Genomic DNA, 144,179 nt, shown 5'->3' with positions numbered 1-144,179 from the left:
TGAGAAGATTGGAGTAACTTAATTTTTTGCCCAAAAATGAAAAAAAACAAAAGGGGTAACACTGTCGTTTTTTTTTTCGGGTCGAAATTTTGAATTTTGATATCTTAGCTCTGGAAGGGTCTAGAGCCTCCATTTTTGCACTCAGATCAAAGTCTCACAGCCCTCTATCATAATGCAGAGTATTGAGAAGATTGGAGAAACTTAATTTTTTGCCCAAAAATGAAAAAAAACAAAAGGGGTAACACTGTTGTTTTTTTTTCAGGTCGAAATTTTGAATTTTGATATCTCAGCTCTGGAAGGGTCTAGAGCCTCCATTTTTGCACTCAGGTCAAAGTCTCACAGCCCTCTATCATAATCCAGAGTTTTGAGAAGATTGGAGAAACTTAATTTTTCGCCCAAAAATGAAAAAAAACAAAAGGGGTAACACTGTCGTTTTTTTTTCGGGTCGAAATTTTGAATTTTGATATCTCAGCTCTGGAAGGGTCTAGAGCCTCCATTTTTGCACTCAGATCAAAGTCTCACAGCCCTCTATCATAATCCAGAGTTTTGAGAAGATTGGAGGAACTCAATTTTTCGCCCGAAAATGAAAAAAAAACAAAAGGGGTAACACTGTCGTTTTTTTTTTCGGGTCAAAATTTTGAATTTTGATATCTCAGCTCTGGGAGGGTCTAGAGCCTCCATTTTTGCACTCAGGTCAAAGTCTCACAGCCCTCTATCATAATCCAGAGTTTTGAGAAGATTGGAGAAACTTAATTTTTCGCCCAAAAATGAAAAAAAACAAAAGGGGTAACACTGTCGTTTTTTTTTCGGGTCGAAATTTTGAATTTTGATATCTCAGCTCTGGAAGGGTCTAGAGCCTCCATTTTTGCACTCAGGTCAAAGTCTCACAGCCCTCTATCATAATCCAGAGTTTTGAGAAGATTGGAGAAACTTAATTTTTCGCCCAAAAATGAAAAAACAAAACAAAAGGGGTAACACTGTCGGTTTTTTTTCGGGTCGAAATTTTGAATTTTGATATCTCAGCTCTGGAAGGGTCTAGAGCCTCCATTTTTGCACTCAGGTCAAAGTCTCACAGCCCTCTATCATAATCCAGAGTTTTGAGAAGATTGGAGAAACTTAATTTTTTGCCCAAAAATGAAAAAAAACAAAAGGGGTAACACTGTCGTTTTTTTTTCAGGTCGAAATTTTGAATTTTGATATCTCAGCTCTGGAAGGGTCTAGAGCCTCCATTTTTGCACTCAGATCAAAGTCTCACAGCCCTCTATCATAATCCAGAGTTTTGAGAAGATTGGAGAAACTTAATTTTTCGCCCAAAAATGAAAAAAAACAAAAGGGGTAACACTGTCGTTTTTTTTTCGGGTCAAAATTTTGAATTTTGATATCTCAGCTCTGGAAGGGTCTAGAGCCTCCATTTTTGCACTCAGGTCAAAGTCTCACAGCCCTCTATCATAATCCAGAGTTTTGAGAAGATTGGAGAAACTTAATTTTTCGCCCAAAAATGAAAAAAAACAAAAGGGGTAACACTGTCGTTTTTTTTTTCGGGTCGAAATTTTGAATTTTGATATCTCAGCTCTGGAAGGGTCTAGAGCCTCCATTTTTGCACTCAGGTCAAAGTCTCACAGCCCTCTATCATAATCCAGAGTTTTGAGAAGATTGGAGAAACTTAATTTTTCGCCCAAAAATGAAAAAAAACAAAAGGGGTAACACTGTCGTTTTTTTTTCGGGTCGAAATTTTGAATTTTGATATCTCAGCTCTGGAAGGGTCTAGAGCCTCCATTTTTGCACTCAGATCAAAGTCTCACAGCCCTCTATCATAATCCAGAGTTTTGAGAAGATTGGAGAAACTTAATTTTTCGCCCGAAAATGAAAAAAAACAAAAGGGGTAACACTGTCGTTTTTTTTTTCGGGTCAAAATTTTGAATTTTGATATCTCAGCTCTGGAAGGGTCTAGAGCCTCCATTTTTGCACTCAGGTCAAAGTCTCACAGCCCTCTATCATAATCCAGAGTTTTGAGAAGATTGGAGGAACTCAATTTTTCGCCCGAAAATGAAAAAAAACAAAAGGGGTAACACTGTCGTTTTTTTTTTCGGGTCGAAATTTTGAATTTTGATATCTCAGCTCTGGAAGGGTCTAGAGCCTCCATTTTTGCACTCAGGTCAAAGTCTCACAGCCCTCTGTCATAATCCAGAGTTTTGAGAAGATTGGAGAAACTTAATTTTTTGCCCAAAAATGAAAAAAAAACAAAAGGGGTAACACTGTCGTTTTTTTTTTTCGGGTCGAAATTTTGAATTTTGATATCTCAGCTCTGGAAGGGTCTAGAGCCTCCATTTTTGCACTCAGGTCAAAGTCTCACAGCCCTCTATCATAATCCAGAGTTTTGAGAAGATTGGAGAAACTTAATTTTTCGCCCAAAAATGAAAAAAAACAAAAGGGGTAACACTGTCGTTTTTTTTTCGGGTCTAAATTTTGAATTTTGATATCTCAGCTCTGGAAGGGTCTAGAGCCTCCATTTTTGCACTCAGGTCAAAGTCTCACAGCCCTCTATCATAATCCAGAGTTTTGAGAAGATTGGAGAAACTTAATTTTTCGCCCAAAAATGAAAAAAAACAAAAGGGGTAACACTGTCGTTTTTTTTTCGGGTCGAAATTTTGAATTTTGATATCTCAGCTCTGGAAGGGTCTAGAGCCTCCATTTTTGCACTCAGATCAAAGTCTCACAGCCCTCTATCATAATCCAGAGTTTTGAGAAGATTGGAGGAACTCAATTTTTCGCCCGAAAATGAAAAAAAACAAAAGGGGTAACACTGTCGTTTTTTTTTCGGGTCAAAATTTTGAATTTTGATATCTCAGCTCTGGAAGGGTCTAGAGCCTCCATTTTTGCACTCAGGTCAAAGTCTCACAGCCCTCTATCATAATCCAGAGTTTTGAGAAGATTGGAGAAACTTAATTTTTCGCCCAAAAATGAAAAAAAACAAAAGGGGTAACACTGTCGTTTTTTTTTCGGGTCGAAATTTTGAATTTTGATATCTCAGCTCTGGAAGGGTCTAGAGCCTCCATTTTTGCACTCAGGTCAAAGTCTCACAGCCCTCTATCATAATCCAGAGTATTGAGAAGATTGGAGTAACTTAATTTTTTGCCCAAAAATGAAAAAAAACAAAAGGGGTAACACTGTCGTTTTTTTTTTCGGGTCGAAATTTTGAATTTTGATATCTTAGCTCTGGAAGGGTCTAGAGCCTCCATTTTTGCACTCAGATCAAAGTCTCACAGCCCTCTATCATAATGCAGAGTATTGAGAAGATTGGAGAAACTTAATTTTTTGCCCAAAAATGAAAAAAAACAAAAGGGGTAACACTGTTGTTTTTTTTTCAGGTCGAAATTTTGAATTTTGATATCTCAGCTCTGGAAGGGTCTAGAGCCTCCATTTTTGCACTCAGGTCAAAGTCTCACAGCCCTCTATCATAATCCAGAGTTTTGAGAAGATTGGAGAAACTTAATTTTTCGCCCAAAAATGAAAAAAAACAAAAGGGGTAACACTGTCGTTTTTTTTTCGGGTCGAAATTTTGAATTTTGATATCTCAGCTCTGGAAGGGTCTAGAGCCTCCATTTTTGCACTCAGATCAAAGTCTCACAGCCCTCTATCATAATCCAGAGTTTTGAGAAGATTGGAGGAACTCAATTTTTCGCCCGAAAATGAAAAAAAAACAAAAGGGGTAACACTGTCGTTTTTTTTTTCGGGTCAAAATTTTGAATTTTGATATCTCAGCTCTGGGAGGGTCTAGAGCCTCCATTTTTGCACTCAGGTCAAAGTCTCACAGCCCTCTATCATAATCCAGAGTTTTGAGAAGATTGGAGAAACTTAATTTTTCGCCCAAAAATGAAAAAAAACAAAAGGGGTAACACTGTCGTTTTTTTTTCGGGTCGAAATTTTGAATTTTGATATCTCAGCTCTGGAAGGGTCTAGAGCCTCCATTTTTGCACTCAGGTCAAAGTCTCACAGCCCTCTATCATAATCCAGAGTTTTGAGAAGATTGGAGAAACTTAATTTTTCGCCCAAAAATGAAAAAACAAAACAAAAGGGGTAACACTGTCGGTTTTTTTTCGGGTCGAAATTTTGAATTTTGATATCTCAGCTCTGGAAGGGTCTAGAGCCTCCATTTTTGCACTCAGGTCAAAGTCTCACAGCCCTCTATCATAATCCAGAGTTTTGAGAAGATTGGAGAAACTTAATTTTTTGCCCAAAAATGAAAAAAAACAAAAGGGGTAACACTGTCGTTTTTTTTTCAGGTCGAAATTTTGAATTTTGATATCTCAGCTCTGGAAGGGTCTAGAGCCTCCATTTTTGCACTCAGATCAAAGTCTCACAGCCCTCTATCATAATCCAGAGTTTTGAGAAGATTGGAGAAACTTAATTTTTCGCCCAAAAATGAAAAAAAACAAAAGGGGTAACACTGTCGTTTTTTTTTCGGGTCAAAATTTTGAATTTTGATATCTCAGCTCTGGAAGGGTCTAGAGCCTCCATTTTTGCACTCAGGTCAAAGTCTCACAGCCCTCTATCATAATCCAGAGTTTTGAGAAGATTGGAGAAACTTAATTTTTCGCCCAAAAATGAAAAAAAAACAAAAGGGGTAACACTGTCGTTTTTTTTTTCGGGTCGAAATTTTGAATTTTGATATCTCAGCTCTGGAAGGGTCTAGAGCCTCCATTTTTGCACTCAGGTCAAAGTCTCACAGCCCTCTATCATAATCCAGAGTTTTGAGAAGATTGGAGAAACTTAATTTTTCGCCCAAAAATGAAAAAAAACAAAAGGGGTAACACTGTCGTTTTTTTTTCGGGTCGAAATTTTGAATTTTGATATCTCAGCTCTGGAAGGGTCTAGAGCCTCCATTTTTGCACTCAGATCAAAGTCTCACAGCCCTCTATCATAATCCAGAGTTTTGAGAAGATTGGAGAAACTTAATTTTTCGCCCAAAAATGAAAAAAAACAAAAGGGGTAACACTGTCGTTTTTTTTTCGGGTCAAAATTTTGAATTTTGATATCTCAGCTCTGGAAGGGTCTAGAGCCTCCATTTTTGCACTCAGGTCAAAGTCTCACAGCCCTCTATCATAATCCAGAGTTTTGAGAAGATTGGAGAAACTTAATTTTTCGCCCAAAAATGAAAAAAAAACAAAAGGGGTAACACTGTCGTTTTTTTTTCGGGTCGAAATTTTGAATTTTGATATCTCAGCTCTGGAAGGGTCTAGAGCCTCCATTTTTGCACTCAGATCAAAGTCTCACAGCCCTCTATCATAATGCAGAGTTTTGAGAAGATTGGAGAAACTTAATTTTTTGCCCAAAAATGAAAAAAAACAAAAGGGGTAACACTGTTGTTTTTTTTTCGGGTCGAAATTTTGAATTTTGATATCTCAGCTCTGGAAGGGTCTAGAGCCTCCATTTTTGCACTCAGGTCAAAGTCTCACAGCCCTCTATCATAATCCAGAGTTTTGAGAAGATTGGAGAAACTTAATTTTTCGCCCAAAAATGAAAAAAAACAAAAGGGGTAACACTGTCGTTTTTTTTTCGGGTCAAAATTTTGAATTTTGATATCTCAGCTCTGGAAGGGTCTAGAGCCTCCATTTTTGCACTCAGGTCAAAGTCTCACAGCCCTCTATCATAATCCAGAGTTTTGAGAAGATTGGAGAAACTTAATTTTTCGCCCAAAAATGAAAAAAAAACAAAAGGGGTAACACTGTCGTTTTTTTTTTCGGGTCGAAATTTTGAATTTTGATATCTCAGCTCTGGAAGGGTCTAGAGCCTCCATTTTTGCACTCAGGTCAAAGTCTCACAGCCCTCTATCATAATCCAGAGTTTTGAGAAGATTGGAGAAACTTAATTTTTCGCCCAAAAATGAAAAAAAACAAAAGGGGTAACACTGTCGTTTTTTTTTCGGGTCGAAATTTTGAATTTTGATATCTCAGCTCTGGAAGGGTCTAGAGCCTCCATTTTTGCACTCAGGTCAAAGTCTCACAGCCCTCTATCATAATCCAGAGTATTGAGAAGATTGGAGTAACTTAATTTTTCGCCCGAAAATGAAAAAAAACAAAAGGGGTAACACTGTCGTTTTTTTTTTCGGGTCAAAATTTTGAATTTTGATATCTTAGCTCTGGAAGGGTCTAGAGCCTCCATTTTTGCACTCAGATCAAAGTCTCACAGCCCTCTATCATAATGCAGAGTATTGAGAAGATTGGAGAAACTTAATTTTTTGCCCAAAAATGAAAAAAAACAAAAGGGGTAACACTGTTGTTTTTTTTTCAGGTCGAAATTTTGAATTTTGATATCTCAGCTCTGGAAGGGTCTAGAGCCTCCATTTTTGCACTCAGGTCAAAGTCTCACAGCCCTCTATCATAATCCAGAGTTTTGAGAAGATTGGAGAAACTTAATTTTTCGCCCAAAAATGAAAAAAAACAAAAGGGGTAACACTGTCGTTTTTTTTTCGGGTCGAAATTTTGAATTTTGATATCTCAGCTCTGGAAGGGTCTAGAGCCTCCATTTTTGCACTCAGATCAAAGTCTCACAGCCCTCTATCATAATCCAGAGTTTTGAGAAGATTGGAGGAACTCAATTTTTCGCCCGAAAATGAAAAAAAAACAAAAGGGGTAACACTGTCGTTTTTTTTTTCGGGTCAAAATTTTGAATTTTGATATCTCAGCTCTGGGAGGGTCTAGAGCCTCCATTTTTGCACTCAGGTCAAAGTCTCACAGCCCTCTATCATAATCCAGAGTTTTGAGAAGATTGGAGAAACTTAATTTTTCGCCCAAAAATGAAAAAAAACAAAAGGGGTAACACTGTCGTTTTTTTTTCGGGTCGAAATTTTGAATTTTGATATCTCAGCTCTGGAAGGGTCTAGAGCCTCCATTTTTGCACTCAGGTCAAAGTCTCACAGCCCTCTATCATAATCCAGAGTTTTGAGAAGATTGGAGAAACTTAATTTTTCGCCCAAAAATGAAAAAACAAAACAAAAGGGGTAACACTGTCGGTTTTTTTTCGGGTCGAAATTTTGAATTTTGATATCTCAGCTCTGGAAGGGTCTAGAGCCTCCATTTTTGCACTCAGGTCAAAGTCTCACAGCCCTCTATCATAATCCAGAGTTTTGAGAAGATTGGAGAAACTTAATTTTTTGCCCAAAAATGAAAAAAAACAAAAGGGGTAACACTGTCGTTTTTTTTTCAGGTCGAAATTTTGAATTTTGATATCTCAGCTCTGGAAGGGTCTAGAGCCTCCATTTTTGCACTCAGATCAAAGTCTCACAGCCCTCTATCATAATCCAGAGTTTTGAGAAGATTGGAGAAACTTAATTTTTCGCCCAAAAATGAAAAAAAACAAAAGGGGTAACACTGTCGTTTTTTTTTCGGGTCAAAATTTTGAATTTTGATATCTCAGCTCTGGAAGGGTCTAGAGCCTCCATTTTTGCACTCAGGTCAAAGTCTCACAGCCCTCTATCATAATCCAGAGTTTTGAGAAGATTGGAGAAACTTAATTTTTCGCCCAAAAATGAAAAAAAAACAAAAGGGGTAACACTGTCGTTTTTTTTTTCGGGTCGAAATTTTGAATTTTGATATCTCAGCTCTGGAAGGGTCTAGAGCCTCCATTTTTGCACTCAGGTCAAAGTCTCACAGCCCTCTATCATAATCCAGAGTTTTGAGAAGATTGGAGAAACTTAATTTTTCGCCCAAAAATGAAAAAAAACAAAAGGGGTAACACTGTCGTTTTTTTTTCGGGTCGAAATTTTGAATTTTGATATCTCAGCTCTGGAAGGGTCTAGAGCCTCCATTTTTGCACTCAGATCAAAGTCTCACAGCCCTCTATCATAATCCAGAGTTTTGAGAAGATTGGAGAAACTTAATTTTTCGCCCAAAAATGAAAAAAAACAAAAGGGGTAACACTGTCGTTTTTTTTTCGGGTCAAAATTTTGAATTTTGATATCTCAGCTCTGGAAGGGTCTAGAGCCTCCATTTTTGCACTCAGGTCAAAGTCTCACAGCCCTCTATCATAATCCAGAGTTTTGAGAAGATTGGAGAAACTTAATTTTTCGCCCAAAAATGAAAAAAAAACAAAAGGGGTAACACTGTCGTTTTTTTTTCGGGTCGAAATTTTGAATTTTGATATCTCAGCTCTGGAAGGGTCTAGAGCCTCCATTTTTGCACTCAGATCAAAGTCTCACAGCCCTCTATCATAATGCAGAGTTTTGAGAAGATTGGAGAAACTTAATTTTTTGCCCAAAAATGAAAAAAAACAAAAGGGGTAACACTGTTGTTTTTTTTTCGGGTCGAAATTTTGAATTTTGATATCTCAGCTCTGGAAGGGTCTAGAGCCTCCATTTTTGCACTCAGGTCAAAGTCTCACAGCCCTCTATCATAATCCAGAGTTTTGAGAAGATTGGAGAAACTTAATTTTTCGCCCAAAAATGAAAAAAAACAAAAGGGGTAACACTGTCGTTTTTTTTTCGGGTCAAAATTTTGAATTTTGATATCTCAGCTCTGGAAGGGTCTAGAGCCTCCATTTTTGCACTCAGGTCAAAGTCTCACAGCCCTCTATCATAATCCAGAGTTTTGAGAAGATTGGAGAAACTTAATTTTTCGCCCAAAAATGAAAAAAAACAAAAGGGGTAACACTGTCGTTTTTTTTTTCGGGTCGAAATTTTGAATTTTGATATCTCAGCTCTGGAAGGGTCTAGAGCCTCCATTTTTGCACTCAGGTCAAAGTCTCACAGCCCTCTATCATAATCCAGAGTTTTGAGAAGATTGGAGAAACTTAATTTTTCGCCCAAAAATGAAAAAAAACAAAAGGGGTAACACTGTCGTTTTTTTTTCGGGTCGAAATTTTGAATTTTGATATCTCAGCTCTGGAAGGGTCTAGAGCCTCCATTTTTGCACTCAGATCAAAGTCTCACAGCCCTCTATCATAATCCAGAGTTTTTAGAAGATTGGAGAAACTTAATTTTTCGCCCGAAAATGAAAAAAAACAAAAGGGGTAACACTGTCGTTTTTTTTTTCGGGTCAAAATTTTGAATTTTGATATCTCAGCTCTGGAAGGGTCTAGAGCCTCCATTTTTGCACTCAGGTCAAAGTCTCACAGCCCTCTATCATAATCCAGAGTTTTGAGAAGATTGGAGGAACTCAATTTTTCGCCCGAAAATGAAAAAAAACAAAAGGGGTAACACTGTCGTTTTTTTTTTCGGGTCGAAATTTTGAATTTTGATATCTCAGCTCTGGAAGGGTCTAGAGCCTCCATTTTTGCACTCAGGTCAAAGTCTCACAGCCCTCTATCATAATGCAGAGTTTTGAGAAGATTGGAGGAACTTAATTTTTTGCCCAAAAATGAAAAAAAACAAAAGGGGTAACACTGTCGTTTTTTTTTTTCGGGTCGAAATTTTGAATTTTGACATCTCAGCTCTGGAAGGGTCTAGAGCCTCCATTTTTGCACTCAGGTCAAAGTCTCACAGCCCTCTGTCATAATCCAGAGTTTTGAGAAGATTGGAGAAACTTAATTTTTTGCCCAAAAATGAAAAAAAAACAAAAGGGGTAACACTGTCGTTTTTTTTTTTCGGGTCGAAATTTTGAATTTTGATATCTCAGCTCTGGAAGGGTCTAGAGCCTCCATTTTTGCACTCAGGTCAAAGTCTCACAGCCCTCTATCATAATCCAGAGTTTTGAGAAGATTGGAGAAACTTAATTTTTCGCCCAAAAATGAAAAAAAACAAAAGGGGTAACACTGTCGTTTTTTTTTCGGGTCGAAATTTTGAATTTTGATATCTCAGCTCTGGAAGGGTCTAGAGCCTCCATTTTTGCACTCAGGTCAAAGTCTCACAGCCCTCTATCATAATCCAGAGTTTTGAGAAGATTGGAGAAACTTAATTTTTCGCCCAAAAATGAAAAAAAACAAAAGGGGTAACACTGTCGTTTTTTTTTCGGGTCGAAATTTTGAATTTTGATATCTCAGCTCTGGAAGGGTCTAGAGCCTCCATTTTTGCACTCAGATCAAAGTCTCACAGCCCTCTATCATAATCCAGAGTTTTGAGAAGATTGGAGGAACTCAATTTTTCGCCCGAAAATGAAAAAAAACAAAAGGGGTAACACTGTCGTTTTTTTTTCGGGTCAAAATTTTGAATTTTGATATCTCAGCTCTGGAAGGGTCTAGAGCCTCCATTTTTGCACTCAGGTCAAAGTCTCACAGCCCTCTATCATAATCCAGAGTTTTGAGAAGATTGGAGAAACTTAATTTTTCGCCCAAAAATGAAAAAAAACAAAAGGGGTAACACTGTCGTTTTTTTTTCGGGTCGAAATTTTGAATTTTGATATCTCAGCTCTGGAAGGGTCTAGAGCCTCCATTTTTGCACTCAGGTCAAAGTCTCACAGCCCTCTATCATAATCCAGAGTATTGAGAAGATTGGAGTAACTTAATTTTTTGCCCAAAAATGAAAAAAAACAAAAGGGGTAACACTGTCGTTTTTTTTTTCGGGTCGAAATTTTGAATTTTGATATCTTAGCTCTGGAAGGGTCTAGAGCCTCCATTTTTGCACTCAGATCAAAGTCTCACAGCCCTCTATCATAATGCAGAGTATTGAGAAGATTGGAGAAACTTAATTTTTTGCCCAAAAATGAAAAAAAACAAAAGGGGTAACACTGTTGTTTTTTTTTCAGGTCGAAATTTTGAATTTTGATATCTCAGCTCTGGAAGGGTCTAGAGCCTCCATTTTTGCACTCAGGTCAAAGTCTCACAGCCCTCTATCATAATCCAGAGTTTTGAGAAGATTGGAGAAACTTAATTTTTCGCCCAAAAATGAAAAAAAACAAAAGGGGTAACACTGTCGTTTTTTTTTCGGGTCGAAATTTTGAATTTTGATATCTCAGCTCTGGAAGGGTCTAGAGCCTCCATTTTTGCACTCAGGTCAAAGTCTCACAGCCCTCTATCATAATCCAGAGTTTTGAGAAGATTGGAGAAACTTAATTTTTCGCCCAAAAATGAAAAAAAACAAAAGGGGTAACACTGTCGTTTTTTTTTCGGGTCGAAATTTTGAATTTTGATATCTCAGCTCTGGAAGGGTCTAGAGCCTCCATTTTTGCACTCAGGTCAAAGTCTCACAGCCCTCTATCATAATCCAGAGTTTTGAGAAGATTGGAGGAACTCAATTTTTCGCCCGGAAATGAAAAAAAACAAAAGGGGTAACACTGTCGTTTTTTTTTCGGGTCAAAATTTTGAATTTTGATATCTCAGCTCTGGAAGGGTCTAGAGCCTCCATTTTTGCACTCAGGTCAAAGTCTCACAGCCCTCTATCATAATGCAGAGTTTTGAGAAGATTGGAGAAACTTAATTTTTCGCCCAAAAATGAAAAAAAACAAAAGGGGTAACACTGTCGTTTTTTTTTCAGGTCGAAATTTTTAATTTTGATATCTCAGCTCTGGAAGGGTCTAGAGCCTCCATTTTTGCACTCAGGTCAAAGTCTCACAGCCCTCTATCATAATGCAGAGTTTTGAGAAGATTGGAGAAACTTAATTTTTCGCCCAAAAATGAAAAAAAACAAAAGGGGTAACACTGTCGTTTTTTTTTCGGGTCGAAATTTTGAATTTTGATACCTCAGCTCTGGAAGGGTCTAGAGCCTCCATTTTTGCACTCAGATGAAAGTCTCACAGCCCTCTATCATAATGCTGAGTTTTGAGAAGATTGGAGGAACTTAATTTTTTGCCCAAAAATGAAAAAAAACAAAAGGGGTAACACTGTCGTTTTTTTTTCAGGTCGAAATTTTGAATTTTGATATCTCAGCTCTGGAAGGGTCTAGAGCCTCCATTTTTGCACTCAGATCAAAGTCTCACAGCCCTCTATCATAATCCAGAGTTTTGAGAAGATTGGAGGAACTCAATTTTTCGCCCGAAAATGAAAAAAAACAAAAGGGGTAACACTGTCGTTTTTTTTTCGGGTCGAAATTTTGAATTTTGATATCTCAGCTCTGGAAGGGTCTAGAGCCTCCATTTTTGCACTCAGATCAAAGTCTCACAGCCCTCTATCATAATCCAGAGTTTTGAGAAGATTGGAGGAACTCAATTTTTCGCCCAAAAATGAAAAAAAACAAAAGGGGTAACACTGTCGTTTTTTTTTTCGGGTCGAAATTTTGAATTTTGATATCTCAGCTCTGGAAGGGTCTAGAGCCTCCATTTTTGCACTCAGGTCAAAGTCTCACAGCCCTCTATCATAATCCAGAGTTTTGAGAAGATTGGAGAAACTTAATTTTTCGCCCAAAAATGAAAAAAAAACAAAAGGGGTAACACTGTCGTTTTTTTTTCGGGTCGAAATTTTGAATTTTGATATCTCAGCTCTGGAAGGGTCTAGAGCCTCCATTTTTGCACTCAGGTCAAAGTCTCACAGCCCTCTATCATAATCCAGAGTATTGAGAAGATTGGAGTAACTTAATTTTTTGCCCAAAAATGAAAAAAAACAAAAGGGGTAACACTGTCGTTTTTTTTTTTTCGGGTCGAAATTTTGAATTTTGATATCTTAGCTCTGGAAGGGTCTAGAGCCTCCATTTTTGCACTCAGATCAAAGTCTCACAGCCCTCTATCATAATGCAGAGTATTGAGAAGATTGGAGAAACTTAATTTTTTGCCCAAAAATGAAAAAAAACAAAAGGGGTAACACTGTTGTTTTTTTTTCAGGTCGAAATTTTGAATTTTGATATCTCAGCTCTGGAAGGGTCTAGAGCCTCCATTTTTGCACTCAGGTCAAAGTCTCACAGCCCTCTATCATAATCCAGAGTTTTGAGAAGATTGGAGAAACTTAATTTTTCGCCCAAAAATGAAAAAAAACAAAAGGGGTAACACTGTCGTTTTTTTTTCGGGTCGAAATTTTGAATTTTGATATCTCAGCTCTGGAAGGGTCTAGAGCCTCCATTTTTGCACTCAGGTCAAAGTCTCACAGCCCTCTATCATAATCCAGAGTTTTGAGAAGATTGGAGAAACTTAATTTTTCGCCCAAAAATGAAAAAAAACAAAAGGGGTAACACTGTCGTTTTTTTTTCGGGTCGAAATTTTGAATTTTGATATCTCAGCTCTGGAAGGGTCTAGAGCCTCCATTTTTGCACTCAGGTCAAAGTCTCACAGCCCTCTATCATAATGCTGAGTTTTGAGAAGATTGGAGGAACTCAATTTTTCGCCCGGAAATGAAAAAAAACAAAAGGGGTAACACTGTCGTTTTTTTTTCGGGTCAAAATTTTGAATTTTGATATCTCAGCTCTGGAAGGGTCTAGAGCCTCCATTTTTGCACTCAGGTCAAAGTCTCACAGCCCTCTATCATAATGCAGAGTTTTGAGAAGATTGGAGAAACTTAATTTTTCGCCCAAAAATGAAAAAAAACAAAAGGGGTAACACTGTCGTTTTTTTTTTCAGGTCGAAATTTTTAATTTTGATATCTCAGCTCTGGAAGGGTCTAGAGCCTCCATTTTTGCACTCAGGTCAAAGTCTCACAGCCCTCTATCATAATGCAGAGTTTTGAGAAGATTGGAGAAACTTAATTTTTCGCCCAAAAATGAAAAAAAACAAAAGGGGTAACACTGTCGTTTTTTTTTCGGGTCGAAATTTTGAATTTTGATACCTCAGCTCTGGAAGGGTCTAGAGCCTCCATTTTTGCACTCAGATCAAAGTCTCACAGCCCTCTATCATAATGCTGAGTTTTGAGAAGATTGGAGGAACTTAATTTTTTGCCCAAAAATGAAAAAAAACAAAAGGGGTAACACTGTCGTTTTTTTTTCAGGTCGAAATTTTGAATTTTGATATCTCAGCTCTGGAAGGGTCTAGAGCCTCCATTTTTGCACTCAGATCAAAGTCTCACAGCCCTCTATCATAATCCAGAGTTTTGAGAAGATTGGAGGAACTCAATTTTTCGCCCGAAAATGAAAAAAAACAAAAGGGGTAACACTGTCGTTTTTTTTTCAGGTCGAAATTTTGAATTTTGATATCTCAGCTCTGGAAGGGTCTAGAGCCTCCATTTTTGCACTCAGATCAAAGTCTCACAGCCCTCTATCATAATCCAGAGTTTTGAGAAGATTGGAGGAACTCAATTTTTCGCCCGAAAATGAAAAAAAACAAAAGGGGTAACACTGTCGTTTTTTTTTTCGGGTCAAAATTTTGAATTTTGATATCTCAGCTCTGGAAGGGTCTAGAGCCTCCATTTTTGCACTCAGGTCAAAGTCTCACAGCCCTCTATCATAATCCAGAGTTTTGAGAAGATTGGAGAAACTTAATTTTTCGCCCAAAAATGAAAAAAAACAAAAGGGGTAACACTGTCGTTTTTTTTCGGGTCGAAATTTTGAATTTTGATATCTCAGCTCTGGAAGGGTCTAGAGCCTCCATTTTTGCACTCAGGTCAAAGTCTCACAGCCCTCTGTCATAATCCAGAGTTTTGAGAAGATTGGAGAAACTTAATTTTTTGCCCAAAAATGAAAAAAAACAAAAGGGGTAACACTGTCGTTTTTTTTTCAGGTCGAAATTTTGAATTTTGATATCTCAGCTCTGGAAGGGTCTAGAGCCTCCATTTTTGCACTCAGATCAAAGTCTCACAGCCCTCTATCATAATCCAGAGTTTTGAGAAGATTGGAGGAACTAAATTTTTCGCCCGAAAATGAAAAAAAACAAAAGGGGTAACACTGTCGTTTTTTTTTCGGGTCAAAATTTTGAATTTTGATATCTCAGCTCTGGAAGGGTCTAGAGCCTCCATTTTTGCACTCAGGTCAAAGTCTCACAGCCCTCTATCATAATCCAGAGTTTTGAGAAGATTGGAGAAACTTAATTTTTCGCCCAAAAATGAAAAAAAACAAAAGGGGTAACACTGTCGTTTTTTTTTCGGGTCGAAATTTTGAATTTTGATATCTCAGCTCTGGAAGGGTCTAGAGCCTCCATTTTTGCACTCAGATCAAAGTCTCACAGCCCTCTATCATAATCCAGAGTTTTGAGAAGATTGGAGGAACTCAATTTTTCGCCCGAAAATGAAAAAAAACAAAAGGGGTAACACTGTCGTTTTTTTTTTCGGGTCAAAATTTTGAATTTTGATATCTCAGCTCTGGAAGGGTCTAGAGCCTCCATTTTTGCACTCAGGTCAAAGTCTCACAGCCCTCTATCATAATCCAGAGTTTTGAGAAGATTGGAGAAACTTAATTTTTCGCCCAAAAATGAAAAAAAACAAAAGGGGTAACACTGTCGTTTTTTTTTTCGGGTCGAAATTTTGAATTTTGATATCTCAGCTCTGGAAGGGTCTAGAGCCTCCATTTTTGCACTCAGGTCAAAGTCTCACAGCCCTCTATCATAATCCAGAGTTTTGAGAAGATTGGAGAAACTTAATTTTTCGCCCAAAAATGAAAAAAAACAAAAGGGGTAACACTGTCGTTTTTTTTTCGGGTCGAAATTTTGAATTTTGATATCTCAGCTCTGGAAGGGTCTAGAGCCTCCATTTTTGCACTCAGGTCAAAGTCTCACAGCCCTCTGTCATAATCCAGAGTTTTGAGAAGATTGGAGAAACTTAATTTTTTGCCCAAAAATGAAAAAAAACAAAAGGGGTAACACTGTCATTTTTTTTTCAGGTCGAAATTTTGAATTTTGATATCTCAGCTCTGGAAGGGTCTAGAGCCTCCATTTTTGCACTCAAGTCAAAGTCTCACAGCCCTCTATCATAATGCAGAGTTTTGAGAAGATTGGAGAAACTTAATTTTTCGCCCAAAAATGAAAAAAAACAAAAGGGGTAACACTGTCGTTTTTTTTTTCGGGTCGAAAATTTGAATTTTGATATCTCAGCTCTGGAAGGGTCTAGAGCCTCCATTTTTGCACTCAGGTCAAAGTCTCACAGCCCTCTATCATAATCCAGAGTATTGAGAAGATTGGAGTAACTTAATTTTTTGCCCAAAAATGAAAAAAAACAAAAGGGGTAACACTGTCGTTTTTTTTTTTCGGGTCGAAATTTTGAATTTTGATATCTTAGCTCTGGAAGGGTCTAGAGCCTCCATTTTTGCACTCAGATCAAAGTCTCACAGCCCTCTATCATAATGCAGAGTATTGAGAAGATTGGAGAAACTTAATTTTTTGCCCAAAAATGAAAAAAAACAAAAGGGGTAACACTGTTGTTTTTTTTTTCAGGTCGAAATTTTGAATTTTGATATCTCAGCTCTGGAAGGGTCTAGAGCCTCCATTTTTGCACTCAGGTCAAAGTCTCACAGCCCTCTATCATAATCCAGAGTTTTGAGAAGATTGGAGAAACTTAATTTTTCGCCCAAAAATGAAAAAAAAAACAAAAGGGGTAACACTGTCGTTTTTTTTTCGGGTCGAAATTTTGAATTTTGATATCTCAGCTCTGGAAGGGTCTAGAGCCTCCATTTTTGCACTCAGGTCAAAGTCTCACAGCCCTCTATCATAATCCAGAGTTTTGAGAAGATTGGAGAAACTTAATTTTTCGCCCAAAAATGAAAAAAAAACAAAAGGGGTAACACTGTCGTTTTTTTTTCGGGTCGAAATTTTGAATTTTGATATCTCAGCTCTGGAAGGGTCTAGAGCCTCCATTTTTGCACTCAGGTCAAAGTCTCACAGCCCTCTATCATAATGCAGAGTTTTGAGAAGATTGGAGAAACGTAATTTTTCGCCCAAAAATGAAAAAAAACAAAAGGGGTAACACTGTCGTTTTTTTTTCAGGTCGAAATTTTTAATTTTGATATCTCAGCTCTGGAAGGGTCTAGAGCCTCCATTTTTGCACTCAGGTCAAAGTCTCACAGCCCTCTATCATAATGCAGAGTTTTGAGAAGATTGGAGAAACTTAATTTTTTGCCCAAAAATGAAAAAAAACAAAAGGGGTAACACTGTCGTTTTTTTTTTCGGGTCGAAATTTTGAATTTTGATACCTCAGCTCTGGAAGGGTCTAGAGCCTCCATTTTTGCACTCAGATCAAAGTCTCACAGCCCTCTATCATAATGCTGAGTTTTGAGAAGATTGGAGAAACTTAATTTTTTGCCCAAAAATGAAAAAAAACAAAAGGGGTAACACTGTCGTTTTTTTTTTCAGGTCGAAATTTTGAATTTTGATATCTCAGCTCTGGAAGGGTCTAGAGCCTCCATTTTTGCACTCAGATCAAAGTCTCACAGCCCTCTATCATAATGCAGAGTTTTGAGAAGATTGGAGGAACTTAATTTTTCGCCCAAAAATGAAAAAAAACAAAAGGGGTAACACTGTCGTTTTTTTTTTCGGGTCGAAATTTTGAATTTTGATATCTCAGCTCTGGAAGGGTCTAGAGCCTCCATTTTTGCACTCAGATCAAAGTCTCACAGCCCTCTATCATAATCCAGAGTTTTGAGAAGATTGGAGAAACTTAATTTTTCGCCCGAAAATGAAAAAAAACAAAAGGGGTAACACTGTCGTTTTTTTTTCGGGTCAAAATTTTGAATTTTGATATCTCAGCTCTGGAAGGGTCTAGAGCCTCCATTTTTGCACTCAGGTCAAAGTCTCACAGCCCTCTATCATAATCCAGAGTTTTGAGAAGATTGGAGGAACTCAATTTTTCGCCCGAAAATGAAAAAAAAACAAAAGGGGTAACACTGTCGTTTTTTTTTCAGGTCGAAATTTTGAATTTTGATATCTCAGCTCTGGAAGGGTCTAGAGCCTCCATTTTTGCACTCAGGTCAAAGTCTCACAGCCCTCTATCATAATGCAGAGTTTTGAGAAGATTGGAGAAACTTAATTTTTCGCCCAAAAATGAAAAAAAACAAAAGGGGTAACACTGTCGTTTTTTTTTTCGGGTCGAAATTTTGAATTTTGATACCTCAGCTCTGGAAGGGTCTAGAGCCTCCATTTTTGCACTCAGATCAAAGTCTCACAGCCCTCTATCATAATGCTGAGTTTTGAGAAGATTGGAGAAACTTAATTTTTTGCCCAAAAATGAAAAAAAACAAAAGGGGTAACACTGTCGTTTTTTTTTCGGGTCGAAATTTTGAATTTTGATATCTCACCTCTGGAAGGGTCTAGAGCCTCCATTTTTGCACTCAGATCAAAGTCTCACAGCCCTCTATCATAATGCTGAGTTTTGAGAAGATTGGAGGAACTCAATTTTTCGCCCGAAAATGAAAAAAAACAAAAGGGGTAACACTGTCGTTTTTTTTTCGGGTCAAATTTTTGAATTTTGATATCTCAGCTCTGGAAGGGTCTAGAGCCTCCATTTTTGCACTCAGGTCAAAGTCTCACAGCCCTCTATCATAATCCAGAGTTTTGAGAAGATTGGAGGAACTCAATTTTTCGCCCGAAAATGAAAAAAACAAAAGGGGTAACACTGTCGGGTTTTTTTTCGGGTCGAAATTTTGAATTTTGATATCTCAGCTCTGGAAGGGTCTAGAGCCTCCATTTTTGCACTCAGATCAAAGTCTCACAGCCCTCTATCATAATGCAGAGTATTGAGAAGATTGGAGAAACTTAATTTTTTGCCCAAAAATGAAAAAAAACAAAAGGGGTAACACTGTTGTTTTTTTTTCAGGTCGAAATTTTGAATTTTGATATCTCAGCTCTGGAAGGGTCTAGAGCCTCCATTTTTGCACTCAGGTCAAAGTCTCACAGCCCTCTATCATAATCCAGAGTTTTGAGAAGATTGGAGAAACTTAATTTTTCGCCCAAAAATGAAAAAAAAAACAAAAGGGGTAACACTGTCGTTTTTTTTTCGGGTCGAAATTTTGAATTTTGATATCTCAGCTCTGGAAGGGTCTAGAGCCTCCATTTTTGCACTCAGGTCAAAGTCTCACAGCCCTCTATCATAATCCAGAGTTTTGAGAAGATTGGAGAAACTTAATTTTTCGCCCAAAAATGAAAAAAAAACAAAAGGGGTAACACTGTCGTTTTTTTTTCGGGTCGAAATTTTGAATTTTGATATCTCAGCTCTGGAAGGGTCTAGAGCCTCCATTTTTGCACTCAGGTCAAAGTCTCACAGCCCTCTATCATAATCCAGAGTTTTGAGAAGATTGGAGGAACTCAATTTTTCGCCCGGAAATGAAAAAAAACAAAAGGGGTAACACTGTCGTTTTTTTTTCGGGTCAAAATTTTGAATTTTGATATCTCAGCTCTGGAAGGGTCTAGAGCCTCCATTTTTGCACTCAGGTCAAAGTCTCACAGCCCTCTATCATAATGCAGAGTTTTGAGAAGATTGGAGAAACGTAATTTTTCGCCCAAAAATGAAAAAAAACAAAAGGGGTAACACTGTCGTTTTTTTTTCAGGTCGAAATTTTTAATTTTGATATCTCAGCTCTGGAAGGGTCTAGAGCCTCCATTTTTGCACTCAGGTCAAAGTCTCACAGCCCTCTATCATAATGCAGAGTTTTGAGAAGATTGGAGAAACTTAATTTTTCGCCCAAAAATGAAAAAAAACAAAAGGGGTAACACTGTCGTTTTTTTTTTCGGGTCGAAATTTTGAATTTTGATACCTCAGCTCTGGAAGGGTCTAGAGCCTCCATTTTTGCACTCAGATCAAAGTCTCACAGCCCTCTATCATAATGCTGAGTTTTGAGAAGATTGGAGGAACTTAATTTTTTGCCCAAAAATGAAAAAAAACAAAAGGGGTAACACTGTCGTTTTTTTTTTCAGGTCGAAATTTTGAATTTTGATATCTCAGCTCTGGAAGGGTCTAGAGCCTCCATTTTTGCACTCAGATCAAAGTCTCACAGCCCTCTATCATAATGCTGAGTTTTGAGAAGATTGGAGGAACTCAATTTTTCGCCCGAAAATGAAAAAAAACAAAAGGGGTAACACTGTCGTTTTTTTTTCGGGTCAAATTTTTGAATTTTGATATCTCAGCTCTGGAAGGGTCTAGAGCCTCCATTTTTGCACTCAGGTCAAAGTCTCACAGCCCTCTATCATAATCCAGAGTTTTGAGAAGATTGGAGGAACTCAATTTTTCGCCCGAAAATGAAAAAAACAAAAGGGGTAACACTGTCGGTTTTTTTTTCGGGTCGAAATTTTGAATTTTGATATCTCAGCTCTGGAAGGGTCTAGAGCCTCCATTTTTGCACTCAGATCAAAGTCTCACAGCCCTCTATCATAATGCAGAGTATTGAGAAGATTGGAGAAACTTAATTTTTTGCCCAAAAATGAAAAAAAACAAAAGGGGTAACACTGTTGTTTTTTTTTCAGGTCGAAATTTTGAATTTTGATATCTCAGCTCTGGAAGGGTCTAGAGCCTCCATTTTTGCACTCAGGTCAAAGTCTCACAGCCCTCTATCATAATCCAGAGTTTTGAGAAGATTGGAGAAACTTAATTTTTCGCCCAAAAATGAAAAAAAAAACAAAAGGGGTAACACTGTCGTTTTTTTTTCGGGTCGAAATTTTGAATTTTGATATCTCAGCTCTGGAAGGGTCTAGAGCCTCCATTTTTGCACTCAGGTCAAAGTCTCACAGCCCTCTATCATAATCCAGAGTTTTGAGAAGATTGGAGAAACTTAATTTTTCGCCCAAAAATGAAAAAAAAACAAAAGGGGTAACACTGTCGTTTTTTTTTCGGGTCGAAATTTTGAATTTTGATATCTCAGCTCTGGAAGGGTCTAGAGCCTCCATTTTTGCACTCAGGTCAAAGTCTCACAGCCCTCTATCATAATCCAGAGTTTTGAGAAGATTGGAGGAACTCAATTTTTCGCCCGGAAATGAAAAAAAACAAAAGGGGTAACACTGTCGTTTTTTTTTCGGGTCAAAATTTTGAATTTTGATATCTCAGCTCTGGAAGGGTCTAGAGCCTCCATTTTTGCACTCAGGTCAAAGTCTCACAGCCCTCTATCATAATGCAGAGTTTTGAGAAGATTGGAGAAACGTAATTTTTCGCCCAAAAATGAAAAAAAACAAAAGGGGTAACACTGTCGTTTTTTTTTCAGGTCGAAATTTTTAATTTTGATATCTCAGCTCTGGAAGGGTCTAGAGCCTCCATTTTTGCACTCAGGTCAAAGTCTCACAGCCCTCTATCATAATGCAGAGTTTTGAGAAGATTTGAGAAACTTAATTTTTCGCCCAAAAATGAAAAAAAACAAAAGGGGTAACACTGTCGTTTTTTTTTTCGGGTCGAAATTTTGAATTTTGATACCTCAGCTCTGGAAGGGTCTAGAGCCTCCATTTTTGCACTCAGATCAAAGTCTCACAGCCCTCTATCATAATGCTGAGTTTTGAGAAGATTGGAGGAACTTAATTTTTTGCCCAAAAATGAAAAAAAACAAAAGGGGTAACACTGTCGTTTTTTTTTTCAGGTCGAAATTTTGAATTTTGATATCTCAGCTCTGGAAGGGTCTAGAGCCTCCATTTTTGCACTCAGATCAAAGTCTCACAGCCCTCTATCATAATCCAGAGTTTTGAGAAGATTGGAGGAACTCAATTTTTCGCCCGAAAATGAAAAAAAACAAAAGGGGTAACACTGTCGTTTTTTTTCGGGTCAAAATTTAGAATTTTGATATCTCAGCTCTGGAAGGGTCTAGAGCCTCCATTTTTGCACTCAGGTCAAAGTCTCACAGCCCTCTATCATAATCCAGAGTTTTGAGAAGATTGGAGAAACTTAATTTTTCGCCCAAAAATGAAAAAAAACAAAAGGGGTAACACTGTCGTTTTTTTTTCGGGTCGAAATTTTGAATTTTGATATCTCAGCTCTGGAAGGGTCTAGAGCCTCCATTTTTGCACTCAGATCAAAGTCTCACAGCCCTCTATCATAATCCAGAGTTTTGAGAAGATTGGAGGAACTCAATTTTTCGCCCGAAAATGAAAAAAAACAAAAGGGGTAACACTGTCGTTTTTTTTTCGGGTCAAAATTTTGAATTTTGATATCTCAGCTCTGGAAGGGTCTAGAGCCTCCATTTTTGCACTCAGATCAAAGTCTCACAGCCCTCTATCATAATCCAGAGTTTTGAGAAGATTGGAGGAACTCAATTTTTCGCCCGAAAATGAAAAAAAACAAAAGGGGTAACACTGTCGTTTTTTTTTCGGGTCAAAATTTTGAATTTTGATATCTCAGCTCTGGAAGGGTCTAGAGCCTCCATTTTTGCACTCAGGTCAAAGTCTCACAGCCCTCTGTCATAATCCAGAGTTTTGAGAAGATTGGAGAAACTTAATTTTTTGCCCAAAAATGAAAAAAAACAAAAGGGGTAACACTGTCGTTTTTTTTTCAGGTCGAAATTTTTAATTTTGATATCTCAGCTCTGGAAGGGTCTAGAGCCTCCATTTTTGCACTCAGGTCAAAGTCTCACAGCCCTCTATCATAATGCAGAGTTTTGAGAAGATTGGAGAAACTTAATTTTTCGCCCAAAAATGAAAAAAAACAAAAGGGGTAACACTGTCGTTTTTTTTTTCGGGTCGAAATTTTGAATTTTGATATCTCAGCTCTGGAAGGGTCTAGAGCCTCCATTTTTGCACTCAGGTCAAAGTCTCACAGCCCTCTATCATAATCCAGAGTATTGAGAAGATTGGAGAAACTTAATTTTTCGCCCAAAAATGAAAAAAAACAAAAGGGGTAACACTGTCGTTTTTTTTTCGGGTCGAAATTTTGAATTTTGATATCTTAGCTCTGGAAGGGTCTAGAGCCTCCATTTTTGCACTCAGGTCAAAGTCTCACAGCCCTCTATCATAATCCAGAGTTTTGAGAAGATTGGAGAAACTTAATTTTTCGCCCAAAAATGAAAAAAAACAAAAGGGGTAACACTGTCGTTTTTTTTTCGGGTCGAAATTTTGAATTTTGATATCTCAGCTCTGGAAGGGTCTAGAGCCTCCATTTTTGCACTCAGGTCAAAGTCTCACAGCCCTCTATCATAATCCAGAGTTTTGAGAAGATTGGAGGAACTCAATTTTTCGCCCGGAAATGAAAAAAAACAAAAGGGGTAACACTGTCGTTTTTTTTTCGGGTCAAAATTTTGAATTTTGATATCTCAGCTCTGGAAGGGTCTAGAGCCTCCATTTTTGCACTCAGGTCAAAGTCTCACAGCCCTCTATCATAATGCAGAGTTTTGAGAAGATTGGAGAAACTTAAATATTCGCCCAAAAATGAAAAAAAACAAAAGGGGTAACACTGTCGTTTTTTTTTTCAGGTCGAAATTTTGAATTTTGATATCTCAGCTCTGGAAGGGTCTAGAGCCTCCATTTTTGCACTCAGATCAAAGTCTCACAGCCCTCTATCATAATGCTGAGTTTTGAGAAGATTGGAGAAACTTAATTTTTTGCCCAAAAATGAAAAAAAACAAAAGGGGTAACACTGTCGTTTTTTTTTCGGGTCGAAATTTTGAATTTTGATATCTCACCTCTGGAAGGGTCTAGAGCCTCCATTTTTGCACTCAGATCAAAGTCTCACAGCCCTCTATCATAATGCTGAGTTTTGAGAAGATTGGAGGAACTCAATTTTTCGCCCGAAAATGAAAAAAAACAAAAGGGGTAACACTGTCGTTTTTTTTTCGGGTCAAATTTTTGAATTTTGATATCTCAGCTCTGGAAGGGTCTAGAGCCTCCATTTTTGCACTCAGGTCAAAGTCTCACAGCCCTCTATCATAATCCAGAGTTTTGAGAAGATTGGAGGAACTCAATTTTTCGCCCGAAAATGAAAAAAACAAAAGGGGTAACACTGTCGGGTTTTTTTTCGGGTCGAAATTTTGAATTTTGATATCTCAGCTCTGGAAGGGTCTAGAGCCTCCATTTTTGCACTCAGATCAAAGTCTCACAGCCCTCTATCATAATGCAGAGTATTGAGAAGATTGGAGAAACTTAATTTTTTGCCCAAAAATGAAAAAAAACAAAAGGGGTAACACTGTTGTTTTTTTTTCAGGTCGAAATTTTGAATTTTGATATCTCAGCTCTGGAAGGGTCTAGAGCCTCCATTTTTGCACTCAGGTCAAAGTCTCACAGCCCTCTATCATAATGCAGAGTTTTGAGAAGATTGGAGAAACTTAATTTTTCGCCCAAAAATGAAAAAAAAAACAAAAGGGGTAACACTGTCGTTTTTTTTTCGGGTCGAAATTTTGAATTTTGATATCTCAGCTCTGGAAGGGTCTAGAGCCTCCATTTTTGCACTCAGGTCAAAGTCTCACAGCCCTCTATCATAATCCAGAGTTTTGAGAAGATTGGAGAAACTTAATTTTTCGCCCAAAAATGAAAAAAAAACAAAAGGGGTAACACTGTCGTTTTTTTTTCGGGTCGAAATTTTGAATTTTGATATCTCAGCTCTGGAAGGGTCTAGAGCCTCCATTTTTGCACTCAGGTCAAAGTCTCACAGCCCTCTATCATAATCCAGAGTTTTGAGAAGATTGGAGGAACTCAATTTTTCGCCCGGAAATGAAAAAAAACAAAAGGGGTAACACTGTCGTTTTTTTTTCGGGTCAAAATTTTGAATTTTGATATCTCAGCTCTGGAAGGGTCTAGAGCCTCCATTTTTGCACTCAGGTCAAAGTCTCACAGCCCTCTATCATAATGCAGAGTTTTGAGAAGATTGGAGAAACGTAATTTTTCGCCCAAAAATGAAAAAAAACAAAAGGGGTAACACTGTCGTTTTTTTTTCAGGTCGAAATTTTTAATTTTGATATCTCAGCTCTGGAAGGGTCTAGAGCCTCCATTTTTGCACTCAGGTCAAAGTCTCACAGCCCTCTATCATAATGCAGAGTTTTGAGAAGATTGGAGAAACTTAATTTTTCGCCCAAAAATGAAAAAAAAACAAAAGGGGTAACACTGTCGTTTTTTTTTTCGGGTCGAAATTTTGAATTTTGATACCTCAGCTCTGGAAGGGTCTAGAGCCTCCATTTTTGCACTCAGATCAAAGTCTCACAGCCCTCTATCATAATGCTGAGTTTTGAGAAGATTGGAGGAACTTAATTTTTTGCCCAAAAATGAAAAAAAACAAAAGGGGTAACACTGTCGTTTTTTTTTTCAGGTCGAAATTTTGAATTTTGATATCTCAGCTCTGGAAGGGTCTAGAGCCTCCATTTTTGCACTCAGATCAAAGTCTCACAGCCCTCTATCATAATGCTGAGTTTTGAGAAGATTGGAGGAACTCAATTTTTCGCCCGAAAATGAAAAAAAACAAAAGGGGTAACACTGTCGTTTTTTTTTCGGGTCAAATTTTTGAATTTTGATATCTCAGCTCTGGAAGGGTCTAGAGCCTCCATTTTTGCACTCAGGTCAAAGTCTCACAGCCCTCTATCATAATCCAGAGTTTTGAGAAGATTGGAGGAACTCAATTTTTCGCCCGAAAATGAAAAAAACAAAAGGGGTAACACTGTCGGTTTTTTTTTCGGGTCGAAATTTTGAATTTTGATATCTCAGCTCTGGAAGGGTCTAGAGCCTCCATTTTTGCACTCAGATCAAAGTCTCACAGCCCTCTATCATAATGCAGAGTATTGAGAAGATTGGAGAAACTTAATTTTTTGCCCAAAAATGAAAAAAAACAAAAGGGGTAACACTGTTGTTTTTTTTTCAGGTCGAAATTTTGAATTTTGATATCTCAGCTCTGGAAGGGTCTAGAGCCTCCATTTTTGCACTCAGGTCAAAGTCTCACAGCCCTCTATCATAATCCAGAGTTTTGAGAAGATTGGAGAAACTTAATTTTTCGCCCAAAAATGAAAAAAAAAACAAAAGGGGTAACACTGTCGTTTTTTTTTCGGGTCGAAATTTTGAATTTTGATATCTCAGCTCTGGAAGGGTCTAGAGCCTCCATTTTTGCACTCAGGTCAAAGTCTCACAGCCCTCTATCATAATCCAGAGTTTTGAGAAGATTGGAGAAACTTAATTTTTCGCCCAAAAATGAAAAAAAAACAAAAGGGGTAACACTGTCGTTTTTTTTTCGGGTCGAAATTTTGAATTTTGATATCTCAGCTCTGGAAGGGTCTAGAGCCTCCATTTTTGCACTCAGGTCAAAGTCTCACAGCCCTCTATCATAATCCAGAGTTTTGAGAAGATTGGAGGAACTCAATTTTTCGCCCGGAAATGAAAAAAAACAAAAGGGGTAACACTGTCGTTTTTTTTTCGGGTCAAAATTTTGAATTTTGATATCTCAGCTCTGGAAGGGTCTAGAGCCTCCATTTTTGCACTCAGGTCAAAGTCTCACAGCCCTCTATCATAATGCAGAGTTTTGAGAAGATTGGAGAAACGTAATTTTTCGCCCAAAAATGAAAAAAAACAAAAGGGGTAACACTGTCGTTTTTTTTTCAGGTCGAAATTTTTAATTTTGATATCTCAGCTCTGGAAGGGTCTAGAGCCTCCATTTTTGCACTCAGGTCAAAGTCTCACAGCCCTCTATCATAATGCAGAGTTTTGAGAAGATTGGAGAAACTTAATTTTTCGCCCAAAAATGAAAAAAAACAAAAGGGGTAACACTGTCGTTTTTTTTTTCGGGTCGAAATTTTGAATTTTGATACCTCAGCTCTGGAAGGGTCTAGAGCCTCCATTTTTGCACTCAGATCAAAGTCTCACAGCCCTCTATCATAATGCTGAGTTTTGAGAAGATTGGAGGAACTTAATTTTTTGCCCAAAAATGAAAAAAAACAAAAGGGGTAACACTGTCGTTTTTTTTTTCAGGTCGAAATTTTGAATTTTGATATCTCAGCTCTGGAAGGGTCTAGAGCCTCCATTTTTGCACTCAGATCAAAGTCTCACAGCCCTCTATCATAATCCAGAGTTTTGAGAAGATTGGAGGAACTCAATTTTTCGCCCGAAAATGAAAAAAAACAAAAGGGGTAACACTGTCGTTTTTTTTCGGGTCAAAATTTAGAATTTTGATATCTCAGCTCTGGAAGGGTCTAGAGCCTCCATTTTTGCACTCAGGTCAAAGTCTCACAGCCCTCTATCATAATCCAGAGTTTTGAGAAGATTGGAGAAACTTAATTTTTCGCCCAAAAATGAAAAAAAACAAAAGGGGTAACACTGTCGTTTTTTTTTCGGGTCGAAATTTTGAATTTTGATATCTCAGCTCTGGAAGGGTCTAGAGCCTCCATTTTTGCACTCAGATCAAAGTCTCACAGCCCTCTATCATAATCCAGAGTTTTGAGAAGATTGGAGGAACTCAATTTTTCGCCCGAAAATGAAAAAAAACAAAAGGGGTAACACTGTCGTTTTTTTTTCGGGTCAAAATTTTGAATTTTGATATCTCAGCTCTGGAAGGGTCTAGAGCCTCCATTTTTGCACTCAGATCAAAGTCTCACAGCCCTCTATCATAATCCAGAGTTTTGAGAAGATTGGAGGAACTCAATTTTTCGCCCGAAAATGAAAAAAAACAAAAGGGGTAACACTGTCGTTTTTTTTTCGGGTCAAAATTTTGAATTTTGATATCTCAGCTCTGGAAGGGTCTAGAGCCTCCATTTTTGCACTCAGGTCAAAGTCTCACAGCCCTCTGTCATAATCCAGAGTTTTGAGAAGATTGGAGAAACTTAATTTTTTGCCCAAAAATGAAAAAAAACAAAAGGGGTAACACTGTCGTTTTTTTTTCAGGTCGAAATTTTGAATTTTGATATCTCAGCTCTGGAAGGGTCTAGAGCCTCCATTTTTGCACTCAGGTCAAAGTCTCACAGCCCTCTATCATAATGCAGAGTTTTGAGAAGATTGGAGAAACTTAATTTTTCGCCCAAAAATGAAAAAAAACAAAAGGGGTAACACTGTCGTTTTTTTTTTCGGGTCGAAATTTTGAATTTTGATATCTCAGCTCTGGAAGGGTCTAGAGCCTCCATTTTTGCACTCAGGTCAAAGTCTCACAGCCCTCTATCATAATCCAGAGTATTGAGAAGATTGGAGAAACTTAATTTTTCGCCCAAAAATGAAAAAAAACAAAAGGGGTAACACTGTCGTTTTTTTTTCGGGTCGAAATTTTGAATTTTGATATCTTAGCTCTGGAAGGGTCTAGAGCCTCCATTTTTGCACTCAGGTCAAAGTCTCACAGCCCTCTATCATAATCCAGAGTTTTGAGAAGATTGGAGAAACTTAATTTTTCGCCCAAAAATGAAAAAAAACAAAAGGGGTAACACTGTCGTTTTTTTTTCGGGTCGAAATTTTGAATTTTGATATCTCAGCTCTGGAAGGGTCTAGAGCCTCCATTTTTGCACTCAGGTCAAAGTCTCACAGCCCTCTATCATAATCCAGAGTTTTGAGAAGATTGGAGGAACTCAATTTTTCGCCCGGAAATGAAAAAAAACAAAAGGGGTAACACTGTCGTTTTTTTTTCGGGTCAAAATTTTGAATTTTGATATCTCAGCTCTGGAAGGGTCTAGAGCCTCCATTTTTGCACTCAGGTCAAAGTCTCACAGTCCTCTATCATAATGCAGAGTTTTGAGAAGATTGGAGAAACTTAAATATTCGCCCAAAAATGAAAAAAAACAAAAGGGGTAACACTGTCGTTTTTTTTTTCAGGTCGAAATTTTGAATTTTGATATCTCAGCTCTGGAAGGGTCTAGAGCCTCCATTTTTGCACTCAGGTCAAAGTCTCACAGCCCTCTATCATAATGCAGAGTTTTGAGAAGATTGGAGAAACTTAATTTTTCGCCCAAAAATGAAAAAAAACAAAAGGGGTAACACTGTCGTTTTTTTTTTTCGGGTCGAAATTTTGAATTTTGATATCTCAGCTCTGGAAGGGTCTAGAGCCTCCATTTTTGCACTCAGGTCAAAGTCTCACAGCCCTCTATCATAATCCAGAGTTTTGAGAAGATTGGAGGAACTCAATTTTTCGCCCGAAAATGAAAAAAAACAAAAGGGGTAACACTGTCGTTTTTTTTTCGGGTCGAAATTTTGAATTTTGATATCTCAGCTCTGGAAGGGTCTAGAGCCTCCATTTTTGCACTCAGATCAAAGTCTCACAGCCCTCTATCATAATCCAGAGTTTTGAGAAGATTGGAGGAACTTAATTTTTTGCCCAAAAATGAAAAAAAACAAAAGGGGTAACACTGTCGTTTTTTTTTTCGGGTCGAAATTTTGAATTTTGATATCTCAGCTCTGGAAGGGTCTAGAGCCTCCATTTTTGCACTCAGGTCAAAGTCTCACAGCCCTCTATCATAATCCAGAGTTTTGAGAAGATTGGAGAAACTTAATTTTTCGCCCAAAAATGAAAAAAAACAAAAGGGGTAACACTGTCGTTTTTTTTTCGGGTCGAAATTTTGAATTTTGATATCTCAGCTCTGGAAGGGTCTAGAGCCTCCATTTTTGCACTCAGGTCAAAGTCTCACAGCCCTCTGTCATAATCCAGAGTTTTGAGAAGATTGGAGAAACTTAATTTTTTGCCCAAAAATGAAAAAAAACAAAAGGGGTAACACTGTCGTTTTTTTTTCAGGTCGAAATTTTGAATTTTGATATCTCAGCTCTGGAAGGGTCTAGAGCCTCCATTTTTGCACTCAGGTCAAAGTCTCACAGCCCTCTATCATAATGCAGAGTTTTGAGAAGATTGGAGAAACTTAATTTTTCGCCCAAAAATGAAAAAAAACAAAAGGGGTAACACTGTCGTTTTTTTTTTCGGGTCGAAATTTTGAATTTTGATATCTCAGCTCTGGAAGGGTCTAGAGCCTCCATTTTTGCACTCAGGTCAAAGTCTCACAGCCCTCTATCATAATCCAGAGTATTGAGAAGATTGGAGAAACTTAATTTTTCGCCCAAAAATGAAAAAAAACAAAAGGGGTAACACTGTCGTTTTTTTTTCGGGTCGAAATTTTGAATTTTGATATCTTAGCTCTGGAAGGGTCTAGAGCCTCCATTTTTGCACTCAGGTCAAAGTCTCACAGCCCTCTATCATAATCCAGAGTTTTGAGAAGATTGGAGAAACTTAATTTTTCGCCCAAAAATGAAAAAAAACAAAAGGGGTAACACTGTCGTTTTTTTTTCGGGTCGAAATTTTGAATTTTGATATCTCAGCTCTGGAAGGGTCTAGAGCCTCCATTTTTGCACTCAGGTCAAAGTCTCACAGCCCTCTATCATAATCCAGAGTTTTGAGAAGATTGGAGGAACTCAATTTTTCGCCCGGAAATGAAAAAAAACAAAAGGGGTAACACTGTCGTTTTTTTTTCGGGTCAAAATTTTGAATTTTGATATCTCAGCTCTGGAAGGGTCTAGAGCCTCCATTTTTGCACTCAGGTCAAAGTCTCACAGCCCTCTATCATAATGCAGAGTTTTGAGAAGATTGGAGAAACTTAAATATTCGCCCAAAAATGAAAAAAAACAAAAGGGGTAACACTGTCGTTTTTTTTTCAGGTCGAAATTTTGAATTTTGATATCTCAGCTCTGGAAGGGTCTAGAGCCTCCATTTTTGCACTCAGGTCAAAGTCTCACAGCCCTCTATCATAATGCAGAGTTTTGAGAAGATTGGAGAAACTTAATTTTTCGCCCAAAAATGAAAAAAAACAAAAGGGGTAACACTGTCGTTTTTTTTTTTCGGGTCGAAATTTTGAATTTTGATATCTCAGCTCTGGAAGGGTCTAGAGCCTCCATTTTTGCACTCAGGTCAAAGTCTCACAGCCCTCTATCATAATCCAGAGTTTTGAGAAGATTGGAGGAACTCAATTTTTCGCCCGAAAATGAAAAAAAACAAAAGGGGTAACACTGTCGTTTTTTTTTCGGGTCGAAATTTTGAATTTTGATATCTCAGCTCTGGAAGGGTCTAGAGCCTCCATTTTTGCACTCAGATCAAAGTCTCACAGCCCTCTATCATAATCCAGAGTTTTGAGAAGATTGGAGGAACTTAATTTTTTGCCCAAAAATGAAAAAAAAACAAAAGGGGTAACACTGTCGTTTTTTTTTTCGGGTCGAAATTTTGAATTTTGATATCTCAGCTCTGGAAGGGTCTAGAGCCTCCATTTTTGCACTCAGGTCAAAGTCTCACAGCCCTCTATCATAATCCAGAGTTTTGAGAAGATTGGAGAAACTTAATTTTTCGCCCAAAAATGAAAAAAAACAAAAGGGGTAACACTGTCGTTTTTTTTTCGGGTCGAAATTTTGAATTTTGATATCTCAGCTCTGGAAGGGTCTAGAGCCTCCATTTTTGCACTCAGATCAAAGTCTCACAGCCCTCTATCATAATCCAGAGTTTTGAGAAGATTGGAGAAACTTAATTTTTCGCCCGAAAATGAAAAAAAACAAAAGGGGTAACACTGTCGTTTTTTTTTCGGGTCGAAATTTTGAATTTTGATATCTCAGCTCTGGAAGGGTCTAGAGCCTCCATTTTTGCACTCAGGTCAAAGTCTCACAGCCCTCTATCATAATCCAGAGTTTTGAGAAGATTGGAGGAACTCAATTTTTCGCCCGAAAATGAAAAAAAACAAAAGGGGTAACACTGTCGTTTTTTTTTTCGGGTCGAAATTTTGAATTTTGATATCTCAGCTCTGGAAGGGTCTAGAGCCTCCATTTTTGCACTCAGGTCAAAGTCTCACAGCCCTCTATCATAATGCAGAGTTTTGAGAAGATTGGAGGAACTTAATTTTTTGCCCAAAAATGAAAAAAAACAAAAGGGGTAACACTGTCGTTTTTTTTTTTCGGGTCGAAATTTTGAATTTTGACATCTCAGCTCTGGAAGGGTCTAGAGCCTCCATTTTTGCACTCAGGTCAAAGTCTCACAGCCCTCTGTCATAATCCAGAGTTTTGAGAAGATTGGAGAAACTTAATTTTTTGCCCAAAAATGAAAAAAAAACAAAAGGGGTAACACTGTCGTTTTTTTTTTTCGGGTCGAAATTTTGAATTTTGATATCTCAGCTCTGGAAGGGTCTAGAGCCTCCATTTTTGCACTCAGGTCAAAGTCTCACAGCCCTCTATCATAATCCAGAGTTTTGAGAAGATTGGAGAAACTTAATTTTTCGCCCAAAAATGAAAAAAAACAAAAGGGGTAACACTGTCGTTTTTTTTTCGGGTCGAAATTTTGAATTTTGATATCTCAGCTCTGGAAGGGTCTAGAGCCTCCATTTTTGCACTCAGGTCAAAGTCTCACAGCCCTCTATCATAATCCAGAGTTTTGAGAAGATTGGAGAAACTTAATTTTTCGCCCAAAAATGAAAAAAAACAAAAGGGGTAACACTGTCGTTTTTTTTTCGGGTCGAAATTTTGAATTTTGATATCTCAGCTCTGGAAGGGTCTAGAGCCTCCATTTTTGCACTCAGATCAAAGTCTCACAGCCCTCTATCATAATCCAGAGTTTTGAGAAGATTGGAGGAACTCAATTTTTCGCCCGAAAATGAAAAAAAACAAAAGGGGTAACACTGTCGTTTTTTTTTCGGGTCAAAATTTTGAATTTTGATATCTCAGCTCTGGAAGGGTCTAGAGCCTCCATTTTTGCACTCAGGTCAAAGTCTCACAGCCCTCTATCATAATCCAGAGTTTTGAGAAGATTGGAGAAACTTAATTTTTCGCCCAAAAATGAAAAAAAACAAAAGGGGTAACACTGTCGTTTTTTTTTCGGGTCGAAATTTTGAATTTTGATATCTCAGCTCTGGAAGGGTCTAGAGCCTCCATTTTTGCACTCAGATCAAAGTCTCACAGCCCTCTATCATAATCCAGAGTTTTGAGAAGATTGGAGGAACTCAATTTTTCGCCCGAAAATGAAAAAAAACAAAAGGGGTAACACTGTCGTTTTTTTTCGGGTCAAAATTTAGAATTTTGATATCTCAGCTCTGGAAGGGTCTAGAGCCTCCATTTTTGCACTCAGGTCAAAGTCTCACAGCCCTCTATCATAATCCAGAGTTTTGAGAAGATTGGAGAAACTTAATTTTTCGCCCAAAAATGAAAAAAAACAAAAGGGGTAACACTGTCGTTTTTTTTTCGGGTCGAAATTTTGAATTTTGATATCTCAGCTCTGGAAGGGTCTAGAGCCTCCATTTTTGCACTCAGATCAAAGTCTCACAGCCCTCTATCATAATCCAGAGTTTTGAGAAGATTGGAGGAACTCAATTTTTCGCCCGAAAATGAAAAAAAACAAAAGGGGTAACACTGTCGTTTTTTTTTCGGGTCAAAATTTTGAATTTTGATATCTCAGCTCTGGAAGGGTCTAGAGCCTCCATTTTTGCACTCAGATCAAAGTCTCACAGCCCTCTATCATAATCCAGAGTTTTGAGAAGATTGGAGGAACTCAATTTTTCGCCCGAAAATGAAAAAAAACAAAAGGGGTAACACTGTCGTTTTTTTTTCGGGTCAAAATTTTGAATTTTGATATCTCAGCTCTGGAAGGGTCTAGAGCCTCCATTTTTGCACTCAGGTCAAAGTCTCACAGCCCTCTGTCATAATCCAGAGTTTTGAGAAGATTGGAGAAACTTAATTTTTTGCCCAAAAATGAAAAAAAACAAAAGGGGTAACACTGTCGTTTTTTTTTCAGGTCGAAATTTTTAATTTTGATATCTCAGCTCTGGAAGGGTCTAGAGCCTCCATTTTTGCACTCAGGTCAAAGTCTCACAGCCCTCTATCATAATGCAGAGTTTTGAGAAGATTGGAGAAACTTAATTTTTCGCCCAAAAATGAAAAAAAACAAAAGGGGTAACACTGTCGTTTTTTTTTTCGGGTCGAAATTTTGAATTTTGATATCTCAGCTCTGGAAGGGTCTAGAGCCTCCATTTTTGCACTCAGGTCAAAGTCTCACAGCCCTCTATCATAATCCAGAGTATTGAGAAGATTGGAGAAACTTAATTTTTCGCCCAAAAATGAAAAAAAACAAAAGGGGTAACACTGTCGTTTTTTTTTCGGGTCGAAATTTTGAATTTTGATATCTTAGCTCTGGAAGGGTCTAGAGCCTCCATTTTTGCACTCAGGTCAAAGTCTCACAGCCCTCTATCATAATCCAGAGTTTTGAGAAGATTGGAGAAACTTAATTTTTCGCCCAAAAATGAAAAAAAACAAAAGGGGTAACACTGTCGTTTTTTTTTCGGGTCGAAATTTTGAATTTTGATATCTCAGCTCTGGAAGGGTCTAGAGCCTCCATTTTTGCACTCAGGTCAAAGTCTCACAGCCCTCTATCATAATCCAGAGTTTTGAGAAGATTGGAGGAACTCAATTTTTCGCCCGGAAATGAAAAAAAACAAAAGGGGTAACACTGTCGTTTTTTTTTCGGGTCAAAATTTTGAATTTTGATATCTCAGCTCTGGAAGGGTCTAGAGCCTCCATTTTTGCACTCAGGTCAAAGTCTCACAGCCCTCTATCATAATGCAGAGTTTTGAGAAGATTGGAGAAACTTAAATATTCGCCCAAAAATGAAAAAAAACAAAAGGGGTAACACTGTCGTTTTTTTTTTCAGGTCGAAATTTTGAATTTTGATATCTCAGCTCTGGAAGGGTCTAGAGCCTCCATTTTTGCACTCAGATCAAAGTCTCACAGCCCTCTATCATAATGCTGAGTTTTGAGAAGATTGGAGAAACTTAATTTTTTGCCCAAAAATGAAAAAAAACAAAAGGGGTAACACTGTCGTTTTTTTTTCGGGTCGAAATTTTGAATTTTGATATCTCACCTCTGGAAGGGTCTAGAGCCTCCATTTTTGCACTCAGATCAAAGTCTCACAGCCCTCTATCATAATGCTGAGTTTTGAGAAGATTGGAGGAACTCAATTTTTCGCCCGAAAATGAAAAAAAACAAAAGGGGTAACACTGTCGTTTTTTTTTCGGGTCAAATTTTTGAATTTTGATATCTCAGCTCTGGAAGGGTCTAGAGCCTCCATTTTTGCACTCAGGTCAAAGTCTCACAGCCCTCTATCATAATCCAGAGTTTTGAGAAGATTGGAGGAACTCAATTTTTCGCCCGAAAATGAAAAAAACAAAAGGGGTAACACTGTCGGGTTTTTTTTCGGGTCGAAATTTTGAATTTTGATATCTCAGCTCTGGAAGGGTCTAGAGCCTCCATTTTTGCACTCAGATCAAAGTCTCACAGCCCTCTATCATAATGCAGAGTATTGAGAAGATTGGAGAAACTTAATTTTTTGCCCAAAAATGAAAAAAAACAAAAGGGGTAACACTGTTGTTTTTTTTTCAGGTCGAAATTTTGAATTTTGATATCTCAGCTCTGGAAGGGTCTAGAGCCTCCATTTTTGCACTCAGGTCAAAGTCTCACAGCCCTCTATCATAATCCAGAGTTTTGAGAAGATTGGAGAAACTTAATTTTTCGCCCAAAAATGAAAAAAAAAACAAAAGGGGTAACACTGTCGTTTTTTTTTCGGGTCGAAATTTTGAATTTTGATATCTCAGCTCTGGAAGGGTCTAGAGCCTCCATTTTTGCACTCAGGTCAAAGTCTCACAGCCCTCTATCATAATCCAGAGTTTTGAGAAGATTGGAGAAACTTAATTTTTCGCCCAAAAATGAAAAAAAAACAAAAGGGGTAACACTGTCGTTTTTTTTTCGGGTCGAAATTTTGAATTTTGATATCTCAGCTCTGGAAGGGTCTAGAGCCTCCATTTTTGCACTCAGGTCAAAGTCTCACAGCCCTCTATCATAATCCAGAGTTTTGAGAAGATTGGAGGAACTCAATTTTTCGCCCGGAAATGAAAAAAAACAAAAGGGGTAACACTGTCGTTTTTTTTTCGGGTCAAAATTTTGAATTTTGATATCTCAGCTCTGGAAGGGTCTAGAGCCTCCATTTTTGCACTCAGGTCAAAGTCTCACAGCCCTCTATCATAATGCAGAGTTTTGAGAAGATTGGAGAAACGTAATTTTTCGCCCAAAAATGAAAAAAAACAAAAGGGGTAACACTGTCGTTTTTTTTTCAGGTCGAAATTTTTAATTTTGATATCTCAGCTCTGGAAGGGTCTAGAGCCTCCATTTTTGCACTCAGGTCAAAGTCTCACAGCCCTCTATCATAATGCAGAGTTTTGAGAAGATTGGAGAAACTTAATTTTTCGCCCAAAAATGAAAAAAAAACAAAAGGGGTAACACTGTCGTTTTTTTTTTCGGGTCGAAATTTTGAATTTTGATACCTCAGCTCTGGAAGGGTCTAGAGCCTCCATTTTTGCACTCAGATCAAAGTCTCACAGCCCTCTATCATAATGCTGAGTTTTGAGAAGATTGGAGGAACTTAATTTTTTGCCCAAAAATGAAAAAAAACAAAAGGGGTAACACTGTCGTTTTTTTTTTCAGGTCGAAATTTTGAATTTTGATATCTCAGCTCTGGAAGGGTCTAGAGCCTCCATTTTTGCACTCAGATCAAAGTCTCACAGCCCTCTATCATAATGCTGAGTTTTGAGAAGATTGGAGGAACTCAATTTTTCGCCCGAAAATGAAAAAAAACAAAAGGGGTAACACTGTCGTTTTTTTTTCGGGTCAAATTTTTGAATTTTGATATCTCAGCTCTGGAAGGGTCTAGAGCCTCCATTTTTGCACTCAGGTCAAAGTCTCACAGCCCTCTATCATAATCCAGAGTTTTGAGAAGATTGGAGGAACTCAATTTTTCGCCCGAAAATGAAAAAAACAAAAGGGGTAACACTGTCGGTTTTTTTTTCGGGTCGAAATTTTGAATTTTGATATCTCAGCTCTGGAAGGGTCTAGAGCCTCCATTTTTGCACTCAGATCAAAGTCTCACAGCCCTCTATCATAATGCAGAGTATTGAGAAGATTGGAGAAACTTAATTTTTTGCCCAAAAATGAAAAAAAACAAAAGGGGTAACACTGTTGTTTTTTTTTCAGGTCGAAATTTTGAATTTTGATATCTCAGCTCTGGAAGGGTCTAGAGCCTCCATTTTTGCACTCAGGTCAAAGTCTCACAGCCCTCTATCATAATCCAGAGTTTTGAGAAGATTGGAGAAACTTAATTTTTCGCCCAAAAATGAAAAAAAAAACAAAAGGGGTAACACTGTCGTTTTTTTTTCGGGTCGAAATTTTGAATTTTGATATCTCAGCTCTGGAAGGGTCTAGAGCCTCCATTTTTGCACTCAGGTCAAAGTCTCACAGCCCTCTATCATAATCCAGAGTTTTGAGAAGATTGGAGAAACTTAATTTTTCGCCCAAAAATGAAAAAAAAAACAAAAGGGGTAACACTGTCGTTTTTTTTTCGGGTCGAAATTTTGAATTTTGATATCTCAGCTCTGGAAGGGTCTAGAGCCTCCATTTTTGCACTCAGGTCAAAGTCTCACAGCCCTCTATCATAATCCAGAGTTTTGAGAAGATTGGAGGAACTCAATTTTTCGCCCGGAAATGAAAAAAAACAAAAGGGGTAACACTGTCGTTTTTTTTTCGGGTCAAAATTTTGAATTTTGATATCTCAGCTCTGGAAGGGTCTAGAGCCTCCATTTTTGCACTCAGGTCAAAGTCTCACAGCCCTCTATCATAATGCAGAGTTTTGAGAAGATTGGAGAAACGTAATTTTTCGCCCAAAAATGAAAAAAAACAAAAGGGGTAACACTGTCGTTTTTTTTTCAGGTCGAAATTTTTAATTTTGATATCTCAGCTCTGGAAGGGTCTAGAGCCTCCATTTTTGCACTCAGGTCAAAGTCTCACAGCCCTCTATCATAATGCAGAGTTTTGAGAAGATTGGAGAAACTTAATTTTTCGCCCAAAAATGAAAAAAAACAAAAGGGGTAACACTGTCGTTTTTTTTTTCGGGTCGAAATTTTGAATTTTGATACCTCAGCTCTGGAAGGGTCTAGAGCCTCCATTTTTGCACTCAGATCAAAGTCTCACAGCCCTCTATCATAATGCTGAGTTTTGAGAAGATTGGAGGAACTTAATTTTTTGCCCAAAAATGAAAAAAAACAAAAGGGGTAACACTGTCGTTTTTTTTTTCAGGTCGAAATTTTGAATTTTGATATCTCAGCTCTGGAAGGGTCTAGAGCCTCCATTTTTGCACTCAGATCAAAGTCTCACAGCCCTCTATCATAATCCAGAGTTTTGAGAAGATTGGAGGAACTCAATTTTTCGCCCGAAAATGAAAAAAAACAAAAGGGGTAACACTGTCGTTTTTTTTCGGGTCAAAATTTAGAATTTTGATATCTCAGCTCTGGAAGGGTCTAGAGCCTCCATTTTTGCACTCAGGTCAAAGTCTCACAGCCCTCTATCATAATCCAGAGTTTTGAGAAGATTGGAGAAACTTAATTTTTCGCCCAAAAATGAAAAAAAACAAAAGGGGTAACACTGTCGTTTTTTTTTCGGGTCGAAATTTTGAATTTTGATATCTCAGCTCTGGAAGGGTCTAGAGCCTCCATTTTTGCACTCAGATCAAAGTCTCACAGCCCTCTATCATAATCCAGAGTTTTGAGAAGATTGGAGGAACTCAATTTTTCGCCCGAAAATGAAAAAAAACAAAAGGGGTAACACTGTCGTTTTTTTTTCGGGTCAAAATTTTGAATTTTGATATCTCAGCTCTGGAAGGGTCTAGAGCCTCCATTTTTGCACTCAGATCAAAGTCTCACAGCCCTCTATCATAATCCAGAGTTTTGAGAAGATTGGAGGAACTCAATTTTTCGCCCGAAAATGAAAAAAAACAAAAGGGGTAACACTGTCGTTTTTTTTTCGGGTCAAAATTTTGAATTTTGATATCTCAGCTCTGGAAGGGTCTAGAGCCTCCATTTTTGCACTCAGGTCAAAGTCTCACAGCCCTCTGTCATAATCCAGAGTTTTGAGAAGATTGGAGAAACTTAATTTTTTGCCCAAAAATGAAAAAAAACAAAAGGGGTAACACTGTCGTTTTTTTTTCAGGTCGAAATTTTGAATTTTGATATCTCAGCTCTGGAAGGGTCTAGAGCCTCCATTTTTGCACTCAGGTCAAAGTCTCACAGCCCTCTATCATAATGCAGAGTTTTGAGAAGATTGGAGAAACTTAATTTTTCGCCCAAAAATGAAAAAAAACAAAAGGGGTAACACTGTCGTTTTTTTTTTCGGGTCGAAATTTTGAATTTTGATATCTCAGCTCTGGAAGGGTCTAGAGCCTCCATTTTTGCACTCAGGTCAAAGTCTCACAGCCCTCTATCATAATCCAGAGTATTGAGAAGATTGGAGAAACTTAATTTTTCGCCCAAAAATGAAAAAAAACAAAAGGGGTAACACTGTCGTTTTTTTTTCGGGTCGAAATTTTGAATTTTGATATCTTAGCTCTGGAAGGGTCTAGAGCCTCCATTTTTGCACTCAGGTCAAAGTCTCACAGCCCTCTATCATAATCCAGAGTTTTGAGAAGATTGGAGAAACTTAATTTTTCGCCCAAAAATGAAAAAAAACAAAAGGGGTAACACTGTCGTTTTTTTTTCGGGTCGAAATTTTGAATTTTGATATCTCAGCTCTGGAAGGGTCTAGAGCCTCCATTTTTGCACTCAGGTCAAAGTCTCACAGCCCTCTATCATAATCCAGAGTTTTGAGAAGATTGGAGGAACTCAATTTTTCGCCCGGAAATGAAAAAAAACAAAAGGGGTAACACTGTCGTTTTTTTTTCGGGTCAAAATTTTGAATTTTGATATCTCAGCTCTGGAAGGGTCTAGAGCCTCCATTTTTGCACTCAGGTCAAAGTCTCACAGCCCTCTATCATAATGCAGAGTTTTGAGAAGATTGGAGAAACTTAAATATTCGCCCAAAAATGAAAAAAAACAAAAGGGGTAACACTGTCGTTTTTTTTTTCAGGTCGAAATTTTGAATTTTGATATCTCAGCTCTGGAAGGGTCTAGAGCCTCCATTTTTGCACTCAGGTCAAAGTCTCACAGCCCTCTATCATAATGCAGAGTTTTGAGAAGATTGGAGAAACTTAATTTTTCGCCCAAAAATGAAAAAAAACAAAAGGGGTAACACTGTCGTTTTTTTTTTTCGGGTCGAAATTTTGAATTTTGATATCTCAGCTCTGGAAGGGTCTAGAGCCTCCATTTTTGCACTCAGGTCAAAGTCTCACAGCCCTCTATCATAATCCAGAGTTTTGAGAAGATTGGAGGAACTCAATTTTTCGCCCGAAAATGAAAAAAAACAAAAGGGGTAACACTGTCGTTTTTTTTTCGGGTCGAAATTTTGAATTTTGATATCTCAGCTCTGGAAGGGTCTAGAGCCTCCATTTTTGCACTCAGATCAAAGTCTCACAGCCCTCTATCATAATCCAGAGTTTTGAGAAGATTGGAGGAACTTAATTTTTTGCCCAAAAATGAAAAAAAACAAAAGGGGTAACACTGTCGTTTTTTTTTTCGGGTCGAAATTTTGAATTTTGATATCTCAGCTCTGGAAGGGTCTAGAGCCTCCATTTTTGCACTCAGGTCAAAGTCTCACAGCCCTCTATCATAATCCAGAGTTTTGAGAAGATTGGAGAAACTTAATTTTTCGCCCAAAAATGAAAAAAAACAAAAGGGGTAACACTGTCGTTTTTTTTTCGGGTCGAAATTTTGAATTTTGATATCTCAGCTCTGGAAGGGTCTAGAGCCTCCATTTTTGCACTCAGGTCAAAGTCTCACAGCCCTCTGTCATAATCCAGAGTTTTGAGAAGATTGGAGAAACTTAATTTTTTGCCCAAAAATGAAAAAAAACAAAAGGGGTAACACTGTCGTTTTTTTTTCAGGTCGAAATTTTGAATTTTGATATCTCAGCTCTGGAAGGGTCTAGAGCCTCCATTTTTGCACTCAGGTCAAAGTCTCACAGCCCTCTATCATAATGCAGAGTTTTGAGAAGATTGGAGAAACTTAATTTTTCGCCCAAAAATGAAAAAAAACAAAAGGGGTAACACTGTCGTTTTTTTTTTCGGGTCGAAATTTTGAATTTTGATATCTCAGCTCTGGAAGGGTCTAGAGCCTCCATTTTTGCACTCAGGTCAAAGTCTCACAGCCCTCTATCATAATCCAGAGTATTGAGAAGATTGGAGAAACTTAATTTTTCGCCCAAAAATGAAAAAAAACAAAAGGGGTAACACTGTCGTTTTTTTTTCGGGTCGAAATTTTGAATTTTGATATCTTAGCTCTGGAAGGGTCTAGAGCCTCCATTTTTGCACTCAGGTCAAAGTCTCACAGCCCTCTATCATAATCCAGAGTTTTGAGAAGATTGGAGAAACTTAATTTTTCGCCCAAAAATGAAAAAAAACAAAAGGGGTAACACTGTCGTTTTTTTTTCGGGTCGAAATTTTGAATTTTGATATCTCAGCTCTGGAAGGGTCTAGAGCCTCCATTTTTGCACTCAGGTCAAAGTCTCACAGCCCTCTATCATAATCCAGAGTTTTGAGAAGATTGGAGGAACTCAATTTTTCGCCCGGAAATGAAAAAAAACAAAAGGGGTAACACTGTCGTTTTTTTTTCGGGTCAAAATTTTGAATTTTGATATCTCAGCTCTGGAAGGGTCTAGAGCCTCCATTTTTGCACTCAGGTCAAAGTCTCACAGCCCTCTATCATAATGCAGAGTTTTGAGAAGATTGGAGAAACTTAAATATTCGCCCAAAAATGAAAAAAAACAAAAGGGGTAACACTGTCGTTTTTTTTTCAGGTCGAAATTTTGAATTTTGATATCTCAGCTCTGGAAGGGTCTAGAGCCTCCATTTTTGCACTCAGGTCAAAGTCTCACAGCCCTCTATCATAATGCAGAGTTTTGAGAAGATTGGAGAAACTTAATTTTTCGCCCAAAAATGAAAAAAAACAAAAGGGGTAACACTGTCGTTTTTTTTTTTCGGGTCGAAATTTTGAATTTTGATATCTCAGCTCTGGAAGGGTCTAGAGCCTCCATTTTTGCACTCAGGTCAAAGTCTCACAGCCCTCTATCATAATCCAGAGTTTTGAGAAGATTGGAGGAACTCAATTTTTCGCCCGAAAATGAAAAAAAACAAAAGGGGTAACACTGTCGTTTTTTTTTCGGGTCGAAATTTTGAATTTTGATATCTCAGCTCTGGAAGGGTCTAGAGCCTCCATTTTTGCACTCAGATCAAAGTCTCACAGCCCTCTATCATAATCCAGAGTTTTGAGAAGATTGGAGGAACTTAATTTTTTGCCCAAAAATGAAAAAAAAACAAAAGGGGTAACACTGTCGTTTTTTTTTTCGGGTCGAAATTTTGAATTTTGATATCTCAGCTCTGGAAGGGTCTAGAGCCTCCATTTTTGCACTCAGGTCAAAGTCTCACAGCCCTCTATCATAATCCAGAGTTTTGAGAAGATTGGAGAAACTTAATTTTTCGCCCAAAAATGAAAAAAAACAAAAGGGGTAACACTGTCGTTTTTTTTTCGGGTCGAAATTTTGAATTTTGATATCTCAGCTCTGGAAGGGTCTAGAGCCTCCATTTTTGCACTCAGATCAAAGTCTCACAGCCCTCTATCATAATCCAGAGTTTTGAGAAGATTGGAGAAACTTAATTTTTCGCCCGAAAATGAAAAAAAACAAAAGGGGTAACACTGTCGTTTTTTTTTCGGGTCGAAATTTTGAATTTTGATATCTCAGCTCTGGAAGGGTCTAGAGCCTCCATTTTTGCACTCAGGTCAAAGTCTCACAGCCCTCTATCATAATCCAGAGTTTTGAGAAGATTGGAGGAACTCAATTTTTCGCCCGAAAATGAAAAAAAACAAAAGGGGTAACACTGTCGTTTTTTTTTTCGGGTCGAAATTTTGAATTTTGATATCTCAGCTCTGGAAGGGTCTAGAGCCTCCATTTTTGCACTCAGGTCAAAGTCTCACAGCCCTCTATCATAATGCAGAGTTTTGAGAAGATTGGAGGAACTTAATTTTTTGCCCAAAAATGAAAAAAAACAAAAGGGGTAACACTGTCGTTTTTTTTTTTCGGGTCGAAATTTTGAATTTTGACATCTCAGCTCTGGAAGGGTCTAGAGCCTCCATTTTTGCACTCAGGTCAAAGTCTCACAGCCCTCTGTCATAATCCAGAGTTTTGAGAAGATTGGAGAAACTTAATTTTTTGCCCAAAAATGAAAAAAAAACAAAAGGGGTAACACTGTCGTTTTTTTTTTTCGGGTCGAAATTTTGAATTTTGATATCTCAGCTCTGGAAGGGTCTAGAGCCTCCATTTTTGCACTCAGGTCAAAGTCTCACAGCCCTCTATCATAATCCAGAGTTTTGAGAAGATTGGAGAAACTTAATTTTTCGCCCAAAAATGAAAAAAAACAAAAGGGGTAACACTGTCGTTTTTTTTTCGGGTCGAAATTTTGAATTTTGATATCTCAGCTCTGGAAGGGTCTAGAGCCTCCATTTTTGCACTCAGGTCAAAGTCTCACAGCCCTCTATCATAATCCAGAGTTTTGAGAAGATTGGAGAAACTTAATTTTTCGCCCAAAAATGAAAAAAAACAAAAGGGGTAACACTGTCGTTTTTTTTTCGGGTCGAAATTTTGAATTTTGATATCTCAGCTCTGGAAGGGTCTAGAGCCTCCATTTTTGCACTCAGATCAAAGTCTCACAGCCCTCTATCATAATCCAGAGTTTTGAGAAGATTGGAGGAACTCAATTTTTCGCCCGAAAATGAAAAAAAACAAAAGGGGTAACACTGTCGTTTTTTTTTCGGGTCAAAATTTTGAATTTTGATATCTCAGCTCTGGAAGGGTCTAGAGCCTCCATTTTTGCACTCAGGTCAAAGTCTCACAGCCCTCTATCATAATCCAGAGTTTTGAGAAGATTGGAGAAACTTAATTTTTCGCCCAAAAATGAAAAAAAACAAAAGGGGTAACACTGTCGTTTTTTTTTCGGGTCGAAATTTTGAATTTTGATATCTCAGCTCTGGAAGGGTCTAGAGCCTCCATTTTTGCACTCAGGTCAAAGTCTCACAGCCCTCTATCATAATCCAGAGTATTGAGAAGATTGGAGTAACTTAATTTTTTGCCCAAAAATGAAAAAAAACAAAAGGGGTAACACTGTCGTTTTTTTTTTCGGGTCGAAATTTTGAATTTTGATATCTTAGCTCTGGAAGGGTCTAGAGCCTCCATTTTTGCACTCAGATCAAAGTCTCACAGCCCTCTATCATAATGCAGAGTATTGAGAAGATTGGAGAAACTTAATTTTTTGCCCAAAAATGAAAAAAAAACAAAAGGGGTAACACTGTTGTTTTTTTTTCAGGTCGAAATTTTGAATTTTGATATCTCAGCTCTGGAAGGGTCTAGAGCCTCCATTTTTGCACTCAGGTCAAAGTCTCACAGCCCTCTATCATAATCCAGAGTTTTGAGAAGATTGGAGAAACTTAATTTTTCGCCCAAAAATGAAAAAAAAACAAAAGGGGTAACACTGTCGTTTTTTTTTCGGGTCGAAATTTTGAATTTTGATATCTCAGCTCTGGAAGGGTCTAGAGCCTCCATTTTTGCACTCAGGTCAAAGTCTCACAGCCCTCTATCATAATCCAGAGTTTTGAGAAGATTGGAGAAACTTAATTTTTCGCCCAAAAATGAAAAAAAACAAAAGGGGTAACACTGTCGTTTTTTTTTCGGGTCGAAATTTTGAATTTTGATATCTCAGCTCTGGAAGGGTCTAGAGCCTCCATTTTTGCACTCAGGTCAAAGTCTCACAGCCCTCTATCATAATCCAGAGTTTTGAGAAGATTGGAGGAACTCAATTTTTCGCCCGGAAATGAAAAAAAACAAAAGGGGTAACACTGTCGTTTTTTTTTCGGGTCAAAATTTTGAATTTTGATATCTCAGCTCTGGAAGGGTCTAGAGCCTCCATTTTTGCACTCAGGTCAAAGTCTCACAGCCCTCTATCATAATCCAGAGTTTTGAGAAGATTGGAGAAACTTAATTTTTCGCCCAAAAATGAAAAAAAACAAAAGGGGTAACACTGTCGTTTTTTTTTCGGGTCGAAATTTTGAATTTTGATATCTCAGCTCTGGAAGGGTCTAGAGCCTCCATTTTTGCACTCAGGTCAAAGTCTCACAGCCCTCTATCATAATCCAGAGTTTTGAGAAGATTGGAGGAACTCAATTTTTCGCCCGGAAATGAAAAAAAACAAAAGGGGTAACACTGTCGTTTTTTTTTCGGGTCAAAATTTTGAATTTTGATATCTCAGCTCTGGAAGGGTCTAGAGCCTCCATTTTTGCACTCAGGTCAAAGTCTCACAGCCCTCTATCATAATGCAGAGTTTTGAGAAGATTGGAGAAACTTAAATATTCGCCCAAAAATGAAAAAAAACAAAAGGGGTAACACTGTCGTTTTTTTTTTCAGGTCGAAATTTTGAATTTTGATATCTCAGCTCTGGAAGGGTCTAGAGCCTCCATTTTTGCACTCAGGTCAAAGTCTCACAGCCCTCTATCATAATGCAGAGTTTTGAGAAGATTGGAGAAACTTAATTTTTCGCCCAAAAATGAAAAAAAACAAAAGGGGTAACACTGTCGTTTTTTTTTTTCGGGTCGAAATTTTGAATTTTGATATCTCAGCTCTGGAAGGGTCTAGAGCCTCCATTTTTGCACTCAGGTCAAAGTCTCACAGCCCTCTATCATAATCCAGAGTTTTGAGAAGATTGGAGGAACTCAATTTTTCGCCCGAAAATGAAAAAAAACAAAAGGGGTAACACTGTCGTTTTTTTTTCGGGTCGAAATTTTGAATTTTGATATCTCAGCTCTGGAAGGGTCTAGAGCCTCCATTTTTGCACTCAGATCAAAGTCTCACAGCCCTCTATCATAATCCAGAGTTTTGAGAAGATTGGAGGAACTTAATTTTTTGCCCAAAAATGAAAAAAAACAAAAGGGGTAACACTGTCGTTTTTTTTTTCGGGTCGAAATTTTGAATTTTGATATCTCAGCTCTGGAAGGGTCTAGAGCCTCCATTTTTGCACTCAGGTCAAAGTCTCACAGCCCTCTATCATAATCCAGAGTTTTGAGAAGATTGGAGAAACTTAATTTTTCGCCCAAAAATGAAAAAAAACAAAAGGGGTAACACTGTCGTTTTTTTTTCGGGTCGAAATTTTGAATTTTGATATCTCAGCTCTGGAAGGGTCTAGAGCCTCCATTTTTGCACTCAGGTCAAAGTCTCACAGCCCTCTGTCATAATCCAGAGTTTTGAGAAGATTGGAGAAACTTAATTTTTTGCCCAAAAATGAAAAAAAACAAAAGGGGTAACACTGTCGTTTTTTTTTCAGGTCGAAATTTTGAATTTTGATATCTCAGCTCTGGAAGGGTCTAGAGCCTCCATTTTTGCACTCAGGTCAAAGTCTCACAGCCCTCTATCATAATGCAGAGTTTTGAGAAGATTGGAGAAACTTAATTTTTCGCCCAAAAATGAAAAAAAACAAAAGGGGTAACACTGTCGTTTTTTTTTTCGGGTCGAAATTTTGAATTTTGATATCTCAGCTCTGGAAGGGTCTAGAGCCTCCATTTTTGCACTCAGGTCAAAGTCTCACAGCCCTCTATCATAATCCAGAGTATTGAGAAGATTGGAGAAACTTAATTTTTCGCCCAAAAATGAAAAAAAACAAAAGGGGTAACACTGTCGTTTTTTTTTCGGGTCGAAATTTTGAATTTTGATATCTTAGCTCTGGAAGGGTCTAGAGCCTCCATTTTTGCACTCAGGTCAAAGTCTCACAGCCCTCTATCATAATCCAGAGTTTTGAGAAGATTGGAGAAACTTAATTTTTCGCCCAAAAATGAAAAAAAACAAAAGGGGTAACACTGTCGTTTTTTTTTCGGGTCGAAATTTTGAATTTTGATATCTCAGCTCTGGAAGGGTCTAGAGCCTCCATTTTTGCACTCAGGTCAAAGTCTCACAGCCCTCTATCATAATCCAGAGTTTTGAGAAGATTGGAGGAACTCAATTTTTCGCCCGGAAATGAAAAAAAACAAAAGGGGTAACACTGTCGTTTTTTTTTCGGGTCAAAATTTTGAATTTTGATATCTCAGCTCTGGAAGGGTCTAGAGCCTCCATTTTTGCACTCAGGTCAAAGTCTCACAGCCCTCTATCATAATGCAGAGTTTTGAGAAGATTGGAGAAACTTAAATATTCGCCCAAAAATGAAAAAAAACAAAAGGGGTAACACTGTCGTTTTTTTTTCAGGTCGAAATTTTGAATTTTGATATCTCAGCTCTGGAAGGGTCTAGAGCCTCCATTTTTGCACTCAGGTCAAAGTCTCACAGCCCTCTATCATAATGCAGAGTTTTGAGAAGATTGGAGAAACTTAATTTTTCGCCCAAAAATGAAAAAAAACAAAAGGGGTAACACTGTCGTTTTTTTTTTTCGGGTCGAAATTTTGAATTTTGATATCTCAGCTCTGGAAGGGTCTAGAGCCTCCATTTTTGCACTCAGGTCAAAGTCTCACAGCCCTCTATCATAATCCAGAGTTTTGAGAAGATTGGAGGAACTCAATTTTTCGCCCGAAAATGAAAAAAAACAAAAGGGGTAACACTGTCGTTTTTTTTTCGGGTCGAAATTTTGAATTTTGATATCTCAGCTCTGGAAGGGTCTAGAGCCTCCATTTTTGCACTCAGATCAAAGTCTCACAGCCCTCTATCATAATCCAGAGTTTTGAGAAGATTGGAGGAACTTAATTTTTTGCCCAAAAATGAAAAAAAAACAAAAGGGGTAACACTGTCGTTTTTTTTTTCGGGTCGAAATTTTGAATTTTGATATCTCAGCTCTGGAAGGGTCTAGAGCCTCCATTTTTGCACTCAGGTCAAAGTCTCACAGCCCTCTATCATAATCCAGAGTTTTGAGAAGATTGGAGAAACTTAATTTTTCGCCCAAAAATGAAAAAAAACAAAAGGGGTAACACTGTCGTTTTTTTTTCGGGTCGAAATTTTGAATTTTGATATCTCAGCTCTGGAAGGGTCTAGAGCCTCCATTTTTGCACTCAGATCAAAGTCTCACAGCCCTCTATCATAATCCAGAGTTTTGAGAAGATTGGAGAAACTTAATTTTTCGCCCGAAAATGAAAAAAAACAAAAGGGGTAACACTGTCGTTTTTTTTTCGGGTCGAAATTTTGAATTTTGATATCTCAGCTCTGGAAGGGTCTAGAGCCTCCATTTTTGCACTCAGGTCAAAGTCTCACAGCCCTCTATCATAATCCAGAGTTTTGAGAAGATTGGAGGAACTCAATTTTTCGCCCGAAAATGAAAAAAAACAAAAGGGGTAACACTGTCGTTTTTTTTTTCGGGTCGAAATTTTGAATTTTGATATCTCAGCTCTGGAAGGGTCTAGAGCCTCCATTTTTGCACTCAGGTCAAAGTCTCACAGCCCTCTATCATAATGCAGAGTTTTGAGAAGATTGGAGGAACTTAATTTTTTGCCCAAAAATGAAAAAAAACAAAAGGGGTAACACTGTCGTTTTTTTTTTCGGGTCGAAATTTTGAATTTTGACATCTCAGCTCTGGAAGGGTCTAGAGCCTCCATTTTTGCACTCAGGTCAAAGTCTCACAGCCCTCTGTCATAATCCAGAGTTTTGAGAAGATTGGAGAAACTTAATTTTTTGCCCAAAAATGAAAAAAAAACAAAAGGGGTAACACTGTCGTTTTTTTTTTTCGGGTCGAAATTTTGAATTTTGATATCTCAGCTCTGGAAGGGTCTAGAGCCTCCATTTTTGCACTCAGGTCAAAGTCTCACAGCCCTCTATCATAATCCAGAGTTTTGAGAAGATTGGAGAAACTTAATTTTTCGCCCAAAAATGAAAAAAAACAAAAGGGGTAACACTGTCGTTTTTTTTTCGGGTCGAAATTTTGAATTTTGATATCTCAGCTCTGGAAGGGTCTAGAGCCTCCATTTTTGCACTCAGGTCAAAGTCTCACAGCCCTCTATCATAATCCAGAGTTTTGAGAAGATTGGAGAAACTTAATTTTTCGCCCAAAAATGAAAAAAAACAAAAGGGGTAACACTGTCGTTTTTTTTTCGGGTCGAAATTTTGAATTTTGATATCTCAGCTCTGGAAGGGTCTAGAGCCTCCATTTTTGCACTCAGATCAAAGTCTCACAGCCCTCTATCATAATCCAGAGTTTTGAGAAGATTGGAGGAACTCAATTTTTCGCCCGAAAATGAAAAAAAACAAAAGGGGTAACACTGTCGTTTTTTTTTCGGGTCAAAATTTTGAATTTTGATATCTCAGCTCTGGAAGGGTCTAGAGCCTCCATTTTTGCACTCAGGTCAAAGTCTCACAGCCCTCTATCATAATCCAGAGTTTTGAGAAGATTGGAGAAACTTAATTTTTCGCCCAAAAATGAAAAAAAACAAAAGGGGTAACACTGTCGTTTTTTTTTCGGGTCGAAATTTTGAATTTTGATATCTCAGCTCTGGAAGGGTCTAGAGCCTCCATTTTTGCACTCAGGTCAAAGTCTCACAGCCCTCTATCATAATCCAGAGTATTGAGAAGATTGGAGTAACTTAATTTTTTGCCCAAAAATGAAAAAAAACAAAAGGGGTAACACTGTCGTTTTTTTTTTCGGGTCGAAATTTTGAATTTTGATATCTTAGCTCTGGAAGGGTCTAGAGCCTCCATTTTTGCACTCAGATCAAAGTCTCACAGCCCTCTATCATAATGCAGAGTATTGAGAAGATTGGAGAAACTTAATTTTTTGCCCAAAAATGAAAAAAAAACAAAAGGGGTAACACTGTTGTTTTTTTTTCAGGTCGAAATTTTGAATTTTGATATCTCAGCTCTGGAAGGGTCTAGAGCCTCCATTTTTGCACTCAGGTCAAAGTCTCACAGCCCTCTATCATAATCCAGAGTTTTGAGAAGATTGGAGAAACTTAATTTTTCGCCCAAAAATGAAAAAAAACAAAAGGGGTAACACTGTCGTTTTTTTTTCGGGTCGAAATTTTGAATTTTGATATCTCAGCTCTGGAAGGGTCTAGAGCCTCCATTTTTGCACTCAGGTCAAAGTCTCACAGCCCTCTATCATAATCCAGAGTTTTGAGAAGATTGGAGAAACTTAATTTTTCGCCCAAAAATGAAAAAAAACAAAAGGGGTAACACTGTCGTTTTTTTTTTCGGGTCGAAATTTTGAATTTTGATATCTCAGCTCTGGAAGGGTCTAGAGCCTCCATTTTTGCACTCAGGTCAAAGTCTCACAGCCCTCTATCATAATCCAGAGTTTTGAGAAGATTGGAGGAACTCAATTTTTCGCCCGGAAATGAAAAAAAACAAAAGGGGTAACACTGTCGTTTTTTTTTCGGGTCAAAATTTTGAATTTTGATATCTCAGCTCTGGAAGGGTCTAGAGCCTCCATTTTTGCACTCAGGTCAAAGTCTCACAGCCCTCTATCATAATGCAGAGTTTTGAGAAGATTGGAGAAACTTAATTTTTCGCCCAAAAATGAAAAAAAACAAAAGGGGTAACACTGTCGTTTTTTTTTTCAGGTCGAAATTTTTAATTTTGATATCTCAGCTCTGGAAGGGTCTAGAGCCTCCATTTTTGCACTCAGGTCAAAGTCTCACAGCCCTCTATCATAATGCAGAGTTTTGAGAAGATTGGAGAAACTTAATTTTTCGCCCAAAAATGAAAAAAAACAAAAGGGGTAACACTGTCGTTTTTTTTTCGGGTCGAAATTTTGAATTTTGATACCTCAGCTCTGGAAGGGTCTAGAGCCTCCATTTTTGCACTCAGATCAAAGTCTCACAGCCCTCTATCATAATGCTGAGTTTTGAGAAGATTGGAGGAACTTAATTTTTTGCCCAAAAATGAAAAAAAACAAAAGGGGTAACACTGTCGTTTTTTTTTCAGGTCGAAATTTTGAATTTTGATATCTCAGCTCTGGAAGGGTCTAGAGCCTCCATTTTTGCACTCAGATCAAAGTCTCACAGCCCTCTATCATAATCCAGAGTTTTGAGAAGATTGGAGGAACTCAATTTTTCGCCCGAAAATGAAAAAAAACAAAAGGGGTAACACTGTCGTTTTTTTTTCGGGTCGAAATTTTGAATTTTGATATCTCAGCTCTGGAAGGGTCTAGAGCCTCCATTTTTGCACTCAGATCAAAGTCTCACAGCCCTCTATCATAATCCAGAGTTTTGAGAAGATTGGAGGAACTCAATTTTTCGCCCAAAAATGAAAAAAAACAAAAGGGGTAACACTGTCGTTTTTTTTTTCGGGTCGAAATTTTGAATTTTGATATCTCAGCTCTGGAAGGGTCTAGAGCCTCCATTTTTGCACTCAGGTCAAAGTCTCACAGCCCTCTATCATAATCCAGAGTTTTGAGAAGATTGGAGAAACTTAATTTTTCGCCCAAAAATGAAAAAAAAACAAAAGGGGTAACACTGTCGTTTTTTTTTCGGGTCGAAATTTTGAATTTTGATATCTCAGCTCTGGAAGGGTCTAGAGCCTCCATTTTTGCACTCAGGTCAAAGTCTCACAGCCCTCTATCATAATCCAGAGTATTGAGAAGATTGGAGTAACTTAATTTTTTGCCCAAAAATGAAAAAAAACAAAAGGGGTAACACTGTCGTTTTTTTTTTTTCGGGTCGAAATTTTGAATTTTGATATCTTAGCTCTGGAAGGGTCTAGAGCCTCCATTTTTGCACTCAGATCAAAGTCTCACAGCCCTCTATCATAATGCAGAGTATTGAGAAGATTGGAGAAACTTAATTTTTTGCCCAAAAATGAAAAAAAACAAAAGGGGTAACACTGTTGTTTTTTTTTCAGGTCGAAATTTTGAATTTTGATATCTCAGCTCTGGAAGGGTCTAGAGCCTCCATTTTTGCACTCAGGTCAAAGTCTCACAGCCCTCTATCATAATCCAGAGTTTTGAGAAGATTGGAGAAACTTAATTTTTCGCCCAAAAATGAAAAAAAACAAAAGGGGTAACACTGTCGTTTTTTTTTCGGGTCGAAATTTTGAATTTTGATATCTCAGCTCTGGAAGGGTCTAGAGCCTCCATTTTTGCACTCAGGTCAAAGTCTCACAGCCCTCTATCATAATCCAGAGTTTTGAGAAGATTGGAGAAACTTAATTTTTCGCCCAAAAATGAAAAAAAACAAAAGGGGTAACACTGTCGTTTTTTTTTCGGGTCGAAATTTTGAATTTTGATATCTCAGCTCTGGAAGGGTCTAGAGCCTCCATTTTTGCACTCAGGTCAAAGTCTCACAGCCCTCTATCATAATCCAGAGTTTTGAGAAGATTGGAGGAACTCAATTTTTCGCCCGGAAATGAAAAAAAAACAAAAGGGGTAACACTGTCGTTTTTTTTTCGGGTCAAAATTTTGAATTTTGATATCTCAGCTCTGGAAGGGTCTAGAGCCTCCATTTTTGCACTCAGGTCAAAGTCTCACAGCCCTCTATCATAATCCAGAGTTTTGAGAAGATTGGAGAAACTTAATTTTTCGCCCAAAAATGAAAAAAAACAAAAGGGGTAACACTGTCGTTTTTTTTTTCGGGTCGAAATTTTGAATTTTGATATCTCAGCTCTGGAAGGGTCTAGAGCCTCCATTTTTGCACTCAGGTCAAAGTCTCACAGCCCTCTATCATAATCCAGAGTTTTGAGAAGATTGGAGAAACTTAATTTTTCGCCCAAAAATGAAAAAAAACAAAAGGGGTAACACTGTCGTTTTTTTTTCGGGTCGAAATTTTGAATTTTGATATCTCAGCTCTGGAAGGGTCTAGAGCCTCCATTTTTGCACTCAGGTCAAAGTCTCACAGCCCTCTGTCATAATCCAGAGTTTTGAGAAGATTGGAGAAACTTAATTTTTTGCCCAAAAATGAAAAAAAACAAAAGGGGTAACACTGTCATTTTTTTTTCAGGTCGAAATTTTGAATTTTGATATCTCAGCTCTGGAAGGGTCTAGAGCCTCCATTTTTGCACTCAAGTCAAAGTCTCACAGCCCTCTATCATAATGCAGAGTTTTGAGAAGATTGGAGAAACTTAATTTTTCGCCCAAAAATGAAAAAAAACAAAAGGGGTAACACTGTCGTTTTTTTTTTCGGGTCGAAAATTTGAATTTTGATATCTCAGCTCTGGAAGGGTCTAGAGCCTCCATTTTTGCACTCAGGTCAAAGTCTCACAGCCCTCTATCATAATCCAGAGTATTGAGAAGATTGGAGTAACTTAATTTTTTGCCCAAAAATGAAAAAAAACAAAAGGGGTAACACTGTCGTTTTTTTTTTTCGGGTCGAAATTTTGAATTTTGATATCTTAGCTCTGGAAGGGTCTAGAGCCTCCATTTTTGCACTCAGATCAAAGTCTCACAGCCCTCTATCATAATGCAGAGTATTGAGAAGATTGGAGAAACTTAATTTTTTGCCCAAAAATGAAAAAAAACAAAAGGGGTAACACTGTTGTTTTTTTTTCAGGTCGAAATTTTGAATTTTGATATCTCAGCTCTGGAAGGGTCTAGAGCCTCCATTTTTGCACTCAGGTCAAAGTCTCACAGCCCTCTATCATAATCCAGAGTTTTGAGAAGATTGGAGAAACTTAATTTTTCGCCCAAAAATGAAAAAAAAAACAAAAGGGGTAACACTGTCGTTTTTTTTTCGGGTCGAAATTTTGAATTTTGATATCTCAGCTCTGGAAGGGTCTAGAGCCTCCATTTTTGCACTCAGGTCAAAGTCTCACAGCCCTCTATCATAATCCAGAGTTTTGAGAAGATTGGAGAAACTTAATTTTTCGCCCAAAAATGAAAAAAAAACAAAAGGGGTAACACTGTCGTTTTTTTTTCGGGTCGAAATTTTGAATTTTGATATCTCAGCTCTGGAAGGGTCTAGAGCCTCCATTTTTGCACTCAGGTCAAAGTCTCACAGCCCTCTATCATAATGCAGAGTTTTGAGAAGATTGGAGAAACGTAATTTTTCGCCCAAAAATGAAAAAAAACAAAAGGGGTAACACTGTCGTTTTTTTTTCAGGTCGAAATTTTTAATTTTGATATCTCAGCTCTGGAAGGGTCTAGAGCCTCCATTTTTGCACTCAGGTCAAAGTCTCACAGCCCTCTATCATAATGCAGAGTTTTGAGAAGATTGGAGAAACTTAATTTTTTGCCCAAAAATGAAAAAAAACAAAAGGGGTAACACTGTCGTTTTTTTTTTCGGGTCGAAATTTTGAATTTTGATACCTCAGCTCTGGAAGGGTCTAGAGCCTCCATTTTTGCACTCAGATCAAAGTCTCACAGCCCTCTATCATAATGCTGAGTTTTGAGAAGATTGGAGAAACTTAATTTTTTGCCCAAAAATGAAAAAAAACAAAAGGGGTAACACTGTCGTTTTTTTTTTCAGGTCGAAATTTTGAATTTTGATATCTCAGCTCTGGAAGGGTCTAGAGCCTCCATTTTTGCACTCAGATCAAAGTCTCACAGCCCTCTATCATAATGCAGAGTTTTGAGAAGATTGGAGGAACTTAATTTTTCGCCCAAAAATGAAAAAAAACAAAAGGGGTAACACTGTCGTTTTTTTTTTCGGGTCGAAATTTTGAATTTTGATATCTCAGCTCTGGAAGGGTCTAGAGCCTCCATTTTTGCACTCAGATCAAAGTCTCACAGCCCTCTATCATAATGCTGAGTTTTGAGAAGATTGGAGAAACTTAATTTTTTGCCCAAAAATGAAAAAAAACAAAAGGGGTAACACTGTCGTTTTTTTTTCGGGTCGAAATTTTGAATTTTGATATCTCACCTCTGGAAGGGTCTAGAGCCTCCATTTTTGCACTCAGATCAAAGTCTCACAGCCCTCTATCATAATGCTGAGTTTTGAGAAGATTGGAGGAACTCAATTTTTCGCCCGAAAATGAAAAAAAACAAAAGGGGTAACACTGTCGTTTTTTTTTCGGGTCAAATTTTTGAATTTTGATATCTCAGCTCTGGAAGGGTCTAGAGCCTCCATTTTTGCACTCAGGTCAAAGTCTCACAGCCCTCTATCATAATCCAGAGTTTTGAGAAGATTGGAGGAACTCAATTTTTCGCCCGAAAATGAAAAAAACAAAAGGGGTAACACTGTCGGGTTTTTTTTCGGGTCGAAATTTTGAATTTTGATATCTCAGCTCTGGAAGGGTCTAGAGCCTCCATTTTTGCACTCAGATCAAAGTCTCACAGCCCTCTATCATAATGCAGAGTATTGAGAAGATTGGAGAAACTTAATTTTTTGCCCAAAAATGAAAAAAAACAAAAGGGGTAACACTGTTGTTTTTTTTTCAGGTCGAAATTTTGAATTTTGATATCTCAGCTCTGGAAGGGTCTAGAGCCTCCATTTTTGCACTCAGGTCAAAGTCTCACAGCCCTCTATCATAATCCAGAGTTTTGAGAAGATTGGAGAAACTTAATTTTTCGCCCAAAAATGAAAAAAAAAACAAAAGGGGTAACACTGTCGTTTTTTTTTCGGGTCGAAATTTTGAATTTTGATATCTCAGCTCTGGAAGGGTCTAGAGCCTCCATTTTTGCACTCAGGTCAAAGTCTCACAGCCCTCTATCATAATCCAGAGTTTTGAGAAGATTGGAGAAACTTAATTTTTCGCCCAAAAATGAAAAAAAAACAAAAGGGGTAACACTGTCGTTTTTTTTTCGGGTCGAAATTTTGAATTTTGATATCTCAGCTCTGGAAGGGTCTAGAGCCTCCATTTTTGCACTCAGGTCAAAGTCTCACAGCCCTCTATCATAATCCAGAGTTTTGAGAAGATTGGAGGAACTCAATTTTTCGCCCGGAAATGAAAAAAAACAAAAGGGGTAACACTGTCGTTTTTTTTTCGGGTCAAAATTTTGAATTTTGATATCTCAGCTCTGGAAGGGTCTAGAGCCTCCATTTTTGCACTCAGGTCAAAGTCTCACAGCCCTCTATCATAATGCAGAGTTTTGAGAAGATTGGAGAAACGTAATTTTTCGCCCAAAAATGAAAAAAAACAAAAGGGGTAACACTGTCGTTTTTTTTTCAGGTCGAAATTTTTAATTTTGATATCTCAGCTCTGGAAGGGTCTAGAGCCTCCATTTTTGCACTCAGGTCAAAGTCTCACAGCCCTCTATCATAATGCAGAGTTTTGAGAAGATTGGAGAAACTTAATTTTTCGCCCAAAAATGAAAAAAAACAAAAGGGGTAACACTGGCGTTTTTTTTTTCGGGTCGAAATTTTGAATTTTGATACCTCAGCTCTGGAAGGGTCTAGAGCCTCCATTTTTGCACTCAGATCAAAGTCTCACAGCCCTCTATCATAATGCTGAGTTTTGAGAAGATTGGAGGAACTTAATTTTTTGCCCAAAAATGAAAAAAAACAAAAGGGGTAACACTGTCGTTTTTTTTTTCAGGTCGAAATTTTGAATTTTGATATCTCAGCTCTGGAAGGGTCTAGAGCCTCCATTTTTGCACTCAGATCAAAGTCTCACAGCCCTCTATCATAATGCTGAGTTTTGAGAAGATTGGAGGAACTCAATTTTTCGCCCGAAAATGAAAAAAAACAAAAGGGGTAACACTGTCGTTTTTTTTTCGGGTCAAATTTTTGAATTTTGATATCTCAGCTCTGGAAGGGTCTAGAGCCTCCATTTTTGCACTCAGGTCAAAGTCTCACAGCCCTCTATCATAATCCAGAGTTTTGAGAAGATTGGAGGAACTCAATTTTTCGCCCGAAAATGAAAAAAACAAAAGGGGTAACACTGTCGGTTTTTTTTTCGGGTCGAAATTTTGAATTTTGATATCTCAGCTCTGGAAGGGTCTAGAGCCTCCATTTTTGCACTCAGATCAAAGTCTCACAGCCCTCTATCATAATGCAGAGTATTGAGAAGATTGGAGAAACTTAATTTTTTGCCCAAAAATGAAAAAAAACAAAAGGGGTAACACTGTTGTTTTTTTTTCAGGTCGAAATTTTGAATTTTGATATCTCAGCTCTGGAAGGGTCTAGAGCCTCCATTTTTGCACTCAGGTCAAAGTCTCACAGCCCTCTATCATAATCCAGAGTTTTGAGAAGATTGGAGAAACTTAATTTTTCGCCCAAAAATGAAAAAAAAAACAAAAGGGGTAACACTGTCGTTTTTTTTTCGGGTCGAAATTTTGAATTTTGATATCTCAGCTCTGGAAGGGTCTAGAGCCTCCATTTTTGCACTCAGGTCAAAGTCTCACAGCCCTCTATCATAATCCAGAGTTTTGAGAAGATTGGAGAAACTTAATTTTTCGCCCAAAAATGAAAAAAAAACAAAAGGGGTAACACTGTCGTTTTTTTTTCGGGTCGAAATTTTGAATTTTGATATCTCAGCTCTGGAAGGGTCTAGAGCCTCCATTTTTGCACTCAGGTCAAAGTCTCACAGCCCTCTATCATAATCCAGAGTTTTGAGAAGATTGGAGGAACTCAATTTTTCGCCCGGAAATGAAAAAAAACAAAAGGGGTAACACTGTCGTTTTTTTTTCGGGTCAAAATTTTGAATTTTGATATCTCAGCTCTGGAAGGGTCTAGAGCCTCCATTTTTGCACTCAGGTCAAAGTCTCACAGCCCTCTATCATAATGCAGAGTTTTGAGAAGATTGGAGAAACGTAATTTTTCGCCCAAAAATGAAAAAAAACAAAAGGGGTAACACTGTCGTTTTTTTTTCAGGTCGAAATTTTTAATTTTGATATCTCAGCTCTGGAAGGGTCTAGAGCCTCCATTTTTGCACTCAGGTCAAAGTCTCACAGCCCTCTATCATAATGCAGAGTTTTGAGAAGATTGGAGAAACTTAATTTTTCGCCCAAAAATGAAAAAAAACAAAAGGGGTAACACTGTCGTTTTTTTTTTCGGGTCGAAATTTTGAATTTTGATACCTCAGCTCTGGAAGGGTCTAGAGCCTCCATTTTTGCACTCAGATCAAAGTCTCACAGCCCTCTATCATAATGCTGAGTTTTGAGAAGATTGGAGGAACTTAATTTTTTGCCCAAAAATGAAAAAAAACAAAAGGGGTAACACTGTCGTTTTTTTTTTCAGGTCGAAATTTTGAATTTTGATATCTCAGCTCTGGAAGGGTCTAGAGCCTCCATTTTTGCACTCAGATCAAAGTCTCACAGCCCTCTATCATAATCCAGAGTTTTGAGAAGATTGGAGGAACTCAATTTTTCGCCCGAAAATGAAAAAAAACAAAAGGGGTAACACTGTCGTTTTTTTTCGGGTCAAAATTTAGAATTTTGATATCTCAGCTCTGGAAGGGTCTAGAGCCTCCATTTTTGCACTCAGGTCAAAGTCTCACAGCCCTCTATCATAATCCAGAGTTTTGAGAAGATTGGAGAAACTTAATTTTTCGCCCAAAAATGAAAAAAAACAAAAGGGGTAACACTGTCGTTTTTTTTTCGGGTCGAAATTTTGAATTTTGATATCTCAGCTCTGGAAGGGTCTAGAGCCTCCATTTTTGCACTCAGATCAAAGTCTCACAGCCCTCTATCATAATCCAGAGTTTTGAGAAGATTGGAGGAACTCAATTTTTCGCCCGAAAATGAAAAAAAACAAAAGGGGTAACACTGTCGTTTTTTTTTCGGGTCAAAATTTTGAATTTTGATATCTCAGCTCTGGAAGGGTCTAGAGCCTCCATTTTTGCACTCAGATCAAAGTCTCACAGCCCTCTATCATAATCCAGAGTTTTGAGAAGATTGGAGGAACTCAATTTTTCGCCCGAAAATGAAAAAAAACAAAAGGGGTAACACTGTCGTTTTTTTTTCGGGTCAAAATTTTGAATTTTGATATCTCAGCTCTGGAAGGGTCTAGAGCCTCCATTTTTGCACTCAGGTCAAAGTCTCACAGCCCTCTGTCATAATCCAGAGTTTTGAGAAGATTGGAGAAACTTAATTTTTTGCCCAAAAATGAAAAAAAACAAAAGGGGTAACACTGTCGTTTTTTTTTCAGGTCGAAATTTTGAATTTTGATATCTCAGCTCTGGAAGGGTCTAGAGCCTCCATTTTTGCACTCAGGTCAAAGTCTCACAGCCCTCTATCATAATGCAGAGTTTTGAGAAGATTGGAGAAACTTAATTTTTCACCCAAAAATGAAAAAAAACAAAAGGGGTAACACTGTCGTTTTTTTTTTCGGGTCGAAATTTTGAATTTTGATATCTCAGCTCTGGAAGGGTCTAGAGCCTCCATTTTTGCACTCAGGTCAAAGTCTCACAGCCCTCTATCATAATCCAGAGTATTGAGAAGATTGGAGAAACTTAATTTTTCGCCCAAAAATGAAAAAAAACAAAAGGGGTAACACTGTCGTTTTTTTTTCGGGTCGAAATTTTGAATTTTGATATCTTAGCTCTGGAAGGGTCTAGAGCCTCCATTTTTGCACTCAGGTCAAAGTCTCACAGCCCTCTATCATAATCCAGAGTTTTGAGAAGATTGGAGAAACTTAATTTTTCGCCCAAAAATGAAAAAAAACAAAAGGGGTAACACTGTCGTTTTTTTTTCGGGTCGAAATTTTGAATTTTGATATCTCAGCTCTGGAAGGGTCTAGAGCCTCCATTTTTGCACTCAGGTCAAAGTCTCACAGCCCTCTATCATAATCCAGAGTTTTGAGAAGATTGGAGGAACTCAATTTTTCGCCCGGAAATGAAAAAAAACAAAAGGGGTAACACTGTCGTTTTTTTTTCGGGTCAAAATTTTGAATTTTGATATCTCAGCTCTGGAAGGGTCTAGAGCCTCCATTTTTGCACTCAGGTCAAAGTCTCACAGCCCTCTATCATAATGCAGAGTTTTGAGAAGATTGGAGAAACTTAAATATTCGCCCAAAAATGAAAAAAAACAAAAGGGGTAACACTGTCGTTTTTTTTTTCAGGTCGAAATTTTGAATTTTGATATCTCAGCTCTGGAAGGGTCTAGAGCCTCCATTTTTGCACTCAGGTCAAAGTCTCACAGCCCTCTATCATAATGCAGAGTTTTGAGAAGATTGGAGAAACTTAATTTTTCGCCCAAAAATGAAAAAAAACAAAAGGGGTAACACTGTCGTTTTTTTTTTCGGGTCGAAATTTTGAATTTTGATATCTCAGCTCTGGAAGGGTCTAGAGCCTCCATTTTTGCACTCAGGTCAAAGTCTCACAGCCCTCTATCATAATCCAGAGTTTTGAGAAGATTGGAGGAACTCAATTTTTCGCCCGAAAATGAAAAAAAACAAAAGGGGTAACACTGTCGTTTTTTTTTCGGGTCGAAATTTTGAATTTTGATATCTCAGCTCTGGAAGGGTCTAGAGCCTCCATTTTTGCACTCAGGTCAAAGTCTCACAGCCCTCTATCATAATCCAGAGTTTTGAGAAGATTGGAGAAACTTAATTTTTCGCCCAAAAATGAAAAAAAAACAAAAGGGGTAACACTGTCGTTTTTTTTTCGGGTCGAAATTTTGAATTTTGATATCTCAGCTCTGGAAGGGTCTAGAGCCTCCATTTTTGCACTCAGGTCAAAGTCTCACAGCCCTCTGTCATAATCCAGAGTTTTGAGAAGATTGGAGAAACTTAATTTTTTGCCCAAAAATGAAAAAAAACAAAAGGGGTAACACTGTCGTTTTTTTTTCAGGTCGAAATTTTGAATTTTGATATCTCAGCTCTGGAAGGGTCTAGAGCCTCCATTTTTGCACTCAGATCAAAGTCTCACAGCCCTCTATCATAATCCAGAGTTTTGAGAAGATTGGAGGAACTCAATTTTTCGCCCGAAAATGAAAAAAAACAAAAGGGGTAACACTGTCGTTTTTTTTTTCGGGTCAAAATTTTGAATTTTGATATCTCAGCTCTGGAAGGGTCTAGAGCCTCCATTTTTGCACTCAGGTCAAAGTCTCACAGCCCTCTATCATAATCCAGAGTTTTGAGAAGATTGGAGAAACTTAATTTTTCACCCAAAAATGAAAAAAAAACAAAAGGGGTAACACTGTCGTTTTTTTTTCGGGTCGAAATTTTGAATTTTGATATCTCAGCTCTGGAAGGGTCTAGAGCCTCCATTTTTGCACTCAGGTCAAAGTCTCACAGCCCTCTATCATAATCCAGAGTTTTGAGAAGATTGGAGAAACTTAATTTTTCACCCAAAAATGAAAAAAAAACAAAAGGGGTAACACTGTCGTTTTTTTTTCGGGTCGAAATTTTGAATTTTGATATCTCAGCTCTGGAAGGGTTTAGAGCCTCCATTTTTGCACTCAGGTCAAAGTCTCACAGCCCTCTGTCATAATCCAGAGTTTTGAGAAGATTGGAGAAACTTAATTTTTTGCCCAAAATGAAAAAAAACAAAAGGGGTAACACTGTCGTTTTTTTTTTCAGGTCGAAATTTTGAATTTTGATATCTCAGCTCTGGAAGGGTCTAGAGCCTCCATTTTTGCACTCAGGTCAAAGTCTCACAGCCCTCTATCATAATGCAGAGTTTTGAGAAGATTGGAGAAACTTAATTTTTCGCCCAAAAATGAAAAAAAACAAAAGGGGTAACACTGTCGTTTTTTTTTTCGGGTCGAAATTTTGAATTTTGATATCTCAGCTCTGGAAGGGTCTAGAGCCTCCATTTTTGCACTCAGGTCAAAGTCTCACAGCCCTCTATCATAATGCAGAGTTTTGAGAAGATTGGAGAAACTTAATTTTTCGCCCAAAAATAAAAAAAAACAAAAGGGGTAACACTGTCGTTTTTTTTTCGGGTCGAAATTTTGAATTTTGATATCTCAGCTCTGGAAGGGTCTAGAGCCTCCATTTTTGCACTCAGGTCAAAGTCTCACAGCCCTCTATCATAATCCAGAGTTTTGAGAAGATTGGAGGAACTCAATTTTTCGCCCGGAAATGAAAAAAAACAAAAGGGGTAACACTGTCGTTTTTTTTTCGGGTCAAAATTTTGAATTTTGATATCTCAGCTCTGGAAGGGTCTAGAGCCTCCATTTTTGCACTCAGGTCAAAGTCTCACAGCCCTCTATCATAATGCAGAGTTTTGAGAAGATTGGAGAAACTTAATTTTTCGCCCAAAAATGAAAAAAAACAAAAGGGGTAACACTGTCGTTTTTTTTTCAGGTCGAAATTTTTAATTTTGATATCTCAGCTCTGGAAGGGTCTAGAGCCTCCATTTTTGCACTCAGGTCAAAGTCTCACAGCCCTCTATCATAATCCAGAGTTTTGAGAAGATTGGAGAAACTTAATTTTTCGCCCAAAAACGAAAAAAAAACAAAAGGGGTAACACTGTCGTTTTTTTTTTTCGGGTCGAAATTTTGAATTTTGATATCTCAGCTCTGGAAGGGTCTAGAGCCTCCATTTTTGCACTCAGGTCAAAGTCTCACAGCCCTCTATCATAATCCAGAGTTCTGAGAAGATTGGAGAAACTTAATTTTTTGCCCAAAAATGAAAAAAAACAAAAGGGGTAACACTGTCGTTTTTTTTTCGGGTCGAAATTTTTAATTTTGATATCTTAGCTCTGGAAGGGTCTAGAGCCTCCATTTTTGCACTCAGATCAAAGTCTCACAGCCCTCTATCATAATGCAGAGTATTGAGAAGATTGGAGAAACTTAATTTTTTGCCCAAAAATGAAAAAACAAAAACAAAAGGGGTAACACTGTTGTTTTTTTTTCAGGTCGAAATTTTGAATTTTGATATCTCAGCTCTGGAAGGGTCTAGAGCCTCCATTTTTGCACTCAGGTCAAAGTCTCACAGCCCTCTATCATAATCCGGACTTTTGAGAAGATTGGAGAAACTTAATTTTTCGCCCGAAAATGAAAAAAAACAAAAGGGGTAACACTGTCGTTTTTTTTTCGGGTCGAAATTTTGAATTTTGATATCTCAGCTCTGGAAGGGTCTAGAGCCTCCATTTTTGCACTCAGGTCAAAGTCTCACAGCCCTCTATCATAATCCAGAGTTTTGAGAAGATTGGAGAAACTTAATTTTTTGCCCAAAAATGAAAAAAAACAAAAGGGGTAACACTGTCGTTTTTTTTTCGGGTCGAAATTTTGAATTTTGATATCTCAGCTCTGGAAGGGTCTAGAGCCTCCATTTTTGCACTCAGGTCAAAGTCTCACAGCCCTCTATCATAATCCGGAGTTTTGAGAAGATTGGAGAAACTTAATTTTTCGCCCGAAAATGAAAAAAAAAACAAAAGGGGTAACACTGTCGTTTTTTTTTCGGTTCGAAATTTTGAATTTTGATATCTCAGCTCTGGAAGGGTCTAGAGCCTCCATTTTTGCACTCAGGTCAAAGTCTCACAGCCCTCTATCATAATCCAGAGTTTTGAGAAGATTGGAGAAACTTAATTTTTTGCCCAAAAATGAAAAAAAACAAAAGGGGTAACACTGTCGTTTTTTTTTCGGGTCGAAATTTTGAATTTTGATATCTCAGCTCTGGAAGGGTCTAGAGCCTCCATTTTTGCACTCAGGTCAAAGTCTCACAGCCCTCTATCATAATCCGGAGTTTTGAGAAGATTGGAGAAACTTAATTTTTCGCCCGAAAATGAAAAAAAAAACAAAAGGGGTAACACTGTCGTTTTTTTTTTCGGTTCGAAATTTTGAATTTTGATATCTCAGCTCTGGAAGGGTCTAGAGCCTCCATTTTTGCACTCAGGTCAAAGTCTCACAGCCCTCTATCATAATCCGGAGTTTTGAGAAGATTGGAGAAAATCTGTAAAACAAAAACCTCAAAATTATAGTTGAAATGGTATACTGCTGGAATTTTTTTGACCTTGAGAAAAAGCTTAAAGTATAGACCAACAAATTTTATTTTTATTAATTTATTTCATGTTGGTACATTTTTTGGAATTACACCTGTTTTGACCTGATGTCCATTGGAATGGACAAAAAAAAAATCACAATGAAATCAATTATATAATTTTTTTGTCATTTATAGAAACCTCATGAGCTGGGAAAATGTACTTTTATATTTTTCAGAAACTTGAAACATAATTCAGGTCTGAGGGGGTTAACTTTATACGTTTTTCCCCCACAATAACAGCCCAATCCTATAAAATGGACCTGTTCCACTCTTTATTAACACATACGCTCTCCCTCCACACATACACATACATCAAACTAATTAAGATTAATTATAGCACCAGAGAATCAGTATAAACAGATAGATTATACCATGCATAAATTAGACTATTTTACCTGCACCTGTAGCTCATTAGAATAATTTAATGCAAATTGGTATGAAAAAAACGAACACAGTCATTAACGGCTTGAATAAGCCAAACAAACAGGATACAGTCAAAAAAGCAACTATATCTGAATAAAGATATAGTTAATATCTTAATATAAAATAAACATGACAGTAATGCTGATAGCGAGTATTTCTTTTTCTTGTACTAAAAAAGCACCATGAATTTACATAAATTTGCATCAGTAATAAGCTCAGCGATTCAAAATACATCACCAAAACATCAACTCTTGAAGGCAGGGTAAACAAGGACAAACGCTTAACAAATGCAGGGGAAAAAGAAACAAACTTGATAAGAACAAGATTTCTTATGATTGTGTATATGATACTAATTACAAAGAGATTTATCATGAACATTGCATGTAGGTACAACAAGCCATGTGAGGTTTTGCTTTAAAATATAATTAATCAGTCAACAAATTCAATTAATTTTTACCACATCCATGATGATCCACCTTATTTCAGCCATTTTGCTGAACTCAACATGTGACCTCACACTAAAGCCCCGCCCCTCCAAAGAAAGGCAACCTGAACATGCTAAATGACTAACAGGCAGCGAGACTTTCGGATTGGCTGAAAAAGCACAGACCAATCGCCATGTTACAGAGACACCTATTTAGTGATATCTCTCAGGACAATCGAGGAACAATAAAAAATAAGATATTTAACATATCTTAAAGTATTTGCCGCCAAAAAACAAAACAAAAACTTTCCTTTACAAAACTAAGATAGAAAATGTAATCATCTTTCTGTATTTTTAATTTGAATCTATGGAAGCTTGTTTCCGACACTGAATAAAAAAAATGATTGCGACTTCTCTCACAATTGCGAGATGTGAAGTCAGAATTGTGAGAAATAAAGTCGCAATTGCGAGAAATAAAGTCGCAATTCTGAGAGATAGTCGCAATTTTGAGAAATGAAGTCACAATTCTTAGAAATAAAGTCACAATTGCGAGAAATAAAGTCGCAATTCTGAGAAATAAAGTCGCAATTCTGATAAATAAAGTCGTAATTGCGAGATATAAAGTCGCATTCTGATAAATAAAGTCGCAATTGTGAGGAAAAAAAAAACAATTATGACTATCTCACAATTCTGACTTTTTTCTCAAAATTGCGAGTTTACATCTCGCAATTCTGACTTTTACACATAATTGCGAGTTTACATCTCGAAATTCTGACATCTTTTCTCAGAATCGTGAGAGAAAAACTCGCAATTGAGTTATCAGGCCAATTCTAAGGCGAAAAAATACTTTTTCCCCCCTCAGAATAGTTTATATCTCACAATTCTGACTTCATAACACGCAATTGCGACTTTATAACAATCAATTCTGACTTTAAATCTCGCAATTCTGAATTTAGAACACGCAATTGCGACTTTATATCTCGCAATTCTGACTTTATATCTCACAATTGTGAGAAAACAAGTCAGAATTGTGAGATAAAAAGTCGAAATTACCTTTTTTATTTTTCATTAAGTGGCGGACACAAGTGTCCACATGAATCTGAATTTCTAAGGGTGGAAAAACTACAAAGAATAGATTAAAAACCAATTAAAGCATAATTTAAGTAATGAGAAAATGAAATTCCTTTCAAAAATATATCAATATTTTACCAAAACAAGCTATTTTATATTTATTGGATGTCAATTTCAGTCAAGCTAACTCACAATCTATAATTGTGAAAAAAAAAAAAAGATTTATTCTTGATCTGCTACAATGCTTATATGGCAACGTAATGCATATCTGTGTGTGGCTTCAACAGTTTTAACTGAACGCTTTAGTGGCACAAATGATGCTAGTGCACACTCACACTGGACCTTTAACTAGGACTTTGTGTTCCTGAACCATCATAATGACAAAGGCAATGTCGTTTGAACCGGAAAGTGCTATGCAAACCTATTACAAACGACATTATAAGCGGCATCAATGGTGTATTTCTGCAGCGACAGACATTTTTGCCAATCGTTTTAAACTGTGTTTAACTATTAAACATGCACTGAATTAAGCAGCTGCCTTTCAGTCATCCCAAACGCAAGTTTAATGATCCGAAATGAAAAGAAAAGGCAAGTTATTTACCTGATGCATGGCTACAAAGAGATGCATCTTACAAAAAAACAAAGAGCACAAATGCACTTGTCCTCCATCTCCAGGACCTCTAATGATCCCCAACGAGATTTCCTATTGATGAGTGCAAAAGCGTTCCTGTCTTTTCCCGGAGGAACGGAGAGCTTCATCAATAAACCTCAGACTTGAAAAGCACATCCTGAGCCAATATACCAATATCACTAACAATGCATCTACTCCATGACCTCAGTAAACGGCATGAGACTGTGTCGCTATGACATCACGGTCTGGTAAGTAAATGTCTTTTATATGAAGTCTTCACTTGAAGCAGATGACCCTGGGTTAGTTTTTAACCCTGGGTTAATGTGTTTCACACTATACTAGGTTAGCATTCAATCCTGAGATGTCATGTAGAGTGTCAAATCTTTACAAACTTGGTTAATAATATTATTAGCATATTATTGGGTTAAATTCATTTAGTGGACAAGCACAGTAAAATACTGTCTCTTCTTAACGTTTATCTGTTTTAGACACTGTACAATCACTGAAGTGTTAGCATTAACATTTAAGGCATTTACAAGATTTTAGAGCAAATGACTTTTCTAAGCGATTTGTGATTAATGGTAAAAATCCTTTTGATTCAGAAAGACTCGCTAATGAATAGATTCTGACCGATGTGTGAACCAGTTCAACTGATTCATTGAAAGAACGCAACTTCAAAATATCCAAGCGATTCAATGTTGTGGAGTTCACAATGACACATTTTTTTGTAATATCCACTATAGAAATGACTTACACATTTTCCATGATCACAATCACCTTTCATGGTTCATCTAGAGCTGGATTTCACAACCCACAGTTGGAAGCGCTAATGCTAAATGCTAACACTTTTTCATAACTATAGACCTTGTGCGCCAGAAAAACAAGCACGTAGCCGTCTTGCGTTTGAACTGTATACTGTTTTTGCGATAAGTGTATATTTTGTTACAGATGGCATCACTGTTGAAGAGGATGAAGTGGAATTACTTATTGTAGAGTTAACTAAATCTATTGTGAGCATTGTAATGTTTGAAGTGGATGTCATAAATGTCAATGACATTTTAAAATGTTCATTCACAATTCAGTGAGATCTTTCCTTCATGCTGTGGAAACACAAACCGGACGACAGAACACAACAAGCGCAGCGCTGAAAAGGGGCGGGGCTTCATAAGGTCTATAAACCCAGGGCTAAAAGTGGACTCAACTCAGGGTTAAAGAAGACATTAACCAAATTGAAAAGTCTATTACAAACACACATTTACACACACACACATATTTACACACCCTTCAGACGCTGGAGTTCTCCTGATGGTACAGAACATATTTGCGGCTCGTTGAATGTCCAAGTTCATAAATAGGTGTTAGCCCAGGACAGTGAGGGGTGTATTAAGTGCCCTTGACGTTTTTGGTGTGAGGTCTTGATGCCAGACTGGCGTAGTAGGCACACTGTGAGGGGTCGCACTGCCCTGTCGGTCCAGGAGGTCCGGGCTGACCGTGAGGACCAGGGTTACCGGGCTCTCCCTGAGCACCTGCGGCTCCAGGAAGACCATCTTTTCCATATCCTGGCATTCCTGCTGGACCTGGGGTGCAAATATGATCTCAGCCGTCGGTTATCATTACAACACGTTTACAAAGAAAGGTTCAAGTCACAATTCACCCCAAAATCAAAAGTTCAATGATATTTTATTTTAAAATTAAATGAAATAAAATGAAGATATATTTTAAGACCATTTTACACTTTTGCATTGACTCTTTTTTTAAGCACATTTCTAAGCACAAAATATAAGATCAAAATCGAAAAAAGCATAAAGAATATACATACTCTTATATCCATTCACTCATGGATGAGGGTGGATAAGTATTATTATTTTCTGAATTAAAGTTGAATACTGGAATTTTAATATGTATATCTTGTCCTAAATCAGGCTTCTTTTCCATATTTTTATCGTTGAATTTTTTGGTTGGATTTGGGAAATTTTCATGAGATTCATCTAAACAGAGTCAATGTAAATCAAAGCATTGATGACCAAAATATCTTACCCATCGGGCCAATTGGACCTTGCTCTCCTCTCTGTCCAACACCGTCTTCTCCCTTTTCACCTTTTGAGCCTCGTTCACCTAAAAAAACAACGTAGGTTGAAAAGATTAAACTTCAAACATCAATCGAGCAAAGTAACTATCTGAAGTTAGTTTGTGGTACCTTTAGGACCAGCTGGACCTCTGGGTCCATCTGCTCCATTTTGTCCAGGCATTCCAGGCTCTCCAGTTTGACCTTGCCTGCCAGGAGATCCATCTTTACCTGGGGGACCAGGCGGACCGGGACGGCCAGCCGTGCTCTTGATATGAGCGGGTTGCATTTGAGCCATGAGGTAAGCTAGTTTAGCTGTGCAAATCAATGGAAAGTTTAGAAAATATACAAAGAAATTGCCAAGTATCAAGTTAAATACATTTTCACCAAATGAATCTCACCATCCAATTGTTTGGACAGTTCCTCTTGAATGAGTCGTCGCATTTGTTCCAGTGATGGCGTCTCGCCCTTAAAAACACGTAATACATATCATGACACCATTTCGAAATCATAAGCATCACACATTTTCTTCTGAAAATACTATTTGTAGACTCACTCTGAGACCTGGGAGTCCCGGCTGTCCTGAAGAACCAGGGGGCCCAGCAGGACCCACTTCCCCAGGGGGTCCCGACATGCCCATCATCCCCGTGTGACCCTTCCTACCGGGAGGCCCAGGGTTACCCGGAATACCCGGATCTCCAACGGGTCCTTTGTCTCCTTTTATTCCATTATCACCCTGCAGAGACAAGCAACCAAGAAAGACAAGTGTTGAATTGATGATTTTGAACTGGTATATATATGGATGGATGGATGGATGGATGGATGAATGGATGGATGGATGATGGATGGGTTGGATGGATGGATGGGTGGGTGTATGGATGGTGGATGGGTGAATGGATGGATGGATGGGTTGATGGATGGATGGATGGGTGGATGGATGGGTGGGTGGGTGTATGGATGGATGGTGGATGGATGGGTGTATGGACGGATGGGTGGCTGGGTGTTTGGATGGATGGATGGATGGATGGGTGTATGGACGGATGGGTGGATGGATGGATGAATGGGTGTATGGACGGATGGGTGGGTGGGTGTTTGGATGGATGGGTGGGTGGGTGTTTGGATGGATGGATGGATGGATGGATGGGTGGGTGTATGGACGGGTGGGTGGGTGTTTGGATGGATTGGTGGTGGATGGGTGGGTGGGTGTAGGGACGGATGGGTGGGTGGGTGTTTGGATGGATGGATGTGTGGATGGATAGATGGATGGATGGATGCATACCTTTTCTCCCTTCTGTCCTCTGTCTCCTGGTTTTCCTAGCATGCCCTATGATAAAAACATGGTTAGTTAAAAAAATTAGGAAAAAGTGTTCATATAATATGAATGAAAAGTAAAGAACCATCACTCACTTGTTTTCCCTCTGGGCCAATTGGACCAGCCGGACCCTGAGGTGAAAACACAAGTGTTTGCTCATAGTCAGACAGGCTACAGCACTTCATATCCACTTAGGGTTGACTGCTGTTCATTTCTATATATTTACAAGGCTTGTTTTAACGGCATAAAAGCTTTACTTTTAGATATGCAAAAAATTGAATTCCCATCAGCCCAAACCAACATCACTCACCGATGGCCCTTTTGGACCTGGGAAACCGGGTAATCCTTGGATCCCTGCATCACCTTTGTGTCCTGGCTGACCCTGAAATACAGTAAAACAAAGTGATCGTTTACAATAAACATTGCTGATAATATAGTTCAATAAAGTTCAATGTGCTGCCCCATAGAAATTCTGAGCCATGCTTTAATAGAAACACCAGCGAGAGGCAATTTTCGGGTCCAAAAGTGGTTGTAAATCGAAATCCCAGTTCAATAAACAACATGGCCGCCCATATTGACATGCTATAAGAAACTTACAGGATTTCCCTGAGATCCGGGCTTGCCGGCTGGTCCTGGTTCTCCAGGTTGACCCTAAAAAGACGAAACACAGTGACCCAACAAAACAATCACACTGGTGCCGTTTTGTTTTGCAATTTAATTGGTTCATTAAAGGCATCCTTACGGTTTCTCCTCGTGGTCCTCTCATGCCCTCTAGCCCTGGTGGTCCGGTTTTACCCTGGGCAACACAAGTACACCTATTAAAAGACAACACCATCGTCTGCAGTGACCTCTGACATGGATTGCGCGTTTACTCACATCTTTCCCAGCTGGACCCTCACGTCCAGGAACACCCTGCTTCCCATCTTCACCCTAATGTAACCAATATGACAGGTTGGCATTTATAAACAGAACCCATGACAATTCTGGTTTATTTATGGAGCATATATTAGTGCTGAAGCTTTGAATATGAATGTATCTATGGGGATTCATTTCAATTGCCATTGACCGACCTTTGACCCTGGTGGCCCTGGTTCCCCTCTGTGACCTTTGAAACCCTGGAAAAGACACAAATATATGTGTATATTTTAGCCTATAGGTATAGGTAGCAGATAATAATGCCATGGTACATTTGTGTGAGGTGAAATAGTCCAGCTTCCCACAGAACTCCATCCCTAATACAGAATAAGAGAATCTTCATTAGGTTTTTAGTCATAACTCACAGGCATTCCTCTGAGTCCATCTCTACCTGGTGTTCCTGGCTCTCCCTGTTTACCCTACAAGCAGAAAAGAAAATAATCATAATATATATATTTTTATGTTTCTGGCTGTATATGCAGAACTAAGCTTGGCTAGGATGCTGGTATGCACACAGAACATCAGACTCATACCGGCTCTCCTGGTTCTCCTGGTCTGCCATCCTTTCCTTGTTTACCCATCATGCCCTTCAGGACAGAATATGTAGCACCGGAAACAAAAACAGCATCATGGAGTTATTAGATTCCCATTCAAAATAGCTTTTTTATTAATTTATTTTTAAAGAAATGAATACTTTTATTCAGCAAGGACACATTTAATTGATCAAAAATGACTGTAAAAACAAGTAAAAATACATTTTCTATTTTAATATGTTTGAAAATGTCAAAGTTATTTTAAACTGTAATAATAATATGACTGTTTTTTTTTTTGATCAAATAAATGCAGCCATAAGCTTAAGAGACTTCTTACCAAATCTTACCAACCAAAAACTTTTGGACTTTTTAAAAACGATGAAAGAGATGTAATCGCTCACCATTAGACCCGGCAGGCCTGGAGGTCCCTGAATTCCCTTCAGTCCTTCTTTACCCTGGTAAAACACATTCTCATGACTATCAATCATCCATAACATGGACAGATTCCAGTCTTGCAATCCATCCACAAAATCACAGAACAAAACATATTAGCCTTGCCTTTTCTCCAGCAGGTCCAGGTGGTCCAATAGGTCCAGGGTTTCCATCATTACCCTATACATACAGCAGAAACGTAAGTTGTTTTTTAGTGTAGCAACACAGTCTGGAAGTGTGTTTAAAATACTCACAGGTTGACCCATGGCTCCTGCAGCCCCTGGATAACCAGGAGGTCCTGAGTGACCCTGGGAAAACGCAAATAAATGAGAGAAAGATGTGGCATAAGGATAAATAATGGTATTTCAAATAGTCTGAATACAACAGTGATGAAAAATGGTAAGTTGACAGTACCTTTTCACCCTTATCTCCAGGTGTTCCTGGAGCACCTTTGTCACCTTTGACCCCCTGCAACACAACACAAATAAGTTATTTAAAACAAACACCAGTGATGCTATGCTGCCGGTTGACACAAGTATATTTCACCCATATAAGTGTAGGGAGACTTAAAGAATTTGCGAGTGTAATGTGTACAGTCAAACCAAAAATTATTCAGACACCAGATATCATTTTTCCTAGTGGGTGCAGGACACTATAGTTCAATTATGTAAGTGAGGATAGCAAAATAAAGTAAACTGTGACATTTTATACCCAAAAATTCTTCATATGGATAAAATGGTGGATGAGTGGATGGATGGATGGATAAAAGGGTGGATGAGCAGATGGGTGGATAAATTGATGGATAAAAGGGCGGATGGATGGATGGATGGATGGATAAAAGGGTGGATTGGATGGATGGATGGATGGATGGTGGATGGATAAAAGGGCAAATGGATGGATGGATGGATGGATAAAAGGGCAAATGGATGGATGGACAAAAGGGTGGATGAGGGATGCAACCTTTTTATAGCACAGAGTGAACAAAATTAAGCATTACTTGGTAATTGGTTGACCTAAATTGTTATTATCTAAGAGAAGGATGGCCAAAACCAGTGAAATATCAACTGATTTGAGTTCTTGATCTCTGTGCTCTTGTTAAATTGTATTAACATTTTACTAAACTATAGCGAATAAACTGTGATAATGTGAGAAATGTTGAAGGTGTCTGAATAAATGTTGGTTTGACTGTATATATATATATATATATATATATATATATATATATATATATATATATATATATATATATATATATATCGTCTACATTCTAACCTTGGTTCCATCAGCACCAGGAGGTCCAGCGGGTCCTGTTGGTCCAGGAGGACCCTGCAAAAGCCACCAGTTAAATCCCAATAAAGACTCATAAATTAATCTATTATTTGAGGTTTTAAATGGAGGTAAACTGATTAAACGTGTATATTTCATGTTCTGTTTCAGTTCCATTAAAACATCGATTTCTAAATCATGATTCCTCACCGCATATCCATCCTGTCCGTTTTTCCCAGGTGGTCCAGTATGACCTTTGTCACCAGGAGGTCCTGGAGTACCTGGTTGTCCAGCTGGTCCAGGGGGACAATCTGAACAAATGTCCTGGGAAAGAGAAAAACACACTTACAACCTTTACAAGAATGGAAATCCATAACAAGAACTAACACTAAACTCAAAATCCTGGGTTTTCAACACTATATCTGATCAATAAAGGTGGATGCCAAATTAAGCAACTACACGTATTACAGAGAGCTTTAATGGTGTAATGGAGCTTTAATTAATATAATAGTGCAGCCAAATTAACTAAAATTTACTTACTAAGCCTCTCTTATGTCCCAGTTTTAGAAATTATAGATGGTGTGACCCTACCCTGATCTATATTATGGTGTGCACTTTAAGATAAATGTCCTATAATATATCCTATCCGCCATGGATGGGTGGGTGGAAGGATGAGCAAATGGAAGGATAGGCAGATAGATGGATGGATAGGTGGATGGATAAAAGGGCAAAGGGATGGATGGATGGATAAAAGGGTGGATGAGTGGATGGATGGATGGATGGATAAACGGATGGATAGATGAAAGGGTGGATGAGTGGATTGATGGATAAAAGGGCGGATGAGCAGATCGATGGATGGATGGATAAAAGGCTGGATGGATGGATGGATGGATGTATGAAAGGGTGGATACACGCATGGATGGATGGATAAAAGGGTGGATGAGTGGATGGATGAGTGGCTGGATGGATGGATAAAAGGTTGGATGAGTGGATGGATGGATGGATAAACAGATGGATGGATGAAAGGGTGGATGAGCAGATCGATGGATGGATAGATAAAAGGGTGGATGGATGGATGGATGGATGAAAGGGTGGATACGCGGATGGATGGATAAAAGGGTGGATGAGTGGATGGAAGAGCGGATGGATGGATATATCGATGGATAAAAAGATGGATGAGTGGATAGATGGGTGTATGTATAAAAGGGTGGATGAGTGGATGGATGGATGGTTAAAAGGGTGGATGAGTGGATGGGTGGATGGATAAAAGGGTGGATGGATAAAAGGTTGGATGAGCAGATGGATGGATGGATAAAAGAGTGGATGAGCAAATGGATGGATAGAAAGATGAACGGGAGAATGGTGGATTTTAGGATGGATGGATAAAATAGTGGATAAGTGGATGGATGGATGGATAAAAGGTTGGATGAGCGGATGGATGGATGGATAAAAGGGTGGATGAGTGGCTGGATGAGCGGATGGATGGATGGATAAAAAGCTGGATGAGCGAATGGATGGATAAAAAGGTGGATGAGTGGATGGATAAAAGGTTGGATGAGCGGATGGATGGATGGATAAAAGGGTGGATGAGTGGATGGATGAGCAGATGGATGGATAGAAGGATGAATGGGAGAATGGTGGATTTTAGAATGGATGGATGGATGGATGACTGTTACCTTCAGATCAGAAAGGTCTGCAGCTTTTCCCTGTAAAAGAGGTTGGGAAAACAAAACTGAATAAAACAGTTGTTTAACTGCATATATGATCCATCAGCAGCAGAGGAATATTCAATGTCTGCTGATTTGATGATTCCATATTTAAATGATGAACAGGTATCACTCACTGGTTCTCCAGCTGAGCCCTTCTCTCCAGGTCTTCCTGGTAAACCCTGCAGGTACACACACACACACATACACACATGACTCCTGCTGATGATCCTCACCACAGGTAAACACAAACCGTGTTAATCACAAACTGACACTGAATCCCCAAGAAGACTGAATGAGATCCACAGCAGGCCCTGGTTTAATTCTGCATCACGATTCAGGATTGAAAAGTAAAGCACTTCACTGTCATTGTACAGCTATAATATGATTAATGGAAGCTAAAGATGCTCCATCGGAGATGATGAATGAATGTTCTGCGTGGATTTCAAAAAATGAAACCAGCTTGCTAAGCAGTTGAGTGGTAACTCTAAATTTAAGCAATATTAATAGTAGAACCACTAACGTGAGTAGATATTTACTTTTTTGGAAAAGCAGAAACTGTTCTCTAAAATGTGAACATGAAATCTCACAGAATTATAAATACAACCTGCTACTAACTAGCATTAGCATATCACAGGCCCAAATTACAGAGCGTCTTCAGTTGTGTGCTGCGCGGTTATAAGAACTCATTTAAAAGTATTGATGCAAAACAAAACATGGTGTATCCATGGCCATATGAATCATCTGATCCCAGGGATTACAGTTTACAATATAGCCTTTAGCTAATGATGCTACAATAACAGAATTGTCCCTGTACAAGTAAATCAAAGTGAATCTTACATTATGTCCAGCGGGTCCCTGTGGTCCGCTCACTCCTGGAGGTCCTCTCAAACCCTGAATATCAAACATGACACGTCACTTAAGGCTGTTCTGTCAGCATCTGTCTCATTTGAAAGTGATATAAATATGAAGAGATTGTTTACCGCGGCTCCTGTCGGCCCTGGAGGTCCGGGAGGCCCCTAAGAAAGACAGAATATATGACCATAAATACATTTGTCTCTGTTTGTCTTCAGTAAGCTGGGTCAGAAATACAGTAGATGGAAAAGTCACATAAGCTTTCACATAATAAAAGCATGTTTTGTGTACTGTGTGCACGATACAGTATGTGCGCTTGTATATACAAATGTGTTCACTCAAACTACAGCAAACTTATGTGAAAATGAATGCATTTTGATTGGATATTGCAACGGAAGAATGAGCAGATGACATGACTGTGTGTGTTTCTGTACCTGAGGTCCAGTGGTTCCCTCTCCGGCTGGTCCTCTGTTTCCTGGCATTCCTGGCATGCCCTGTGGGCCGGGCAAGCCCTAAAACGCAAAATAAAAAGTGAATTATTTGCTGGATAATTATAATTCCACTTCCAATATAAACACTATAACTCTGTGCATTGCTGCACACTCTCAAAAAAAAGGTACAAAAGCTGTCACTGGGGCTGTACCTTTTCAAAAGGTAAACTTTTTCCATTTTAGGTGCTAATATGTACATTTTAGGTGTTATTATGTGCATTCAGGTGCTAATGTGTACATTTAGGTGCTAATATGTACATTTTGGGTGCTATTATGTATATTTTAGGTGGTATTATGTACATTTAGGTGCTAATTTGTACATTTTAGGGGCTATTATGGTGCTTATATGTACATTTTAGGTGCTATTATGTACATTTAGGTGCTAATATGCACCCTTTAGGTACAAAAGTGTACAGCCGCAGTGACAGCTTTGGGACCTTTTTTTCTGAGAGTGTAGATATTGTTCTTTTGTGTTTATAATATTGACTCTAATCTTTATTGTAATACATATATTTAGTATGGTAATCTCTCTCTCTCTCTCTCTCTCTCTCTCTCTCTCATTTTTCCGTCACAAAAAATATTGTAAAATAATAGTAGTTTAAAATAAGTGTTTTCTATTTGAATATATTTGAATTGTAATTTATTCCTGTAATCAAAGCTGAATTTTCAGCATCATTACTCCAGTCTTCAGACACACATGATCCTTCAGAAATCATTATAATATGAGGATTTGCTGCTCAAAAGAACATTTATTATCATTATCGATGTTGAAAACAGTTGAGCTGCCTAATAATTTTTGTGGAAATATTTTCCAGAATTCTTTAATAAATGGAATTTTCTTTAAAATAGGAATCTTTTGTAATACTATAAGTGTATCTACTGTAACTTTTGATCAATTTAATGCATTCTTTCTGGTTAAAAACTTTAAAGAAATAATAATATCTCACTGAACCTAAACATTTAAACGAGAGTGTATGTAAAGTCGAGCACTGACTGATAAGTCAGTAGCAAAAGGTACAGTAGCAAAATGAATATCTGGTACTTTTTCCTCAGGAAAACGTCTTTGCTATCATTATCTGGTTGTCTGAAATTTCATTAAAAACCATCATATAAATGAAATGCCAATGAAAAGTGATTCAGCTTTTGCCTCTGGGGAACACACACCTGCTCATGATATTAAAAATGCCCAAAAATATATTTCATGATAATGGAAGACAAAATTAAGTCTGTTTTTCTTCTAACAAGTAAAAACACCCACATAGAAGTCTCATTACCTTCAGTCCGGGAGGTCCAGCTGGACCCGGAGGTCCTGTATCACCCTGTAATTACACAAAGCAGAGTAATACTGTGCTTCTAGCATCTCTCTATTTCTAGATATTTTATTAGTCCTCTCACAAAATCATATTTAGTTTATTTTTAAGGGGTTATTTTATTATTGTTTTTTTTTAAGATATACAGAATGAAATTTAAGTCATGATTCACTAAAAATTGTGATGCCATTTTGTTTGGTGTATATAATACAGCATACACATCACTCCATTTGATTATTTTATATACACACACACACACAAGCATGTGTCTCTGTTGGATAGACTGAGTGCGTGTGTGTATAGCTGGAAAAATAAGGCAGCTGTAACTATAAAACAACCCCGGTTCCCCTGTAACACCTGCAGCCAGTCTCATTGACTCATTAGTTTAATGTGTGGTACTTTTATTCTCCACGTTTCAGTACTTTTAACCACAATCAGCAAATATAAATGGAAAAAGTTAGGGTAAACAACTTTAAGATTCTCCAGAGCACAAGATGTAAACAGCTTATTAGATGCAATTTTACACGCTCATGTCGGGAAACCTTAAAACAAGAACGAAACGAAATGCAAGCTCTTTTCTTCTAAAGCTAATTGGCCAGTAGTATTGAGACCATTTGCAATTTTAAAGCAGTAGCTCACTTTTCAAAAAACTTTTGCTGATAATTTACTCACCCCCATGTCATCCAAGATGTCCATGTCATTCTTTCTTCAGTCGAAATTAAATTAAGGTTTTTGATGAAAATATTCCAGGATTTTTTTCCATATAATGGACTTCAATGGGAACCAAACGGTTCAAGGTCCAAATGAGAGTTTCAGTGCAGCTTCAAAGGGCTTTAACCGACACCAGACGATGAATAAGGGTCTTATCTAGCGAAACGATCGGTCATTTCAAAAATAAATAAAAAAGTTTAAGTTTTATAAGCACAAATGCTCACCTTGCTCTGTTCTGTGATGCAGAAAACATTGTGATTTTCCTGTTCGAACTCGTTCATCTAAATTAACTAATATTTTTTGAGTCATTTCATTCATTCAACGAATAAAATGCAAGAAATGAGAAAAGATTCGTCTGGTGTCATTTAAAGCCTTTTGAAGCTGCATGGACATCTTGGATGACATGGGGGTGAGTGAACTATGAACAAAAGTTTTTTTTTTAAAGGATTTTTGCTGATAATTTACTCACCCCCATGTCATCCAAGATGTCCATGTCTTTCTTTCTTCAGTCAAAAAGAAATTAAGGTTTTTAATGAAAACGTTCCAGGATTTTTCTCCATATAATGGACTTCAATGGGAACCAAACGGTTCAAGTTCCAAAAGAAACTTTCAGTACAAACTGCAAACTTGTTTAAAGGGCTTTAAACGATTTCAGACGATGATTAAGGGTCTTATCAAGTGAAACGATCGCTCATTTTTTAAGAAAATAACAAAGTTTAAGTTTTATAAGCTCAAACGCTCGCCTTGCTCTGTTCTGTCACGCACTCCTGTTCGAACTCGTTCAACAAAATGAACAAATCTTTTTCCGAATCAATTCGTTCGTTTATTTCACCGTATGAACCAAATGACTCGGAAAAAGATTTGTTCATTTTGATGAACGAGTTCGAACAGGAGTGCGTGACAGAACAGAGCAAGGCGAGCGTTTGAGCTTATAAAACTTAAACTTTGTTATTTATTTATAAAACGATCGATCGTTTCGCTTGATAAGACCCTTATTCATCATCTGGAATCGTTTAAAGCCTATTTGAACAAGTTTGCAGTTTGTACTTAAAGTTTCTTTTGGAACTTGAACCATCTGGTTCCCATTGAAGTCCATTATATGGATAAAAATCCTGGAATGTTTTCATCAAAAACCTTAATTTCTTTTCAACTGAAGAAAGAAAGACATGGACATCTTGGATGACATGGGGGTGAGTAAATTATCAGCAAAAGTTTTTTCAAAAGTGAACTACTCCTTTAAAGTCAAATCAGTATCAAATGTATAATCCATGGTATCAAGCTTATGAATCACAAAATGAATGCATTACCTTTGTTCCCTCTTTGCCTTTTCCTGGCAAACCGATTTCTCCCCTTAAACCAGGCTCACCGGTTGGACCAGGGGGTCCAGAAGGACCATCTTTACCTGCATCTCCCTGGTGGCATATAAATAGCCATAAATACAAACAAAAAACCCAACATGTCCTAAGAAAAATTTAAAATGTAAATTATGTTTCAAGAAAATAAATAACTATTGAATAACTATTAAATAATCCATTGATGAGCCAAAACATTATGGCCACCCGTTTAGAATGATGTCGGTGTGCTGCCAAAACAGCGTCGACCCACCCACGGGAATTTGGAGGCCAGGGCAACACCTTGAATCATGTTCCTCAATCTATTTCTGAACAATGTGTGTTCAACAGTGTGGCCAGGTTTATTATCCTGCTGAAAGAGGCCAACTCCACCAGGGAACGTGTTAAAACTATAATTTAAAACTATAATTTTAATTAGTTGTTTAATTCCTTTACCTTCTCTCCTCTCTGTCCAGCGATACCAGGTGGACCGATGCTGCCTGGAATACCCTAAAAAAAACACACAGACAAGTTGTTTACACTCGCAAAAGTTAAATTTTAAAACATTTGAGATCACTACCAGAAAAATTACAACCTGCTTATATGACACCATATGCATGTACACATTTGACACAAATTGTACGTTTCCTAAAATAGATCTTGTATTTCGGATGTCAAAAAAGCCAAGAATTTATTTGAGAACGTACCACGTTGCCTGGCAGCCCTCTGAGCCCCTGAGGGCCCGTCAATCCAGGCGGACCCTGAAGAAAGTGAAGAGTTTGACAGTGAAAAGTTACAAGAAACAAACAATACATTCATGTGTGAGAAGAAGACAAACTCACTGGGTCTCCATGTCTCCCTGCCTCTCCTTTATCACCAGTGTCACCCTTAGGGCCCTGTTCAAACAGGAGAAAGACATCAAGACTCCATTTCTTGAAAAATCACTGACATTTTCACAGGAATGACTGGAGAATGTAGATAGTCTGATGTGAATGAAAGCAGCTCAGATGTTTTATGAAGGAGCGTTTCTGGTTTACCGCAGGTCCGGAGTGTCCTCTGAATCCCTGCTCTCCAGGAAGTCCTCTTTGACCCTGGGAATATTAGAGATTGTGAAGGTTATCAGATTCATTTCAGTCACAAGTCTTAATGTATACCATAATATCCTTAAAGTGTGTAACAGAATATCAGTAACCAGACAGTTTCTGGTCTCATTGATTTCCACAGTAGGAAAAAAAATATAATATGGAAGTCAATGAGACCAGAAACTGTCTGGTTACTGATATTCTTCTAAATATCTGAAAATCGTCTGAATGCATTCGAAAACGGTAAAACCCAACTGTTTAACTCTGGGGGAGTGGTAAAATGAGCCTATTTCCATAAAAAGTGGAGTATCCCTTTAAAGTTTCGATCCAATTTGTTTTGTAATCACTGTTCCCCCGACTGAGCCTGGTTTCTCCCAAGGTTTTTTCCTCTATTCAATCACCTGATGGAGTTTTGGTTCCTTGCCACTGTTGCCTTGGCTTTTGGCTTGCTTAGTTGGGACATTTAATATTCAACAATATTATTGACCTGTGTTGTATTATTTTCATGTTATCACTGTGAAGTTTGATACAATCTGTATTGTAAAAAGCGCTATATAAATAAAGGTGACTTGACTTGAATGTTTAAATATACTTTTTAGTTTATTTAGGCATGGTGACTTTGAAATCTCATAAAGTTTATGCTACACTCCAGAAATGAAACCTGGCTCTCTTTTAAGATGACGTCAGGGCAGAAATGATTGCATTTGGCCTGACTAGTGAGAACTGCAGTAATTCAACAGAGATTTCTCATTTCAAACTAATACATTCAGGAGAGAGCATACATCATCATAACAAGCTTGTCTATGTTTCTGTAAATGATGCACTGCTTCGTGTCTGGACTATTTTATTAGATGAGTGCATCTTTGTGCAGTTTTATATATATATATATATATATATATATATATATATATACATACATACACACACACACACACACACACACATATATATATATATATATATAAATAATTATAAAGCATTAACTGACATTAGTAGTGTTGGAGTGACCACAAATATGAATTATCCCACACTAATCTTCCTAGATGATTTGGTTATGTGACCTAATTATATTCGTCAGTCAAACTTTCACTTTGATATTTAGAAACTGATGTCCTGTAAAGATGTGCTTGAGTTGGTCTGCCTTATTAGACTTTATTTGCTTATTTTCTTTATTTGATATTCTAATATTACTAAGTCAAGAGATTGACTATGCAGAAAAGCTAATCTTGGAGATGTCAAAATTGAAATGTCAACAATTTAACAAAATAAATATGCTAAAGTAAATGTCAATAGCACTGATCTGTGAATAGATGCCCAGGATCTGCTTTATTAAAAAAGGCACCTTCACCTGTTTTGAGATATTATCAGGTGCTAAAACTATAGCAAATGGTGTCCAATAGCAGAATGCTGGTTTTAACGTGAGCTCACAGAGGTACATGATATCAGCTGATGGGATGCAACGCCCCTGACCTTCATGTTTATTAATATTCCTTTATGCAACGTTGAATCCTTTAATATCTATTGTCAAAAAATGTGTGAAACGCTTCAGGTGGCTGTTCTCAGAAATGAAAAGCACATATTTAGCTGTTGCCTTTCAAGTAAATTTGCCTCATGGTTCCTCAAACTGACAGCAGACTTTATTATGTCTGCACTTATCACAGTAAAGTGATTCTGTAAATGAACATTTTCAGACGCACAAGAGAACAGTACAACCAAACCTGACTCTCTACTGCCCTCTTGAGATGATTCCTGCAACATGGAAAAGATAGAGTAGTTCATTACATTTAAAATTATTGTTGGAAAGCTCACCATCTCGCCTGGTTTTCCTTGATCTCCTTTCTCTCCCTTCTCTCCTGGCTTGCCCTAAAGATCAGGAAATTTCAAATGTGAATGTAAAACAGGCAAAATATATAATTTATTATATGATACGGTGGCCTCAGAGAGTATTTCAACTTAAAAATGAGTGCATCAAAATATTGTTCAGGGTAAAGACAGACAGCACAAATACACTTAAATAAGTTTATTAATAGATATACTCACAATATCTATTAACAACCTATTCTCAATATCTATTACTCAAAATAAGCTCAAAATCAAAACCGATAACTTACCGGTTCGCCAGGTTCAGGAATCACGTTGGCCACCTACAGAAAATAAAAACACATCACAAATATGAATTAAGAGCCTCATTCATCAGCTGAATCAATACATGATTAAACACTAAAAACTATATCATCTGTAAATGTATATTTATATGGTTATATTTGTATGCAATATGTCAATTTTCAACTGTACTCACATTGCCTGGGACCCCGGCTGGACCCCTGGGGCCCACCTCACCCTGTATGAATGGAAAAAAAAAAGTCACAGAGAGAGGTTATATCCTCATCCTGTCAGCATGTTAATGATCTCATTAACAACCTCATGCCCTCAGGAGACCATCACTGACATGTGTGAGACAAACACATGCTCAAAAACGGCCCTCTGGAAGCCTGTTGTGTTTATATCACAAATGCCGTTATCCAGAGGTGACTTGTAGGCTAAAACACAACAAATGAGTCTTAGATAATCACCTAATCATTCTTTATTTTATTTTTAGACATTTCAAGTCATCAAAACTATTAATTAACTAAATACACTATCATTCAAAAGGTATTTTAATGTTTTTAAACAGAAGTCTCAGGCTGCGTTCACACTGCAGGGGATTAATGCTCAATTCCAATTTTGTGAAAAAATTAGATTTTTTTGCAAGGCCATTCACATTTCCAATTAAATGCAACCTTTTGTGATCTCCTTCATGAACGTGAACGTGAAATGACCCAGAAGTGACCCACATGCGCAGAAGAGTACTCAAGGGTCAACGACGTCACTTGTTTTTTTTGTGGAAGCAGCTAAACATGGATGCCAACAGTGTAGCTCGTTCAGCAATATTAAAGTTTCCCCCAACATTAAAGTTTTTTTCCCAACATTAAAGTTTTTTTCCCAACATTAAAGTTTTTTTCCCAACATTAAAGTTATTTCCCCAACATTAAAGTTTTTTCCCAACATTAAATTTTTTTTGCCAACATTAAAGTTATTTTCCCAACATTAAAGTTTTTTTCCCAACATTAAAGTTATTTTCAAAACATTAAAGTTATTTTCCCAACATTAAAGTTATTTTCCCAACATTAAAGTTGTTTTCCAACATTAAAGTTATTTTCCAACATTAAAGTTTTTTTTCCCAACATTAAAGTTATTTTCCAAACATTAAAGTTATTTTCCAAACATTAAAGTTATTTTCCAAACATTAAAGTTGTTTTCCAACATTAAAGTTATTTTCCAAACATTAAAGTTATTTTCCAACATTAAAGTTATTTTCCCAACATTAAAGTTATTTTCCCAACATTAAAGTTATTTTCCCAACATTAAAGTTATTTTCCAACATTAAAGTTATTTTCCCAACATTAAAGTTATTTAACAAAATTAAAGTTTTTTCCCCCAACATTAAAGGTTTTTTTTTAACATTAAAGTTATTTTCCCAATTTTAAATTTATTTTCCCAACATTAAATTTTTTCCCAACATTAAACTTATTTTCCCAACATTAAAGTTACTTCCCCAACATTAAAGTTATTTTCCCAAAATTAAAGTTATTTCCCCAAAATTACAGTTATTTTCCCAACATTAAAGTTTAAATTTATGTTTGTTTTTTCCCCAACAGAGCCAGAACAATTACAATCTTCTCATTCCCACCTACTTCAACGCAGAATTATGGCGTTTGTCGCATATCAATGACGTGCGGTTGGGATAAGTGTGACCTGGTCGTTCAGATTGAAGTCGATTTTCAAAAGATCGGATATACAGTATATCGGATTTGGAACATATACCCAAGTGGCCTGGCTCGCATTTGACAAGATCGGATCCGTGTCGTTCAGACTGTCATGAAAATATCAGATACAGGTCACATAAGGGCAAAAAAAAAAAAAAATCGGAATTGGGTCGTTTCAGCCTGCAGTGTGAATGTAGCCTTTTGCTCCTTAAAGCAGTATTTATTTGTTCAAAAATACAGCAAAAAACAGTAAAATTGTGAAATATTATTACATTTCAAAATAACACGTTTTCCATTGAATATATTTTAAAAAGTAATTTATTCCTGTGATGAAAAACTGAACTTTAAATTACTCGTCTTCAAAGTCACATGATCCTTCAGAAATCATTCTTATATGATGATTTGCTGCTGAAGAAACTGTGATAGTATTTCTTAATATTATCAAAGTTGAAAACAGTCGTGCTGCTTAGGATTCCTTGATGAATACAAAGTTCAAAATAGCAGCATTTATTTTGAAATTGAAATCTTTTCCTTTTCAATGTAAATGTATTTTTGTCTCTTTTCATCAATTTAACATGTTTTTGCTGACATTTACAAGTATTAATATCTTTTAAAAAAAAGAAACTATTCAAAAAGTGCACATTTCCAGCAGTCTTTTTGTTTCTCACCTTGTCTCCTTTGTCTCCTTTGAAGCCAGTAGGTCCATCTTTCCCTCTTTCACCCTACAAGACAGACAGACGGATGAAGATCTGACAAACTCATGACTCAAACTGACATTAACAAGACTCAATTCTTATTTTTATCTCATCATCTTTGTGCTGATATATAGCCTGGACATGTCTTATGAGAAGTGAATAGATGATGGTTCTCACAGTAGAGTTTTTCTACAGTAGATCCTGATATTTTTACCAAATCAATATCTATTGATTCTGTTAATCAATGAAACACCTGATTCTGACCTCAAAACATCAAGAGCAAAGAGAGAATTTGATTCTTTCAAACAAACGTCCATATAGTATGCGGTCTTACTTGGCCTCCCCTCTCTCCTTTGGGTCCTATCGGGCCGACCTGTCCAGCCAAACCAGGCTCTCCCTGAGGCGGAACAAGACAGCCGTTTCATATGTGCTTTTGCCAAGGCATTCTCAAAACTCATTTAAGTTTTTGCTTTCCTCACCCGTTCACCAGCAGGTCCTCGGGGTCCTGGAGGGCCTTCATCTCCCTGAGAGAAAGGCAAAGTAGCATTAGTGCTAAAAAAAAAATTCCAACCCAGATCTTAAACAACTAGTCCACAAACCACCCTTTACCTTCGATCCCGGTTTACCAGGGAAACCGTCCTGTCCGGGTTCTCCTCGTTCCCCCTAATGGAAATGCAAAATAATTACAAAAACACAAATGAAAAGGTCAAAAACCAGATCTGGCCTTTCGACGAGTGTATAAATGATGAAGTTCTGCCTCCAGAGAACTGAGTTCACAGTTTGCCTCATTAAAACAGTTCTAACCTTCACGCCGTCGTTTCCAGGGAAACCATCCAATCCATCTTTTCCTGGCAGACCCTGAAAAAATAATTACCATTAAAATCATTATTTCAAGTTTTTCCAGTGTTCCGTTAATAAGGTAACAGATTGTTAAAGTGCGGACAATATGAGCTTGAGTTCTCAGGGTAAAGTCACAGCGACTCACTGGTTTTCCTGCTTCTCCTAGTTTTCCCGGGAAGCCGATTTCACCGGGTAATCCCTGTGAGAACAAACAGATCAATTTCATATCATCTGTATACTATTATGTGGCTGTGTGACATATTGTTTTGGTGTATGTAAACTTACTGGAGGTCCCGTCTGTCCAGGGCTGCCACTAAGACCAGGAGGCCCCTGAGGACCCTAGAAACAAAAATAAAACTTGAAATGTTACATTAGAAATTAATAAATTTTTGGAGTCAATGTACCCCCACGTCCTCACATTACTCACATTATTTACATGATAATCACTGCACGTATCTTTACCAAATCGTGTTTCGTTTTTTTAATCTGAGTGATGTTCATTCCTCTAGTAACCACTAGAGGTCACTGTTACTCTAAAAAGACTTTGGATTTTTTTTAAAGGGATCATCGGATGACCACTTTCCACATGTTGATATGATTCCAAAGGGTCTTCATGTAAAGTTTGTAACATGCTTGGGTTAAAATTCCTCAATGGTTGTGTAAAAAAACACTTTTTACCTCCTCAAATGTTCACAGAGACCCGTTTCGGTGCATGTCTCTTTAAATGATAATGAACAACTGCTCACCCCACCCCTCTCTTCCATGGGTTGTGCTATCTTGGCAGACAGTAAACAATTGGCTGAGGGTGAAAATATGCTAATACGGGACAGTCCGTCAGAGGTCGTGGTGGTTGTGTCCACACACTGCAAACACACATTTCTATGCAAACACCATACTAAAGTGATTTTTGCATCCGATGACCTCTTTAAGACAATCATGTTCAGAATTCCATCTAATCAAAATACTCTGTAATACTATTTCTGCAGTATGAACTATACACTATTTTCTGTACATGTTAAATATGTAAGTGAACTATTATTTTTCAAAACACTTACTGATAAAAAAAAGATCCTTTTAAATATATATATATACATAGTAGGCTAGTTTGCAGGAGCTTTACACTCTAAAAATGCTGGGTTGTTTTAACCCAACTTTGGGTCAAATATGGACAAACCCAAATGTTGGGTTAAAATGTAATTAAAAATGTAACCCAATGGCTGGGTTTGTCCATATTTAACCCAAAGTTGGGTTGAAACAACCCAGCATTTTTTTGTTTGAGAGTGTAGTATTTGATTCTGAACAATTCTAAAAACAAACCCAAAATGCAAATCACACTTGACAAGAAAAATAAAGTGCAGAGGGTTCTGCTCAGACCAAGACTGAATGTTCTTACGGGTGGTCCTGGAAGACCATCAACTCCTGGCAATCCTGCATCCCCCTTTTTACCCTAGAGAAACAGAGAAGACAATGTCTCATCAGCTTGTATTATGTGGAAAATAAAAAAGGAGATATAAGGAATCAAGATATATTTTATAAAATAAAACAATGAAGTGATTGCATTAATATCAGCTATAATTAACCTTTTTAATCACAATAAAAGCATATTACTTTTTTATTCTACTAATCAGTTATCCATCTTTTCTCTCTAAATTAAATCTGTTCACCGTATAAATCGCTCGAGTCTCTTCAGAAAATTGGACTAAACCACTAATCAACAAAAAATGGAATAGTTTTATGATCCGTTTATGAAGTTTTTGAAGTGTCAGTTGCGTTCATCAAAAAGTCTTACAGGTTTGGAACGACAAATTAGTAATTATGCGAGTAATTATTTTTGGGTGAACTATCGCTTTCAGGCATTTAATTTCTCTTAGCGTGCTTTTTTTTCTTCAAATTGTTATTAACTTAATGGAAATGTCAACATTTCTGAACTTTACCTGACCCACAGTTTCTGCACAAACTGTGAGAGGTCGGGTAGAGTTCATGTCTTCTTTCTGGCATCTATAATGACTCCAATTTAACTTTCCATTAATTAGAGACATAAAACAAGGGTTGTTCTGCCCTCTAGTGGACAAACTGGAAATGGCTCTTGATTGACATTCAGATTCAGATTCACTTTATTAGCCATTTGCAGTATAAAACCACATTGGAAAAAATGTGCAAAAAGTCTCTCAAGGTGCAATGTCACACGTAAAAGGACATATATTATATCCAATATTAAATAGAAATGAGAAAAATTGCAAAATGGCAGTAAATGGAAATAGAACAAAGAAAGATAGGCTACTAAAGACCCTGTTAGCATGTTTTTTTTCCTGTTTATTTCTTTTTTTTCTATTTATTTCTTTTTTCTATTTCTATTTCTTTCCAACTGAAACAGGATGTCAGGTTGGAACATATAATAGAAGGGCTCATACTGTCCTTGACCATGATTAGCTACATGCTAATGCTAGCAGTTGGTCTCAGGTAGGGCTTTAGTTTTTATATCCCTATCTGAAATGTTGTTGTTTACGTATGCTAGCATATACATCATAGACTAAAAGCCACAAAAACAGTTAAGAGTTTTAATGGTATAGAAGCAGAGCGTACATGTATCTTCCTCACTTTCATATTTGTTCAATCATGGCAGAACATGCTAACTCTTGCTAACAGGTTAGCAGCATCCCCTGCTGATGGCACACAAGGCAAGGACAATTACTTTGAAGGTATTTAAGCAATAAGAGCTTAAAATAGAGAGATATGAACTCTTTTAACGTCTCACTCAGGGCTCCCTGCCGTTCTACAGTGCATCATTCACTCAAGCGCCACCCGCTGTGTGTCTGTGCTGTGCGCGAGATCTGTGTCAGATTCCCTATCTAAAAGCTTCTGAAAGCCCGTGTGCTCTGAAAGCTTCTGTGTTTCCCGCTGGGACAGAGAGAACTTGGGCAACACTCAGAACACCTGCAAACCCTGCTGAGATACAATACTGAGCTAGGAACTGCGCACCTAAAAATGAGAATTCAACTTTGCAAGGATAAAAGCAAGCAATATACTGTACACACAATGTCTTTGTGTCTACCGGTCCTAGTTGGTTCATTGGCACTTTTCAGATAGTTGTCCAGCTAAATAACAGGTTGGTGAGGTTGAGAAACCATCTTAAACCAGCAGACCAGATTTAGGTGGATTAAGTGAGTTTTTACAGTGCAGCAAAATCGAGAACCAATGCCTTCAATGGCCAGTCTTCATGTGGTAAATATGAAACGGGCAGATCGCCTAAATGTCTGTCTGTTAACAGCTTAAAATCTTAAACCTGTGTCACTTTATCATTATTTATGTGCTATCACAGTTCTTAATAATTTGAATTAACTTTTTTTATTCAGTTTAGATTTTATTTCTAAATATTTTTTGTTTATTTTTTTAATGTCAGATGTAGTTTTATTTTAGTTAGTAATATTAGTACTTCAAAAGACATAAAATAACACTCAGAAAATCTATTTTTTTTGTTTGTTGAAACTTTAGATAAAATATAAAAAATACATATAATGAAAGTTTGCATATGTTCTTTATGAGTATCATATTTGATACACCAGGCTTTTATGGCTCATATAGTATGATAAGAGAATATGGAGCTCATACTCAATAAAATAAATAAAACACTTTAATTCAGAAAGAGAAAAGTCAGAATTGTGAGCTAAAGTCTCAATTCTGTCTTTTTTTCTCACAATTGCGACTTTATTTCTCAGAATTGCAACTTTATTTCCTAGAATTGCGACTTTATATCTCACAATTGCAACTTTATTACTCAGAATTGCGACTTTATATATCGCAATTGTGACTTTATTTCTTAGAATTGTGACTTTATTTCTCACAATTGCAACTTAATTTCTCAGAATTGTGACTTTATATCTCGAAATTGCAACTTAAGTTCTCAGAATTGTGATTTTATATATCGCAATTGTGACTTTATTTCTCAGAATTGCGACTTTATATCTCGCAATTGCGACTTTATTTCTCAGAATTGCGACTTTTTATCTCGCAATTACGACTTTATTTTCTCAGAATTGCAACTTTTTATTTCGCAATTGCAACTTTATTTCTCAGAATTGCAACTTTATTTCTCAGAATTGCGACTTTATATCTCGCAATTGCGACTTTATTTCTCAAAATTGCGACTTTATATCTTGTAATTGCAACTTTATTTCTCAAAATTGAGACTTTATATCTCGCAATTGCGACTTTATTTCTCAGAATTGCGACTTTTTATCTCGCAATTGCAACTTTATTTCTCAGAATTGCGACTTTATATCTCGCAATTGTGACTCAAAATTGCGACTTTATATCTCGTAATTGCAACTTTATTTCTCAGAATTGAGACTTTATATCTCGTAATTGCAACTTTATTTCTCAGAATTGCGACTTTATTTCTCAGAATTGCGACTTTTTATCTCGCAATTGCGACTTTATTTCTCATTGCGACTTTATTTTTTGCAATTGCGACTTCTTCAAAATATCTTCTTTTGTGTTCAATAGAAGAAAGTAAGTTAAACTGATTTGGAACAACATGAGGGTGAATAAATTATCACAGAATTTATTTATTTTATTATTACAGAATTTATTTATCATTTAAATGCATAAAAACCTTGTTCTGTTTGCTTGTTTTTCATTTTTGGAGCTGTTATCCAACTGCTATTATAATTTGACAAGAATCAATTTTTACCAAGAACCATGAGAACATTTTAATGATGCCGTCCTCTCATCAGTTTGAGGGCATCTGAGAGCATTTGAACATCTCCTGTCTCTCTTCCTAACAAGCTCCTCCGCTTTAATCTGACCCCACAGAGCACTCAAAAATACCACAACATGAACTGAGATTCACAGTTTCTAGCCAGTCTCTATGGTTACCCCAGATCAGGTTCTAGAACACCTCACATCTCCATTAAAAGCAGCCGATGGATTATTACAATCAAATATAAATGTCCTACCCTTTGTCCGTTCTCACCCATCTCACCGGGCAAACCTGGAGGTCCAGGTGGGCCCTGAGGAAAACAACAGAAACAATAGGCTGATCAAAAACAATGAAGGTCACAAAAACAATGCTGCTTTTTTTCATAAACAGACCATGAATATAATGTACAGTGATCTCAAAAATTATCTGGACACTTGAGCCTTATGTAAAACGTCTGAATGTCATTGCATTCGTAGTATATCTGCAATCAGGAGCTTTTCTCAGAACGAACTTTACTTTTCTTCTTCAATACGTAACTTTAAAACAATAAAACTAGTTTGAAACAGCATTACATTACAAAATATATCTTACAGGAGGTCCAGGGGGGCCGTCCGCTCCTGGGGGTCCTCGTTCTCCTGGGACGCCCTGAAAACCACACACACATACACACGATTTAGAGAATACTCTGAAAGAAGCAAAGGTAGACTTCTCTTCAAAAAAGATGTTACACTTACAGTCTCCCCTTTGAGTCCTGCCAACTGAACCTGAGGAAAAACACAGATCAATTCAACTCAATCCAGTAGTTTTACAATGTAAATTAATTCAGTTTACGAATCAAACGTCTTACTGCATCGCCAGGTATTCCAGCAGGACCTTGTTCCCCCTATCAAACAAACACAGAGATTATGAAACAACATCTGAATGGTTTAAGCAAGAGATTTATCTAATGCTGGTTCGACTCCCACAAACAGTGATTTGATATTTGAGTTAAACTGTCTGTACTGCAACGTCTGACATTTTTCTCATTTCCTTTGGGAATAAGTACATGAAAGTGTGTGTGTGATAAAATGAGACAGACTGATTGCATATTTGAATGGGTGTCTTTGTGGATGAGCGTGAGAAATACAGACATATCATTCAAAACTATAATTTTCCAAGAAAGATATGTGTTTTGGGATTTTATGTGAAAAGGGGAAGAGTTAAATATATTACCGGGGTGCATCTTCAACTACCAAATAAATGAAAAATGACTTTGAAAATGAGACTTAACTGAAAAAAATATGGGTTTGGAGCAATTTGAGAATGAATAAAAGACTTGCCCAGATCTTTAAAACCAAAGGAACCAGCATTCCCCAAAAAGTGTCCATACTAGGGGTGTAACGATACCCTCATGTCACGATTCGATGCATATCACGTTACTGAACTCATGATACGATATTATTGAGATAAACGGTTAACAAAAATACACTGTTGATTAAAATGCTAAATTTGATATTACATTGTGGGTTTAAATGAATAGGCTTGGACTTGTAACCCAAGGACAATGGTGACACCAGAATAAAAATATTCATGATTCTGAAGATGAAAATACAGAATTATTGTAGATGAATATGATTGCACTCTTTATATTTAAAATAATGTCAGCCACTTTTTACTAACATCAGTCATTTAGCATTATCAGGACACACAAATATTCCCACATTGCATTATTATACATTATAATCAACACTATATATTATAGTTCAATGTAGTACTGACACTAAACCTCTGAAAACTATGGGGGGACTATCCACAATACATATTTTTACACCCCTAGTCCATACCTTTTCTCCTTTGACTCCATTTGATCCAGGAGCGCCACTCAGCCCCCTAGGACCCTGATTTTAGAGAAAAAGAGTCATTTAGTTCAAACATATAGCAATACTTGACACAAGCTTACATTAATATCTTCAACTTCCAGTGTAAATGCTGAGCAAAATGGTACATGACAGATTAAATACATTATAGAATCCTCTGAACACTTACTTCCTTTCCTGGAACACCTGGTTTACCTGGAAACCCGTCTAAACCTGGCTCGCCCTAAACAACGTGAGAAAGTCAGACATCATTGAATGGAAAATTCTGTAATACAAATATATACACTACACTGTAAAAAAAAAATATTTTCAAGATTTGTTATCACAACATATTTTCTTTGGTCAAATCAACTTTATAATAATTTATTTAGTTGAGATAACTTATTATTTTGAGTTTCTGATGATTAAATTAATCGCCTTCATTGTATTAACTCACTTTTTCCAGTTCAATCAACTTAAAATTTTAAGGCAACCAGGTTACTTACTTTAAGTTAAACCAACAATATTTTTTACAGTGTAGTAATCACAACATTTTTTCTTTTGTCAAATCAACTTAAATCATTTATTTAGTTGTAATTTGAGTAATTTGAGTTTCTGATGATTAAATCATTCTCCTTCGTATTAACTCACTTTTTCCAGTTCAAAGAACTTTAAAAAATAACATTTTAAAATTCTAAAAAAAAAAATTTAAAATTAAGGCAACCAGGTTACTTACTTTAAGTTAAACCATCAATATTTTTTTACAGTGTACAGTGTAAGAATTTTTGTAAATAAATTAAGTCCTAAGTCATTTTCAATAATATTTATTATGTTGATAAAATATATATATATATATATTTTAAATTAAGAAAATTACAGACCCCAACCTTTTGAACAGTAGTGTATAAGCAATATTTAATTATGTGCTATATTCTGCTTACAATATCACAATGCTAATTTCATGATAGTTGTCTTGATAAATGACTATAATTTTTACAGCACGCAATTTGTTCTGAAATTAGTTAGAATAGTGTCACAAGGTCTTTATTTATTATCCCTAGTTTCTAGGTTTTTGTCCCACAAACGACATTTAGGTTTAGTATGAAGCAAGGCTGAGCGACTCCTTTAACGTTAAACTGCTCTTTTGTCTAGACTTGTGTTTTTTTTTTTTTTTTTTAATACAGACAACAGCAGCAGGAATTGAGTGTTAAATGACAACCTTTTGAAAACATGTGTAATATACACTACACAGAGCCTGCTGTTACAGCTCAGGAATTCAGGAAATATAACAGATGGTAAATGAGTTTACATGATGTATTTATTTTGAGTTCAAGGCCATTTCAGTTCAAAAGTTAACCATTCTCGCAAAAGTATAATCTGATATTTCCTGTTTTGATGGACTATGCATTTATTTCTAAAAATATTCCTATTTGCTCCATTTGCATTGGATCACCAGTATTTATCTTTAAAAGTAATGCATTTGTGCCTACCAAGGCAAACTAAGCTGGATAAAGCTGTACACTTTAAAATAATAATAATAAAATCTGTGAAATTTACAGAAACAAATAAACATCATATATGCTAGCCAGAACTTAACTGTTAAAATATGTTAGCAAATTGTCAGGTTTTATTAACTTAAAAAAAAAGTGTATTTCATTAAAGGAACACTTTTGGGGACTTTGAATCACTCCGCCCACATAGCAGTGCTTCGCCTTCTGAGAATATAGTTCCCAATATTTATACAGTTAAAAAAGATGGCCGTGTCTCATATGACCTTGTTATTTGTACACTCTGTGACTATACAAATAACAACATGTAAATAGAAAAATGTTTGCATAATTTTGTCTCTTATTGGATTTAGTATGCTAGCTATATCCATTTACATCCAGTCTTTGTGCTAAGCTAGGCTAGCGGTGGGTGTGTCAGACAGAGTTACAGCACGCACGGAGATGAAAAAGGTATTTATGGACTTATCTAACTCTGGGGGATACGGTGAATAAGCTAAAGTCCCAAAAAGTCGGAGTGTTCCTTTAACTGATACAATGTTAACAAGCCAACCCATTAAAATGATAATTTACCCAAACATTAACCTTTTTTTCATTACTTCCTCACCATCATGTCGTTCCAAACCTGTATGTACAGTATTTCTTTCTTCTGTTGAACACAAATGAAGATATTTTGAAGAATGAATTTGAATTTGACGGCACCCTTTGACTTCCATAGTAGGAAAAATAAAAATACTATTAAAGTCAATGGGGTCTAGTTACCAACATTTATTAAAATATCTTCTGTTGTGTTAAAAATAAGAAACAAATTCAAACATGTATGGAACAACTTGAGGGTGAGTAAGTAATAACAAAAGTTTCATTTTTGGGTGAACTATCCCTTTAATGCAGTAAAATTTTATTTGGTAATGTAAAAGTTCATAAAACATAGCTGTTTCCACAAAACTGATATACTACTGATAAAAGGCACAGTGTCACACAGACACAAAACACCATCATGATATTTAAATAATGCAATCAACACAATTAACAAGACAAGATGTTACAAAATCCTAATGTACAGTACTGTATAACAAATTACAAAAGATCAACTGATAACCAAAGAAAATAGGAAGAAATATTGATATAAATAAATAGAAAACATCAAACATAAGGTGTCACAGGGAATTATGGGACTGGGGATGTCAATTTATGTTTTTTCACTGGTTATGGTTTTTCATAGGATGACTTTTTCCAAAAACTAAATTTAATCAAAATTTTACAATGAAAAGTCCTGTTTGGTTTATCATATACAACAAGGAAACTCATTGTTAATCAAATCCAAAAGGTTTTTACACTCACAGTCTTTCACCATTAAAATTGCATAATTTTTCAACAGTGAATTTTTTTCCATGTTAAAATATCTCTCATAATAAAATAGCTGATTTACTGGAAACTGTGACTCCTGGGGGAAATAGTGTTTGTTTGAGCATCCCAACCAGTCAAATACAGCAACATCAGCTCAACCATTTTTGCAGTTCCACATGCTGTCACTAGTGGTGCAAATTAGCTTTCGCAACCTCAGTGTGTGTGTGGAGGTGTACCGTGGGACAGACCGTGGGATGACGGTAAAGCTGTACCGTGTGAAACGGTCTGGTTGCACACCGCCCCCACAGAACAGGAAATATGGAGTCTGCATCAGCACTGACATCTGTTGGAGTTATTAGTCTGCCTGCGTACACTGTTGAAATATTCCCTCTGTAGCGTTTGGATCTGACGGTGCTTTTTGACAATGACCAGTTTGGACTCTGTCCAAGTTATTACAAAGCATCAGAACTTAAAACAGACTTGCTGACAAGGGGAAGACAACCGGGAACATTGTCCCAGGCCTTGAAGTGGGAGAAAGAGGCTCTGCAATGACAGACTAATCTAGATTTTAGATAGACTGCTGTGCAAAAAAAAATCTGCTGCATGATTTAAGACTCATTCATGTGTGAAGTGCAGGACGAGTTATGTGCCAAAGTTCAGCATAAGGGGTTCAGATCACTAAGCCTATAATGATGTTTGTGGGAGCATAGTTGTTATGATTGACAGGTGTCAATCATCATTTACCCTATCTCCAGAGGATCCTTTGTCTCCTTTATTTCCAGCACCGCCCTGATGAAAAAACACAACATGCTCTTAATGTTACAAACGTCACTTAAAATGCAATAAAACTAAAACCATTAAAACATTATTGCTGCTTGAAACATTTCAGCTACTTTAACTAGTTGCCAAAGCAACATTTCTTATTTTCATTTAGTTCAACTTGATGTAATAGAACTGCTTAAACTGGAATCAAAATGTATAAAAACTATATAGACATAAAACTTCACAAAAACACAAAATAAAATTACTAAAACATTATTATAATTATATTAACTAATAATGAATATAAGCCTCTGTTCATCATATTAAGCATCCCTTCAGAATATTTGTAATATGGATTAGTCTCTTTATGAACTTTTTGAAGCTTCAAAATGGTAGTTGCGTAGCTGTCAATGGAGGAACAGACATTAAAATTATCTTAATTTGTGTTCCGGGTTTGGAACGACGTGACGGTGAGAAAATAAATTTTAATTTTCATGTTTGGGTGAAATAACCCTTTAAGGATGAACAATTGTTAGATACAAACATGCATTTGTGAGAAATGAAGTTGCAACTGTTGCATTAATGTCTTAATTAACTGTTGCAATAAAGTCTTAAAGGAGTAGTTCACGTTTGCTGATAATTTACTCACCCCCATGTTATCCAAGATGTCCATGTCTTTCTTTCTTCAGTCGAAAAGAAATGAAGGTTTTTGTTGAAAACATTCCAGGATTTTCTCCCTATAATGGACTTCATTGGGGTCCAAAAGACACTCTCAGTGCAGCTTCAAAGGACTTTAAACGACACCAGACTATGAATAAGGGTCTTATCTAGCGAAACGATCACCCATTTAAAAAAATAAATAAAAAAGTTAGATGCGCGTTCGTGACTCCTGTTCAAACTAGTTCATCAAAATGAACAAATCTTTTTTCGAGTCATTCCGTTCATTTCATTCGTTGAATAAACCAAATGACTCGAAAAAAAAGATTCTTTTTTTTCATTTAAAATGACCGATCGTTTCGCTAGAAACTCTAATTTGGACCTTGAACCATTTGGTTCCCATTGAAGTCCATTATATGAAAAAAATCCTGGAATGTTTATCAAAAACCTTCATTTCTTTTCAACTGAAGAAAGAAAGAAAGACATGGACATCTTAGATGACATGGGGGTGAGTAAATTATCAGCAAAAGTTTTTTGAAAAGTGAACTACTCCTTTTAGAAGTGTTTTTACATAATCATCAGTATAAGCAGCGGATTTAAAGACACACGTCACACTTACAGACACGCCTTGAGGACCTGGTGCTCCGGGCGGACCAGAATCACCTTGCATTCCCTGAATTAAAACAGGTCCGATTAAAAGGGCCAGATTGTGTTCAAAATGATGAAACACAGAGCAGATTACGTGACCAAAAGTGAACACAATGAAATCTACTATAACGGCACAGTAGAGAGCTGTGTAATCTAACACTATATTATACTTTTGTGCAATATTTTAAATGTGATGTGGATTTGATTTTATAGGTAACATCCACAATTGTTCAGACGGGCCAAAGTGGTCATATTTTTCACATAATTTCATATTAAGATATGAAGATATTTTGTATTATAACAATCTCTTTGCAAAAGTTGATACTAATCAAATCATTCATATTCTAACTGTTCTGTCTAAAGGTGGTGGTGTCTTACCTTTAGTCCGAGAGGTCCAGGTAACCCAGCTTCACCTGCAGCTCCTCGTTCACCCTGTTCATCAGCACAAACATGACATGCTTGGTCAATAGTCCATACACCATCCATCAAACACACATTTTTTACTCACTCTTTGTCCCTTATCGCCTTGTTTCCCAGCCAGACCTGGTAAACCATCTGATCCCTAAAAACATCCAAACAAATAGTTAGCAACAACTGTTTTCAAATTATAATAATAAGAAATATTTCTTGAGCAGCCAATTAAAATCATTTCTGAAGGATCATGTGACCCTGAAGACTGATAATTCAGCTTTGATTCCAGGAATAAATTACATTTTAAATACTAAAGAAACTGTTATAGGTAATATCATTTCACAATGTTAATGTTTCTACTGTATTTTTTATCGAATAAATGCAGAGCTGATGACTTCTTTGAAAAAACATCCAAAAATGTACCAACCCTAAACATTTGAATTTAAGTGCAAGTCAAATGTACACATGTGTATCTTAAAAAAAAAAAGAAAAAAAAAAGAAGTGTATCTTACTCTTTCTCCTTTTTCTCCGCCGGCTCCAGGTTCGCCGCGCTCGCCGCTGTCCCCCTGTGGAGAGAGGTGGAATTTCAATATGGCTTTGCACTAAGATGTCACATGACTCCTGGACGTGACAACGTTTCATCCTTTGGCGTGCGCTGTACGTTTCGATGGCGTCAAAATGTTCCAATGCAAAATTTGACCTTCCAACCAAAAGAGTTTATCAACCAACAAACCACCCAACAAAAAAACTGTTTTTGCTTGAGTGTTTCATACATAATCACAATATTTCGTATCACATACTGTAAAGGCTTATAAATAATGTAAAAAGGCTTGTGAGATCACAATATAAAAAGAGGCCAACAGCAGTCCGTGTAGTTTTCTAGTCAAGGCAATTAATCACACCACTAAACCACTAAACACCACTAAGGAAACCTAAAGACATGGTTCTCATTATATCTTGCCTTTCAGACGTCTCGTGCACTCCAGGGAATCTCCAGGAATTCTGAGAGTTGAATAATACAAGAGAAAACTTGTATGGCCTGATTATAGTAACGACTTCACACGCCGCAGCTAACGGCCTGATAGTCTGTAATTACTTTTAAAGTTCTCTTCACTTCGATAAAGCCAACCGATCGATGATAAACACCATCAAGAGAAACTAACACAACAAAACGAGCACATGTAGAGAGCTGGCAACCTATATAGCAATATATACTGTAGGCTGTATAGACACACGATGCAAAAAGATCATCAATCATGCTACCTTCTAAGTTAGCTTTTGGCCACTAATAAGCCCCTTGCACACTGAGTGCGAAATTCTCGTCCGAAATAAAATAAATACGACCTCACGTTATGTCAATCACGCTTGCACACTGCCTCCGAAACTTTTGTCTGTCATAAAAAAAATAAAAAAAATAAAAAAAATAAAAAAAAAAATCGAATGGAATTCGATTTTCTGCAATTTTCGCATCCGTAGCATGCAGTTTGAATCGTGTTTTGACAATTCAGAGCCACTGAATCACGAATACGAAAAAAAATAGGGCTGTCAAACCATTGCACACTGAGACCGATTAATCTGTCAAACGATTAATCGCGATTAATCGCATCTAAAATAAAAGTTTGTGTTTACATAATATATGTGGGTTCACTGTGTATAATTATTTTGTATATATATATATATGTATATAAATACACACACATGCATGTATATCTAAGAAAAAAATATTATTTATATATAAAATATTTATATTTATATATATTATACAGTATATACATGAAAATATTTCATAAATATATACAAGCATGTGTGTGTATTTATATATATATATATATATATATAAAATCATTATACACAGTGCACCCACATATATTATGTAAACACAAACTTTTATTTTGGATGCGATTAATCGCGATTAATCATTTGACAGCCCTAAAAAAAAAACGCAACACATACGAAAATTTCAGTGTGCAATGGCCTTTACAAGAAAATCCCAGAATGCATTGCAGCAAACTCAGTGAAAATATAGCGGGCAGAGTCCAGATGGATTCCTGAAAGTATCATTCAAAATTGTGTAATTAAGCTTTGAATATTGTAAACGATACGTAGCAACATGTGGTAACATCTCTTTCTGCACGTGCACCGTGGGTCAGCATGTCAAAAGCACATGTGCGAACGACCGCACCGCAGCACAACTCCATGTGAAAGAAGACAATACATGACACGGTTTGAGAGAGACAGAGACAGAGACAGAGCAACACCTCAAACACAAACATGCGTTTGCGGCATCATGCACTTTAACCAGCAAACTCCTCGATATGCTGCTAGCTAACATTATAACACACGGATACTCGTGAGTACACAGACACACATTCACATACACAGAATGAACACACATATACTGTACATACACGCATGGACACTAGTGCAAATCACTGACACATAAATACACACACAAATCATGCATAACAATAGAAGCGTTCCTGTAAGGCGGTCTTAACATATCGATATGAGGTTGCTTAAGTATTATGGGTAGTTACTTACAGGCCCATTTGGCTAGTAAGTCTAAACTCTAAACAATGCTGGGTTGTTTTAACCCAAATTTGGGTAAAATATGGGTTCAACATATAATTTCCAATTTTATAATTTCAAAATTTCCAAAAAACTTCAACTTTCACTTTCAACTGTACATTTTTGAATTGCATTTTTAACTCAACATTTGAGTTTGTCCATATTTGACCCAAATTTGGGTTAAAACAACCCAGCATTTTTTAGAGTGTATATGAAGATATTTTAAAGAATGTTGGTAACAGCTATTGACTTCCATGTTTTTTTTTTCTTTTTTACAATTGAAGTCAATGGCTAACGTCAACTGTCTGGTTACCATATTTATATATATTAGTGTTGTCAAACGATTAAAATATTTAATTGCGATTAATCGTATTAATGTCATAGTTAATCGCACATTTTTATCTATTCTAAATGTCTCCTGATTTCTTTGTCCCATTATTTTTTCTCATTTTAATGCTCTTATCAACATGGAAAAGTGGATCGGCTTGTTTTGTGCAAATGATTTTTCATTGAAAACAACATATACGGTGTTCAATTTCACACTAAAATTCTCAGCAAATAATCTCTCACACAATGTAACACTGTCAATCAATAAAAGTGAAAGAAATACTGACGAGGTCCTGATATTGTCGAGGGGGCGGAGAATTCGCATCAGCTGTGTGTGTGTGGCCATCATCAAGTGGTATTTCAGACTGGACTTGCTGCGATGATGAATTTTTTAAAAGTAAAATTTCAATTCAGAATCTTATTGACATCCATTTCGGCGTCTCGCGCTTGTCATCCACTCAAAACGTAACGTTAACCAACTATTTGGCCGGCTCACAAGGCAAGTCCAAACAAGTGTGTGTGGCGTGCCTGTTGTTTTGTTTCCGGTCTAGCTAGATCCGCTTGCGCTTTGGTCAACGAAGCAACAAAACGTCCTCGTGAGGCACAAGCCATTGAAATGAATGTGTTTCGCCGCGTCCTGTTGCAAAAGCATGTGAAAGAAAACTACAAAGTTTGCTAGGTCAAAAAGACCGTTAATCGTGCGATAAAAAATTTGACGCCGTTAAAATGGGTTTGCGTTAACGCCGTTAATAACGTGTTTAACTGACAGCCCTTATATAGAAATATATTACAATTCAACAGAAGAACAAAACCCCTGAGGGCAAAGAATAAACATTTTTGGGTGAACTGTCCCTTTAAGAATGTTGAGATATTATTACTGGAAAACAATACAAAAGCACTGAGTAAGAAAATATTCGTTCGCCGTCTAGGGTTTAGGGTTAGTTCTAAACCCATAAAGTATGAGGAATAATAATCGTTTAGGGTGTGTGTTTTTGTAATTGTTAATCTGCTCCGGCACAGTAGGGGTCAATATTCACATTTGCCGTTTTTAGGTCGCCCGCAGGAAATTCCACTGACCAATCCAGCATGCAACATTTTTCTAGCTGTGGGCGTCGGCTGGCATCTAAATTTGCCCCAGTGGAAATCTCAAAATAAGACTCTTTTCGAGAAGTCTTCACAGATCTGGACATGTACTGATAGCCAGCAAGCACATGTTAATGTTTAAATAATGTCAGTTCCCAACACCACGACCGTCTAATTCTCCCGTAAGCACCTCTGACTGATGAAGCTAATTATGACATTATTCGGAGGTAATTCTGCCCTCTGTCAGTCTGTTTTAAGCGCTGTGAGTGGGTGTTCAGTGTGTTCTTGTTTTGCATATCCTCTGAGGTTGGCGGACCCATAATTCTGCTGTTCAAAATATGGTATTCATATCGTTTTTATCCTGAAAAGAATGTCAATTCTGTTCTTTTTGGAATCAAGGGTGGAAAGAAGCTTTTGAAAATGACAGTAACACACACGTGCACACGCAAACACACACAGACTAAACATTCACTGTGCTTTGTCTATCTTGAGGAGTTTGGCTGTTAAATTCATGACCTTACCTTTTCTCCTCTATCACCTTTGATAGAGACAGCCTGGCCCTGCAAATAATCAATCAACACCGATCAATTATTCTCCAGGCCGAGAGAAACAGATGGAAACAGATCAATGTCATATAAAAATAAATCATGTTTTTCTCTAACTTGTATGTGAAAATCAGCAAATATTTCTAATATTACGTTAATGAAGCTTTATAAGAGATTGTATGAGTGTCATACACGTTCTCCTTTCAGCCCTTTGAGCCCTGGCGGTCCTTCTGCCCCTTTAAGACCAGGATCCCCCTGCAGATGTACAGTTTACGCAATGAGGAACCCGTCGGAAATGCATATTTAAGTTGTTGTGATACTGAAACACTATTTGACCTTTTCACCCTTGGGCCCCGTGGCACCCGGTAGACCTGTCTCACCCTGTAGGATGGGGAGAGAGAGTTTTGAAAGTGGAGGTCAGAAATCAGAGAGGTTATAGAATGAATGCATTACAAAAAGGAACTGAATGCATTACAAACCAAAGTTCAGATTGAAAAAAAATTGATATCCAGCCTTATGTCTTTAAAGAAAGGTTACAGGTTCAATATAAACTCATTTCTTTAAAAACATCCATGACACATCGTCCTTCAGGAAAAACAAATATCTATAGGGCGAGAAATTGAATGAGAAACAAAAATGAGGCCAGAATTGTAAAAATATTGTTTTTAATTATTGATATAAAGTAAATGCTTATGTATTCTTATGTACAAAAAATAATCTGTTATGATAGATGTTTAAGTTGCAAATAAAACACTGTAAAGGGAATATGTATAATTATATTAATTTTACTATTATTGTTATATTATATATAATTTCATCATACTAGACTCATGTTAAAATGTGCAATTTCATTTTAACTTAGTTTTTGCTGCTTTTACAAATTATTTGTTTGGGTTAACCAACATGTCACATTTTTATTATAAAATATAAAATATTCCTTATTAGCATGACTAAAATTTCTTCAGCACATGCTTCAGAAAAGAATTGGTCTTTTCTAGGGCTGTGAAACGATTAATCGCATCCAAAATAAAAGTTTGTGTTTACATAATATATGTGTGTGTAGTATTTTTAAATTCACACAAATGCATGTATATATTTAAGAAAATTGGGTTATTAATAGATCAAATATTTATATTTATGTATAATATAAATTTTGTATAATGTATATATATGCAAATATTTCTTAAATATATACATGCATGTATACAAAATAATTATACACACTACACACACATATATTATGTAAACACAAACTTTTATTTTGGATGCGATTAACCGTGGGTTAATCGTTTCACAGCCCTAGTCTTTTCTTTCTCATCTACTGTAAATAAGTTTGGTTACTGTATAGCATCATAAGGCTAATATTCAATTTTTTCGCATGTTAAACGTGGGTGTTCACCAGCTTTAAGAGTGTGACCTTTGACCTGGAAGTCTTACCCTTTCCCCTGCAGGACAGGAGCAGTTGACCGCGGCCGGTTTCTTCTGCTCAGCACTTGTTGGTTTTGGGGTGGGCAACGGGACTGGGGGAGCCTCGGTTGCCAAAGATTGTTCACACTGAGTGAGAAGAGAAAGTGAACGAGGAAACGGAAAGACACTCAATGTGTTGTGAAAGAAAGAAAGAAAGAAAGAAAGTGAGAGGAATCGAAGACGAAAAGTATTGCAGGGCGGAATTCTGAAATTCTGGACTACGAATATTCCCCATCACCATCTTCATCGTGTGTGTGTGTGTGTGTGTGTGTGTGTGTGTGTCAGATGCACTTACTGGTCCACCAGGAATATCGCAACACGTCTCCTGCTCAGACTGTTTACCATCACAGTAGATCACCATTCTCTGGAGGTCAAACTGTAAAGGAAAGACTGGTTGTATTAGCTGTGATTTTGATTGACTTAAAACTTCATAAACATACAGTACAGAACAGTTCAAAAGATTGTGTCAGATTAAAGATTAAAAAATCCAAAGTCTCTTCTGCTCACCAAGGCTGCATTTATGTGATCAAAAATACAGTAAAAACTGTTAATATTGTGAAATAGAATTACAATTTAAGATAACTGTTTTCCATTGTAATATATTTAAAAATGACATTTATTTCTGTGATACAAAGCTGAATTTTCAGCATCATTACTCCAGTCTTCAGTGTCACCGTTCTTGTCTGTCAGTCATACAATGGAGGTCTATGGTCACCACCTCAAAGAGCATGCACAGAGAAGTCCAAATTAAACATGATTTAGTGACTGGTAAATGTAAGTACACATTGATGGCCTAAGACACGAAACGAGCGGTTTGTGTGAGAAAACGAACAGTATTTATATCGTTTTTACCTGCCAAGTCCAAGTGATCTGAGGCCGCGAGCGCTTTGTGATTACAAGAGGTAAAAACGATATAAATACTGTTCGTTTTCTCACACAAACCGCTCGTTTCGTGTCTTAGGCCATCAATGTGTACTTACATTTACGAGTCACTAAATCATGTTTAATTTGGACTTCTCTGTGCATGCTCTTTGAGGTGGTGACCATAGACCTCCATTATATGACTGACAGACAAGAACGGTTTGACCTAAAAATATCAAAATTGAAACTACTGCGGAAACAAAGACACCTACATCTTGGATGCCCTTGAGGTAAGATAAAACATACTAAAAATTAATTTCAAAGTGAACTTTCCCTTTGATAAATAGAAATTATTAGAAAGTTTTCTTTTTCTTTAAAAAGAATATTGCTGACCATAAACTTCTGAAGACTGGAGAACCATCATTCTGTCTATGGAAATACTATGGTATAAAAAGTAATCAATCAGTACATTAGTATACTATGGGTTAAACACCATTTCACAGTATTTTTGTGCAACTCACTCCAAATGAAAGTGTGTGTAAACCTCAACACAGGTGCTTACATCAATGGGAACGCTGTCATAGAGTCTCTTTCCGATGACAGTCTTTCCCTGGATGTCAATGTCTTCTCTTTCCTCTATGGGCGCCGTCTCAATGTGCTTGCAGTCCAGGAACAGGGACACAGATTTGGAGTCCACCCTCATGCCAATCTTATGCCAGTTACGATCAAACAGGTTTTCCACCTCAGGGTTCTTAAAGACTGCCCGGACCGCATCTTTCGTCAGGCCCACGGCGTTGTACTCCACTGCTTTGTTCTCTCCATCCAGACGGATGGACACCTGGAGAATATATAGGTTTTATTTGGTAAAATGGAGAGGTAGTGAAATATCAGCTTCTCATCGGCGCCCCAGAATCAGTCGTCCACACCTGCGGGATGCCGTATTTGTCATAGACCTGCCACAGGTACCAGTCTTCCTTACGAGACGTCTTCCTGAACTTAAATGTGGTCACGAAGGCATATTCATCAGGCAGACCCTGCGGCAAGACATCTCTACAACACAAGAAACAAAGACAGCTTTGTTAAAGGGAGAAAAACAACAACATTTTTAAATATTCCATTGCAAGTAATGATTCACTTACTGTGTTTGTTGGACGATGGGCATGGCACCGAGGCGGACATACGGGGTCTGACCTGGCTCGAATTTTTCTCCAAGAAAATCTCTCACGTTGAAGTATTCCATCAAATCAAAACCTGAGACCAGAGAAGAAGAAAAAACTTGACATAAACTGTAAACTTGTCCCTCAAATCTGATTGGTTGATTGAAACGATCTAGGATCTACAATGGTGTTGATTGAGGAACATGTTGTACTGTGGAATATCGTTAACACGTCTTTCCATCAATGATCACTAGGTGGAGTCAGAGACAGGTCAAAATGACAACACAACTTTCTGAAAGTAGAGGATCTCTCTTATAAAAAAGAGATGAATAAGATTAAAACATAATATCATAGTGCAATAAACAAAAAAAGGCTTACATGAAATAATATAGCTTCTACGTTTTTGCTAGGCACGTTTACTGATTTAGCACATTTTATATGGCGGTGCTAAAAAAAATCTGTAAACACACAAGTTCAGTTTAAGTTTAAATGACTCAAAATAATGCATGAAATGAACAATTAAACGTTAATTATATATATATATATATATATATATCATAGTATTATCTATTATATTTAGGACTGTCAAATGATTAATCGCGATTATTTGCATCCAAAATAAAAGTTTGTGTTTACATAATATATGGGGGTGCACTGTGTATAATTATATATATATATATATATATATACACACACACACATGCTTGTATATATTTAAGAAATATTTTCATGTATATACTGTATATAAATTTATATATAATTTATATAATATATAAATAATTTATATATAAATATTTTTTTTTCTTAAATATGCATGCATGTGTGTGTATTCATATAAATATATATAATAATTATACACAGTGCACCCACATATATTATGTAAACACAAACTTTTATTTTGGATGCGATTAATGGTTTGAAAGCCCTAATTATATTATTTATATATTTCCACCCATTTGCCAAACAGCTTGACCTAAGGACTCTTAAAATGTATACGTATTATACATAGCATAAAAAACTGAAAAAAGAGAGACGGGGAAAAAAAAGCAACAATGAAACTAACAGCAAAATAAGAAATCACTTAAGACAACAGTCTACATTAACATCAAATATTTGACAACAAAATACCATGACTGACCAATCAGAATCAAATATAATGGACATAAATGGAAACAAATCCCAGTAAAGAGCAAATTACGGTGAAATTGATCAGCTGTGTTTTAAGTGTTAATATCTCTCCTCCATATCCACGAGCAAAACAACATGCCTCACTCGGGCCACTTTCCATATTCACACAAAAAAATCCATGCCTCTGGGATCAAACATGACATCATTGTTTTTTTAAAAATAGTAATGCGTGTGTGTGTGTGGGTATCAGCCCATTAATTAATGCTTCAGATCCGCAGCCAACACTCATTAAACTGCACTTGCTGCACCAGATGTTTTAAAAACCAACCTTTCATGTGCAATTATGTCAGTGGTGCTCCAGTGTGTGTGTGTGTGAGGTTGGCAGTATTGGCCTTCTACCCTAGTATAGGGGCCAAACCAGGGCGCTCCTTTAACCAATACATAGTCTGTCGCCATGGCGATGCCAGTGGGGCCCTAGGCGTTGCCTGAGGAAGAAAGTCAAGGGCCGATCTGCGTCACTTTAATGCTGGTCGAAGATCTCTTGACACTGTACATGAGCCGCTGATGGTTTGTGTATATGCCGCCTGTTAAATCTCACTTTCACTTGATGAACTCTCATGTTGTTTTCTTAGGGCAGGTGTGTTTGTGTCAGCAAACAGGGGCTCTTTTAAACAGTCTACGATTATTTGAACTGAAGGATGTTTGGAGTTGTTTAACTTGGTGGTAATGTGAGAACGTGCAAGTCTAGGCCAGTGTGTGTGTGTGTGTGTGTGTGTGTGTGTGTGTGTGTGTGTCTGTGTCTGTAATAGCGTAACAGGTGGCTGAGAACAGAAAGAAAGCAGATACAGTTAACAGAAAGTACAAAAAAAATGCATAAAACAACAAAAGCACTTTTCATTTCTGCACAACAAATCCCTCATGGTTTCTGCCAGACCAGCATCATAGGGGCCGTTCACACTTTCTCATGTTCCATCTGTGCCAGTTTTTTTAATTGACATCTTTTAATTTAAATCTCTTGCACCATGAAAGCTGTATCAGTTTAAAACATTGGACCAATAGATTAATCAATATTTACATATAGAGCAAGTATAGTGTGATTTGCCCCTTAAAGGAATGGTTCACAAAAAAAAGAAAAAGAGAAATTTGTCATTTACTTACCCTCTTGTTTTTCCAACTCGGTATGACTTTAACACACAAAAGGAGATGTTTAACATCCTAAAAAGTAGCCCAAATTACTTAAAAATGGTATTTGTTGTCTGAAGCAATGTACAAGGTAAAATTCAAGCAGTTGTTTGCAGAAAATATTGCTCTAAAATCTCGTTCTCGTTAACATGACGCATAGATACAGTCGGTTGGTCTGGGAACGCCCCCGGGAACGCCCCGTCACGTGGTGTGAATTTAGCCCGTGGGGGAAAACATTGCCTTGGCGCTCATTGAAATACATGGGACAATCATGCCGAAGAGTTGCGGTGTCGTTTTCTGTACCACCAATAAACAAACAAATTATAAATTGAAGTTCTACGGCCTTTCTTACATACATACAGAACCGGATAGGAGGACAAAATGGCAAAATTAATCATATCTTATTAGATTACTGTGTGAGTAGAGGTCCGTGTGATATAGTAGTAGGTGTTTAATTTGTATTAGGCAGTGGGCCAGATTTGTCTGACGTTACATCCCTTACGAAAAAGAACTATAGTAATCCCATGGCTATTATATTCTATAGTAGTGTATAATACTTCTGTGATGCTCATTAATACCTATACTTCTAGGCTATGTCCCAAAATACTATAGTATTCCTATAGGATTAACGTTACTATAATATTTTGTCCTAAAATACTACAAGATTCCTTTAGTTGTTTTTCATAAGGGATGTTATTAGCGTTATCAGCTGAAGGTTATCAGACTGCAGTCTGTGAGAATTCGGATAACTGTCAGCAAAGTCCCTCTGCAACTTCGTAGCGACTACTAATGATCACCGTTTTACAAAAGAATTAATAGTTTGGAGTGAAGCATACGTACAATTGGTAAGTGATATGGTTTTATGGACTTATAGTAACTTATACGCAAGTTGATTGAGTTACAGGCTTGTGTTGCCGGTAGCTTTCTTGTGTCTTACCTGAAGATTCAACCAGATAATAATAGTCTGGAAACGACACCTCCGGCCATTTGGTTGGGTCATTGACCCAGTTTTTAATTAAATAAGGGCAATCATAACCTATTACAGTTAATTTTGCAATGTACCGTTGCCGGTCGGCAGGCATAAATGACTCGCAATATGACATTTTTGTCATTCAAATACATAGGATGGTCGCGCTGCTTTCCCCCACACCGACCACGCCCCCCAACTATGACGCGTTGCCGACTGTATCTATGAGAAGCAATGCTGTTCAACATCATTGACTTAAAACTTGGTTAGTTTGTAAGCAAATTAAAAATGTTAGGTATTTATGAAAATACTTTAAATACTTTAAATATAGTATTGCAACTGGTAGTCAAATAAAACGTGGGTCTAACCAGCTAAATTATGCTAACACTTCTACTAAGCTGATTCCTAACATTAGATAATAACACTCATGTCCCATACACCGCACGACCCAGAGTGTTTCCACAGATGGAGCATTTTTTTAAATAAACCAATAGGAGGCAGCAATACTGTCTTTTCTACTATTCATTCAAAACAGTGCAAGAATTGCTAAGGCAGACCCATTGCCTTACACATCTCTCTCCATGACGGTGAGGGACACATTTTTACATTAGGCAGTAAATGAACCAACAACATATGATCAACTTGAATATTAACACACATAACTTTACTATAACAAAAACTTAAAGATCTTACTGTAATAACACATAAATCAACTCTCAATAAACAATTACCCATAATGCACCCTGCTGCTAGCGCTGACTCATAGACCTCACCTTGGATACGGCAGTTCATTAGAACGAATGCGTCAATAGAGCCGCCATCTTGAAACAGGGGAGCCCCTCCACTTTAATGCATCACCGTCAATGTAGTAGACACAGGTCTAACGCAAATAAAATCACCATAAATCATCATGAATGCGATTTTTCTTGTTTTTTTTTTGGTTCGTTCCAACGGTCAGACATGTATTTATCATTGATTCCAGAAAGAATTTTTTTTTATTTATTTATTTAAAAAAAAAAAAAAACATTCTTCCTAGTTCAGATTTCATCCGTGAACTTCATACGCTGCACAAAAGTCCGCCACCATCAATGAATTCGAAGTAAAGGCAGAGATAGCGGCGTTACCTAGCTACTTCCTATGACAAGACCCCTGTTCCAAGATGGCGGCGGTTTTGACGCATGCCAGGTGAGGTCTATATCTGTCTATGGCGCTGACTGCCAGGTAATGCCATGTAAAATTGTAAGTAGGCTCTGCCTACGTTTTCGTCTTCTTCTTCTTTTTTTTTTTAAAAATGCAATTCATTTCTAATAAAACTTTAATTTGTAGTGTCCGAACCACAGTTCATCATCTTAGATTGATTTCTCCTAGTGTTTTACATCACTGTATGTTTATACGGTTTACTGTTTGTTTGATTTCACACCGTTCAACTCTTCCTCCAGCTGTTCGTTTCTCAGGCTCAGCTCATTTCCACAACTCTCTGTTTGTCTCTGCGTCTCCATGTGTCAGGCACGACTCTCTCTCTCGATAGCGTTTCGCTTGCAGGACCTGTAATTTGGGCCTGGCGAGTGGAGAGTAAAAGCGTATAATCACGAGCGAGTCTTATTTTAAACAGTGAGAGAGCGAGGGTTCTGCGGCGCGGCACATACGAACGCGTTATGACGCATGGCTTTGATCCGAACAATTGGGTACTCCAGCACACAACGCGACGACCATAGAAACCAGCCCCCAAGCACAAGATGTCACCGCATAAAAACGCTACGACAGCGTTTTAAAACGGTCTGCAGCCAAGTCTTTGATCCAGACGTATATGCGCCAAATGGACATCTTGATGTTATGTCCCCTCAGCATTTAGTTGCATAGCGCAATGTTTTTTAAGATGCTTAAAAATAATGAAACTATTAACAACGCATCTTGAGACCCATATTCTGTTTAATTTATTTTCCCTCCACCTATCCGCGCAAAAAAATGTGCCTTAAACAATAAACATAGCCTACATTGAATGCGATTTGGATAAATCATCTTCCAAATCATGTATGTAATGTTGAAAATGTCTTTTCATGAGCCCTTAAGTTTCATAAAGGACAGTTAAAGGATACTAAGGCCGAATAGGCTAGCTAATATTGGCTATATAAAAATATATAGTTTTAATCGTAATAAATATCAAGGAATTGGAGTCCACACCACAACTAAAACAATAATAACAGCACAGAGAAACAATTTAGTTGGAATCACTTTCATGACATTTTTATTTTTCCTCAGGTGATGGATGATAAGATAATGATAGCCAATTAAAATCTATATCCTGCTTTAAAGAGCTCGATTATTTAAAGTGGCAGACGAGAAAACTGCAGCGCGAGCAGAATAAACAATAGTCAGAGGATGCTAATGTTGTTATCATTGTACGTTATAGATATCTTTATTCTGATTATTTGGTGTGAATGTACCTTAATACATTAGTAAAAAAGCTAAGCTGAATTATGAACGATTAAAATTAGTGCACTTACACCCAACGATGAAGGCAACTCCATTGATTTAATGGTGCATTGCAGTAGAAGAAAGCCAGGGTTTGTGCACCAAACGTTGAGAAAAGTTGGTTCAAATGCATTCTAACACACTGATGATCAATAAGAATTTCATAGATGTCTGGTTCACTCAGAATTCAGAAATCCAATTTACTGTATACTTGAACTTTCCAAACCCTCAAAACACATCTTACACATTTGTCAAACACTCCATCAGAGCGTTATCTAGTGTGCAAGTGCTACAAATAAGCTAGTTCTGCATTGATAAAGTTATTTTACAGATGAGTCAGCAACATTTTATGTCCATTTTGGCCTTGCTTTGGCCAACACTGACATTCCCAACTTGAACAGCATTGCAGATGTTGGCAACATCAGCAATTGTGACATTTCATGTGAACCTGGAATTTCCCTGAAGATTTAGCTTGTTGTTCTCTTGAATATCGCAGATTACAGGTGCAAGACACCATAATTAACACTTACAGCCACCAAAGGAGGAAAGATCTAGTCTAGTCGGTGCTATCCAAAAGAACTGCAACCAAACATCTAAGCACAAGAAGGTGACCCATAAATGATGTTCAGACATGGAGAGATCACACTTTAAACTTCACCCAAACACCGAAGACCACTTTTCCTTATTATAATAGAAAAATTTGTCAAATCGACCACATTTTAGAGACTTTAGGACGTTTTTTGACTTTTTTGAAGCAAATGCAGATATAAAAATATGTCAAACGAAGAAAAATAAATCATTTTCCAGGGTCTCTATGGATTTATCAAGAGATTTGGGCAATTAAAACATGACCCAAACTCATCAGATTTATGAAATACAGCTCTCTTGGCCATTTTGTACATACAGCAGTCCTTCTATTCCGCACCAGATTGTATAGTCATTTTCTTGCACAGGTAAGTGCTCTCTCTCCATGTTTTGGTCTGGTTTCTTACTTTAGGTTGATGAATTTGAGTGGGAGTCTCGCAGAGGAACTCATAACCCCCTGAAGACCCAAACACAACATCCTTCCAGATTTGTGTAATCATAAAGAACTCCACGTTTCTTAGAACAGAGGAGGGCAAAAGATCTCTTATTTCGAAACCTCAATGTCTCGCTGCAATGTTTCATGTTTTAAAGCATTACCTTCAGGGAGAAGAATGCTTGATTTCTGATCCAAAAGTACTTTAAATGTAGAAACTAGGCTTGTAGTTTGTGGTATTAATACTTACATCCACACAAAACAAGACTCTGAAGTGCAAGATCGGGAGTCCACATGTCAGAATCATTATGCCGTGCACTTCTTCGTTTTATTTTTGACTTCTAATCGGAAATTAAAATACAGTATGGTGATTTTCATGTAACCGTGTAACCGTGAGAGGAGGAAAACTTTTTTTCTCACATCTGATGTTGAAAGATCATAAAATACTAGTTGTGAGATGTTAAAGGAGTAGTTCACTTTTAAAAAAATACTTTTGCTGATAATTTACTCACCCCCATGTCATCCAAAATGTCTACGTCTTTCTTTCTTCAGTCAAAAAGAAATTAAGGTTTTTGAAACATTCCAGGATTTTCTCCATATAATGGACTTCATTGGGAACCAAATGGTTTAAGGTCCAAATGAGAGTTTCAGTGCAGCTTTAAAGGGCTTTAAACGACACCAGATGACGAATAAGGGTCTTATCTAGGACCCTTCGAGTCATGAATCGAAAAAAGATTTGTTCATTTTGATGAACGAGTTTGAACAGGAGAGTCACGGAACAGAGCAAGGCGAGCATTTGTGCTTCTAAAACTTAAAGTTTTTTATTTATTTTTTAAATGACCGATCGTTTCGCTTGATAAGACCCTTATTCATCGTCTGGTGTCGTTTAAAGCCCTTTGAAGCTGCACTGAAACTCTCATTTGGACCTTGAACCGTTTGGTTGCCATTGAAGTCCATTATATGGAGAAAATCCTGGAATGTTTTCATAAAAAACCTTAATTTATTTTTGACTGAAGAAAGAATGACATGGACATCTTGGATGTAAATTATCAGCAAAAGTTTTTTTTTAAAAGTGAACTACTCCTTTAACGTCGCAAATGATGGAAGACTTATTTATAAAATGGATTTAGAGCTGCAACAAGGTGAGCTGAAAACATCTCATCCTATGAGAAGTTGGTTTCATTACAGAACTTTTTCTCAGATGCGAACAGTGAGTTGATACAGCACTGAAGGCCTTTCATGACACTTTTAACACCAAAGCACTATGGGAAGAACATGGACACATTACCTGGGACCTCCGTCTGCCCAGCACTGGTGCTGTTCGGTCTGAAACGTCCTGCCTGGACTTTCATATTGGGACACAGAACATCTGTAGAGAGAAACACAACATTATGGGTGAACATATTATTGTATGGCAAAACGACCTTAACTACACAGCTCTGCACAGGTCCTTGGATTATACAGAGCAATTCATTTCTACACTTAGAATCGTAATATTTTTAGTCCTGCAATCTGTGCTTTATTAACACAGTCACTCCTGAAATTTCTAAACATCTGCTTTTAGTGAGAGCAGACTTCATCAATAATTCATATTGTGAAATTATTATTATTATTTTTTTGACATTTTATTGTGGTTCCAGGCAGGCAATCTGCCGAGGTGTTTCGCCTGTGACAAACCTTTTCACTCACGATTATTTAGCATTTTAATCTTTTGTGTTATACAGACATAATTATGATTAAAATAGATATAACCTTTTTTTTCCCAATGAAGGCACTTATTTTTCACATAGGAAAAAAAAAATGAATGACTTGTCTTGAATATCTCAATTGCAGTTAGAAAATAAGTTTAAATAGAGACTTTTTCCTGACATCTGAATAAGACAAGAGTTTCAGAAGCAAAATAATAATGTCTCAAAGCCAAATTTACAAAGATAAAGTCTCATAAATCTCAAAATTAATTTGAAATTTCATTTCAGACACATGCTGTGATTGGCCGATCACAACAGACCGCGCTTTTCGGAAGGTAGGTTTTTAAGAAACCGGAACTAAAACAGAGCGTTTAGAGAGAACAGGTGCTGGAACAATGAAAAATAATATATTTTTTTTAACATTAAATGGTGTAAAAAAATAGACCAGATGGCCCCATAAACAAATTGAACCTTTAATGAGCATATTAGGACCCCTGGACAGGTTTTTAGGAGTTTTTTTTTTTCTGGATGATAAGCTACCTAATGTTTCTAAACAGTAAACATCGCCCTCTTTAAAGAGGTATGATTTTAGTGGCAGCTGAGGAAAATGAACAGTTGAGAGTGACTTTCACTGTAATATTATCCATCTTCCTCTCAGTGCTTAAAAGACAGACTGGTCCTTTCCAAGCCCTCCAGACATGGTGGCATAACTTACGACTCTATGACATAGACACATTGGTGACATTAGTTTCAGTGAGCTTAGAGTTTGGTGGAGTGCAGCTATGCTAACGTCAACGCGGTGATAATTTAGGCCGTACAAACGGGCAGATTTCAAATGGCGATGCATAGCTAGTGACAGCGGTGATGACAGGAGGAAACGTAACACCAGCAGACTTGCTTTACTATGGCATCTGTGATGAGAATGTCCTATTTATGGAGAGGAACTTGCCAGTGCTAAGGAAGGATGCTAATATTAGCTTAACCATTATGGATAACTGCTTATTGCTTTAGTTTGTTACTTTATAGTTGAAAAGAGAGTACAGGAAAAGATGTACAGATTCCCATTCACCCTTAATGGGTGTTCACTGGTAGAATAATGCACAAAATCACACTATAATACCTAAATATGCCATTGATCAAATGATTTCAATGTCTTTTTATGCCTCTCTCCCTCCCTCTCTCCCTCTCTCTCTCTCTTATACGTACACACACTCTTGGCATGAACCAGGCAGACGCCCAAACCACAGCGGCTGATCGCGTCCCTGACAATCATGTACAATCAGACCCTGTAATTTTCTTTAATCGCTCCTATAAAAAGTGCTTTGTAGCGTTTAAGAGGCCTCAACTTCGCTACGAATTCCACTTTACAGAGGCTGGGTCACTCGACACAATTACATCTCTGTCCGATACAGTGTCCTCAGCGTGACTCTCCCAAACCCCCACACCCTGCCCTGATCCAAACATCACCCCCCTGACCAGACCACGAATAAATAAAGAGCTCAGCCGCCCACCCGGGGATAAATAAAGGTTGGAGAAAAGAGCACCTGGCTTTCTATATTTGAGTTGTATTCGTTATGTGAGCCAAGTTATTGCAGCGCAGCGGACATCCATGTATCGTTTTCAAGGCGTTTATGTGCATAATAGCTTGAGGTTTCTCTTTCTGTGTTACTGCAAACAGGCCATGTTCCTGTGTCCACACAACCTTCCTAAAACACAAAAAGTCACACCCCACCCCACATAGCAAATTTGATCTGGCCTCTGTTCCACCGAACCCCTTTTCCCTCGGCCCACATCCCGCAATGAATGACGGCCCGGATGTGGATTAAAGACTATGGGACCACAAATAGCCTATTACTGGCCTATCTAGTCCCAGACCTGTAACTGGCCCTGCACTGAGCCTGAATAGGTTTTAGTATTGGTAGTAATACATAAAAATGATGTACAATTAATTAACTACCTCACGATAATGGTGAAATTATCACAGAGATTCAGTTAAAAATTTTAACGTTAAATATTGAGTAGAACACGACCGATAAAGGATTTTGAAGGCCGAGACCGATACAAATATTTGTTGGTTTTAAAATCCGATATATCGGCCGATATTTTACATTTTTTTTATTTCAGAAAATCGCAACAAAACATTAACAGATTTCCATAACATTAGTTATTTGTAGGTATTTATAAGTTTTAACTCAAATTATCTGATAATGCATTTTAAAAAGAAACTTGTTTCTTTTATTGTCAGAACAGAACAGACTGATTAGCTAGTTTTGTGGTTAGCTATAGTCTATGATGAGCTATAATTTAGCAATGGATTACGTCATACTGCAAATTGTAAAACATATATTTTCAATATAACAGGCCAAGGAGAGATGATACGTCTCATTGATATAACGCTATTAAAGAAATACTTAAGTTAAAAGGACAGTCAATCAACTACACGGTAACAACGTAACGTAACTATAACTAGCTAATTACGCTTCACTCTCGGCAGAAAAACTGGACATGATAGTCACAAATTTTGGCATGCTTATTTGAGTTAAGAGAACTGCAACAACATATGTCTCGTGACCAACTCAACGAGTGTTGCCAACAGAGACGCTGTAGAGTGCCCTCTGGTGGACAAACTATACAACTCCAACACTCATGACATGGTTCAAGCGTGTTTCGTCCGTTTTTATTTTATTTTTGAAATATTCATTTATCGGCCATTATAACTGCCGATACCGATAGTTTGGAAAATGCGTAATATCGGCCGGCCGATATATCGGTCTGGCTCTAGTATAGAGCATCACAGTCCCGCCCACAGCCGGTGCCGGAAGTAAGAATTCAATACAATTTCTCCATTGACATTTGGGATATAAGCCATAAAAACGTAACCATACATGGTAGACTTAAATCCAGCTACGGCTGTACTAAGCGATTGTATATGCAGTGCAGGGTCAATGCAGTGCAAGTTACGGGTCATTAACTTGCTGAGACTCGGACCAGTTATAGCCCATTCATGGTCCTAGTCTTAAAACCAGATCTGGGCCACTATAGGGCCATCATTCTTTGCTATAGGTGAGCCAAGCAAAAAGGGGTTATGGCTCATGGTCACAAGCCTGATTTGGACCAGATAATCAATGGACTGGTCTGGGCCACACTCCTCCCACCAACATTCGCCATCATTGCAACACATGGCCCAGCTCTGGCTGACAGGAGACATGTCATTGTCGACAGGAGGCCAGCAGTGCCAGATTGAGGACGCAAGACTGCTTGCTATGTGGGATGCTGCTAAATGAAAAGTTACTAACAAAATGTGGTTGTCCATAAAGAGTTGTTTTCGACGTACCTATTTCCTTTGACTGGCGAAATGACAAAGCAATCAAAAGCCAGTCGTGCGTCATTGTTTAAATGGCACGTATGAGTGATTTCTAACTGTGCTCTATCCAGGGCAACTTCCTCCAGCTGTGGCTTAAAGGCTGTAATTTAGTGAATGGCCATGAAACTAAAATGATGGACTGCATTTCTACATCATTTTTCAAAGACTTTGTCATTTATTTTCTTGCTTATTTCTTAGAGTAAATTAAATGGTGATTGGATTACACCAAAAAAAAAGGATAATCAGCTGGTTAAATGAATATAACTAAAAATAAATTTTGATGCACCAGCAAAATGTTGTTGGTTAAGTATCTAATGGATGCTTAAAGGTGCCATCTGTAAAAATTGAGGTTAAAATATCCCAAAAATGAGCTACACGCATCAAAAGATTGAGAAGAAATAAGGTTGATGATGTCATTAAAAAACTGACACGTTATAGTGCTGCCGAGATATTAATCTGAATTAGCATGCTAAATTACTAGCCCCGGCCCGGCAGGTGTCGTAATACCAGTTTCGACCATGGGAGGCGGTATGGGGGCGGGCAACGTTAGCACCAGCCAAACTGCAGTACACGAGTGAGTCGCGCTCGCGCCAGCTTGTGTTTACTTGAACCTGACGTCAGTCGTGTGGAAAATACAGCCCACTACTACATTTCAGTTCAGGGAAGAGTTAAAAAACAAAAATTGGTCGATATTATGCATGAGGAATACATTTTGGTAAGTTGTAGCATACTTTATCTTTTAACAGTGTTCGTGTTCTTTTACCATTAGCTAGTAGAGATGATCGGTTCACGTGTGCTAGGGATCTGTCGTGTAAAGCGCCAATACTGTATTTATTGTTTGAATTGCATAATAAAATGAACAGAATCTGAGAGCTGAGATCGGTCTCCGTGTCCTTTTCTGTGCATGACAAAATTGATGTGTGGCGTGAGAGTGTGTGAAAAGTGTTGTGAGAGTTGGCAGCTCTGAAAGACGCTAGCGTGGTCCACATCAGGGAATGCTGTCTGTCAAATTAATTCAAACTAATGATAAAAAATGTAATATGAACAAATCGAATATCATAAAACTAGAAATAATAGCCTGGGCTTTAATTTTCCCATATCGTCGAAATGCACCGACTTGTCTATGAGACGGCCCTTATAATTTAGTATTGAGATGTTGTTCATTTAGTCTCTAATCTCTGAAAATCTCCAAATGCTCCACGTGAAACTGCGGTCTTCCAACCTTTTACTATCGTGTCAATTGATTTGATTAATATGCACGAGGGAGACAGAGCAACACAGCACTCGCCCATATTGTTTGAAGACATGAGAGAGCGCGTGGCCGTGGAGGTATTTCTGGAGGTATACTGCCCCCATCTGGTATGGAACATGTTGTATGATTTGATTTTAAATCCCAGAGGGCACCTTTAACCAACAACATTAACATTGGCCGGAATATACACATGACAATTTGCACTGTATTGACATTAGTCAGTTCATAAAATAGTCTCAAATGACAAATCATTTACCAAGCTGATGCTGGCCCAAATGATCAATAAAACTAGCAATTAATCACCCTGACATTTCAGGCTAGGGAATGATGCAGTATATTAGAAAGTGTTGAGTCATTTAGAGGACTTTTAACCAACTTTACTTTAGCTCAGACTCGAAGTCCTCAAACGGTAGCTAAAAAGCCACCATCTAAAACACACTTGCAACTGCATGCATTTAAAACCTCTCAGAATGCCAGTATCAACAACTGAAACATCTAACATCCAAGTTTTCTCGGATGCGCTGTCCTACTCTATTGTGTTCTGAATATTTTCCAACCCAAAATATTCCACTTCCTGGTTAACACATCTAAATCCTCCAGCAAGTGTGCAAACTATACTCTGAAACACAAGGGAATGGCTCAATCGAGTATTTTCTCTCTTATTTGAAATTAAGCTAATCAAAACCCGATTTAGGAAACAGGGACAACAGATGCTAAAGCAAACATGGGGAAATTAGCACACCCAACATATTACAGTGCACTTCTGTTCTGTTTAGCAGCGTCCCACCACTGATTACAGATCTGGCATGCTGTGGTCATGGGTGGACCACCGACCTGAACCAAAGCCCAGATACACTAAGTGATGAAACTACTAGTCAAACACGCTTTGCACTTTTCGTTTATTTCAAGCATGCTAAAAATGGCCCAGTGCACTTCCCGTATTATCATAGAGCTGGAATACCATTTAATCAAAAGGAAATTATATTTTATATAAAGAATGTTGTTGTTTGCATTGTGAGACTATTTTAATGACAGTTAAAGGGATAGTTTGCCCAATGATTTACTCTCCCTCAAGCCATCCTCGATGTATATGACATTCTTCTTTCAGGCGAATACAATCAGGGTTATATTAAAAAATGCTTTATAATGGCAGTGAATGGCCATTTCTGTTTTGAAGTCCATAAAAGGGAATCTGTTCATGATAAACGAACTCCACACGGCTCCGGGGGGTTAATGAAGGCCTTCTGAAGCGAAGCGATAAGTTTGTGTAAGAAAATTTTACAAAGGAAAATTATAGATTTTGGGGAAACTTATGCCTAAAGCGCAACTTAAACAACTTGTGACGTCGGAAGTATAGCGGAGTGTGTCATGGCGTTGTGTAAATATCAGAAGTACGTCATATTACTCGCATAAGTTGCGCTTTACACTTAAGTGGAATCCGTATCTTCGTTTGGCCGGTTTAAATATGAATTTTTTTCTTACACAAACTCATCGCTTCGCTTCAGAAGGCCTTTAATAACCCCATGGAGCCGTGTGGAGTTTGTTTAAGATGGATAGGTGCACTTTTATCATGGATGGATGCAGTTTTATGGACAAAACGACCATTCACTCCCACTTTAAAGCTTGGAAGAGCCAGGACATTTTTTAATATAACTCTGATTGTATTCGTCTGAAAGAAAAATGTCATATCAACCTAATTTTACTTTGACTAATTTTCATTTTGGGGAACTATCCCTGTAAGCACAAATATCATTGTCATTATTAAAAATCCTGGTATATAAAAAAAAAAAAATTATGAATTTAGATAAAAAAAATGCACACTTCACTATCATATATTCCCTTTTACACTGATGAAAATGCAACAACAACAACACAATCTGCAATTAATTCTGAGTTATTATTACTAAGAAAGAAAGAAAGAAACAAGAAACTGATTCTAACCAACTTTTATAATGAAGGAAATGTCATTTTCCTTAAATGATTTTCTTTCCCAAGAAGAAAAAACTGCATTATGGGTAAACACATTTCATAAATTAAAATAATGCTAATTGTGCCCTTGGATGAGGTAATGCGTTTTATCTCTTCACATAAAGCCAAAGATTAAAAAGTAAAAACGCAGTACGGTGAAGCCAAGTTCCACTTGAAACATTAGGACTGTAATTTTCAGAGCAAAAATAACTTGGACCTTGGAGATGCCATGATTTCTAGCCACCAGTATTCTCAGATGCCAATGCTAGTGCCAGATTATCTTGGTATTCACAGAACTGGACCTGACGTTCAGTTCAAATTCTTAAAGGTTAATCAAAGTCTAAAGCTGGCAGTGAAATCATGTTTGAGTCGATATCTCTGCACTTCTGAGTCACGTAGAGTCACTCAGAGGAGGACCTTTGGTTGGAATCTGGGCGGGGTCAAGGGTTACAATACATCAGTTTATCTCTTTCTCTTGTAATCTCTCCATCTCCCTGCCAAGTCCAATGGTTCCCTATCTTCCCACTTGGCTGTCTGATTTAAAGCAGGCATCGGAGAAGGCTTGTGTTACAACCTCTTCAAATCCCAATAATTGTACCTTCAACAAAAGACCGCTTCACCGCTGTATATGTAATGTTTTTATCTCGCTTTGACTACACAAGAGTTCTGGAAAGCGGAAGTGCTACTCCGGACTCAGATTTCCACTTTAAACTGAAGAGCTCCAGGTGTCGTCGCTCTCCCGTTCACGCTAATTTTAGAGAGGAATGTCAAGGCTAAGCATCCATCATCACTAAAAACATACTACGCGCACACATAATTTGCATTTGCATGGTCAATCCAGGCCACATACCTCAACGGGTTGGGTTTATGTATTTTTGAATCTATATTCATAGTTTTAATGCAAGCTTGTTGTTTGTAATGGCCTCCAAAGACTATCCCACATGTACTTTTAGGTTATCCGATGTGATCTGGAAAAGCACTTGAGCTCTTCTGTATTTACTACACCTCTTTACTCGGAGCTCACCGAGGCAAGAAACCACACAAATGCCGTGGCCAAAGAGCTTCCAGTTCCTGTCCAACAAGTCTTGTATGGCACAGAACAGACTTTCTTGTGAATGGGAATGTGTGCCAACAAAAGCATATCAAATGACTGGTGTTTTTAGTCGGTCAACAGTCAAGCTGACTCTGTGTTAAGTCAACTCCCGCCTAACCTATCTGACTATGTAAAGAAATGTACTGTCATATATGTTTCTGTCCCTGGAACTATTTAAAGGGATAGTTCACTTTGAAATTAATTTTTGGTATGTTTTAGCTTACCTCAAGGGCATCCAAGATAGTAGTTTCGATTTGGATATTTTTAGGTCAAACCGTTCATGTCTGTCAGTCATATAATGGAGGTCTATGGTCACCACCTCAAAGAGCATGCACCGAGAAGTCCAAATTAAACATGATTTAATGACTCGTAAATGTAAGTACACATTGATGGCCTAAGACACGAAACGAGCGGTTTGTGTGAGAAAACGAACAGTATTTATATCGTTTTTACCTCTTGTAACCACAGCCACGGCCAAGTGATCTGAAGGCACGGGTGCTGATCTCTTGCGCGGTTGCGAAATATCGAAATCGTCTTCCATTGCAATTTCCTGTATATCTAATATGTTTAAATCTTCACAATGAAGGGTAACACTTCTGAAATCTCTCTCTGTGTAAGCAATGAGTGACGTACACGCGCGAGAGATCACTTCCGGGGCCTTCCGGCGCTTTCACAGAAAGTTCGGGCTCAGAGTACTTGGACGTGACTGTGATTAGAGGAAAAATGATATAAATACCGTTTGTTTTCTCACACAAACCGCTCGTTTCGTGTCTTAGGCCATCAATGTGTACTTGCATTTACGAGTCATTAAATCATGTTTAATTTGGACTTCTCTGTGCATGCTCTTTGAGGTGGTGACCATAGACCTCCATTATAAGACTGACAGACAAGAACGGTTTGACCTAAAAATATCAAATTAGAAAATACTGCTGAAACAAAGACACCTACATCTTGGATGCCCTTGAGGTAAGCTAAAACATATCAAAAATTAATTTCAAAGTGAACTATCCCTTTAACAGGACAATAGGTTCTTTATAGTGGAAAAAGGCTCTATAGATTTTTTAAATGTTTAAAAAAACCCAAAATGGTTATTCCATGGCATCACTGCAAAAAAAAAAAAGTCATCAATACTCACTCTCGCAGAGCCTCCTCCTCAACCTGCCCCTGATCTTGTCAATGGCGTCAAAGTCCGTCACGTGGAACACATGAGCACTTTTGGGCTCGGCGGCGATCTCCTCCAGCTCCTCCTTAAGAGCTTCCCCGATCCCTACAGCGAACAACCTGATTCCAGCAGCCGCTGCCGCAACCGACGGCTCCAAAACAAAATCCTGACTCCTGCCGTCCGTCAGCAAGATCGCAACTTTTTGAATACCCTTGGCGGCGGGCCTCGCCCCCGTCCTCTCCGTGAAGATGTTGTTGGTGGTGAAGCTGATGGCATCTCCAGTTTTGGTGTTCCCACCCAGGTAGCGGATGTTCCCAGCGGCACGCTTGACCTCCTCGAGAGTTTTGTACCTGCCCAGGTTGAATTCGGCGGTGGGACGGTCACTGTAGCGAACCACGGCCACACGTGTCTTCTCCGCACCTACGTCGAAAGATTCCACCAGGTTTGCCACCCACTGCCGGATCTTCTCAAAGTTTTCCTTGCCCACACTGGAAGAGGTGTCCAAGATGAATACCAGATCATAGTGGACATTCTTGCAACCTGGGACAAAAGACATGCAATTTTACAGACAGTGTGTATAGAGTTTAGCCACAGATTTACGAGGTTTGTGTTTCTGTCAGTGTACCATGGACTGAATTTGACAGAGAACTCAAAGCTGTTAGTTTCTCAGTCTGCACACATGACAGACTCACGAATTGGAGCCACCAAGCCAAAGTTAAACAGAGATGTGGTTAGGGGTCATGAAAACAGTATATTTAGGCTAGTGCGTGACCTCACCTGCCCTTTGTCCTTCAACACCCCCTCCGTACAGAGTCAGAGCCAGTATGGTCAGGACCAGAGAGATCCTGAGGCCGAATCGAAACTCCATCTCCTTCTCCGCTGTTGTTTGCTGATATTCCCACTAAGGTGCGATGATCATTAAGTTGCGGCTCCTGTGGAGAAATGAGAACAAATGTGAGGTGATCAGTCATTGTGACTCGGAGTGGAGTTATATTGATAGATTGCAAACAGAAGTGGAGTGTATGATTCATGTTAGCCGTGTGCTATAACTGATGTACTACTGGTGCAGGCCACATTAATCCTGATTACTTGCAGTTTTAGTTTGAGTCAATAACAAAATGATGCTCATAAACTCACTATACAAGTGAACACATTACCATTTTAAGTACAATATAAATAAAAAAAAAGAAATCTTATTATTTGCGTACTACACATGAGTAAAACGGGTAACACTTTACAATAAGGTTTTAAACTTGAATTATCATGAAATAATAAGAAGGAACTGCACTTCAGAAGCATTAATCAATCTTAGTTAATGTTAATTTCAACATTTGCTAATACATTATAAAAATAAAAAGTTGTATTTGTTAACATTGGTTAATGCACTTTGAACAAACATGAACAAACAATGAACGGCTGTATTTGTATTAAAGGAGCAGTCTTTTGAAAAAACTTTTGCTGATAATTAACTCACCCCCATGTCATCCAAGATGTCCATTTACCATTTCTTTAGTCGAAAAGAAATTAAGGTTTTTGATGAAAACATTCCAGGATTTTCTCCATATAATGGACTTTAATGGGAACCAAATGGTTCAAGGTCCAAAAGACACTTTCAGTGCAAACTGTTCAAAGGGCTTTAAACGACACCAGACGATGAATAAGGGTCTTACCTAGGGGACTCGAAAAAAGATTTCGAAAAAAGTTCGAACAGGAGAGTCACGAACACGCATCACAGAACAGAGCAAGGCGAGCATTTGTGCTTATAAAACTTAAACTTTTTCATTCATTTTTTAAATGACTTACCGTTTCGCTAGATAAGACCCTTATTCATCGTCTGGTGTCGTTTAAAGCCATTTGAAGCTGCACAGAAACTCTCATTTGGACCTTGAACCGTTTGGTTCCCATTGAAGTCCATTATATGGAAAAAATCCTGGAATGTTTTCATCAAAAACCTTCATTTCTTTTCGACTAAAGAAAGAAAGACGTGGACATCTTGGATGACATGGGGGTGAGTAAATGATCAGCAAATGTTTTTTTAAAAGATAACTACTCCTTTAATACATTAACTAATGTTAACAAATGAATTGTAAAGTGTTATCTTGTAAAATCACTGAAAATAATAGGTAAAGGAGTAGTAGAAAACCTCTCTCCATGAGACTGAGATTCATCCCTATATATATTCCCTGAATGTGATACTAAATATGATTTGTTAAGTGCATAGTGAAGAAATAATGTTTGTTGTCTATTAGCAAAAGTGCTAGCATGAATGTGAGATGAAGTATTTGGGGGGACTGCATAATATTATAAATAACACATAATGAAAGATCTCCATCAGAAAACCGAGTGAACAGATTAATGATTTATGTCCATCTGTAATTCATTCCCCTGTTCACCAAACTATATATACATTACTGGTGACTAACCACGCTCCTCTGGCTAAGCTGAACTGCTGTTTCGCTGTAAATAGGGTGTTCTTCTGATTTCGCCCCAGGGAGCACACTGTCATCAAGGAGCGAGGCAACAACGTTAGGAAGCATTGAATTATGGTTTGCTGAGCCTTGATGATGTGGCAATCTTTCCTCACAGGCAATTTCAGCTAAGTTCCCCTACTTTCAGGTGCATTAAATTGCTATTCTCCTGAAAAACCTTCACCGAGGACAATAGAATTAACTTCAATGGCAAATGGGACTTTGATGACTTGTAAAAATGGTATCAATTGAGTTAGTGAGTTCAAAGTTTCCAGTACAAAAGTTGATGCATCTATGGAAATCTGCCCATTTCTTTGGATCAGTCAGAACATAAGGAACACAATTATGTTCCTCGTGAACTGATGGTCAGAGGCCTCCTCTCACACAATTCAGTGTCTTTTCTTTGTTGCTTTCCATAGCTCATTCCTCTCCCTCCTTTTTTTTCCCTCCATGAAGGTTTGCACTATCATCATACGACCCAGAAAGTCTTGCTTGCTTTTTACTTTTGGTCTTAAAAGTCCCCAGTATGTCCCAGCAAGCTGAGCTCTTTGAACCCTTTGACCAGCAGGTCTTCTCATGTTTCTTTGAGGTTGTGAAAGTATCCTGGATTCATATAACTAGTAACATTAACTGTATACATTTGCAGTAAACAACATTTAAACTGGATTTTCACGTGTCTGTGAAAACAAATAGCCACCTGTAAAACATGTAATATGATTTATATTTATTTTAGACATCAAATTATATAGAAATGCCAATATGTACTGTTTTTGCAGCCAGTTCAGCAGTCCAACGTTTTAAAAGGCACTTTGTTTTTCCAGCCAACTGGTCAAGCTATTTGCCTAAATTACCGGTTGCATTTTAAAACTAATGGGCCAGTGCTTGGTTAAAAAACTAAATTCTTTTCATTACTAAAATGAAATGGTTGTGAAAGGGAACACCCAGTTCACCCAGTTGACCCATATGGTCAATGTCCCAAATGGAACCTGTGGGTAAGTGCCATGTCCAAGGGCACAATGGTCATAGTCACCAACTAGACTAGACGACTTGAATGCTCTGCCATGACGCTTTAAGCTTTTAAGCATTGACTGATCGTGGCCTATAGAGGGCGCAACAGGATAAAAAATCTGTAATGTTCACTTTTACGCTTCGTTTCCAACAGTTAAAATGACAAATAAATGCATACTCTGAGAGCCCTCCACTAGATATGTTTGATTATACCCTCTGAATGATCAAACTATTCGGGTGAATGCACGTGTTAAACAGCATATTTTACACGCAAGTAAATCGCCATTCTGCATTGTAACGCACACACAGACAGACAGTATCTCGCATCACATGCCAATAGAGAAACATTTAAAAGCGCATATATTGTCAACACTGTTCTGTGATTTATCAAAAAAACTAGCTTAGAAACTGAAAACTTTTGCTAACTAGCTTGACAACCTACAATTGTTTACACAGTACCAGTCCTATGACCAACAACCTTTGCATTACTAGCCCTACGACCTATAACCTTTCAATCACCAGCCCTAAAACCTTTTGGTTACCATCCATGCAACATGCAATCATTTACTTACCTGCATTCTTTCATCAACCAATTTACAATATTTGAGTTATTATACGCACAGTAAAACATACTATTTGGGGTTTACCAGATTAATAAATACAATCTTCTAACTAACTTAAAACATTTTTATTATTAGACGGATGTACAGTATAACATGTCATTTTTGGTTTACGAACTCTATATAACCTACAATTTTTTGGTACCAATGCAAATGACTGATTTGATCCAGTTACCTCTGTTATTTCATTATTGGACAGTTTGGAATTGTCAAAAAAAAAACATCAGTTTTCATAATTGTATGCAATTACATTTCTCATTTTGAGTCTCTGAAACCTTTTAGTTTGTCTATCTCCACTAACACTCTAGGGCCCGACTGCGGCCAAACTCCAAAACTCTGCTAAACGACCAGCCTGGGAACAACCTGCAGATGAATAAACCAGAAATCTTCACTCTTCCTCTTCTGAAATGTTAAAAACAGCCTTTACTTCTACCAAAGCACCAAACCCAAAAGTGGACGAATAAAGAAAGCAGTAGTTATAGAGCAGACTGAGCTATCAAGATATGATGACTGAACATCTTAGATCAAAATATCACAAATCAAACACTGTGTGCTGATGGGATATATTTGGGATATGAATGATGAACTTCACTCTTACCTGTCAATCCGTAAGATCTTCTTCAACCTCCTCCAAAAACACACCTCACAGACACCTGAAGTATCAAAGCAGCATCCTCCTAGAAATAAAGCTCCAGGTAAGGTCATACACAGGTGTGATAACACACACACAAACACACACAGTAATCCTGCAGTGAGGAGCACAGTGTTGTGGAGTCTGCTCTCCTCTGCTGGGAGGTGGGCGGGACGAGGAACAGTTCCTCTAAGTGTTGGGTTTCAGTGGGGACGAGATGGCTGCCCTGCCCTGTTCACGCACATAAAATAGGGCTCTGACAGACTGCACCAATTATAGAGCAACTTTCCGGGATATTTTTGTCACTTTCTTTCTTGTCATCTTTCCTTTTCTCTCACACAAGTTCATTCTCTCTCTCCTCTTCTCTCCAGGAAAGGCTGAGCCTACAACAGGTTGCCAATGGGACTGATGTGGGATTTTTACCCCCAAGGTTTGTGTCTATAGTGAATGAATGAATGTGCATTTTCATTAAAACACAGATTTGAAAAGTTGAACTAAGTGGCTCTTTTCAAAATGCTCCAGGGTTGTGCAACATTCACAATTGAATAATTGGCCACCTTTGAGTTAAGGTAAATGGTCAAATTAATTGGCCAAACACATAGGATGTTGAATTCCCCATTGACTTCCATAGTATTTTTCCCACATACTAAGGAAGTCGATGGGGCCCGTCAACTGTTTTGGGTAAACCATTATTCTTCAAAATATCTTCTTCTGAACACAGAGAAAAAAATTCATACAGGTTTGGAACAAATTGAGGGTGAGCAAATTATGATATATATATTATTCATTTTTGAACTATTCTTTTACAGTAAACACAGTGTGAAAAGACTTGTTTAGACTGTGATGGGGTAGTGTGACCTACAAGTTAAAGATGGATGGATGGGTGGATGGATGGATGGAAGGATGGATGGATGGAAGGATGGATGGATGGATGGATGGGTGGATGGATGGATGGATGGATGGATGGATGGATGGATGGATGGAAGGATGGATGGATGGATGGATGGATGGATGGATGGATGGAAGGATGGATGGATGGATGGATGGGTGGATGGAAGGATGGATGGATGGATGGATGGAAGGATGGATGGATGGATGGATGGATGGATGGATGGATGGATGGATGGATGGGTGGATGGAAGGATGGATGGATGGATGGATGGGTGGATGGAAGGATGGATGGATGGATGGATGGATGGATGGATGGGTGGATGGAAGGATGGATGGATGGATGGGTGGATGGAAGGATGGATGGATGGATGGATGGTTGATGGATGGATGGATGGATGGATGGGTGGATGGAAGGATGGATGGATGGATGGATGATGGATGGATGGGTGGGTAGATAGGGATGGATGGATGGGTGGATGGAAGGATGGATGGATGGGTGGATGGAAGGATGGGTGGATGGATGGATGGATGGATGGATGGATGGATGGGTGGGTGGATGGGTGGGTAGGATAGGGATGGATGGATAGATGGATGGATGGGTGGTTGGATGGGTGGGTGGATGGGTGGGTAGGATAGGGATGGATGGATTGATGGATGGATGGGTGGGTGGGTAGATAGGGATGGATGGATGGATGATGGGTGGGTAGATAGGGATGGATTCGATGGATGGATGGATGGATGGGTGGGTGGATGGATGGGTAGATTGGGATGGGTGGATGGGTGGTTGGATGGGTGGGTAGATACAGATAGGGATAGATGGATGGATAGGGATGGATGGATGGATGGATAGATAAAGATGGATGGATGGATGGATGGATGGACAAACAGACAGACAGACAGACAGACAGATAGATAGATAGATAGATAGATAGATAGATAGATAGATAGATAGATAGATAGATAGATAGATAGATAGATAGATCCGATAGACTTTTAATCTCTTTAAACACTAACAGTATCATACTGTCAAACTATTAGTCGAATTAATCTCTGAGGAAACCCAATTAAAAATTACTTTTTTTACCTTAAAAGATGGTAACGACCATCCTGCTGTTTTTCCTGTCAGATCGTCTTGTTCTTTGAGGCCGAACATGCCAGATGTCCTGTGTGCACGGCGTGTCTCTGAAGACCCTTGCTTTCTCTCTCTTTCCCTTCTCCTTCTGTCTTACTTTTCATGTCTCATCTGGACATCTTACCACAGAGTACTTTCACAGGCATCGGGCACTCACGAAATCGTACAAACATGCACTTTCCAAACTCCCTAAATCCCATCGTTATGGACAGTAAAACACATCAACAACCGAGCCACACAGCAATAAACATCCACCAGTAAAAACGTGCAGGAAGTAACTGCTTGTGCGGCATCTTGTTGAAAAGAAACATGATCTATTTCCATCCTCTATCTTTTTGTAAGGGGTCTCGCTTGGAGGTCACACTAACTTTAGCGCAGGGCGAAGTCCAGCAGAGGACAACTGATGGTTTGGCACAGATGCAGATCTACAAAAGTGACGAGGAAGTTTGGTTATTTGAAGAACTCAAGTGAGGAGACATGTGGGGTTATAGAGGTCAATCCGATCTGTTTCTGTTATGAAGATTTCATTATGGAAAAAAAAATACAGCTTGAGCTTACGATTTAATTATGGGAAGAAGGTTTTTGTATTTGCTGCCCATTTATTTAACATGTAACAAAACATTACAAACTCTAGTGGCCAGGGGCCTTGAATGGTGTTCTCCATTGGCAGCCAGTTGATCAGTAGCCTAGAACAGATAGGCTACTTACGTAACCATGAATTTGAACTAGATTCAGTGTAGGGGTGCTCTGATGCCGACTTGAAACCAATTTGAATGTTTCAGTTTTAATCCTCTCCCAGACTTCTGCGTCTTTTAATTTGAAGTTCCCCTATAGTATCCCTTAAAAATAATATTTGATCACTAAAATAACACAGTATTTAAGTTTTTGTCCTGTGAAAAAAAATCATGCCTAAATATATTTAGGCATGATTTTTTTTCACAGGACAAAAAAAAAATCATGCCTAAATATATTTAGGCATGATTTTTTTTCACAGGACAAAATATTCACAGGACAAAATTATTCATTTTTATGAATAAAAATAGTGATTTTAGATTATAAAATTTTTATAATCTAAAATCACTATTTTTATTCATAAATGGTGTGCAAATACAAGTGTTGCACAGCGATCAATAGAATCGGGTGAAGCGGTCATAGGCATAGCCGTGTTTTATCGTGAATAAAGCGCAGCTCTTGACCAATCAGAATCAAGGATTCGAACTAACCGTTTCATAAAACATTGGTAATTAACATAATTAGCCAGGCTAATTTAGCCTTTGCTTGTCTAATGTCTGGTTTGTTATCAACAGCTATGTAGCTAATGTTACACAAACCATGTCAGAGTCGGGCAACATCCTTCTAACAATCATTAGAAATGCTTTGAACAACTCACGCACGTTATATTGCTAAATCTACCCAATTTTTTTTTCATATCAACAGAAAATATAGGCTAAGGCTACCTGGATATCCTTCCTGGAACTCCCTGTTGGTTCGCTGTTAATAATATGCAAAAGCCCGCCGGGACCTTGACATGATTGATTACAATTAGTTTGTGACATCAGATTTCAAACCACGATTTTGAGATCTTTGGTTCACTGACGTTTTAATGAGAAAAGACTCAGCATGGTGTTGTTGACTTATTATTTTGCACATGGTTTGTCTTAAAGCACATTAAAAACAACACAAAGACAAATAGGCTAACATTAAAAACCATATTTTCACCACAGGGCGGGGGACTTTAAAAAAAAATACTTCAGCTTCCCAGCAAACAAATTTAGGTTCTGGGTACGTTAGTTTTTGGTTCCCAGAACGTTCCTAGAACTTTCCCTTAAGATTAAGGGAACGTTCCCGGGAACATTCTCCTTACGTTATAAAAATGGAACCTAAAAATAACCTACATGGAACGTTCCTATAACGTTCTTGTTTGGTTCCCAAAAAATAACCCCACGGGGACGTTAGGGGAACGTTCTGTGTTTGGTGGGAACGTTACTAGCCTACTACAATATTCATCACACTCAAACAGCAACCTTGAATAGGATAAACTTGTTAAAAATTGTTTAATTAACAATAAAGTACTCATTTCCCATAATCCATCGCAATAATAACCACAGCTAGTGTTCTGTTGCCTTTGCAGCTTTTACAAAGTGTTATTTTAGTGCTAGCTATATATATGACATTCAAAGTCATTTTAGTAATTTAGCATTGTCCCTTGAAAGAAGATAGATTTATTTATTTATTTATTAATCTCAGATTGCGTTAGACATATTGATTTATGTAACTAGGAACAGAAGTGATCACTGAAATTTAGTTTTGATAAACTTTTTTCTTAGACTGTCAATATGGACTTTCTATTTTTATCTAGTTTTAGCAACAATAATCGTCTTATATAAAGAACATAAATGGATTTTATTACACGGCTCACCGGAATACTGGATTCTGATTGGTCACTCGAAGCGTTCTGCAGGTAACAATGATAAACTGCATAAATTAACATTTAAAAGCAAGACACCACAGGTGGGCAGGGCAATTTCGGGGTATTTGTTATTCCCTAATTATTAAACATTACCATACTTCCCCAGTTAATTAATCACAGTGCATTATGACATAAAATTTTATATTACAGCTTTTCTGCAATGTTATGTCCAAATATGCAAATTAGGCTGTATCTAATTAAAAATGCATATATTACTGCTGTCAAATAGATTAATTGCATCTAACATACATATACACACACATACACTGACTCACATTATATATTCACAAACATTAGATGTAATCGCGATTAATCGTTTTGACAGCACTAAATCACACACACATCCATGAGTCCCATGACAGATATTTTTTGTTATTATTATTTACTGAGTAAGTATAGTGTAATAAAGTTCATGTCCAAGTCCTGATCACCCTGTCTGGGTTTATTTTGCGATAATCACTGACTGACTCACTGTAAATAATCTGTCATTTATACTAGCCTATACAAATATTTGGATCAGGAATGTTGTTCTGTTTTCTACATTACTGGGCAGTTTTCAGAAATCCTCTGCTTTGCCATGTTCAAGTCTCTAACCCCAAAACCACGTGTTGAACTTCCTCTTCGGGTCAAAGAGTCAGAGCACGGCTTCCTGAATGTCATTAACAGCCATCCTTCTCCCAACTTTACCCACTGCCTCCATCTCACGAGTCCCAGGTTCCCGCAGGTTCCTCCATGATGCCTTTTGCAGCACACGGCTGGCATCTCTGATGGCCTTGTCGGCGGCGCGCTGACCCTTGCCCGGGCCGGCTGAGGCCTGTTTGCTCTCATCACCTGTTGAGGAGCTGGATTTGCCCTGATCCTCCTCTAGTACTCGGGTCCTTCGCAGTCTCAGACGCCTCTTATCTGTTTCCTGGTTTCTAGCTGGAGCAGCTGATTGGCTGTTGCCGTGTTCTGATTGGCAGTTGTTCTCAGAAGGATGTGCAGTGCCAACTTCCCCTCGCCCCGCCTCCTTCCCCGCTGGCCTATCAGAACCAAGCTTGACTTGATTGACAGGTAGCAGTGGTTTGTGGGGCACTGTGATGGTACCCAGACGGGAGCGTTCCGGTGACTTGGCCGGGCGGTCCCGCAAACAAACCTTTGCTTTTCTTGGATACGCCCCCTGTGAATTACAGCCCGGTGCTTTGGCCTCCTGAGCACTTCTGATCTTCTGCCACTGTGCCTCTCTCACCTCTAGGGGGAGCTCTAGCGGGGCAAGTTTCAGAGGGCGTCTCAGGGGGAGGTTCTCAGCTGCTTTCTCTTGCTCTGAGGACTGAACAGGAGCTCTATGATCCTGTGTTGAGGAGGAAGAGGAGGAGGAGGAGAGCGTCATGTGACTATGTGTCGGTAACAGATGGAGGGCAGGTGTGCGTGAGAGACGGCCCTTGTTAGACACCAGCTGAATACCACAGCCACTTAGATGGATCATCGCATTTTTCCCTTGGCAGGTCAAACTTTCCTGAAACTTCAGCAAACACGTTTGTTATGGAAAATATCTTATACACACTGCCAGTGGAAAGTTTGGACAGACTGATTTTTTTCTTATGATGTTAAAAACCTAAATGCTTCAAATTTGCTTTGTGGACACAGAAATATATATATATATATATATATATATATACACACATATATATATATATATATATATATATACACATATATATATATATATATATATATATACACATATATATATATACATATATATATATATATATACGTATATATACTGTATATATATACTGTATATATATATATTGGTATTGTAAAAACAATTTAAAAAAAGAGGATAAAAACAATAGTCATGTTTAAACTAGGGAATCTATTTATATTTTATTTTCAACTGCGTCTTACAAAAATCATTGTAGTTTAATCAAATTAAATAAGAAACATTTACCCTCAAGTTAAACATGAATATTGATATTTTCTCTTTATAATGAGCATTTCTTCACATTACAGTAGCATTGATGCACTCCATAAAATGTTTGATTACTGATTTAAAAATACACGTCTTCATTGCAAATGTGGAGTATATGCAGTTATTTAGAATAGAATATTAGAATAGAATTAGAATATATTATAATATTAGAATAGAATAGAATAGAATAGAATGCTTATATACTCACAACTGATGCCATAATTTCCTGTTTGTGTTTTTGTCGAATCATCAGGCCGTGTGTGTTTGTTTTGTTCCTCTGTCCTGCACGAGACTGTGACTTTGCAGAGAGAGAGAGAGAGAGAGAGAGAGAGAGAGAGAGAGAGAGAGAGAGAGAGAGAGAGAGAGAGAGAGAGAGAGAGAGAGAGAGAGAGAGAGAGAGAGAGAGGTTGCATTAGTCTGACAACTGTCTCAGTGATTGACATTAAGGTCCTTATGAGGATTGGGGTCAGTGTGCAGGTGTGTTGTGATCTCTGCTGATGTCAAAGCCACATGGTCTTTTGAGAATGTGATTATATAGTCAGCAGGCACTAGATGGCGCTACAGACTGCAGCCTCTAACGTGCATCACTGTGGAATGGAACACCAGCTAAGAGCTTACTACTGACTGAATGAATGCTGCACATTGGACTGTACACTGCCTAGAAGGATAATGAGAGGCTACTTATGTTTAACATGACAATTCTTATGTTATATTAAATCATAGAGTTGGGTACTTGGACTCGGACTGCAATTTATGAATGAACTTGGACTCGGACTCACTCACGCAAACTTTGACATTTTAGACTCCGAAATGGGGAAATGTTCGTAACACTTTGTTTTTACATGTAGCCTACTTAATAACAGTATGGATAATTACATGCAACTAACCCTAAACCAAACCTAATCATAACCCTATAGTAAGTAGCTGTCGTTAATTAAAATTACCCATACGCTATATAACAAAGACACCTTTATACAACAGTGTAACCGATTTTTTTTTTTTTTTTTTTTTTGCCGAGTATAGTCGAATCCACATCACTTGTAACATGAAATTAAATAAGTAACAACATAAAATTATATAATAGATAACAAGACAGTAAACATCAACTCAAACTCAATAGAGGCTTAAAGACTCGACTAGGTGGACCCAACGCTATTAAAATAAATCAATTGTTTAATTTTAACGAATATCGACTCAAAATATAAATCGTAAATGCTTTTGGAATTGGAAACAAAGATCAAGTTGAGCGTTTTGCATTGTTAAATACAGTTTTTTTTTGTTTGCATTCAGCATATTTTGGCAAATTATTCTGCATTATGCTGACATTTCTTGGTACAAACAACAGATATAAACCGACACGTGGAAATGTAAAGCAAGCAAATGATCCCCAGCTTGACGATCTTACTCTCCATTTGTGAGGTGGAATGAGATATCCAGTGGCCTAATCTTCTGGAAAGTCCTCATAGTCACCCTGAAATCCTCTTCTTCCATGCTGGGGCTGATGGGATTATATTTATGGCTGTGGTGTTGAGTGAGAGCTGATCCTGGTGACCCAGAGCAGGGAAAGTGCTGTCATAATCCAGACAGAGCTAAGCGCTGCATGGGGCGCGACAACCTGAAAAAGCAAGCTGACCACATATTCGCACGGGCATGAGTGCAGAGACACCGAAATTGGTTTCAAAAGGGCAATGGGCTTAACGAGCATCAGTGCTGCACAGGCTCTCAAATCTGGGGAAGAATTGTAACAATCTGCCTGAAACCCCACGCCTTCAAGGCAGCCATATCCATCTGTCCTTATCCGCGCACGATGTGATTGTTCAGATGGAACCAGCTGATAATGGTGCTTTTGTGTGCATTATTTCCTTTCTCCGTTTTCATTTTTGCTCTGGTTCACACAATATTGTTGGGCTGAACTACTGATAACACGTTCACTTCAAAGTCATCACGTGAGATGAACATGACGAACTCTGAATACGTATATTTAGCTTATTTAAAAATGTTTCAAATGAGTATTGCTCAGTGGTTGCTAGGTTCAGCTGGATGGTTGCCAGGTTGTTACTAAGGTGTTCTGTTTATTTGACAGGGCGGTGCTGGCTAAGATGTTCTTGGGTGTTGCTAAGCATCTGCCAGGGTGTTTTTAGATGGCTGCTCGGGTGTTACTAAGGTGTTCTGCATGGCTGCCATGGTGTTGAGAAGTGGTGGCTAGGGTGTTCAGGGTTGTTGTCAGGGTATTGCAGGGTATAAGTTATTCTGGGTGGCGTCCCTGGTGTTGCTAAGTGGTGGCTAGTGTACCTGACTGCCAGGGTGTTGCTAGGGTGTCTGTCTGCCTGGGTGTTGCTAAGTGGTTACTAGGGTGTTCTAGGTTGATGCCAGGGTATTACTAAGGTGTTGTGGGTGGCTGCCAGGGTGTTGCTAAGTGGTGGCTAGTGTACTTGACTGCCAGGGTGTTGCTAAGTGGTGGCTAGGGTGCCTGTCTGCCTGGGTGTTGCTAAGTTGTTGCTATGGTGTTCTGGGTTGATGCCAGGGTATTACTAAGGTGTTCTGAGTGGTTGTCTGGGTGTTGCTAAGTGGTTACTAGGGGGTTCTGCATGGCTTCTAGTGTGTTGCTAAGTGGTTGCCAGGGTGTTCTAGGTTGATGCCAGGGTATTACTAAGATGGTCTGGGTGGCTACCAGGGTGTTGCTACTGTAAGTGGTGGCTAGGATGCTTGGCTGCCAGGGTGTTGCTAAGTGGTGGCTAGTGTACCTGACTGCCAGGGTGTTGCTTAGTGGTGGCTAGTGTACCTGACTGCCAGGGTGTTGCTAAGTGGTGGCTAGTGTACCTGACTGCCAGGGTGTTGCTTAGTGGTGGCTAGGGTGTTTTGGGTTGATCCCAGGGTATTACCGAGGTGTTCTGAGTGACTGTCTGGGTGTTACTAAGTGGTTACTAGGGTATTCTGCATGGCTACCAGGGTGTTGCTAAGTGGTTGCCAGGGTGTTCTAGGTTGATGCTAGGGTATTATTAAGGTGTTTTGGGTGGCTGCCAGGGTGTTGCTAAGTGGTGGCCGCCTGGGTGTTGCTAAGTGGTGGCTAGGGTATCTGTCTGCCTGGGTGTTGCTAGGTTGTTGCTATGGTGTTCTGTGTTGGTGCCAGGGTATAACCAAGGTGTTCTGAGTGGCTGTTTGGGTGTTACTAAGTGGTTACTAGGGTATTCTACATGGCTGCAAGGGTGTTGCTAAGTTGTTGCTATGGTGTTCTTGGTTGATGCCAAGGTATTTCTAAGGTGTTCTGGGTTAATGCCAGGGTATTACTAACACCACTCGATGCAACTAAAGTGTGTGAAAAAAAGTAAACTAGTGAGGTGTTCTGGGTGGCTGTCAGGATATTGCTGAGTGGTTTGTTCTGAGTGATTTTCACGAATGTTTTATCATCCATCAAATGAAAAATAAGCTTGATCTGAAAATACAAGTGAAACAATTGGCATGTTTATCATAATTCTATGCCCCAAAATTTGACAATTGTCCAATTCTCTTTCATCACAAGGTGCTACACATTACACACATTTTCTTCAAGCTCACAAAAGTTGTTCTCACAGCTTTCTCAAGATGTTTCCAGCCATCCTAGAGAAAAATACGTTTTTCTTCTCAGATGCCTGGTGGAGTTCATTGTGTGTGTCTCAGCCTAAAGTTGTTTCTGCTGAAATGTCAAACACCTGTAGTGCAAAGAGAAAAAGAGGTTTATTACAGCAAAGACGAGGATCTCACAGGGTTTGTGACGGTTGGCTCTGCAGTTCTCCAAACAGGCCCACTATAAACAAAAGTGCTCCGATTTAGTCGCAGTCCCCCGCGGAGAGGTCACTGACCGCCTGTTAAATGAGGTAATTTAGACACCCACTCTTCCACATTGCTTTCCCATAAAGCACCACAAACATGAGAGAGAGAAAATAATGACAGCAGTTTTATTTTTGGATAAATTATTACTCTAATCCACCGCATAAATAGTTTAGCACAGAGATTTTGCTTGGAGAGAAAGCCGTAAACTCAGAATGACCAAACAATTTCTTATGCAAATATAATTTATTTGACATAACGGCAATAGGGTGCTAAAGGATATAATCGGAAATGAAAAGAACAGTACTCTTGGCTAGAAATAAAACCCAAATCATTTTTGATGAAGGTGGATTCATTTTGTCCCAGAATGCCCTAGTAGTGCATTAGCTAAATTTTTCATTACTCTTTATTAAAATTGAAATAGCTTATGAAACTTATGAAGTTAATGCACATATTATATATATATATATATATATATATATACAGTATTACAGTATATGCTCATAATGCATTTAATACAACAAAACAACAAATAAGTTATAACAGAAATATATATATATATATATATATATATAAATGCACATATTATATATATACATACATATATAGTGTGTTTGTGTTATAACTTATTTGTTGTATTACATGCATTATGAGCATATACTGTAAATACTATACTATACTAAATACTATTGTTAATTCTCATTATCCTTTATTTAACTGAAAAAAGCACAAAGACATTTTTTTCAAATTTTTGTGTTTCAAAGTTTTATTTGAAATTTTAAAAATTTGAAATTTTCAAATTTTAAAGTTTTCAAATTTAAATGGCTGCAACACACTCAAAAAAGTTGGGACCGGGGAATGTTTACCACTGTGTTACATCACCTGTACTTTTAATTACACTTTTGAAATGTTTGGGAAGTGAGGATACTAATTGTTGAAGCAAAGTGCAAGTGAAATTTTTACCCAATCTCACCTGATACAATCCCAAAACACTCAATGGTACCTTCACACACATGCCGTTTGCACTGATGCACCCTCGAACCATGACCGATGTTTGCACCAAATCTGGATGGTCCTTTTTATCTTTGGGACTGAGAACTCAAAGTTAGTTTTAAACAAGCTGAAACATGGATTCATCTGAACACAGCACACATTTCCACTGTCTTTTTGACCATCTGAGATGATGCATAGATTTCTCCTTGCATAACAGAGATTCAAGTGACATATCCTGAATGAGTGACAACGGATTTCCAAAGTACACCAGAGCACATGTGGCTACATTTAACACAGCATCATGATGGTTTCTCATGCAATGCCACCTCAGGGGTCAAAGGTTACACACATTCACCAGAGGTCTCCTGCCTGGCCTGAGATTTCTCTGGATTCCCTGAATCTTTTCAATATTATGTATAGTAGATGGTGAAAGACCTAAATACTTTGCAGAGTTGCATTGAGAAATGGGATTTTTGAATTGTTTGGCAATTCTCTCATGAAATTTGGTACAAAACAACTTTGCTTGCAGTCTATTTATGCATCACGATATCCTCACCTATTACCAGTACAACTTACAACTTTTGCCCCTGTCCCAACTTTTTGGGGTGTGTTGCAGCCATCAAAATCAAAATCTGTTTATTTTTACAAAATGCAATTAATTTGGCCAGTGAAAACATTAAAAAAAGGTTAAAGAGAATTAACAATTCTTGATTTTATTGCATTTTACAAAATGTCCCAACTTTTCTGGATTTGGGGGTTTTATATATATATATATATATATATATATATATATGAAGAGTTCAGATGCAATATATATATATATATATATATATATATACAAATAAATTATTTTATATAAATTACATATATAAAATTAAATAAATTATAAATTATATATATGTGCATAACATTACTGATTAAAATAATAATTACCAATACTTATTTACTAAATAATATATTTTTTTTTAAATCATAAAAAAAAAATTCAATTAATTTTTTTCATTCCCAGCATTTCACAGTGGATTTGGCCTTTGGACTCTCACCATATGCATAATGGAACACATACATGTGTACATAAGCTTATATAATATCTATCTCTCCTCTCTCTCTCTCTCTCTCTCTCTCTCACAGCACCTGCATATTAGACAAGCCTTTCATATCAGTGATTTATAAAGAGAGAGGTTAGCTCCCCTCCTCGGGTGGCTTGACTGGGTGCTGAAGCTCTTTTGAGCTGCGTTTTAAATTACAGGCTGGATCCAGCGCCAGAGATCCAGCTTTCCTCCACCACTGCTCTTATGCTGTCGCTCTCCCCCGGCCTCAAACGGCAGCCTGACAGCTTAATTAGCCAGGAGCCACGGGAGATGAATAGGGCCGAGGAACATTCGCTTCCACCTACTCAATAAAGGCCGGCATCCAGCTGTAGACCCACCAAACACTGAGCACGCTGATGTCACAGAGGCTGCTGAACCGCAACCTTACGGAGGACCGGGAAAAAGAGTGAAAAGAATATTTATTTGCTGGAGTATTAGCTAATGTACTCTGTTACTGATGACAGCGCTGTGATTAGCATAAGAAATCAGCTCTGTGAGAGAACTGTGCAGTGGATTCTGTTATGCTCTCAGTCTGGACCAAGAAGATAAGTCAACAACGTTAAATTTAGGTCAGGAGCCCCTAAAGGGATATAGTGGTGGGAAAAAAAAATATGAGATGGGAGGAAAAATAATAAATCCTTGCTATTGCGTTCTCTCACAAATGTGTAACGCTCCTCCGAGAAACTTTGCGTTCGCTCGCAAAACTTAAACGCAAAGTTTCTCAGGCATGACGCAAAACTTTTTCAAGAGAAGGAAAAAGCAGTGAAATATTTTTCGCTCCACCATCACCATGTCCTTTAGGGGCTGTGTATTTTCCTGGTCTTATTGTGAATGATTTTATGTTATTCCAAAGAAAAAAAAGAAATGCTAACTTGACTTTACAACTTTATAAGTACTAACAGTGAGTATTGGTCCCTAAACTAAAGTGTTACCTTAATTTGTATAAAAACAGGCCTATTGCCATTTAAAGTTCACTTTGAAATTAATTTTTGGTGTGTTTTAGCTTACCTCAAGGGCATCCAAGATGTAGGTGTCTTTGTTTCGACAGTAGTTTCAATTTTGATATTTTTAGGTCAAACCGTTCATGTCTGTCAGTCATATAATGGAGGCCTATGGTCACCACCTCAAAGAGCATGCACAGAAAAGTCCAAATTAAACATGATTTAATGAAAGTACACATTGATGGCCTAAGACACAAAATGAGCGTTTTTACCTCTTGTTACAGCCACAAAGCGCCTGCGCCCTCAGATCAGTTGGACGTGGCTGTGACTTTTACAAGAGGTAAAAACGATATAAATACTGTTCGTTTTCTCACACAAACCGCTCGTTTCGTGTCTTAGGCCATCAATGTGTACTTACATTTACGAGTCATTAAATCATGTTTAATTTGGACTTCTCTGTGCATGCTCTTTGAGGTGGTGACCATAGACCTCCATTATATGACTGACACTGCAGAAACAAAGACACCTACATCTTGGATGTCCTTGAGGTACACTAAAACATACCAAAAATTCATTTCAAAGTGAACTATCCCTTTAACAATTCTTCCACAAAGTAGATCTTATCAGATCTGTTCATTTTCTAAACATTTTACTGCGCTTACAAATAAATAAGGAAATATCAACTCGATCTCTCTTTTACAAGGTGACTAATTCGTACGATTTCATTTGACCTCACTAGTATGATTTTTGCTAAGTCATACATATTTTACGGACGGATGACCTACCCCTGACCCCACCCCTAAACCTCTACGAGTAAGGTTGTGTGAAGAATTAGTCACCCGTACGAATTTGTAAGAATTGGTCGTGAGATGGCGTTAAAACTTGGAGCTTGTACACAACTGTATTAGCTCCTACTTACCGCCTAGTCTGGAACTCACACAGTGCATTTCTCACTCACTAAAACACAGGCACACACTTTTTATTGGCAGAAAAAGACAGCTTCATATTCTTCCACTCAAGACGTGAGTGTGGTTTCCACAAATAGGTTCGCAGTGAAATTCACAGGCACATTCAGCCCCTTCTTAAAGTCTAGCTCCTTCACTAGGATTCATTTAGATTTCACACATTGAGAAGGTGATGTTGCCTCTGTTAGCTCCACTGTGTAGTCAGGTTTGCTCTCACTTACATCACACTACAGTAGATCCACACTAACTATCTTTAATGCATTACTACTAGAAGTTTATCCATCTTGCAACGAGGAAAAGAATCTTAAATGCAAAGCGACTTCGAGTGTCTGAACAAGTAGATTCTGTGCAAAGGAAATGTTTTTTTCCACAGATTATTAAAGCCCTTTAGGCAGGTTGAAGCAGAGGGATGTACACTGTTAATGATAAACATTCACATTTTAGCAAGTAAAATGCATCAAAGTTTTACGTGGTAATAAGAAACAGGTGTGTAAATTACCTTTGCTGATAATCGTACACCTGCAGAACGACTTCTAGCATTGTGTGGCATCATTTATCCTCTGCAATTTGGTTTCAAGGAGACTTCTGTGTTGACAAACGAACACCTGCAAGCAAATGTTAGCATTGCAATTTGTTTCTTTGTATATCATCTTCTGAGCGTCTTTATGGTCGAAAGTCAGAGACACAGGTAGGACTCTCCCACATCACATTTTGAATCTTAATGCAGCGTTAGACTTTCGGTTAAAATGTTTCGCACTTATAAACTGAAAGTGTTTTAGCATATACTCACTGTTAGCATTAGCATTTTTAACCACAGACTATTAGCCGTTCTTTTGGTGCCAGTACAGTGTGACTTATTAACTAAATCGCGATGTGTTAACAATTTCAAGTGTGAAACATTCTCAATACTCATAAACTGACTTAAATTAGCCTAGGTTTTGCTCAGTTTAGTTAAGATGGGTTAGCTCATGTTTAGCTAGTCTCCCTTCCAAGCCACCTTATAGGCTAGTTAAATTGGGAAGTGTTGATATGATTCCATTTACATTCAACATTATACTGTACATTTGAAACTTATTCATGATGACTGTTTGTTTAAAGAAAGATGAAAAACCTATTTTTACATATATAAACTAACGCTGTGTCTGAAATTGGATACTTCCCAACAGTACGCCAAAAAAGTAGCATGTCAGAATACATAATATTTAAAAACTATAGGAGAAAAGTACCTGGGATGACCGAATACTTCTGTAGAGATTTTGAAGTGTGCATATGAACACTTTACTATCCCATGAGGCCACGGGAGAGGATTTATGAATGACGGTGAAACAACGCAACGGACGCTGGAAGGTGAATCTTATTCATATATTCATCCTATATAGAACATAGGGGAGAGCGGGGCACAACATAACACTTTTTGACTGTCAATTTGTGTAAATCTACTTAGGGTTTAGAGTATTTTTTTCCCCCACATTAATTTCTCTAGTACAATTGTGTGGTTTTGTTTTATAAATACATTGTATACTTTTTTTCTTGATTTACCCTGAACGAGTGGATGTGAAATGTGACAACATGCCCTATAGGTGGGGTACATTGTCACCATATAACAGCTTAAAATGCTATCTGATCTAAAAAAAAAAAAATTAAAAATATAAAAAAGTCAAACAAAATATTTTCTTAATAAAATACAATTATTAACTTTTTCATATAAAATAATGGCATTTTTTAATAATTAAAAATATACTCATTTTTAAGTTTGACAACAAACACACCGGAAAACAGTTATAGTTATAGCATAGTTCAAAACAAAATAATAATGAATGCACTCTAAAAAAATGCTGGGTTGTTTTAACCCAATTTTGGGTAAAATATAGACAAACCCAGCCATTGGGTTACATTTTTAAATGACATTTTTAACCCAATGGCTGGGTTTGTCTATATTTTACCCAAAATTGGGTTAAAACAACCCAGCAATTTCTGAACATTGACTCTCAGTCTTTATTTACATGTTTCTATTGTTTTCTCAATATAATTCATAAAAGTATAGAATATAATAGCATATTTCTATAGAAGGGGCACATTAACGCAGTGTGACAACATGCCCCAACTGCACAACTGGGGTTTAAACCCTGCTAGTGTCTTCTGCTAGTTAGCGAAGCATTAAAGAACTATATCAACAACAGATTGGATATTAAAATAATATCAGATTTGTCTAATTTTAAATAAACACAAAAAATTAGAGATGGAAAATTATGTACTTTTGCTATGGTTAAATAAATGTTCAGTGATATCTTACAAAGATTTCTGAATTTTACCACAATTTTTTCTCTATATAGTGTTGAACTGGCAACTAGTAGCCTAAATACACCAAGTTTTGCCATAGCATGTGTGGAAGTACGCTATTTAAAACAAGTTTGTTACAACTAGCCCCGCGTTCCCCTACTTTTTAACAGTCATGAAGTAAATTCAAATAGCTTACCTACTCACACAGTAGCCTATATTGGACGCAGCGTAAGGCTTCCGTATCATAAAATGCAATACATTAGCAATTAAATTCAGTCTCTTCTAAAGTCATTGCTTGATATCATGAAAAGTAGACTTGTGATGATGAATATACAATGTGAGAATAGATATAATGTTTTGGACAGCTACTAAATCTTCGGTTTACATTGCAAAGCATGGTACATAAAGTAACTACAGCAGAATGACTATACATTAGCAGCCATAAACGTCACAGCATTTGATCTATTGCCTGTAGTTAAAGTTTAAATGGCACCTTGAGGATTTTACCGATTTTCTTTGTGGCACGCAAATGACACCTACATGCCTTTCGACAGCTGCTGCATGTGGAGAGCCTGATGTGAGAGATAAGG

General features: G+C 37.6%; 2 protein-coding genes and 1 long non-coding RNA gene across 3 annotated transcripts; all 3 read right to left on the bottom strand.

The window, feature by feature from the left end:
* Positions 1 to 63,528: 63,528 nt before the first annotated feature.
* Positions 63,529 to 123,268, bottom strand: col22a1 (collagen, type XXII, alpha 1). The gene is made up of 64 exons (XM_089122785.1): positions 123,116 to 123,268; positions 122,312 to 122,878; positions 113,100 to 113,180; positions 105,027 to 105,138; positions 104,814 to 104,937; positions 104,450 to 104,725; positions 103,322 to 103,402; positions 102,997 to 103,113; positions 101,896 to 101,940; positions 101,752 to 101,814; positions 101,536 to 101,574; positions 97,549 to 97,602; positions 97,134 to 97,187; positions 97,004 to 97,057; positions 96,597 to 96,650; positions 95,303 to 95,347; positions 91,897 to 91,950; positions 91,695 to 91,748; positions 90,719 to 90,754; positions 90,606 to 90,635; positions 90,463 to 90,516; positions 90,128 to 90,181; positions 86,566 to 86,619; positions 85,458 to 85,511; positions 85,318 to 85,371; positions 85,137 to 85,190; positions 84,942 to 84,995; positions 84,812 to 84,856; positions 84,667 to 84,729; positions 84,306 to 84,359; positions 82,131 to 82,172; positions 81,943 to 81,975; positions 81,641 to 81,694; positions 79,787 to 79,840; positions 79,592 to 79,645; positions 79,457 to 79,510; positions 79,206 to 79,259; positions 78,726 to 78,830; positions 76,672 to 76,716; positions 75,341 to 75,418; positions 75,035 to 75,070; positions 74,892 to 74,945; positions 74,189 to 74,233; positions 74,022 to 74,051; positions 72,556 to 72,669; positions 72,352 to 72,405; positions 71,494 to 71,547; positions 71,334 to 71,387; positions 71,206 to 71,259; positions 71,049 to 71,102; positions 70,648 to 70,701; positions 70,480 to 70,533; positions 70,270 to 70,314; positions 70,076 to 70,129; positions 69,942 to 69,995; positions 69,797 to 69,850; positions 69,510 to 69,581; positions 69,295 to 69,330; positions 69,167 to 69,211; positions 68,444 to 68,623; positions 68,289 to 68,355; positions 68,020 to 68,202; positions 67,860 to 67,937; positions 63,529 to 67,399 (listed from the first exon to the last, which is right to left on the bottom strand). The coding sequence occupies exons 1-64, from the start codon at positions 123,204 to 123,206 to the stop codon at positions 67,206 to 67,208; spliced, it is 4,863 nt and encodes a 1,620-aa protein (XP_088978911.1). The 5' UTR covers positions 123,207 to 123,268; the 3' UTR covers positions 63,529 to 67,205.
* Positions 123,269 to 131,354: 8,086 nt separating this feature from the next.
* LOC120483480 (uncharacterized) lies at positions 131,355 to 135,820 on the bottom strand. Its single transcript, XM_039678532.2, has 3 exons — positions 134,918 to 135,820; positions 133,721 to 133,810; positions 131,355 to 133,059 (listed from the first exon to the last, which is right to left on the bottom strand). The coding sequence occupies exons 2-3, from the start codon at positions 133,760 to 133,762 to the stop codon at positions 132,193 to 132,195; spliced, it is 909 nt and encodes a 302-aa protein (XP_039534466.2). The 5' UTR covers positions 133,763 to 133,810; positions 134,918 to 135,820; the 3' UTR covers positions 131,355 to 132,192.
* Positions 135,821 to 135,824: 4 nt separating this feature from the next.
* On the bottom strand, positions 135,825 to 142,289 carry LOC148970868 (uncharacterized). The gene is made up of 3 exons (XR_016147374.1): positions 142,100 to 142,289; positions 141,809 to 141,914; positions 135,825 to 137,201 (listed from the first exon to the last, which is right to left on the bottom strand). It is a non-coding gene; the product is annotated as an uncharacterized LOC148970868 (long non-coding RNA).
* Positions 142,290 to 144,179: the final 1,890 nt, after the last annotated feature.

Source organism: Pimephales promelas, chromosome 18 (genome assembly GCF_988280905.1).
Source record: "Pimephales promelas chromosome 18, fPimPro1.hap1.1, whole genome shotgun sequence".
In the NCBI taxonomy this organism is placed as follows: Eukaryota; Metazoa; Chordata; class Actinopteri; order Cypriniformes; family Leuciscidae; genus Pimephales; species Pimephales promelas.
Note: the sequence above shows the minus strand (reverse complement) of the source record. Positions and strands in the feature narration are given on the sequence as shown.

What these genes read in the sequence shown, in the direction of transcription:
- col22a1 (XM_089122785.1), bottom strand. Translation starts at nt 123,206, where the DNA reads ATGGAGTTTCGATTCGGCCTCAGGATCTCTCTGGTCCTGACCATACTG. An exon ending in CAGGGAGACATGGAGACCCA is followed by an intron (nt 79,511 to 79,591) that starts GTGAGTTTGTCT and finishes CACTTTCTTCAG; the next exon opens with GGTCCGCCTGGATTGACGGG. An exon ending in CTGGTGCTGATGGAACCAAG is followed by an intron (nt 71,548 to 72,351) that starts GTTAGAATGTAG and finishes GTTGTGTTGCAG; the next exon opens with GGGGTCAAAGGTGACAAAGG.
- LOC120483480 (XM_039678532.2), bottom strand. Translation starts at nt 133,762, where the DNA reads ATGATTCGACAAAAACACAAACAGGAAATTATGGCATCAGTT. An exon ending in AGGAAATTATGGCATCAGTT is followed by an intron (nt 133,060 to 133,720) that starts GTGAGTATATAA and finishes TGTTTGCTGAAG; the next exon opens with TTTCAGGAAAGTTTGACCTG.